Below are 138236 nucleotides of genomic sequence, written 5' to 3'. Positions count from 1 at the left end.
ATCGCTCATGCTCATGAATCAATTAAATGGGTTTTTTGCATTATTTCTTTTTTAATTAACAATATATTACTTAGTGTTCAATTTCTTTTGATTTTTTCATGCACCAAATCATGCATTCCAACATTTTCCAACACGATCTTTACCCCGTTAAAATATCTTGTATGTGGTTAAATTATCTTAACATAAATATAAGTTGCAATATTATACCTCTAAGTATATAAATTCTAAAATCACTCATATTTACAAGCCAAAAATAACACTTTAATATGTCTATTAAACCATTTTTTTCTTCTTTCACAAAAGCATGATTTCTAACTATTTTCAATGTCATTTTTACCCCGCTTAAAATGTCTTATACATGTTGATATTATAGTCAACTTAAAGATAAATTGCAACACTCGTTTATAATTAAAAAAATAAAACAGAAATAGTATCCGAACAAGGCTATGGAAACTAAAGGGAGCTATTGTCCTCGCGCTTTGCAGGTCGCGAGGTCCCCCATAAATCTCGCAATATTTTGGATCATAAAGGCTACATCGTGCTTTGCAATGCGCGATGTCATTTTATCTAATTGTTTTATTGGCTTACCTAGAAAATACGCCCACGTCGGATGTATCTCGCGTGTTGGAGGGTGCGATGATTTAACATGCTATTTGCAAGTTGAGAGGTCGTCCAATATGGACGATTTAAGTATTATTCTTCCAAATAAATTATGGAGAACCTTATTTCTTTAAATAATTATTTATTTGAGGTTTTTAATATAAAATTATCAAAGAGTCGAGTCGGGACAAATCAATTTCAAGCTTATGGCATGGGGAAATCACAAATTCCATTCCCTCTACTTTTAATTCGTTTCCCAATCTGACCAAAAAGTCAGTAAAAGACATCAAACCCTAATATAGTATTTTACTTTTTTACGTGTTGAGTTTAAAGAATTACTAAACCATTTCCTCTTTATATTCTTTTAATAATTTAGAGCGATTATAAACCCATTTTCTATTTATATTCTTTTAATAATTAGAGCGATTATAAAGTATTATCTGTTTAAAATATTTTTTAATAATTAACAACGTACATAATCACAGATAATTTAAGCGTATAACTTTTAAGAAGAACAACACTTTCTTTAACCACTAAGGTAACTTAATAAATTTATTTCCTCGTTATAAATCGAAATATCCAAATTTTGAACTATTATTTAAATTATTTTATAGCATCTGCAAAATAAAGGATTAGCTTAATAGGATACATCGAAACTCAAATCATTTAGATGCATAAGTCCAAATTGTTTGGTGAGGGATCATTTGGGAATGCTTGTAGAAGTATTTTGGTCCAAAGTTCTGTTTAAAATGTAAAATATTCTCAAATAATTAATTTTCAGTTAAAAAATTCACGTTTGAATCATCATTATTAACTTAAAAGTACCGTTTGAGAATTCTTCTCCAAACTAGCTTTTTCAAGGGAGCTTTTTCAGTTTATTGGTTTGAATCAATAATTAAATTCCAAACATTTTTGGGTGAAAATAGATTGTTTGGGGATGATTTTATGTTTTAAAAAGGAATTTTGGACCAAAAACACTTCTATAAGTATTCCCAACATGCCCCTAAAAAACATAATATTTTTACGTTGAAAAACCTCATTTGAAAAAACATTCACAATCTAAATTATAAATGTCCTAAAAAATTATTGATTTGACGTGAGAAAATTGAGTTATCGGTTTACTTACCTTTGAAGGAGAGTCTAAGAAAAGACATCTTAATTTAAGGTCGAGAAAAAATGTAGTCGAAAATGTTATAAAAATCATAGCATTCTCGGTTGTGTGTAACCTAAAATATTAACTTTTTTCTTAATATTTTTCTGTTAAAAACCTTCTTTATATCATTTTTTGTTGGTAATCGAAAATGTTCATTCTGCATAACGTTTTAGGTTACGCACAATCGAAAGTGTTATGAATTTTATAACATTTTCGATCGCGTTCATCTCCTCCCGTGCTTTAGCCTTAAATTAAGTTGTCGTGAGATATAATTACCCCACCTTTCAAATATTTTGTAACTCACGTTCATAATAATATTTTTGCTTCTCTATTATTTAATTCTTATGTTTCGTAATAAAATAATTTTGAACTTTAAATTATAATAAAATTTTGATATTTTATATATTTTTATTAATAATTAAATTTCGTTTTATTTAAAAGTATATCCCCAGATATACGTTCGTGACAGTATCATTTTCTTGAACTTTTGATGATGTTTCGTCTAGCTTTCTTTGGATTTTCCTTTTACTAATCTTACCTTTGAATTCGTTGACCATAGATGTAACCTTTGAAGAGAAGAAAAATAGTAATAAGGTAAATTTTTATTTCATATTTAAAAGAAATAATGTCTTATTTAATAAATAATTCTTTAACTGAAAAGCATTATTATTTTATGTAAGTTTAATACCTTATTATCTATTGTATTATAGTCTAATTATCGCTCTGAGTTTAAGACGAACTGTAAATATATTTAGTTGGTTGATTAAGTCTTTTATTTTTGTTATTTCATATTCCTTTATGGCATAGGTTATAGCCTTATTAATAGTACTATCCTTATTTTTCCTATATCTCTTCTCTCTCCTCTAAATAAAATTAAGATTTATCAAAAAATAATAATAAATTATAAACTGAGATTAAAATTCAAATTTATAAAACACTAGTGCTATTAAGCTTTGAATTCGATAAAATTATCGTAATGCCTACACAAGACAAGAACCGAAAGTAATGAATCTAAAACTACAGGGTATAGGGCCACTTGAATGGCTTAAAAGTGTTTTTAAAGTTAATCAAATTCCCTTGGGGAGAGGAAAGGGACAAAATCAAATCCCACACCACCACATGCAAAAGTTCACTAGTGCATATGATGTCTCTTTTGTAAAGTCCATGTTCACACCCAGGGATATTAATATACTGCCTATGGATATTATTTATTCTCTAGATTTTAAAGTAGTTCAAAGATTCTTAATTCATCTTCCTTGTTCATAATTTTCTGTTAATACAATATGAATACAATAATTACAATATAATATAATAAAAAAGTTATTGTGATAATGGATTTTATGTTTTTACAGATGAGATTCTTATTCCACCGTGTCATATCTCATAGCGCCAATCAATTGCCGCTACGTGTCCATATGTTTTTTTATTTTTAATATGGGTTTACTACACGGATGTCCACTTATATTTGTGTTTTATCTACTTTTGGCTACTAATTTCAAAAATATAAGATAGGATCACTTTCGTTTTTATGTAATTAAGATGTGGTTACCCAAGTTAACTGATGTTAACAACAGTTAATTATTTTGATATAATCACACATTTAGTCAATGTTATTTACATATTCTATCAATTTAGTCATATTTTTAATAAATTAAAATAAATTTAATCCTTCAATCGAATGATGCACATGTCACCATTCAATTGGAGGACTAACTTTATTTTAGTTTAATATATTTAGTACCACCAATTAAAGAGTGAAATATTTCACCCTCTGGTTGAAAGAAAACAAAGGAAAGCAAATTGGGGTAAAAAATATTCAAACCTTAGCCAATTGGTGCATAAAATATATATTGTATGTTAAAATTTATTTTAAAATATAACTGAATTGAGAGAATAAGTATATAAGTAAATAATAGGGACTAAATATGTGATTATATCAACTATTACATCACATATTATGTTAATTGTTAACAACAGTTAACCCGTGATGACCACATATCAATTAAATAAAGACGAAAGTGAATATATTTTAATTAAATAAAAAAAATTGATCATATTCTATGCTTTCTAAAATCAACGACTAAAAAATAAACAAAACATAAACATAAGTGATCATCCATGTAATTAACCCTTTCAATATTTTACCCTAAGATAAGATCCTCTCATCATTGGGTGAATGTATATGTGGCATCATTAGAATTTGAATTTGAGAACTCATTTACTGTATATATATATAATACAACTAGTTTTAAATAAGTGCAAAAAATAAAATATTTTCAAAATAAATAGACCCGTATATAATATATTTTGTAATATTCAAGAAATTAAATGTATCCATTTAACGTTAATATTATATTAATAACGTTATTATTTTACATTTAAGATCAATTATTTTTTTATTAATATGAGTTAAGTAGAATATAATATTTGTTCAATGATAATTTTTAATATTTCGACATTAAACGTTTATATTTTGATATTTATAGTACTCGAATCGAATATTTAAGAATAACAATAATTTTTTTATTATATTAATTACTTGATTTATGTATTAAAGATCAATAAATAAATTTAATAAATACATAATCCCTTTCAAAGTAAAAGAAATCTAATCTAATGGGAAAACAAATCGAAAAATCCGGAACACGCGCAAACATAAAAGACCCGAAAAAAGAAAACCAACCAGGACGTTATTTTCCACTGAAGGGGGCGAAACCGTCATTATACTTTTCTCCAATGAACGATGCATCGTGATTCTCTAATCCTGGAAAATATGATCTATATATTCAAATTCCCATATTACCCTCCATCTCTTTTCTTCCCCCATTTTATACTCCTCCCTCCATAATCTCACTTTATTTCCATGCAACCTTCCCTCTTCTCTACTCTCTCTCTCTAAACAAACTCTCTCTCAACCCCTTTTACAGGTTTTTATTGATCTGTATCCTTTTTTTCATTTATACAGATTAATAGATCAAGTTCGATTAGTTCTTAGCTATTTGGTTTGGCTCGCGTGCGTCATGACTCGGCGATGCTCGCATTGTAGCAACAACGGCCACAACTCCCGCGCGTGTCCCACGCGTGGTGGAAGTGGCGGAATTGGCTGCGGAGGAGTGAAACTGTTCGGCGTCCGTTTGACGGACGGGTCGATAATCAAGAAGAGTGCCAGTATGGGAAATTTGTCGTCAGCGCACTACCATAGCTCCTCGTCAGCTGCAGCTTCGCCTTGTCCGGGCTCTCCTTCATCGGATCACGTCCGTGACCCGAACCACGACCCAGAAGGGTACCTATCTGATGAGCCCACTGCACACACTTCTGCTAATCCTCGCGCTGAGAGAAAGAAAGGTGATTATTCATAAACGCCGTGGTTTTGAGCTTGTTTTTGTTTACTTTTTTTCTCTTTTTTTTGGGGTGGGAGGATTTTAAGTTTGTTTATTTGGATATTGGATAAAGTTTTTATAGTTGTTTAGTGAGAGAGAACTCAGAGTATGTTAATGATCAACGTTATTATTGTTTTTAAGCTTTAGTGTTGGTTACTTATTTTTATTTCCCTATGTTTAAGATATTTAGAATTTGTCAAAAAATAGTTTTTTTTATTTCCAAATTAAATGAAAAATGATTGTTTAATCCTACTCTCATTAGCCTTTTAACTTTCTGTATCTGTAAGTATTTTTTTTCTTTACTGACAATTTTTTTCATATTTTTAATGAAAATTGTCTAAGAATATTTTGCTGTCAAATTTCCCTTTTATTTGTGGTTTGAGAACCTTTTGGAGTTTAGTAGTACTACGAAATAGTCTTTTTTTTTCAAAGCTTGTTTATATGAACACTTGCTTTTTAATGGTATTAAAAAGTAGTGTGCACGATCCACGAATACTTTTGGTATGTTATGTTTAGTACTTTTTAGTAACCGTGATCGGAGAAGGAATAAATAGTCTCGTATATATATATATTTTGGATCAAGAATCCAGCATGTATATTAAGCTAATAAAGTTGCAGAAAAGATATTGGTTCCTAATTTAGTCAATTTCTTTGATTTGGTTGAAGTGGCTACTTCTGTTTTCCCTGTTTCCCAATAGGCTTGCCTAGTTTTTTTTTTTTTTTTACATGCTTTTTATGTTCGCGTTATGAGTAGTTTGGCCTTCCGGAGACCACATGGATAAGGGATACTTAGATAATTAGCTGCTTTGTAATTATTAAATTTTTCTTCACCATGTCTGAACCTGGGTGAAAAGCTAATTAGCCTATTGTGCTTTATGGTTTTAAGGCTTGCTTGTGTTTATGATCTCCACTCATGTCCTGAATGGCTTATTTACATTGCATGTATGACTATGAGCAGCTGCGTATGACAGCACTCTTGGTATATGATATGGAACTAAAGTAACATCTTGGTTTTCCATGTATGCTGAACTTTTAGTATGTATTTAATCAAACGGCTATCAGTAACTCCTGCCAAGAGTGTAGAAATTGCTGAGTGCCGGGTCACTGATTGCTGTACTTAGAGCCTTAACTTTAGATTAGACCGCTTATACTAACATTTATTTCTGAACTAACGTTGTGATGGTTTATACTTGCTAATTTCAGTTTCCCTTAATAGTTAGAGTTGTCACGGTTTATACTTTAGGCATGAGTTGTTTGAGTGACCTATAAATAGACTTCTTGATAAGTAATTTAGGAGAATATGGTTGTGGCTTGGTAGAGAGGCTTCAACTGCATCTTACCTCCTATTTTGGGAAATTGGCTTATGCCTATGAACATAGAGCAGTGAATTCTGCTGAAATTTGTGGAGCAGACTTTGGTCTAGTCTTTGCAAGAGGATATTGTGTAGAAGCATAACTGCACTCCAGTATTTGCAAAAATATGATCGGAATTGCGTTGAGTTTCAATTTCAGCAACAATTGATATGCTCTGTAGTTTAAAGTTATTCCATCACATTTCCTTATGTTGTGGCTGTTGAGGCATCCAAGTCACATGCCTCCTACAGTTCAGGTATTTAGGTAACTAGTTTGCATTTTAGTTTTCTTTTTGAAGTGCTTAGTTTAGTTATATGTATCATTGGTTTTCAGGGAAAGGAATGAATTCCCAAGCAGCTTAAAGTATTGTATAGCTGCTTCTTGAACATCAACGGGTAGTTGACCATTTGTGCCTTATAATTTTGAGTCAACCGTTTTTTCTCCAAATAAAAAATAAATAAAACCTTTCGAATTACCATTGAAAGAGAGCAGGACTTGGAATGATTTATCACTTATCTGTTTAACTAGCGGGATGTAAATATGACAACTAAATTATTGATTCTTAGCCGTGATTTTTGGTTGCTTCAGGTGTTCCATGGACAGAAGAGGAGCATCGACTCTTTCTAATTGGCCTGCAGAAACTAGGGAAAGGGGACTGGCGGGGGATAGCTCGAAACTTTGTTGTATCAAGGACACCAACTCAGGTAGCAAGTCATGCCCAGAAGTATTTCATCCGTCAGAGTAATGTTACTCGAAGAAAGAGACGTTCAAGCCTTTTCGACATGGTTCCAAGTGATATGGTTTGTTTTGCTTCTTTATATGTATTTTTGTGTGTGTTTCATTTCCTAGAAATAGCAACACAGCCTATCATACACATGACATTTGGTTTGTAACGTAGTATATCTGCACACAACCACATGATTAACGGAAGAGAATATAATTTTGTAGTAGTGCTAAGGAGAATATCTCGGTCCATATTCTATATGGGAAAATAAAATCATCTCACTCTACAAGAAGAGATGAACAGCATATGCAATCTAGGCGAAGAACTTTGTTGTGGTTGGGTTTGGGTTGGGAGTGGGCTTGGTCTTGGGCTTGGGCTTGAAGTTGTTGCCTTTTGTTCCAACTTGAGTTTGGGTGCTGTGTAGCTTCTGATTAACATTAGACGCGTTTGTTTTGCTAGCAGAGAGCAATCTAATTGGGCCATAGGTCAGATTTGGTATCATTTTGTTTTGTTTTTTTTGTTAATTGGGTTGATGCTGTTCAGTTCAGATTAAATTGGGGTTGGCTGCATGGTGTGTCATCTGTACTAAGCTAGCTTCTATATTTCCTCAAGTAAAAAGAATATTTTCTCTCATCACTTCTGGTTTGATTAACTTCCAAATTCTTTTGCAGGCACCTGCTTTGCTGCCTTCCCATGTAGAAGAAGCAGACAATTCAAATTCAACTCCTTCATTACATCTCTCCCTCGACTCTGAATTTGAACACACAGAAACTGCAGCACAAGCAACAGTTAAAGTGACCGAAGAAACAATGATGGTATCAAGTGGACTGGCACCCATGGTCAACGGTTTAGTCTCACCTTACGCATTTTGGCCACCAAATCCAGCCCCTCCCGATGAAGGGAAGGGCATAGAGATAGAGGCATCCAAACATCAAGTACTGAAGCCAATCCCATTATTTCCAAAGGAACCCTTCAATGTAGACCAACTAATCGGAATGTCTCATCTTAGAATAGGAGAGACTGTGAATGGGCACATGGAGCCTTCACCCTTATCCTTGCTACTGCTGGGAGAACCATCAAGACAATCTGCATTTCATGCAAATGCAGCAGACTTTAGAAAGGGCAAAACTGGTGCTATTCAAGCCCTCTGAAAATGCAAGCCAAGGAGAGTGGTAATTTGATCTTGTTCTGCTTAAAAATTATAATTTTGCATCACCATATGATAATTTATTTGAGGGGTAGTAAAGTAGTGAAGAATTGTGGGTGTTTACAATATGGGTTAAGATAATTTATGGGAAATATTTATTCATACTAGCTGTATACAGCCAATAGTGCAAATAATCAAAAGGGTAATGATAGTGAAGGCCTTGGGCCTTATATCATCTAGGTCCCTTGTATTTTAGGTATTAGGTTTTACTTTTACACAATCTTGTTCTGGGCTATTCTCCCCTTTTTTACTGTGAAATTTTCGCTTCTGTTTAAATGTTTTAAACATCTCAAACGATTGCTAACCTTCTCCTCATTAGATTTCATTTTTTTTAATAATTGAGAGAGGGTTTGAGGGTGTCACTTAGGTTTCATTCTAAAATAATTATTTCAAAAATAATAAAATTACAAGTACTGATGTTTTGAATTTTTTTGCTCTTAATTGCCTAAACGCCCCAAAATTAAAGTTAATGATGTCCTTAATCCCGTACTATATTTAAGTTGAATATTTAGTTTTATGTTCTAATTATGTCAATTTTAACTCAATTGATATAGGATCAATATGGTTAAATTAAATCTACAATTTACCTATGCAATAGGTGGATAAAGATAGAATTAGACTACAAATCTAATTGTTATAATAAGGAATGAAATTTTTAAAATTTAAAAGAATAAAAACTAACAAATGTTAAAGTAAGAGTTTAAGAGATAAATATATTAATAAAAAATTGATCAAAATAAAACGAAGCAAAAGTTGCTGTTGCAATATCAATGAAACCCGTCGCTGGAAAGAGACTAAAATCTCCACCTTCTAAAGCTCCTCGATAAACCAATCGATCATATATGCCCACCTACATTTCTGTTACCATCCAGTGGATGTTAAAAAGACACATTACAGAAAATCAAGACTCAGATCAAAAGAAACAATTTTCTACTCCGATTCCTGTGTATTTCTCTACTATATGAACCCTTCTTCCCGCAATTATCACCCAACACCTTCAACAACCTTTTCTTTCCTTGTGTTAACTTGAGTTTAGTCATTTTCTTGCCCAAGCTTTGCTTGTTTTTCAATGGAGAGAAACCCACGTGCTAAGGTTTGTTTTCCTCATCATTTTTAAATGAAAAGAAAATCTCACTTTAATCTTCATTAGCATGTTGTTCTCAACTGTTTTAATGATTACGTAGGGACTTGTGGATGAACAATTCATAGAGTTGGAAGATGATGCCAACCCGAATTTCGTCCATGAAGTCGTCACCTTGTACTACTGCCAGATTAATCCTTAACATCCGTCAAGGCCAGGCACCGCTACTTGTTACATATATATATAAAAAGTGATGATCATAATAAGATTGAAACTGATTATATTTGAGTGCTAATCTTCGGGGAGAAAAAACCTTTTGATTTTAGCAAGTTGAATGGTTACAACTTATATGCATCAGTTCAAAGGAAAGAAGTTCAAGGTTAATATTTTTTACGGAAAAAAATATGTGAGAAGAGTTGCATGATATGGTATAATAAGACTTATTAACATCAAGTATATTGTAGGGTGGGATTAGGACAAGCAATTATTTATTATATTTAATTTCATTGTGATGGGATGCCAACAAGTTGAAAGCTATAAGAACAAGATTGAAGAACCAAGGTGGCTAACAAAATTTAAATCTTCATTTGGAGATTATTATTATTATTATTATTTAATTTTTTTGAATTTAAATATATTTAAGAGTACATTACATTAATTTATCCTTTTCGTGTTTTGCTGCCATGTACATGAATAATTTTTTTGTCAAAAATATCAACCTAAAATTTGCAATAAATATGTACTTGTTTTAGTTCTGTTGAAATATAAAGATGCTTGTTTGACTGTACATTCGCGGCAACACTCGAACATTATTTATATTTTTCTGAATAGTATTTTTTTTTCAATTTGAAATATCATGATTTTATTTTTGATGTTATTCTAAACTATATTATTTATGATTAATCCACATATTTTCTTTTTAAAAATAATAAAAAATATATTGTGTTTAAGGTATGACTGAAGCATGACGTATTTTAGTGAGGATTACATTTGGATTGGTTTACCAATGTCCAAAGGCCAAACTAGGGGTGTAAACGAGCCTATTGCTGAGCTTGACTCGACTCGAAAACTTTGAAATTGAGCTCGACTCGGCTCGAAAACTTGCGAGTTTAAAATTTTCAAGCTCGACTCGAACTCGAAATCTTGAACTGAAGCTCGTGAGCAGCTCGAAAAGGCTTGAAATGAAGAAAAAAAATTCTTAAACTTAACTCGATTGAAGCCTCAAACTCAAACTCGAATCTGAACCTTAAATGCATGAAAATCTTAATGTATTATCTTTAAAAAATCAATACATAAACATTAATATTTTTAATATATTTTCTAGCTGCTCGCGAGCTTTTCGAATCGAGTATCACGTAGCTCGTTTCGGCTCGTTAAGAATTCGAGTCGAGCTCGAGCCGAGTCCATTCGATCCGAGTATTTATCGAGCCTTGATCGAGTCGATCTCGAGTAGCTCACGATCTGTCTCGTCTCATTTACAGTCCTAGGCCAAACCATCGAGCCAGGCTCACCCTACTCATGTTTTAAAATAAAGGAAGAGTCATCGGCGAATGTCATTAACGATGATCATCATTAATTTAATTTATAAAAATTTAAAATTTTAAAAGATTAAACGTATAATTATAAATTAGTTAAACATTTAAAGGTAAATTATTTAAATTAAAGATTAAACTATATCTGACCACTTAATTATTGTCCCTTTTCATTTTGACCACCATTTTTAAAATTTTGTCAATCTAGTCACTCAATTATTTAAATGCATTCAATTGAGACATTTGTCGTTAATATTTAACAGAGAAGCTGATATGACAGTTAAAAACTTGGTATAATTACACATTTGGTCACTGCTACTTATATATTTTATCAATTTTGTCATAATTTTAATAAATTAAAATAAATTTAACCCTCAAATCGAATGGTGACATATTTATTTGTCAAGTGTAATTACATGTGTCACCATCCGATTGAACGATTAAATGTATTTTAATTTATTTTTAATTTAATATATTTTTCTCACCAATAAGAAGGTAATTGGTTCAACCATATAAAACCCGAATTCTCAAATAATAATAATAATTTCTTTATCACTAAGGTTACTTATTTCGTGGTGTAAGTTAAATATTCATTTAGACGTTAAGTGGTTCATTTGTTTTGAAACTTTATTATTGGCATCCTCAGACTGAATATTATTATATCGAACGAATTTAATGATAAACTTAGACTAATATTCCAACTTTTCTTCTTGGTTGTGAGTATCTAAATTGGACAAACCGTTAAGTGGACTTTATTGCTTCATAACAAAACATTTAGAATTAAACTAAGTTGATCAGAATGTGTATTGTCTATATATCATTCATATAGAAGATTATCTTATTGAGAAGAATCATCAATCAAAGATAGAAAAAAATTATCTATTTTCTATAATAATTTAATGATATAAGAGTATTATTGCTTATCGTTGTGACATAAAATATGTTTAAAACTCTATTACTTTTCATTATTAATATTTTTAAAATAAGTGATTAAAAAATTAGTGGTTTATTTTAGTTAAAAATAATTTAAAATAAATTTAATCGTTTAATATGATGGTGACATATGTCATTACACTTGGCACTAGTGACACGTGACACTATTTGATTTGAAGACTAATTTTATTTTTAATTTATTAAAATTATGACTAAATTTATAGAATATATGAGTAACAGTGACCAAATGTGTAATTATACCAAATATTTTAACTATCACATCAACTTCTTTGTTAAATGTTAACGACAAGTGACTTAATTGAATGCATTTAAATAGTTGAGTGCTTTAATTGATAAAATTTCAAAAATAATGGTCAAAATGAAAAGAGAAAATAATTAGGTGGTCAGTGATATAGTTCACCCTTTATTTTAAATAATTTACCTTTAAAATTTTAATTAATTTATTTATACATTAAACCCTCTAATATTTTAAATTTTTATAAATTAAATTAATGGTAGTGACTTTCGAGCTTTGTAAAATTTTTCTAAAATAAAATATATCTTTTTAAATGTTTTCTAACGTGGTGTACTTTTATAAAAAAAATGTATTATTTTAATGAGTAAACTATGTCAATAGTCTCTTTTATTTAGTCTAATCGATTTTGATCATCGATTTTTTAATTAAGTGTTTTTGGTTTTTACATTATCGATCCGTCTGATTTAAACCACTTAATTGTTAATTTCTGTTAATCTATTATCAGAAATCTGAATTGACAATTAAAAACAAAACAAAAAACAAAAAAACAGGTATCTTTGTACAAACGTTGACTCACCTCATCTTCTTCCTCTTCTTCTGTAATTTCTTCAAACGTTGACTCATCTCACACGCATTTTTTTCGCCTCCAAATTCTTCAACTTCTCCAAACAACACCGTCATATAACATCTTCAACCTCTTTATAACTAACAAATGGTTTCCCCATGAACGAAGCTAGCTTCTCCACCTGTTTAATGGGGTTTCTTTTAATGTCTTGGTTTCTAAACTCTAGTTTTAGTACTACAAAGGACCAACCAGATGTTCAGAACCAGAGATCAGAAGTTATCCTTACAACTGGAAAAAAATGTACATTATCACTTTTCTTCCCGACGCCAAAGAACAAATTCGGCAAAACTTTGTTGTCTGTAAAGTGAAAACAAAAGGGACTAAGCGCACTTGATTAAAAATTAGTGATTAAAATTAGTCAAATTGAAAATAAAAGAGATTATTGGTATAATTTATCTTATTTTAATTAATTATTGATTAAGCCAATTGTTACTGTTATTGTTGTTGTCGGTCAAATCTTCATATGACTGCACCTCCACTTGATAATTAGTTATCCAACGAACAACCATCAAAACAAGAGTCAACGAATGTTAAAATTGACGAACAACAAAGATACATATCGCAACACCTGACGACCATCTCAACGATGATGACCGACAAGGGAGATCGCAAGGGTAGTGGCGGTTGTGGTCAGTAAGGGAGTTGATAAGTTTATTGTTTAGGATCTTAGAGTTGATTTTTCAGGGATTTTTTAGAGAAATTATTATTTTTAAATAAAAATATGTTTGAGTATTTTTAAAATAACATTTTTAAAATTATTTAAATGTGAAACGTGTTATTTAACGACAATTTTAACGTCTGTTAAGGCTGATGCACTTAAAATGGTAATGTTTATAACATTAAGCACCTATAATGGCCGAAAAAAAAGTTTATGCACCTAAATGGAAAAAAAGTTGTATAGTTTGAGTACTTTTTATGCATAAAGTCAAAATTAGCCCCTCAATGTTTACCAAAATGATCATTTTGTCCCATATTCTAGTTTTTTTGGAGCAAAAAGATCCTCTATAGATGAAAATCATTAGTTAATACACCATGAACGCACCGAAATAGGAGTATTTTTTACCTTAAAATGAAACTTTGAGTGCCAAAATACTTTAGCAAAAAAGACTATAAGTCAAAGTGACTATTATATCAAATGTTAGGGGGCTTTTTTTTCCCTAAAGTAAAACATTGAGGGTCAAAATGCTCCAAAAAATAATAGGAGCCAAAATGACTATTTTGATAAATATTGGGTACTAACTTTGACATTATGCCTGTTTTTATTAATCCTTAAATAAACACCAAATTGGCCAATCTAAATTTTAGAGAAAACTTCTTATGTAGTCATCCAATTATTATTTCATTTATACTTTGACCATCAAATTATTATTATTTGATAAACTTGTCACTAACAATACAATTTTCTTATTTCGGTCTGTAGCCTTTAAGTTTCCATTAATACTTAATGTAGAGGGTGACATGATATGGTATAATATTTTAACCTTTAAAATTTATACATTATAACAATTTGATCATAATTTAAAATAATTCAATAATTTTAATTTTTAACATTTAAAAATCTTATTAATTTATCCTTGAAACACATGATGATCACCATCCTTTGTCAACCACTACAAATTTATTTCAATAACATTGAGTTCGATCTTAAATCAACTTAACTAAATTCAGTTCTTTTTTTTTTTTACTAATTTATGTTGGGAAAAAATGTTCACTATCACGTGACACTCCACCTCAATCCATCCTTTTTATTCTAAAAATCTAACCTTCATTTACTCCAATCAATCATCTATTGGCATGCCATCATCTCTAGATTAAATCACATTCCCAATTCCTCTATTGCAGCAACTCACTGTTATTGTGTTGAAATCTTCATATCAGATCAAACAAGTTACCATATATAATTCAGTCCAAGAATTAAAATTATTCTCAAAAGAAAAGGAGTAGCCTGTTGAAAGAAAATCTAAGTCAATTAGATTGTGGAAGAAGAGAAGGGATGATTGTGGTGTTTCAAATTCCAATTAGATTATGTTATTATACCAATTAAAAAGAGATCATATTAATACTTACGTTAATTCTTTAACTCTTAGTAACTAAAAATATAATATTAATGATGAGTTTACTTAAAAAGATAATTTAGTGGTCAAAGTAAAATATGATAGTAGTTGAGTTACCAAATAGGCAATTTACCCTTAAGAAAAGAAGTTGGTTAAACATAGAGAGATAGGAGAGGAAGGGAAGAGTTAAAAAAGAGTATGTTTGAGTAGGTTAGCAACAGCACGCTTTGTTTATGTTAGGCTCTATGGTCACTGCTTTTGCTTCCTGAGCTGAACAACCTAACGTTTAAAGGGGTGGTTTTTTATTTAAGTAATGGGGACTGGTGTTGAAGTAGCAGCCTCGTGGAGGGATGTGGGTTTCGTTGCGTGACCTGTGCTTCTTATTCCTGTTTCCCTGTTTCATGTTTGGGGTTCCTCAGTAAAAGAAAAGGGAATCTCTTGCTGGTTTTTATCTTCTTTTTTTATGCCCCCCATCCCCTCGATTTACCTATACAAAATCACCTTTCTATCATCGACTCCTATAAACAACAGAGAAAAAGACAGCAACACGAACCCACTTAAGCGTGCCAATAGCCAAAAGAACCCACCCCTCTTTATCTATCCTTGCTGTCTGAGTTGCTTAAAACACTCTTTTCTTTCTGTTGGTGGGGTTTTCCATTATGAAAAGTTTTTTTAAAGGTGTTTGTTTTAAGGAGCGGGATAGTTCTTGCGTTGTTAGCTAAGATATTTAGAGTTGCTTCTTTCCGTTTCCTACCCCAAGTTTTCTAGTTTTCACGAAGCTTTTTTTTTATTGTTCTGAAATTTGGTTGAGTGACTCGGTTTAAGTTTTAAGGTTAGTTTCTGTCTTTGGATATTCATTAGTAGTTTTGTTCTGTACATTTGTTCTAGTGTTTTTTTCTTCTTCTTTAGCTTCTAAATCTTGAACACATCTGTTTTCTTTTTTCAGTTTGCTAGTTATTGCTATCCAGAAGAAAAAGGTGATATCTTTGTTGTGATGGAGAGCTCAAAGAATGGGGAAACATGTCCTCGGCTTCTGGACTTGATACCTCAAGAAAGAGAGTGGCATTTGAAGAGAAAAGATGAAGAAACTAGTCTTTCATCAGAAGAGAAGAAGCTGGAACTGAGGCTTGGTCCCCCAGGTGATGAAGATAACTGGTCCATCAACGGTACAGCTAAAAACAACGGGGAGAGAGACGAGCGTGTGATCTCACTCGGGTACTTGTCTTCAAAGAACAGCAGCAAACAATCACACAAGTTTCCATCTCCAGAGGACCACAACCACGACCACCAGGTCGGGTCAGTTTTGTCCCCATCATGGACCAAAAACCACTATCAACAGCTGACAAACCATCCTCCATTTCTTCCGTTCCAATCAACACCCCGACAGAGCTCGCCTGCTATGGCAAAGGAATCATCACAGCCCTGTTGCACTAAAGTGGTGAACATTCAGAATGCAGAAAAACAACCATTTTCACCTAGTTATAATACAGCTGGTTCTCCCTACACTTCTCAGAAAAGGTACTCCAGCATTTTATTACATCTCTCTCTAATCTCTATATGTCTATTTGCATCTCTTTAATTTATGTGTTTACTTTCTTTTATTTTTTTAAAAAAACCTTCTTGACAGAGGATATTCACTGACAAGTCACGAGATTAGCTTATTGCTTTGTTATTTGTTTTTTTTTCTTAATCTATTCATACATGTCCCTGCATATTTTGTTGTTTTAGTTCATAATTTTACATTTTTTCAGCTGTTTTTAGATAACATCATTTATTGTTATTGACCTGCTCATTCATGATGGCTCTTAACATATTCTTGTAGTAAATGCTTTAACTTTTATTTGGGGGTCTAATTGTATGGCTATTATGGTAATGGAAAAACAGAACTGCTTCTGGTCCGGTAGTAGGTTGGCCTCCAATTCGCTCCTTTAGGAAAAATCTTGCAAGCAGCAGCTCTTTAAAACCAGCTGCTGAACCACCACACAAGGATGCTGGTGAGAAAAAGGCTGCTGAACCACCACACAAGGATGCTGGTGAGAAAAAGGCTGCTGAACAGAGTGCCAAATTTGTGAAAATCAACATGGATGGAGTTCCCATAGGAAGGAAAGTCGATCTCAAAGCTTACGACAGCTACGAGAAACTGTCTGCAGCTGTTGATGAATTATTCAGAGGCCTCCTTGCGGGTAGATAAATCTTCAATGAATAATATTTACAACTCTTTAGCTAATTGTAATATTGTTAATGTCATGTGTTTGTGTGTAGCTCAAAGAGATTCCTGTGGTGGTGGAATACTGAAGAAGGTGGAGGAGGAGAAAGCGATCACGGGTTTATTGGATGGAAGTGGGGAATATACACTGGTATATGAAGATAACGAAGGAGACAGGATGCTTGTTGGGGATGTCCCGTGGCAGTAAGCATCTTATCAAAGCATTTCATTCTTAATGTCTTAACCGTTGATGTATGCATGTATGTATGTTAGATGGTGTGCTTAATCTGAACTGGTTTTTGCTTGTAGCATGTTTGTGTCAACAGCGCAGAGGCTGCGCGTGTTGAAGAGCTCGGAACTTTCTGCCCACAGCCGTGACTGTTGATTTATTATCAGTTGTTTTTCCTTCTTGTTAATTAGCTTTGCCGTTGCTTTCATTGACGAAACTGGTGGTGCTTGTTTTTCACAGTTGGATACAGTTTGAAGATGAGGCTTTGAATTCTGTTTTAATGTATTCACATTTTGTTCCCTGTTTGGCCTTTCACTCGCTGTATATATCACCAGTTTTCTATGTATTCCCCCCCCCCTACATCAATGCCACTGTCCTTGGCTCTTTTTCTGTTCAAAAGGACCGACCCCATAGCTCATGATCACTTTTGGTATGGTCCCATGATTCTTTGACCATTGTTTCATCAACGACCAAACCTGTCCAACAGTTCATGTATTGTTTGGTTTTCTTACTATCAAAGTCGAGCTTAATCAAAGTTCAAGGACAAAATATTTATTTTAGAAGAAAAAAAGGTTGAAGGGTCATCATCATTAGGAGCTGCCTAACTTTGGGCCCAAAATTAAGACTTGTAACCTAATCTAATTCCATTTGGAGCCTGTGGGAAGGCAAAATGCACGTGCGCGGTCGCGGCCACATGTCGCGTCGCTTTGCCCTTAATCCAAATCCAGAGTTTGGTAGGGTCATTAACGCGTGTGCTTCTTTGACCAAAACAATGGACGGACATGTCCTTTTAACTTGTAAACTTGGCCATCTGACTTGGTTTCCCAATTTTTTGACACTGATTAAATACTGCATGGGTTTGTCAAATGCTTGTACGGTTGGAACTTTCGAGGGCTTGTTTCAATATTTTCATCATTAAATACTAATTTTTTATTACAATTTTCCTTGTGTGTAGCAAAACATTCAACTAACCCCGGCTAATTCGCATTGTCTTAGCGGATATGACTGTAAAAGAAACTTATTTCCTATCTTGCAATTGCAAAATGTCAAAAGTACAGGTGATAGAAATTTGCGATTTTAACATCTTGATGTATTTTTATATTTATTTTAGTACGTCCAAAATTTTATATTTACAATATTTTCAACAACTATGACCTTTGGTTGATAACAAAGAAATGTGAACGTCATTATCGTATATTTTTAGTGAAATATTGTGTTGTTACGGCATATCACGCTAGGTTAATACCTATTGTCAAATTATCCATTAGTTTGGGGGCATGGAATGACACATGTTCGTATTTAGAACATATTAATCAATTTAGTTTAATAATAATTTAGACTAATTGATAAATTAAAGATTAAATGTCCAAAACACCCTTATGAAAAAAAATCAATTGAACATGCAACGAGTTATATCATATGATATGTTTAAATAAATAAAAAACCTAAATTCTTAAGTAACATTATTAAATAATATATCATATTAATCTGATTTATTGTAGTTTAAAATACTCAATCAACTACATTTAATCTGATCTAGTTTTATATTTTATTAATCAATTAAATGTATTAGCTTGAATTTTTTAACGTGCAACGAGTTACATAAAATATATCAAACCATATATTCAATTAAATACCATATCATTTATTAAAGTGCCTATAATTTATAAAATTAATAAATTTCCAACTATTACCAAAATGAATATTTTGCTGCTTTTCTAAGGTACAATAATCATTGTGCTAATTTTTAATTTACAAGGATTGAAATGTAATCCACGATATATATATATATATATATATATATATATATATATAGCACAAATCAAATGATCTTAGTGATTAAAGAAATAATTGTTATTCTTAGAGGTTTCGGATTTGAGCACCAACGATTGTCAGAGTAGTTGAGCGTTCATTGTCAAATGATTGAGTCTTTACAACAAATAGTACCACTTATAATCACCCTAGATTAATCAATATATATAAAAAGGTAAATTATACAAAAAGTTATTTAACTATGGTTAAATGGTCATTTTAGTCATTGTACTTTTAAAATTCATAAAATAGTCAATAATTTTATTAAATTGTTACCATATGGTCACTATGATGTTATAATTGTAGAATTTGGATAGATTTAATGATCATTTTATAAAAATTCATTAAATTTTTTAACCATTTTATAAAAATTTGACAATTTCAATGATTATTTTGTAATTTTTGAAAGTTCAACACCCAAAACGATCATTTGAGCATAGTTAACCTCCAGTGCAGTTTACCCAAAAAACAAATAGTTGACGGAGTTTCACTTTGATGATAAAAATAACAACGTGAGTCCCACCATACCATACATACAATATAAGCAGCATGGGGATGTCTTCTCAAACCTAATTACAAGCTTCCATATCCCATTCCTGCTGCGTTCCTTCAAAATTAAGCACTCTCTTTATAGCAATCATTGTGTATAACCGAAAATGAAATCATTAATTCCCTTCAAATCCAAGTTTTTAAACCCATGCAAGAAACTTGTCCCAATCTTCAAGTTCAAGCTTAAAAGGCCAGTATTTATACGACCTCTTAGGTTCAGGCTTAGAAAAGCCCTTCAATCAAGTTTACGATCCATCTTTCGGTTACTAAGACCGAGGAGGAAGATGGATGCAGAGCTTCGAAGCATTTCGGAGGCAGCTGGATGCAACAGGGATATGCTGCTCTTCTCCTCTCCGCTTACGCCTGCTAGCTATATGAAGGTCGGAGGAGGTTCCAGGAAGAGGGCATCATCTGACGTGGAAGATGCATGCAGGAGTTTCGAGAATTATTTAGTTGAGATGATTGTTGAAGAAGGGAAAGTGAGCGATTTGATGGATGTGGAGGAGCTGCTATATTGTTGGAAGAACTTGACCAGCCCTGTGTTCATAGACTTGGTTTCTCGATTCTATGGGGAGCTTTGCACCGATCTGTTCTCTGGGACTGACGACGACAATGCTGATACTCCCTAGTCATTAGTAACTCTTCCGTTTAATTTCTCCCATACATGTTTACGTAACTGACCATCTTCTTCCTCTCAACAAATTGCTATTCTTTATGTAATAAACTTAAAGCAGAGAACGTATAGTATGGAAAGTACATCTGTCGATTTTATTTTGAGCGGGTTATATAGTAGGCAATGTGAAATACAGTGAGAAGATGTTTGCAGGCACCGAACCATATTAATTATCACTAAACAAAAATGTAGCAGAAATGGTTGCATCCGAATATACTTATATGAATTCAGTTTCGAAAAACAATTATTTGCAGGCCTAACAGTAACAGAATAAAACAAAAATGGTAAATAGAAGCAAGGCACAGGCCGAAGCTGAAGATTTCGCGCTTCCAAGTCCTGCATTTATACATTTAATCCGCCTCATTGAGTACTCTGCACTGCAAGCAATTATTTAATGCCCTCAATTACCAGAGACATGAATTGAAATGTCTAATCCCCCAGAATGAAAAAAAAGTAAATTGTGGATAGAACCGCCACGATTTCTTGCAAGTTTCTTTAAAAGAATGGCAGAACCAGCTCCTTACTGCTCCCAGGACTCGTATACTTCAAGATACTGTGAATGGGAAGCAGCAAGAAGGGCAGCTCCGATGCCAGAACCATCGTTTGAACGCTCAATCGTAATGGTTTGAGATATCTCTTCTCCTAGAAATTCATTTAGGGTGTTCTCAAAGCAGTTGCGGTATTCCGAATAGTGCTCGTATAGTCCACCATCCATAGCTATCACTGTTTTCTGTTTTCTCTCCCCATTTTCTTCAGAATCCCTAGTACCCCAGCAGCCGAAAGACGTGCGCCACGTGTGGCAACAAGGTTGCAAAGCTCAACAATTATCTTTCTCATCTTCAGGGAAGTATTTGATATCTGGAACACAAAGAATAGTATAAACAAGTTTTGCAAAAGACCACGAGTCCATGAAGAGAATCAGATTTCCAGAGAAGTTCTGTCGAGATACAAGGTCATAGGCAAAGGAGAAAAAAGAAGAAGCAAAATGACCAAGTTTTGCTGATAAAAATAACATCGGCAGAATTTTCACAAGGTTAGAGTATACCTCAAGAACATCTTTCAAATTACTGGCTACTACTTTCAGGTCAGGGGAAGTGTCCCGATGCATTGCTGACATGACAGGTGTTCTGCATAGCTCAAATATCGCCATTCTTTAATACGATGCAAAAGGCACATCTTTAAGTATATAAAAAGGCACAAATATCTGATGAAGTTTCTAAAATATAATAGAAACAAGTGAACGTGCTTCATTCCATGAAATGTAATCCGAAGCTACGGAATAAAAAATATTCCTTACAAAGGAAATGTAATTTGGGTAATACATGAACTCAAAGAAATAAAGCACAATTGTCTCTAGTGTGATAAAATCCAAACAAAAGTTACAAAACAGATCAAGTAAATGCACAACCAAAAGAAAATGAAATACCCAGTAGGCAAATTGTCAACATAGCTGATGAGCATCTTGAGTTTGCTGCCACCTTCAGAGGCAAGGCCAGCATGCATCACCACAATCATGGCCTCGGCCACTTGTCTCAGCCTCGGAATCGAACCTCCCTGACTTCTTCATTTTCCGATGAATGACCGCCGCTGCCGCTGCCACCGCTATCCCACACACCACCGCCACCCTAACTGCCACCTTCCTCATTTTCCCATTGCAAAAATAAAGGTCTTTTTTACAAAATTTTAAAAGGGAAAAGAAGAAAAGATCAAGCAAAAATAAAAAGAAGCCTTTATTTGGAGATTTAACAACAAACGGGAATTTGGAGTTGTGTGATTCAAATCAGTGAATGGTGGTTGAATCTAAATTGTAATTCTGTGCATAAAATAAAACCAGATTAAGAGTAAACAAAAAGCAAAGGTTTTTGCTTTGGGTTGGAGAGAGAGACCCTTTCAATTTCAGGGGTCAAAAAAATTGGGAAACTGATGTAAATCCTTGGGGGTTTGTTTAGGTTAATAACATTTAATTTATATTAAGTGGGATTGTCTCAAAATATGCGGATTAATATACGGCTAAGAAACGGTGTGACCGAAAATTTAATAAGATATTTAATAAAGTCGATTTAGCGCTATCGGAAATATTAAGTGATAATAATGTTGTAGGTGAAAAACATAAAGAAATATTAAAAAATTTAACAATCAACAAACTTAGTTTATCGGTAGGTATCGATACCGTGCACAGAAGTATCGATATATAGAGTAATATATAAGAAAGTGACGAATACCGATAAAAAGTAGACATGTATCGATACCTTTATAAGTATATGTATAAAAGTGTTAGTACTTTAGTGATTCAAAAGAATTGCAATATAAACGCCTATAAAGTATCGATACATTACACACATGTATTGATACATGAGAATATAAATGGTTAAAATTTGAGAAATCCGGTTTTAATTTGACAAAAGAGGTAACGAATTTGACAAAACCGATTGGAAATTGACAAAACCAATTGAAATTTGACAAAACCAGTTTCAATTTGAGAAAACCGATAAAGAGCTACCGGAATTGTTGAAATTTTTATCGATATGTGTATAAGTATATGTATCAAAGTATTGGTACTGTAGGAATTTAAAAGAAATGAAAAAAGGAAAATGTCTCGAAAATATCGATACATTATTCACATGTATCGATACATGACAATTTAACAGTTTGAATTTTAACAAAATCGGTTTCAATTTGATAAAATCGGTAAAGAGATGCCGGAATGGTTGAAATTTATATAGATACTTTTATAAGTATATGTACCAAAGTATCGGTACTTTAGAAATTTAAAAGAGTTGCAATAATAGCGCCTATAAAGTATCGATACCTTAGACACATGTATCGATACATAACAATATAACAAGTTAAAATTTGACAAAACATGTTTTAATATAACAAATCCGGTAAAGCGCTACCGAATATGTTGACGAAATAGATACTTTTTAAGTATATGTATCATAGTATCAGTACTTTAGGAATTGAAAAGAAATGAAAAAAATGAAAAAGTATCGAAAATATCGATACCTTACACAAAAGTATCTAGACTCGGGTAATGAAATCGATTAAATATAAGTAACATAACCAGTTACAATACCAAAGGCATTGCTACATTTATCTGAAATAAATAGAAGATGACCATAGTTTTTGAAATCGAAGCGTATTAGTTGCTGCGAAATAGAAACAATGCATTTTTGAAAGCGTAGTTTTTTTTTGTTGCTGCAATCGAATCGAAATATATGTTGTCGAAACCCTACATGCCCCCTAATCACATACACCGTACTCCGCAAGCAACGTCGGTGGAACTCCTTTACTGATGTCGATAATTGCACTGGTTTGATTCTTTTAACCTGAAATGGTGAGTAAAATAATGAGTTTTGGGAAGCTCGGTAATACAGAACTACCAAGTGATGCTGAAGGACATGTAGATAATAGGCAAGCATAAAAATTTTCTTATCGATTCAGACGTCTACAGGTTTTCGGGATGAGTTGTGGTTCCACTGATATTTCTTTGAGTAAAAGACATGAAGATTTCAGTTCAGGGGACCAAGTTCAGGATATCGAATAAGATGTCTAGTGTGTTCCAACAAAATAGAGTAATGTATATAGATCCTTTAAAAATGTTAGTAGTTTAAAACATATTTTAAAACCACAATAATATCCTCCAACTAAACACCTCTATGCAGTTTCCCCATAACTGCATCCATAAAGACTTACCCTAAGCACACAACAAATGTGTCACCTTAAGGGAGTACCTTGGGGCCCTATGGGCCTACTCAAGGGTCTCCTTAGGTCTGTAAGGAATTACCAACTCGATTGGTCTAAACCTAAATAAGGAATTACCAGTTTCACCGAGCTGAACTTGCATACTCTAGTATTTCCATATAGTCCCCAGTAGAAATCGTATTTAGCAGTACCCTATAATATCAAAATCATGATCCAGTAGTTTATTGTAAAAATGATCATGTAGTTATTTAAATCACATGAATACACTCCACCTAGGATTTACCCAAGCGAGTGCCTTGGGGCCTGATAGCCTACTTAAGGGTCACCTTAGGTCTGTAAGGAATCGCCAACTCGATCGGTCTGAACCTATATAAGGAGTTACCAGTTTGACCTAGTTGAACCTCCATACTCAAGCATACCTAGATAATGTCCCAATAAAACAGTTCAAGTAGTAACCAGTAGATCCCATGATCTATAAATCAGAAACTATTATATTTTCCAATGAAAAAATGTAATCAGAGAACGCATATCATGTACACATAGTTCATTTAAAAGTAAATCAACATATCAGTAAATCCGTAATTTCGAAAAATCACGCTTTAAAACAGGTAAAACATTTACATGTCACATAAGGAACACACTAGAAGATCCCATTAATCTTCGGAGGTACTTGATAAAAAGGAAGGTATTCAGAATCTTTTGCATCAGAGTCACTTAAGATTTCAAGTATGACAGGAGTGATTCCATTACTCAAAATAACAGGGGTATTTCAGACATTTTGATTCTTAGAGAATTCTCAGTAATTTATTCTAATAAGGGTAGAGCGATGATTTGTGGTATTCAAGATTATATATTGAATTATCAAGATTTCGAGTCCATTTGAAGTACATATCCCAACACTGTGATACTTGTTAATCATTTGGACTGTGATACTTCATTATTATTCACTTCTTAATACTGATTGCAATAGCTGAACTGATCAATATCAGGATCATCATTAATCAGTTCTTGAGGAGACAAATAGGTATTCCGTTGGTATTTATTTCATTTCTATATTGTAATAGTATCCTAAATGTCTGGCGACTTGGGTCGTGCTCCATAACCTTTAGGGGCAGTACATCATTTAGGTTCATCAGTGTTCTCATAGTTTATCCAAAGACATTCACTTAATCCAAGTCATAAAGGTATTTAGGTCATCTCGTTATTCGAGGTTATTTTAGTCATTTTGGGGTCCAGGAACATTAGTTATTTCAAAACTTGAGGATAATCCATCATTTAAATACTTCAGTGATGTGTCACATTTCCAATAATCTAGTCTTCAAATGATTATTCAAAAACAAGGAGATCATCATATTAAGAATTCCAAATGTAGAAGTTTATTTTTTGGAGTTTTTCAAATAAATCGTGAATTTAATCGGTGATTCTAAAAAACTACCAAAGATATCCACTTATTTTAAGTCGTTAGAAAAACGAGCCGCTTCAACAGTCGAGGTTAAATCGATCATCTCAGCCTCCAAGGTATTCTGGTTTCTTTAGAGTTCAGGGTATTTTAGTCATTTGAACATTAGAGGTTATTTTAGTTATTTTACAGCTCGAGAACATTTCGTTAGTTCTTATCAATCCAAACCTATGTACCTTTTCTGGTAATTTAGTCAGATATATCCATTTAGAGTTATTTTTCGCTTTTAGGGATAATCTTAGTCTCTTTGTAGTGTAAGGACATTTTTTTAATTTTACTCTATAGGGTTACTTTTTTCATTTTGGTCTTGAAAGAATACTTAATAATTTAACAATAATTTGTCATATTCATGATTTATATCGAACTAATAAGGTTCTGGGTCAAATAAGGTTGGACAATTATCAACCCCCGCGGTACTCACTAATCATTCAGACTGATATCCTTCCAAATATTCACCTCTCAATACTGATTACACTTGTTGAACTGGTCACCATCATGTTACCATTAGAACGAATCTTGAGGAGACGAACATATGTCCCAATGATAATATTTATTTATGTATTGCAATTGTATCCATAGAAAACGACGAGCTTTCCAAGACCTTTAGAGGCAGATCGATATTTAGATTTAAAGTGTTTTCAGGGTTTATCCAAGGTCATTCATTTATTTTCAGTCATTTTCACAATCAGGGTAAATCATGTCATATTAGTATCCGAAGGGCATTTTCGACATTTTACTAGGATCAGAATAGGTTTAGCATAATTAATATTTATTCCAAGATGAAATCATATTTATTTTGCATTAACCAATACATAACTTATACCATACAACATGTAATGGGTAGTAAAATATTACCTCGATTTATGAGTCATATCGATCGACTATTTAAACTCCACTCGATTGCTCTCAAACTTTTATTCCACGTCCCATAATGTCTTGAATACATATGAAACGAATTTACGTCAGAAACTAAACTTAGTTGAAAAACCAAATTGAATCTAAAGATAAAACACTGAAAAACGGCTTACTGAGTGCGAATTTGGCTCGGAAAATATAAAATAAGATTTTTTTGAAAATTATGACTTTTTGGTCAAAGTCAACGGGTTCACTCAGTTTGGGTCAAACAGACCGAGTTGGGCTGGTTCGGTCCACCTGAATCGTTTCTAGATGAAACCAGAGTTAGGGGACGATTCCCACGCACGCACGACGGTGTCTGACGACGAGTGTGGTGGAGATGGGGTCTATTTCTGTTGGCCAAGTCTTCGACAACCAGCTATACACCATTATTAAGCCAAACCAACTAAAAATCAGCTAAAATCACAACAATCTACTGGATAAAGAAGATCATGAGCTTACTCATAACCGTCGATGAAAACGGCGCAAAGTCGGGCGATGGTTTTGATCGGAACCTCATGGGGAGTACAACGGAGGCTGGCGTGAGGTTCATCAATGGTTGGAGCAACCGAAAAAGATAAAAAACAAGGGGAGAAAATTGGTTTTTTTTTTCGATGAGGCTTTAACATTTTGTTCCCGACGAGCGGTGTGTCTACAAGATAAGTGACTGATTGGGTTGCGATCAGACAGATGTGGCGTTTTAGTTCGGGTCCACAGTGACACGGTGGTGTCAAAAAGAGGAGTGTGAACCGGCAAGATTTTCATAATTTTGCGTCTAATGGTGACCGAATCGGGCAATCGGAGGGCAGGGGTTGGATTGTTGGTCGTTGCTGAGCTCGGTGGTAACATCGATGTACTAACCGTCGATCAAAGGCGGTTGGACGAAGGGTAATAGGGAGAGGGTGGTTGAAATTGGAGAAAAAATGGATTTGTTGGGTTTTGGTTTACGAAACGGGGGCAGGGTGTTTTCACAAAATGGGTTAACACCCAAAATATAATATGAAATACAATTTTAATTATTTCATATCATAATAGTAACCTAGCCCAGTTGGTACGGGTATGGCCAGCCACTCTAGGGGTTTAGCCCCATCAACCATACCTTATTTTATTTTAGGTGTCAGGTGAGTTATGGGAGATTTATGAGACTAGTCCCTAAACTTCCAAAATTTCTGAAACTAGACCAAAAATTTTAGATATTGCATTTTAGTCCTAAAAATGAATTTTTGGGGTGTGACAATTTCGGGTCTATTTTAGGTCTCGGTTCAGTTAATCAGATTCATATCAAATTTGTCAGGTCTAGATACTCCTCCTGGTTGGATTTTTTCGTTGTTGCATGAGGATTTACCTCACAATTTATTCTTGTCAGTTGATATTATTTGTTTAAGATTAGTATGAGTACTTTTTTCCTCTAACTAGGATTATGAAAGTTTTTAACGAGTCATGTACACATATTTTCTTGTGTATGATTTCCAATATTAATAGAATTATACCTTTCACACAAAAAATACAAACTAGTATTTAATTAAAATAAAAATGGCATATAATATTATAATAAACAACAACAAAAATAGAAATTAAAGACTTAAATCTTTATGAAACACCCCGTTTCTTTTTTAAAGCTCTCTTACTCATGTAACACCCATATACCGTATACCTTTTCGTACACGAGATATAGAGGTCACATCACTTTTAAAACAATTTGTCTTTTGAAAACGCTTAAAATTTTATTTCGAAATTTAAGTTAAAACATTTTATCACAATCATAAAACAATCATCGCAATATATACTACACAAATTTCCCTTTGTATATACATTCCAGAGCATTTTTCTTTAAATTCGATTACATGCCAGCAATTGTTCAAAATAAACAATGATTTTCCTACCGTTACTGATGAGAGTAAACCTTAACTTTATGATATATGCTACTGCACCCCGTATCCATCTAGTCTTTGCTTTTACCTACGCTTGAAATCGACACACGTTAAGTATTTACTTAGTGAGGCATACTATTATAAAGAAACATAAATTTATATAAAAGTATCTCGTGACTATTAAATGACGAATTAAATCGCATAATTCCATAAGGATCAAAATATCTCTTTCCCAGTGCAACCAAGTTTCTTTTATACACTCATCGAATTTATTCTTAGTAAGTCCAACCTACCTATCCTTCTATATACTCTTTCCAATCATTCTTTATTTTGCATATATACGTTAAATGAGAAAGTATTACACATGTATTGCACAAAAGTGACAATTAGTTCTTTATCTTTTAAACTTATCATGAGTGGCATTATATACACCATTAATATATCATTATGTATTTTCATTTGTGGCATCCTTTCATGTCAATTAGCACAAGTAAGCAATTAGTCCTTCATCCAACTTACATTATTGGCATCTTTCTACCAAATACACCGTTAGACATTTCGTCTTTTACCCAAAGGTATTTAATCTTTCATCTAACTGGTATGATTGACACCTTTCTACCAAATACACAACTAGGCATTTAGTTCTTTTAACCCAAAAGCATTTAGCCCTTCATCTAACTGGCAGGATTGACACCTTTCTGTCAATGCACAACTAGGCCATTAATCTATTTCATTTTAAAATTCTATAGTTTACACCTGTGGTACCAAAGCAATCAGTCCCCAAACATTACTATAATTTACATGGATTGTACACCGACTGCCAATATGGAAATTCATAAACTTATTATGATTTTATTTTGTTTTTGAACTAGTTCGTATCATCCATAAGGATTAAGTAAGTCCCTATGATTGAAACCAACTTTTTTTATACTATTATCATTTACATCCTTAGTATGTCCAACATACCTTTCTTTCTTATACATTTTTCTTTTCGTTTTTCTTTAGTAATTATTCGTTAGTTTCATATATGGCATCCTTGGTTATAATGTGGTAATTTACCAACTTTCTACTCATTTTCATTTATTAAGATGCACCCATAGTTCCTATACGGTTATTCATCAACTTATGATGAATTACGTGGATTTGCACACATAATACCCTGTAAGGTTATTCATCAACTCATGATGAATTCCGTGGTTTTGCACACATAGTACCCTGTACGGTTATTCATCAACTCATGATGAATTCCGTGGTTTTGCACACTTAGTGCTCTGTACAGTTATTCATCAACTCATGATGAATTCTGTGGTTTTGTATACATAGTGCCCTATACGGTTATTCATCAACTCATGATGAATTCTGTGGTTTTGCACACATAGTGCTCTGTACGGTTATTCATCAACTCATTATGAATTCCATGGTTTTGTACACATAGTTCTATGTACGGTTATTCATCAACTCATGATGAATTCCATGGTTTTGCACACATAGTGCCCTGTACGGTTATTCAGCAACTCATGATGAATTCCGTGATTTTGCACACTTAGTGTCTGTTTTGTAATCACCATACATATATTAAGCAATCATACATCTATGACTAGTATAACATATAGAGGTACATAATAAATGCACTCACCTGACTTTCTTTGCTAAGTATCCAAAACATAATGTTGATTATTCATGTACTTCGCCTTTATCCTTAATTTTGCTTGTATCAGGAGCTTGGTTCCAATCTACTCAAGCATCCATTAAAACATGTACCATACCCAATGTTAGTATATTTCCTAACCATCACACTATAAAAATATTCAAAATATCATTATCTCAATTTCTATAACAATTTCAATCTAATTGGTTGTTACAAGTTAAATAGTATCGATACTACTACCATGGTACCGATACTTCTATACTATGGTATCGATACCCCTTTTGATATCGATACTCATTTTAAGTTCGATGTTACCTGGTATCGATACCCTTACCATGGTATCGATACTACCATACTCTGGTACCAATACCTTTCCAGTATCGATACCAATTTTAGATTCGACGTTTCCTGGTATTGATACTCTTACCATGGTATCGATACTACCTCGTTGGTATCGATATTGATTTAATCAGTATCGATACTACTTAGCTAATTCATCTCATTTTAGCCAATAGTATCAGTACTGCTCTATCAGAATCGATACCCTTGCCCAGATTTTCCAGTTTTTACCCCGATTATTACACAAATGAAGTTAATTTTTGTTAGGATTACCTCCCATAATGCTACTAAACTCTCCATTAATTATACATATTAACTTTCCCTCATTTAGTTACTTAAAACATCAAGCATCATTCAATATCATTTGATTATAAGAATCACACCACATTTTGTAACTTTTTGTTAAACTTATTCATTGCTTCTAATATCTCATTTGCCTCTTTGACAAGTAAAAACTACTAGCAAACATCAATAAACACTCATATCTTAACATATAATTTCAAAACCCATTTTCTATAATCTCCATTATTTCCCTTATCTCATAGTTTTGATCTCATATAATCATTCCTTAAGCTTCTATTATGCTCAAAGCTTCAATAACTAACCAAAAAATACAAGGATAAATCATCAAATTGAAATCTCGCCTTTGCTATAGGGGAGGGCTTTTCCCACGGGGAAGAAGAAGAAAAGAGAGAAAGAGATGGTTTTTGATAATTTCTCTTTCCCCTTTCCCTTTTTTTTTCTTTAATATCTTATTACAAATGAATTTTAAATTCATTTACCCCTAAAAGGACCAAAATACTCTCTTAATTCATCTTTTGATACAATTTAGTTCAACACCCTATTCCAAATCATTTTCTCATATTTTACCATTTATTCAATTAAATCTTCAAATTTCCAACATTTTCAACATAGACCCTAACCTGATATTTGGGATATTACAATTCTTCCCCTTAAGCAAATTCATCCTCGAATTTAAAGACTTTATGCGTTTACCACAATACTTTAACTAGAGAAAATTATTTTGCTACATCAATTTTGTATTTCCCTAGTCCAGATCTATATGGGTTCTTTTTCATAATTCAAATATGATCAATTCTTTATTTTTCCCAAGGTAAGAACATGCAATGGATCTGATCAGAAATTAATAAGTAATGACACATGAAAACATTTTAGGTTTTAACCATTTTGGTTGGCAAAATCTAACTAACACAATCTCATAAGGTTCAATAATACTTGAACTCAGTCCTAACCGCAATACTTCCTTTCAAAACAATACTTTCAGAAAAACTTTATCACTTTCTTACTACTCAACTACTTTTCTCTTTAGATTAACATAAGACTTTTATAATTAGTGCAACTATAGCACTGCTCACTACACAAATAATGACGTCCATTCATTAAAATAACTCGACTGCTACCAACTCTAAATTGTTTATAATAAAATTCCTCTTGTGAGTCTTTAACCTTATTGAGGCATATGCCACAACCTTACCTTTGTGCATAAGCACACTTCCTAACCCGTTGATAGATGCATCAGTAAAAGCTACATAATTTTTACCTACTCCAATTGTATAAATATTGGCATCTCTGTTATAATCCTCTTTAGTATTACAAAACTCTCCTGACTCTTTTTCGTTCTACAAAAAAGACATATCTTTCCTTAAAACTTGTTTAGCAGCATAGCTAATGTCAAAAAAGTTTTTCACTAACATTCAATAATAAACAACAAGCTCTAAAGAAATCCAAACTTCAGGATCATTCTTTGGGAGTTTTCAATTTACTACAACATGAGTTTTTTTTTCTCTTAAGATCTACTCTTATACCTTATGGCGAAACAACATGGTTAAAGAAAACCACCTCTGCTAACCAAAGCTTCACATTTGAACAGTTTGGCGAATAAGTTCTTCTCTCGAAGAGTTTATTTAACTGTAAAAATCCATGTATAACCACATAGATTTATTTTTCTTTTCGCTAATAACACACATTCTCCCCAAGATGAAATACTCTAGTTGATAAAACTTTGATCAATCAACTCTTATAATTGAGTCTCTATAACCTTGAATTTCACCTTTCGATATAAAGACAACTCAACAAATTTACCTGAAAAGACATCTATAAATTCCCAAATTTTTGTGAAATTATCAAACACTTATACTTTAATTATTTGAGCCTCTATCCCATTAACCATATATCCCATTAACCATAAACGTTATATATATATAAATATTTCTGACATCATTTTCTTCACAATCATTATCAATATCACCTTGAGCAATGGTTTTACTTTCTCACTAAAAACTATAATTTCCATATCCTCAGCATCTTTTTGAAATAATCGTCTCTACAGATAGACAACTTATATTCAATATGATCTTAATTCAACATATGTCAATTCCATCAAATTCACATAGAACATAGCCCCTGTAATCTCTATTAAATGTTTACTACCTGTCCAACTCAAACTTGTACCATGACCACCTAGGGTTTACTACTATCATCTCACTCGAGATTAAACTAAATAGAATATTTTTATTTTAAAATATTTCATCTCCTTCTTGTGAAAATCCTTGTAACTTTTCAGATACATTTTAAATATTCTCGAGCAATTGAAACATTTTCTCTCTCGACTATGAAAGTCTAATTATCCACATCATTAAATAAGAAGACCTGAAAACTTTGTAGCAATAACATTCTATCAGTTAATACTAAAATTACACTACTAATCAATTTACTCTTTTTCCTTTCATCATGAACTTGACATTTTTCCACATTCCCAATAATTAATCTCGATTTTAAATAATAATCCATTGAAGCATGAAACGGGTAATAAATCCATTTTCACAAATTACTATCTAAAATAACTCTATCGATTTCATACCAATTAACATTTATTCTTAAACAACTCATAATCAATTGATCCACTAGCAACTCCTCTTTCTATAAGCTTTTAGCGGTCAATATACTTATCGTTTATTCATTTATTCTTTCTCAAATTAACCATACTTTAAACACTTTAATGCTTCACTTTAGTATTTCTCAAAGGCTGAAACGTTGTTAAACGTTGGGGCATTCCTTCCACAGAATGAAGGAAAATCCCTAGCAGCTTTTACTCTTCTAAGACATAATACTGAAGTCATGTCAGATTCTCTTGGGTCGATTGTGATCTCGACCTTCTTTTCAATATTATCAACTTTCTTAGTTTTGTCCTTAGTTTCCGACATCTATTAGAACATACCTAATAATAACACTCAAGTTAAGGAGTGATATCAATCACACTCTAATTGACACCCTATCAATAACTTTGACAATCTTAATGGCATGTAATCCTTTTTCTCAATTCAATTAAACTTGGTTTTGGCCGAGAATTGGCTAAATCTGTAGCTCTGATACCAATAAATGTAACACTCATATACCATATACCTTTATATACACGAGATATAGATGTCACATCACTTTTAAAACAAATTATCTTTTGAAAACCCTTAAAACTTTATTTCAAAATTTAAGTTAAAACATTTTATCACAATCATAAAACAATCATCGCAATATACTACCAAAATTTCCCTTTGTATATACATTCCAGAGCATTTTTTCTTTAAATTCGATTACATGCCATCAATTATTCAAAATAAACAATGATTGTCCTACCGTTACTGATGAGAGTTAACCTTAGCTTTATGGTATATGCTACTGCACCCCGTATCCAACTAGTCTTTGCTTTTACCTACGCGTGAAATCAACACATGTTAAGTATTTACTTAGTGAGGTATACTATTATAAAGAAACATAAATTTATATAAATGTATCTCGTGACTATTAAATGACGAATTAAATCGCATAATTCTATAAGGATCAAATAACTCATTCCCAGTGCAATGTGCAATCAAGTTTCTTCTATACACTCATCGAATTTATTCTTAGTAAGTCCAACCTACCTATCCTTACATATACTCTTTTCAATCATTCTTTATTTGGCCTATGTACGTTAAATGAGAAAGTATTACACATGTATTGCGCCAAAGTGCCAATTAGTCCTTTATCTTTTATACTGATCATGAGTGACACCTTATACAACATTAATATATCGTTATGTATTTTCATTTGTGGCATCATTTCATGTCAATTAGCACAAGTAAGCAATTAGTCCTTCACCCAACTTACATTATTGGCATCTTTCTACCAAATACACCGTTAGAGATTTTGTCTTTTACCCAAATATATTTAATCTTTCATATAACTGGTATGATTGTCACCTTTCTGCCAAATACACAGCTAGGCATTTAGTTCTTTTAACTCAAAAGCATTTAGCCTTTCATCTAATTGGCAGGATTGACACCTTTCTGTCAATGCACAACTAGGCCATTAATCTATTTCATTTTAAAATTCTATAGTTTACACCTGTGGTACCAAAGAAGTCAGTCCCCAAACATTATTATAATTTACATAGATTGTACACCCACTACCAACATGGAAATTCATAAACTTATTATGATTTTTTTAGTTTTTGAACTAGTTCGTATCATCCATAAGGATTAAGTAAGTCCCTATGATTGAAACCAACTTCTTTTATACTATTATCATATACATCCTTAGTATGTCCAACATACATTTCTTTCTTATACGTTTTTCTTTTCGTTTTTCTTTAGTAATTATTAGTTAGTTTCATATATGACATCCTTAGTGCTAATGTGGTAATTTACCAAATTTCTATTCATTTCATTATTAAGATGCACCCATAGTTCTTATATGGTTATTCATCAACTCGTGATGAATTTCGTGGATTTGCACACATAGTGCCATGTACGGTTATTCATCAACTCATGACGAATTCTGTGGTTTTGTACACATAGTGCCATGTACGGTTATTCATCAACTCATGATGAATTCCTTGGTTTTACACACATAGTGCCCTGTACGGTTATTCATCAACTCATGATGAATTCTGTGGTTTTGCATACATAGTGCCCTGTACGGTTATTCATCAACTCATGATGAATTTCGTGGTTTTGCACATATAATGCCCTGTACAGTTATTCATCAACTCATGATGAATTCTGTGGTTTTGCACACATAGTACCCTGTACTAGTATAACATATAGAGGTACATAATAAATGCACTCACCTAACTTTCTTCGCTAAGTATCCAAAACATAAGGCTGATTATTTTTGTGCTTTGCCTTTATCATTAATTTTGCTTGTCTCAGGAGCTTGGTTCCAATCTACTCAAGCATCCATTAAAACATGTATCATACCCAATGTTAGTATATTTCCTAACCATTACACTTTAAAATATTCAAAATATCATTATCTCAATTTCTATAACAATTTCAGTCTAATTGGTTGTTACAAGTTCAATAGTATCGATACTAATACCATGGTACCAATACCCCTTTTGGTATCGATACCCATTTTAAGTTCGATGTTACCTGGTATCGATACCAATTTTACATTCGATGTTTCTTGGTATCGATACCCTTACCATGATATCGATACTACCTCGCTGGTATCGATACTGATTGAATCAGTATCGATACTACTTAGCTATTTCATCCCATTTTAGCCTATAATATCAGTACTGTTCTATCAGTATCGATACCCTTGCCCAGATTTTCCAGTTTTTACCCCGATTATTACACAAATGAAGTCAATTTTCGTTAGGACTAACTCTCATAATGCTACTAAACTCTCCATTACTTATACATATTAACTTTCCCTCATTTAGTTACTTAAAACATCTAGCATCATTCAATATCATTTGATTCTAAGAATCACACCACATTTTCTAACTTGTTCTTAAACATGTCCATTGCTTCTAATCTCTCATTTGCCTCTTTGACAAGTTAAAACCACTAGCAAACATCAATAAACACTCATATTTTAACATATAATTTCAAAACCCATTTTCTATAATCTCCATTATTTCCCTTATCTCATAGTTTTAATCTCATCTAATCCTTCCTTAAACTTCTATTATGCTCAAAGCTTCAATAACTAACTAAAAAAATATAAGGATAAACCATCAAATTGAAATCTCACCTTTGTTATAGGGGAGGGCTTTTCCCACGGGGAAAAAGAAGAAAAGCGAGAAAGAGATGGCTTTTGATAACTTCTCTTTCCCCTTTCCCCTTTTTTCTTTTATATCTTACTACAAATGAATTTTAAATTCATTTACCCCTAAAAGGACCAAAATACCCTCTTAATTCATCTTTTGATACAATTTAGTTAAACACCCTATTCCAAATCATTTTCTCATCTTTTACCATTTATTCAATTAAATCTTCAAATTTCCAATCTTTTCAACATAACCCCTAACCTGATATTTGGGATATTACAACTCATCTCGGGCTCACTATCATGTCTCAATTGCTCACCCCCAATTCTTTTCTAACCTATCGTCACTCACTCTGCAAACAATAAATTAAAATTCCAAAACCATACCCTTTCTTTAACCACTAAAGTTAAACAATAAATTCATAATATATATTTTTAATATAATGGAAATCATAAAAACTAGATACCAGGTAATTAATATTTAATACACAGAATAAACTGGCAACATAAGCATTTAGATTTAGATCTCCTTTCAAAATTCAAAAGTTGATTAAACCTTGCACGTTTTTTTTATCATCCTAAACCATAAGGAAACTGTTAATTCGATTTCATTTGTATCCCGAAGAATCATACAAAATTAAATAATTAAATTAAATTAGTTTTAACTTTTTAATTATAAATATGATTTCCTCTATCTTATTTAATGGCCTAACCGTCATTTATCTCAAAATAATAATAAAAATTCGTATTTAAAAGAATAAATCTTCAATCAATACTCATTTTCATTTTATTTTTGCAATAGTTTACAATAATCATAACATATTTTTTAAAAAGAATAAACTTTTGATCATCGATAATACACACAAGTTCTACCAATGTTATTATTCAAATTAAATTTTTTTAGGAAGAATACTGTCGAAAATACTCAATTGGATTTACTCTCCCATTTTATCTATAGGAACGATGAATCTATCCATTATCTAAAATCACATAGAATATAAATCTAATATACTTAAATTCATAATATTTTTAATATTTATATATAAATAAAAATATATAGTCTGAGTATCCTATAAAAATATACAAATTGATTTAACTTGTATAATAAATTCTATAAGGATAGCTGGATCGATTGGTTAATTTTTTTTCTCTAAAATTATATTTGACATAACATTTTTTTTGAAGTAACATAACATTTATTAAATTTAAAAAAGTAATACATTAATTGTATTATAAACGCAATCTCAGTCTGTATCTATGGAGATTCAATCTTAAAAATATTCATCATACCCTGTTTGAAACCGAGAGAAGATAAAGATATTGTGCAGAATCAATGACAGCAGAGGGATACTGAGCCACAAATCATTATAGAAAAGAAGATACGGAAACTGAAGGATCTTTCTTCTTCACCTACCAGAAGAGAAGTTTCAGCATATTGTTTTTGGACTATTTACAGACAAAACAGTTGTTGGTATAAAAACCAACCCTTTTGCTTTAATGCCTCTGAATCCTTACTCAGTGCCCAAAAACAACTACAAAAAAAGTAGCACCCTTTGTGTTTAGTTTTGTTTAAAAAGAAATGCCATCAGGTTTTCTTCATATTGTCTAATAAAAATAAAGGGTGTTTAGTACAATATTATAAATAATGGTCTAAAATATTGCAGTATTTGATTTGGATACACGTTGCTCAATAAAGTTTGAGAGAATCTTTAGATTAAAAAAAGTTTGCAGCTTTGAGACATAGGAAAGGAGACCAGGGCGCTACTTTTGAATTTTTGACCAGGTGAGAGAGATGCTCAGTTTCTTCTTCTTTCATGTGATTATTAGATTTTGTTTGTCTGTAATTTTTTGTTTTTGCATTCTGAGTTTTATTTGAAAAGATGTAGTTTTTGTGGTAATAATATAAATCATGACATCATTTTTCTTGTCTTGTAATGCAGTCTTCACGAGGTTGTGTCAGATTTCATTTTTAAAAAAAATCCCAACTTTATCCATATATTTTAAGTTTTTTTTTAATGTTTTTCCTCCACACTGTTCTCGCATCACTTCTATACTTACAACATTCTGAAGATCTTACAGAGAGACCCTAAGTGTTTTAATTCTACCAGTAAACTAGATTCCAGCTTTGGAGACGAAGTCACTTTTTTCTCTTTCTCTCAATTTTATGATCATTACTTTCTCTTTTTGAAAGTTTTCTTACTTGTTTTTTTATTGCTAAAAAAACCCATCAGTGCTTTGACGTTTCTCTCTATAAAGATTTGCTAGCTAGCTAGCTGCTTGCTAATTCTCTCATGTTTTCTCGCTTCAGATTCTAGGGAAAGAGACAGAAAAAGAATGCAGCTTCTATTGTTGTTTTTCCTCTTAACTAACTCACCTTGATTTGTTTCTCTCATTTGGAATATTTTTGGTGGTTATATTTTTCTTGCCTTAGTTTCGATCTTTAAGAGATGGGCAAAGCTGCAAGGTGGCTGAAGGGTTTATTAGGCATGAAAAAGGAGAAAGAAAAGGATAGTAAAGACCAAAATTCATCAAATTCGTCCGTTTTATACGATAAAAAAGAGAAGAAAAGGTTGAGTTTTGCCAAGTCAATTAAGGGTGTTGATGAAATTCCTCCTAGTCCAAGGAATGTTTTTACAAGTATAGACGGTGGTGCTTGGCTGAGATCCTACGTTGCTGAATCTGAGAATGATCAAAACAAGCATGCAATTGCGGTGGCAACAGCCACCGCAGCTGCAGCGGATGCCGCCGTAGCGGCAGCAAAGGCGGCAATGGCGGTGGTGAAGCTAACTAGCAACGGAAGAACCTCTACATTCGGCAGAGGGAGGGAAAGGTGGGCGGCTATGAAAATTCAAACCATGTTTAGAGGCTATTTGGTAAGTACAGTTTTTTTGGTAGTTGGATTATACATTCTTTTTCAAGTATGTTTACCTTTTGGTCTGTGTTATGTAGCTGTTTGCTCCAAAATGTATTTCGGAATCATAAAGAAAAATATAGATTCAAAACGGCAATGAAACAGAAACGTTTTAGATTAAAAAATAGGTGTCTTATCTTTGCTCAATGTAACGGTACTTGTGCTGCTTCTGATTGACTAAAGGCCAAAATTCTCATTCCTCCTAGCAACTGGTAGACCCCAGATGAAGTGTGGTCTATAAATCAATTGGATTCAAGTGTTTTTGCTTTTAGCCTGCAGATTTTGAAATTTGAATTTAAACATCCTGGACTGGTTATCATCATTTATTTGTTCAACCAAGCATTGAAGTTGATAACTTTGGTTGAAATCTAATTTGGGTTCTGTCCTTTCAGTCTCGGAAAGCGCTTAGAGCTTTGAGAGGGCTGGTTCGATTACAAGCTCTGGTTAGAGGCTATCTTGTAAGAAAGAGGGCTATTGCAACTTTGCACAGTATGCATGCTCTTCTAAGAGCACAAACATCAGTTCGTTCTCAGCGGCTTCGTCGCTCCTTCAACAAGGAGAATTCGTATTGTCTCGAAAACAGGAATCGGAAATCCTTTGTAAGCAGAAGCACCATTTGTCGATCCGTTTTCCGTCACTCGATATTTGGTTATAGTGTTCTTTTTATTTTCAGGAACGATTTGATGAACCAAGAAGTGAAATTCACAGCAAAAGACTGTTTGCATCAATGGAAACCAGTGCATATGATGACAGCCCCAAAATTGTCGAAATTGATACATTGAAGACAAGATCAAGGTCACGTAGGTTCAACCTCAATGCATTATCAGAATGTGGGGATGAATTGCCATACCAGACAATATCATCGCCTCTTCTATGTCCGGTTCGAGCATCAACACCCAATCATAGAAATGTTAATGATTTCGAATGGTGTTTTGCTGGCAAGGAATGTAAGTTTTCTACTGCTCAGACCACTCCTCGTTTCGGTAATACCAACTGGACGTTGAACGCTCCTACTACACCATTGAGTGTGTGCGGGGAAAGATATTTTAGACAACCTTACTCGAACCTCCCGAACTATATGGCAAACACACAATCTTTCAAGGCCAAGTTAAGATCTCTCAGTGCCCCAAAGCAAAGACCAGAGCCAGGAGCGAAGAATAGACCTTCCCTCAGTGAAATAATGGCAGCGAGGAACAGCATGAGTGAAGTTCGAATGAACAAGCCATGTTATCAAGTTGATGAAACTTTGGAATTTTGATAGAGAAATCCCCGGTTTCACAAGTCTTGTCGTAGTAATTTGTTTGCCGTGGCAATTATTAGGAGAATTCGAAGTTGAACATAGTGTTGTTCACTTTGTTACAAACAAAGCCATAGATAGAAAAGAGTGCTTGTGTAAATTCTTCCGATGAATGATTTTCTTTTCCATTTAAGACATTGCTTATTTATGTCGGCATTCGTTTTATGTGATCGTGTCATATATAACATTAAACCAGGCTCCCTTCAAGCATTTCGCTGGAGCTAATGTAGACTTCCACATAGGCTTTTGCTTTTCACAAGATTTCACAGTATCAGAATATGGGGAACCATGTTTAACCGGAGTTCATAATATATTCATCACTAACAAAATTCATTATTAACTAAATAAAATTTAGATGCAAATAACAATGGCAAGAACCGGAAGGCATCTATAATATGCTGAAAAAATATTTTGGAAAGAGAGAACTTGGGATATGGGGAAGATGATCGTCGAAAAGAATCGAAGATAGATATGAAGCACAACTGCCCATCTTCCCCAAATCAGTTTTGCAGTTTCGAACAGCGTGCACTGGAAAATTTGCACAACGTCGATACTATTCCTGCTCCGCTCAAACCCCATGCATGAATGTAAATACTTTGTTAAAAACATAAATTTTAAGAGGAAATTTTTATGACACAGAGAGGGTAGGAAATGTTATTTCACATCGCGGCTTGCTTTGGGTTTCCTGCTTCTGTATGTGTATTTATAGGAGATGAGTTAGGGTTTTAGCTTGTACAACCTTTATTTTAAGTTGCCGTTATGCCCCTTCGCCTAGCGCCCCTAATTCCCCTCCCTTTTATCATTGTGTTACATCTTCAGCTATAGGCCTAGCGCCCTAACTCTAATATTTATCATTGTGTTACCTTTTTTTCGTTAACAAAATTAAATCTAAACTTACTTTATACGTGGAGTAAGTACATTTGATTTTTTTTTTGTTCCGCTCCCTATTCCAAGATTTCGTCTTAATTAATTTGAATCGATTCACGTTGCACACATAGTTTTGGTGGGTGAGTCTCCTATCAAGAATTTTCTATATATACAAGGACTCGAACTTGAGACATTGCTTAAGCGATATCAAGCTGCTTACCATTTGAACCAACTCCTGTGGGTAGTAAGTACATTTAATTGAACTAGGTTGTCAAATTATTTATCTTTATTCTCTTATGTTTTCTTAGATCATGAATCTTAGACTCACTAGGATCACTTTCCTTCTTTTTTCTTCTTCTAGAATTTACCGAAATATTACACAAGTGTATAAATTATATTATTAGAATTCTTCATAAGGGGCACCTGCAAATTCTTCATGTCAAACTAATTATTTAAGCTTGAAATTATTTCAATTCCATTAAAGTTCAGAGTACTTTGCTCATTTGTTCATTAGAGGTTAATTTCACCACTAAAGAAAGTCTTGGGCTTTTTTCAGTATAAGGGTATTTTCGTAATTTATTCTTTAGGGCTATTTTAGGTAACATATTATCCAAATATTCTCGGTATTTAACCTTAAAAGAAACCAATCAAAATTTACGGATCTTGAAGTCAATTTAGTCATTATTGAATCACCCAGCTTATTATTATTATTATTATTATTATTATTATTATTATTATTATTATTATTATTTCCGATTGATTTTCCACTTTCTTAAGCTAGCCATATAAATCATATCCGGTTACTGACATTTTATAGTATTTCAATCAAGTTAGGAAATAATCACTACATACACGTGACCAATTAAACTTACCTATGTAGGAAACCATACTAACATGTTCCATAAAGCATGAAACAGATAGTACTGTATTTCATCAATTTTCATGTCATACTGACGACGACAACGGCGACAATAGGTGGCGAATCCGGTCGGGTTTTGATCGCTCGGAGTTGGGGATCCTAGGGTGGCGGTGAGAATAGACAACGACGGAGGCGACCGGAATTGATGGAAAACAATGGCGCTCCCGACGAAGCTTCAGACAATTATTCTCGACGTTTCACGACGTTGTTCGGTGCGGGGAGACTCGGGTTTTGGTCGCCGGCCGAGGGGGAGTCGAACGGAGGTAATGGAACGGTCTACGGTGGTCGGACGACGAGGGATTGGCCATGGAAGGAGACCGTTGGGGAGATGATAAATTTGGGGGTAAAATTAGGGATTTGGGATTTGGGGGGAGGGTTTACCCAATCCGATTATTATATTTTTACTAGATAATAAAAATGGGAAAATTCATGCTATAGTCCCTAATTTCTCCTGCACTTTCCAAAACTGACTTCCAGTTTTAGAAACTTATAAATTGACCCCTAAATCGAGGTGTGACATAGATAGCAGCAGAGGTGTTTTGAATTGGAAAGTAAGACCTGGCTAGCCCTGGAAGCAGCACAAGGACTACTGTATTTGCACCAGGATTGCGCACCGTCTATAACCCACAGAGATGTGAAGTGCAGCAACATATTGTTAACTGAAAGCCTGCATGCCAAGCTCTCTGATTTCGGGTTGTCCAAAGCTTTTCCATCGTTACTGGAGTTGCTGGTACCCCAGGATACCTTGATCCCGAGTAAGTGAATCCGGTATCGACACTCACTTGAGTAATTCCATTAAAAATATCTTCGAATAAATTTAAATCATAAATCTATTATTAAATAGGATTTGTTTTTGTTAACTGGTCTTATGAAATAATGTTTGGCATGCAGGTATTCTACTTCGAATAGGTTGACGGAGAAAAGCGATGTCTACAGCTTCAGGGTAGTCCTTTTGGAGATCGTTACGAACCAACAAGTGATTATGAAATCGTATGAGCAGACTACACATATAAGCCAATGGGCTAGTTTGATGTTATATAATGGTGATATCAAAAGCATAGTTGATCCAAGATTGCAAGGAGATTTTGACATTATCTCAATGAAGAAAGCAGTTGAACAGGCATTGGCTTGCGTTTCTCAAACTTCGATGAAAAGGCCATCGACCAACTACGTTGTGGCGGAGTTAAGTGAGTGTTTGTCGACTGAGGTCGAAAGGATCCGACAGCACAACATTCAGTTGGCTCCAACTGGAAGTAATTCCCTCCCCTAGGCAGACGGGATTATGCAAAATCTATTAGCTTAAACAGGGCTATTTAACTATGAGTTTGACTTTTCTTCATCTTCACACACACACACACACACACATATATATATATATATATATATATATATATATATATATATATATATATATATATATATATATATATATATAACAATAGGAAAGTGTGAAATATATTAATCTGTACAAAACATGGAAGACAGACTCTGGTAGATGAATTGAAGAGTATGTTGAGTATAATGTGGAAGAAAAAAATGGAAGGAAATGTTAATCATGGAAAATTTGGAGTATATTAGAGACTGGGAGAGTTAACCTTTTTGGTCATGAAATAGTTAATACACGATAATATTTTTTCCCTGTTTTGTCGTTCATTTTCTTTTTGATACCTTAACGGACATCGTCCGAGTCATTCCTTCTATTCTCACCTTTTATTACTTTCAAATTCGACTTGTTACATTCATTTTGTTATATACAAGTAGATGATCAATAGGTTGATATTCGAACCAACAACAGAAGTATTCAAGCTATCAATATCAAACCACTTGAAGGATAAGACAGATGGTCAAAGGAACAAATCCAAATGATATTCGTTATAGAAAATGTTGAAATGTGCAGAAAATTGGTTCAAGTTAGGCCCCTAATATTGCAATGTCAAAATTAAGTGCAACAATATCAAAATTAGGTGCAATAATGTTTGAAAATTAAATGGGTAAATTATAAACTTTAGTCACTAAACTTTAAGGTATTTATAAGATTAGTCCTTAAGTTTCAACTATAAATACCCTAGCTCATTTAGCTTCAAAACAATCCCAAAGCATTCTAGCTTTCTTCCAATACTAAAGAGAATTTATAGAGTTTCTTGAGAGTTGTTTTCTCATTTTTATCAAGAGAGAATTATCATTGTTTTCTCCTTGGTAGATCGAGAGAGGTTGTAATTCCTATTTTCTCATAGTGAAATTCTTCTACCGTTGCCCGTGGTTTTTACCCTAAATTTTTAAGGGTTTTCCACGTAAATTGTGTGTATCTTTTATCTTCATTTTTATTTTCTCAAATTATCAGTTGCGATTTTGCTCTATCCGATAGCCGTCTTCCGCAACAATTGGTATCAGAGCTAGATTAGAGTGTGTAATATCTGCTTATTGTCTTTGTGGTTGCCACCAAAAGGTGGATCCTCCAAACATAAGAAAATAAGAAGTTATTACCCATTCTTTGAAGGTTTTAGAGAACTATTCACGATAGTGAAATAGTGGGAGCTATCAATAATAGAAGCTATGACAACAAAATTTGATATTGAAAAATTCAATGGGAGAAATTTCTCACTGTGGAAATTGAAGATGAAGGCCATCCTGAGGAAAGACGGGTGTCTAGCTGCTATCAATGAAAGGCCGATGGATTTCACAGATGACAACAAATGGAACGAGATGGACGGAAATGCTATGGTAAACTTTCATCTAGCATTAGCAGATGAAGTATTGTCAAGCATCGAGGAGAAGAAAACAGCTAAGGAGATATGGGATTATCTCACCAAATTGTACGAGGCCACATCGTTGCACAATAAAATTTTCCTTAAGAGGAAATTGTACATTCTTCGGATGTCAGAATCTACTTCAGTGACGGAGCACTTAAACACACTGAACACTTTATTTTCTCAGCTTACATCCTTAAGCTGTAAAATAATAGAACAAGAACGTGCTGAACTTCTACTTCAAAGTCTACCGGATTCGTATGATCAACTCATCATCAACTTGACAAACAATAATGTCACCAGTCTAGTCTTCGATGACGTTGCAGCTGCTGTTCTACAAGAAGAAAATCGATGCAAGAACAAGGAAGACAGACAAGTAAATCTGCAACAAGCAGAAGTGTTGACAACGACGAGAGGGAGATCAACAGAACGTGGCCAAAGCAGCAGTCACAAACATGGTAGATCAAAGTCGAGGAGCAAGAAGAATTTAAAATGCTACAACTGTGGAAACAAGAGTCACTTGAAGAAGGATTGTTGGAGTCTAAATAAAATCTCCAATCCACAAGGCAATACCGCAAACACTTCAGATGATGGAGATGTTCTATGCTGTGAAGCGTCAACCACCGTGGAAGGCAGAAAAAGATTTGCAGATATATGGCTCATTGATTCGGGAGCGACATATCACATGACCTCAAGAAGAGAATGGTTCCATCATTATGAACCTGTCTCAGGAGGATCTGTGTATAGTTGCAATGATCATGCCTTAGAGATCATTGGTGTGGGAACCATCAAATTGAAGATGTATGATGGAACAATTAAAGTTGTTCGAGATGTGCGGCACGTGAAAGGTCTGAAGAAAAATTTATTATCCTACGGATTGTTGGATAATAATGCTAGCAAGATTGAAACACAGAAAGGAATCATGAAGGTGTTCCGTGGAGCGCTTGTGGTGCTGAAAGGTGAAAAGATAGCTGCAAACTTGTACATGCTGAAGGGAGAGACATTGCTAGAAGCAGAAGCCTCTGTTGCCTCATGTAGTTCAGATTCTGCAATGCTATGTCATAAGAAACTTGGACACATGTCAGAACAAGGAATGAAAGTCCTTGTGGAGCAAAAGCTACTTCCAGGCTTAACAAAGGTATCACTTACTTTATGTGAGCATTGCAAAACAAGTAAGCAGTACCGGTTGAAATTCAACACATCAAATTCTAGAGGCAAAAGTGTTCTAGAACTGGTTCACTCTGACGTATGGAAAGCACCAGTTACATCCCTAGGTGGAGCAAAATACTTTGTCTCATTTATTGATGACTACTCTAGGAGATGTTGGGTGTATCCTATTAAGAAGAAGTCAGATGTTTTTCAACTTTTAAAATCTTCAAAGCGCGGGTTGAACTTGATTCTAGAAATAAGATCAAGTGTTTCAGAACATATAATGGAGGAGAATACACAAGCGAAGAATTTGATGACTTTTGCAAGAAAGAAGGCATCAAAAGATAGTTCACAGTGGCGAACACTCCTCAACAAAATGGAGTGGCAGAACGGATGAACAGAACCTTGTTAGAAAGAACAAGAGCAATGTTGAGGGACGCAGGCCTAGAAAAATCATTCTGGGCAGAAGCAGTCAATACCGCCTGTTATTTGGTGAATCGAGCTCCATCAACTGCAATAGAGCTGAAGACACCAATGGAGATGTGGACTAGTAAACCAGTTGATTATTCAAACCTCCATGTATTTGGAAGTATTGTGTACGTGATGTACAACGCCCAAGAAATTTCAAAGCTGGATCCAAAATCCAGGAAATGCAAATTCTTGGGGTATGCTGATGGAGTAAAGGGGTATCGCTTGTGGGATCCCACTGCCCGCAAAGTGATCATTAGTAGGGATGTTATCTTTGTAGAAGATAAACTACAAAGAAAAGAAGACGATGATAGCGCTGAAAAGTCATAGACTACTCAGATACATGTGGAAAAAGAGTTTGAAGAAGGAGATTCTTCTGAAGCAGAACCAACACATGATGAACAAGAACCAGAGAGTTCTGAAGCTCCAACAACTCGTCAATCAGATCGTATGAGAAGACGTCCCAATTGGCACTCAGATTATGTTATAGAAGGTAATATTGCATACTGCCTTTTAACAGAGGACGGTGAGCCATCAACATACCAGGAGGTAATAAACAGCTCAGATGCTTCACTGTGGATGATGGCGATGTAAGAAGAAATCGAAGCCCTTCATAAAAATAATACATTGGACCTTGTGCCACTACCACAAGGAAGGAAGCCAATTGGTAACAAATGGGTTTTCAAAATCAAGCGAAATGGTGACGATCAAGTGGAGTGGTATCGTGCAAGACTGGTGGTCAAAGGATATGCTCAGAAAGAAGCTAGATGTTAAAACAGCTTTTCTTCATGGAAATCTTGAAGAAGAGATTTATATGCTCCAGCCTGAAGGTTTTGAAGAAGACGAAAAGAAGAACTTGGTTTGCAGGTTGAACAAATCTCTGTACGGTCTAAAGTAGGCGCCGAGGTGTTGGTATAAGAGATTTGATTCCTTCATTATGTGCCTTGGATACAACAGACTTAATGCAGACCCTTGTGCTTATTTCAAGAGGTCTGGTGATAACGATTTTGTTATGTATGTGGATGACATGTTGGTTGCAGGACCCAACAAAGATCATATTGAAGAATTGAAGGCACAACTGGCTAGGGAATTTGAAATGAAGGACTTGGGATCAGCAAACAAGATTCTAGGGATGCAAATTCACCGAGACAGAAGTAATAGGAAGATTTGGCTTTCACAAAAGAATTACTTGAAGAAAATCTTGTCACGATTTATCATGCAAGATTGTAAGCCAATTTCTACCCTTCTTCCTATTAACTTCAAATTATCCTCCTGTATGAGTCCTAGCAGTGAAGAAGAGAGGATGGAGATGTCTCGAGTACCGTATGCATCAGCAGTGAGAAGTTTGATGTTCGCTATGATATGCACAAGACCAGACATTGCACAAGCAGTGGGAGTGGTTAGTCGGTACATGGCGAATCCAGGCAAAGAGCATTGGAATACAGTAAAGAGGATCCTGAGATACATCAAAGGGACCTCAAATGTTGCATTATGTTACGGAGGATCAAACTTACTAATCAATGGGTATGTAGATTCTGACTATGCAGGGGATTTGGATAAAAGCAAATCTACTACAGGATATGTGTTCAAAGTTGCTGGTGGAGCTGTAAGCTGGGTTTCAAAATTGCAGTCAGTTGTGGCTACGTCAACAACAGAAGCAGAATATGTAGCAGCTACACAAGCCAGTAAAGAAGCAATTTGGTTGAAGATGCTATTGGAGGAGCTTGGGCACAATCAAGAGTATGTCTCTCTATTTTGTGACAGTCAAAGCGCCTTGCATCTAGCAAGGAATCCAGCATTTCATTCAAGGACAAAACACATACGAGTTCAGTATCATTTCATTCGTGAAAAGGTGGAAGAAGGGACAATAGATATGCAGAAGATCCATACCAAAGACAACATAGCAGATTTCATGACGAAGGCGATAAACGCTGATAAATTTACCTGGTGTCGATCCTCTTGTGGCCTGTCAGAGACGTAAGCAACATGATGGTCCAAGGTAGAAAGAATGGTGTGAAGATATGATTGTTCCAATCAAATCTTCAAGTGGGAGATTGTTGAAATGTGCAGAAAATTGGTTCAAGTTAGGCACCTAATATTGCAATGTCAAAATTAGGTGCAACAATGTTTGAAAATTAAATGGGTAAATTATAAACTTTAGTCACTAAACTTTAGGGTATTTATAAGATTAGTCCTTAAGTTTCAACTATAAATACCCTAGCTCATTTAGCTTCAAAACCATCCCAAAGCATTCTAGCTTTCTTCCAATACTAGAGAGAATTTAGAGAGTTTCTTTAGAGTTGTTTTCTCATTTTTATCAAGAGAGAATTATCAATGTTTTCTCCTTGGTAGATCGAGAGAGGTTGTAATTCCTATTTTCTCATAGTGAAATTCTTCTACCGTTGCCCGTGGTTTTTACCCTAAATTTTTAGGGGTTTTCCACGTAAATTGTGTCTATTTTATCTTCATTTTTATTTTCTCAAATTATCAGTTGTAATTTTGCTCTATCCGATAGCCGTCTTCCGTAACAGAAAATGTTTATGCTGTCATTAATTTAAAATGATAAACTATAAACAAAGTCTTCGTAAAAATAATTGAAGATACTAAATTTTTTTTACCCATTTTATATTATTATTATAATTATTATTATAATTATTATTATAATTATTATATATATTATTATTATTAAAATAAATAAATAAATAATTACAAACAGGCCTATATTATCTGGCCCAATTACAAATGGCCCAACTAAACCCTAACAGATTAGGGTTTGATCTAACCCTAGCCGCCTCATCATCTCAGCCGTTGGATATGAGAGATCCAACGGCCCACACTCCTCCAGATGCAAACCCTAGGGTATGATACCCTAGGGCCACGCGGCCGCTGCAGCTGCTCCCACCATCTCCACCGCTGCCACGCCTTGCTGAAGACTCCAGAAGCTTTGCTGCTTCAACACCCGCCGCCCACGTTGCAGGCTCTAGGGGTGAGTCACCACATAGTTCGGTGACTCACCGAAATCCATCCTTAGGATCGGTCCGAGACAAGCGCCGGTGATGGCTATAAAGCCATCACCCAACCTGCAAAGACAAAAGACGGAGAACAACAACAAACAGAAAAAAAAGAGACAGAGAAAGAGATACGAACAACTAGAGCAAGAACTACAGACACGAGAGCAAATCAACACCCAACAACAACCAAATAATGAAGGAAAAGAGGAAATGAGACTTACCAAGGGAACTGCCGTCATCAGAGCCTCCCTACGTCTTTGAAACCGAAAGGTCGAAGGTAAAGAACCTTAGATCTACATATTTTGGTAATGATCTAGGTTAAAATACCCACGGATTTGGCTTTAGGGAAAGCAGGGCTTCGATTTAAGGTATATATGTAATTTTTCGGCCACCATTAACGGTGGCCGACGGTGGAGACCGACACCGGAGTACGGTGTCCGGCGACTGTCGGAATTCCTCCGGTTGGAGGAAAATAGAGAGAGGCGAGAGAGAGTTATAAAACTCTCTCTGTTTGACAGAGAAAAGAAAGGAAAAATGGGGAAGCTGGCCCGAAGGGCCAGCCGTTTGGGACTTAAATAGCCCTCCCCAAACGACGCCGTTTTCGGGAGGGGTTTGTCTGTAATTAACTAAAGGTTAAAACCTTTCCGCAGCCATCCTAACTTGTAATCTTTACATTTTAGTCACTAAATCAATTTATAATCCTTTTAATTCGGTTCTTTAATTTTAATTTTATTTATTTTAATCCTTTCTATTAAATAATATATTTAGGATAAATACGTATTTAGTCCTTTAGTTTTAATAAATAATATTTTAATCCGGAGTATATATTTTTAATTTATTTTAATCTGATATTCTAATTTTTTATAATTTTATTTTAGTCACTAAATTAATAAATAAGGAAAATAGCATGTTTAATCCCTATAATTTTAAATAATTAATTACAAATTAAGTATTTAATTTTATTAGATTAGAATTTAGTCACTAATTTTAAATATTTTCATTTATTTTACTGCTTTTAAATATATAGTTCTAATTGTATTTTTATTGTTTTAATTTTACTTGTTTATATATTTAAATATTATTTTTATTATTATTATATAGTCATATAAATATAAATATAAATATGTATATAATAAATAATAATTTATATTTTTTATATAAATTATTTTAATATTTATTTATTTATTTTTCAATATTAAAGAAAAGGGCAGTCTTAATACAACTGGATGTCCTATTCTGATATTTTAAAAATTAAAAATTATAAAAAATTATAATTTAATTTTATTTAAATTATTATATTAATATTTATTAATATCGAAGAAAAGAGCTGTCTTAAGGCACCTAGAAGTCCTTTTCTGATATTTCTAAATAAATAAATATTTTATTTATAAATATATATAAATTATTTTTTCTCATAATTATAATTTTGAAATAATAGGATTATGAATTAAATATATCTTTGAATTTTTAAATTTCTAATAATAGAGACAATTTATAATTAAAAAGTACCAATTTTGGGCGTTATAGGGGTGCTAATCCTTCCCTAAACGTAACCGACCATGAATCCCTTTTTATTATTAAAAAGAACGAATTTTTGGTTATAAACGCAAATCAGTTCATCTTTTAACTGATGTTTTCTTAAAACTTTTTTTAAAAGATAATTTTTAGGTATTCGACCTACCTAACCCAAAAGGCCGATATCGACTCCCAAATTATTTTAAAAACTATTTATTCACATCAATTTTCCCGCCAAGTAAAAAATCCGTGCCCGGACGAAAACCGGTTACGACAGCTTGGCGACTCCACTGGGGACTGGTCAAACTTTTAAAATTAATTATAAATTGTCTCTATTAATTATAAATTAAAAATTCATATATTTAATTTATAATTCTTTCTTTTCAAATTTTTTATATACTTATTATTTTCATAGTATTTATATATTTTCTTATTAATATTTCATTTTATTTGCAAGTATTTTATTTCATTATTTATTTTTTTTCTGTCTAAGGTTTGAACATTTCTCCTCACATACAACACTTGCATGGCATAACATAAAGCTCTATAATTGAGTTTGTCCCTTTTAAGTGGGAGTGAAAGCGACGTCTTCGTGAGAATTTATTCTCCGTGTCAGACCTAACAAGTAACTTTCAGGGTTCATATGCTCTATGTCTTCATGAGAATTTATTCTCCGTGTCAGGCATAGAGAAATGTATCCCCTCGAATTGAACTCGATCCACTTTAGTCTGTGATAGACTAAGATTGAGGGTTAACAGTCCAAGGGGGCACTAACAAGGACAATTCGGGTACCTTTATTCTTAGATCTGAAACCTTGCATATAATAAACCCTAGAAACTCTTCCGATCTGAAGCCATGCCGAAATTTTGTCCAAAATAGGTGTACACATAGGAGAAATGAATTCTAACTTTCCTTTTTATTTATTTATTTTCTTACTGGTTAAATTACATGCAAATTTAAATTTTTTAATAATTATGAAAAAACATGTTTAAATAAAGATATTTAGGTAGATATTATTATTAAATTTCTTTATTATGTAAACTAATTCATTTTTTTTGTGTGTTCTTTATTTCTTCTGTTTGCATAGCATCATACAGGATAAAAGGCATTGATCCTCGTGTTAATTGTCTCATTGGAAAGCCTTCATCCATGGATAAAAAGTGTTCAAATCAAATAATTCTAAACTCAGAAGTAAGACAGTGGGCTGAGGACTTACAAAGACAAGGAGGAGACAGTCTGCAAGATGATTATGTATCGGACTTGGCCAGTTATGCTCCAGTTTCACTAAAAAGAAATGATATGCAAGATTTGCGAAGCATTTGGGAAAGTTGGGACTCAAACAAAAAGTTGCAGTTTTATCAGACTTATGGAGATATCCCATATTTGCTCTATGTCGAAGTTGATGATGACTTACTTCGAGCCCTAATTCAATTCTGGAATCCAGGGTACAATTGCTTTACTCTCAATAAGGAGGACTTGGTCCCTACTATTGAAGAGTACACAACTTTGCTACATATAGAAGGGGCTTTGGAGAATCGAATTTATTCAAAGTCAATTAAAACTCAACCCTTTCGAGTTAAATTAGCAAAGATTGCCGGAGTACGAGAAGAATGGGTGGCATCCCATACAAAACAAAAAGGCGAAAGCGAAGGCATTGCTTGGACCAACATTAAAGAACTTATTCAGAGTCATCCAGACACTAAAGTACGATTCGATCTATTTGCTCTGGGTATGTATGGTATGGTCATCTTCCCAAAAGTATTGGGATATATTGAAGCTACAGTAGTAGATTTGTTTGAGCAGCTACCAAAAAAGATTAATCTTGCTTCTGCAATTCTAGCAGAGACTTTCAGATCGTTAAATGCTTGTAGAAAGCTTGGAGGTGGACGATTCTCAGGGTGTACCCAATTGTTATATGTTTGGATCCGTAGCCATTTCTGGAGGACAGAAAAGGTTTCATACCGGCGCTTTAATACGGATTACTCACCATTAAAAGAATTTCTGGAGCAAGAATGGCCGAAAGAAATTAAGAAAGATATGTGGATTAATGCCTTTCGAAATCTGCAAAGCAATGACATTGTTTGGCGAGCCCCATGGAAAATCCAAAGAGAATTCTTTTACAAATGTAGTGATTACAACTGGATAATGCTGCTCGGATTGTGGGGAGGAATTGGATATGCACCACTTCTGGTCATAAGACAGTATGAAGGTCGTCAATTTGTACCTGTCACCGCTGGATTACATTCATCTGAGTTCGCATTCCACAGCAAAAATTATAAAAGAAATATCATGGAAGCCGTTACAGCTTGGAAAACAACTTTTTGTATCCGAGCTAAAGCAGCAAAAGAAATGCTAACTCCTGATTATGAGGAATGGAGATCTGTCAGGAAAAATGAAAATATTCCTCTACCAGATCAAAATGAGGATATCTCTATGGAAGATCGCATTAAGGTGGTTCCATCAGAGATTGAAATCCTGAGAGCTGAGTTTGAAGCAGAAAGAGAAGGCTGGTCGAGAGAATTAGAGCAAATGAGACGAGATAAAGCTATGTTGGGTGTTGACATTGACTTTCATTCATCACAATGTGCAATGTTGAGAGAAAACAAAGAAAAAGTTGATGGTGAATTTAGAGCATTAAAGAAAAATTACCAGGAGTTATATAAATCCCGGAAAGCATCAGGACCAAGCCAATCAACAGTACAGATGACTAGAGAATTGAACATCGAGAAAAATCGAGTTGAAGATCTGAAAGGAAAGAATAGCCGTCTACTCAAAAGCCTTGAGAAAGGAAAGCAAAAAATGGAAGATTTTGAGATTGACAGAAGAGAGCGAATTATAAAACACAAAGCTGAACACCGCGAGATCATGAATGAAATGCAAAGAGAAAGGGATCGAGCCAAAGATTTAGAAGAGATGAAGAATGACATCTTTGATAAATTTGAAGGTGAGAAAAATATCATGTTCAAGGGATTTGAATCTGAAATGAACCAGCTGATTGCCGAACTTGAAGTCAGAGGCCAAAAGATTGAAGAGTTCAATATTGAAAAAGAAAAATGGGAGCTGGAAAGAAAGAATTTCAACACCAAACTTGAGGTAGAGCAAGAAGTGGCTAGCAATTGGATGCAAAGATGCTGAAACAAGAATGTTCAAATCCAGAAGCTTAATCAAAGAACTCAAGAAGCACGAACAAAACTTGAAGAAGATCTGGACCAGTCTAGAAATAAAAACTCAGAGTTTAACGCTTACATTTTGCAACTTGAAGAGTCGTTATTTCAAGAAAAGGTTTGTCTAGGACCTAATGATCTCAAAGAAAGTAATGAGGAAAGTGCTTCACTGCGAAGACGCATTAGAGATCTTGAAAAAACTATGTACAATTGTCAAGTCAGAATCACTGAGTTAGAGCAAACTATTGAAGGAACTAATGATCAATGGCAAAAGTCAACTGATTTCTATGTAGAAAGAAGTGAAGAAAGAAGTAATATGATATTTGAGGCCATGGTACAAATGAGCGAAATTGCTAGATATGTTGGGGAACTAGCTGTTGAAGCTAAAATAATTGAGCATCACGTTGATCCAGTTTCTAAGTTTGGAAAGAAGGTGTCATGGTTAATGAAAGAAATTATAGAGCTTAATAGGAAAGTTACGCCTTATCTGTAGTTATGAACTATTATAAAGAAACTTTTGTATGCCGATGAAAGTTGTTCTATGACAGTTAACTTTTTGGGATCAATACCTTTTTGCATATATACATTTTGCATACATTCATTATTCATTTCATGATTTTCTTTATGTATAATTTTTATTATTAAGATAAAAAATTAATTAAAATTTGGAAAAAAATAATATCAAAAAATTTGTCAATCGCAGTTATTCTGGCCAAAAGAGAAATACAACATCACTACGGTACTAGACAAGCTACTAAGAGAATTATGGAGGATAAAATACAACGTATTGAGGAACAACATAATAAAGAACAAGCAGAAATGAGAATGAAGCTGGAGAAAATTGAAGACAGTATTGCAAATTCACAAGACAACATGATGCAGAAAATAGAAGACATGTTTAAAAGACAGGCTATCATTGGAAAAATGCATAAAAATCCTATATCTTTCAACCAAGAACCTATGTATCCTCTAGGTTTTCCACCAGAACCAATTTATCACTCTGGTACTACACCTATACAAATCAATGCTCGCACATCAGCATTTCAAGAAGCCAAACCACATGAAAATCGACAAGTGGATCCTGCATCTTCAAGCAAAAATCCACTTATATCAGATGTGAAAATAGGGGATTTTAATGCTGAGCATCTAATCCCATATTTGAATGAGCTGAATGAGAAAGAAAAAGTAAATGAAGAATTGACCAGACAGATCAAGAGCTTAGAAGAATGAATGAAATCCGTGGAAATAACTGAATCATTCTATGGATTTGACGTTAGTGAGTTGAGTTTGGTTCCAGACCTAATCCTCCCCATCAAGTTCAAAACTCCCGAATTTGATAGATATGACGGTACCACATGCCCTTTATCCCACATTACTATGTTTTGTCGCAGAATGGTAGGATATGTGAAAGATGAGAAATTGTTAATTCACTGCTTTCAAGATAGTTTGACAGGACCAGCCTTAAAATGGTATACTCAATTGACCAAAGCCAACATTAGATCTTGGAAAGATCTGGCTAAAGCATTCCTAGAGCAGTACCGCCACGTAACAGACATGGTCTCTGATAGATGGACTCTCCAAAATTTGGAGAAAAAGAATAACGAAACGTTCAGACAGCATGCTCAGAGATGGCGTGACACAGCAGCCCAAGTTCAACCACCTTTGTCAGAAAAAGAGGCCACAATAATATTTGTCCATACATTGAAAGCTCCTTATTTAAATCATCTAATGGGGAATGCTACCAGAAATTTTGCAGATTTGGTCATTTCTGGAGAACTTATTGAAAATGTCTTGAAAAGTGGCAAAATTTAATCAAATGAAGGGTCTAGTTCCAAAAGACCTATGTACCGGAAAAAAGAGAATGAAATCAACAATGCAAACTCTTACAACAAGGATTCATCGAAAAGTGTTATAATAACCCAGCCAAGGGTTAAGAAAGAGGAAACAAACACTAACCGAGCAGAGTCCAGAGGATCTCGAAAGGAAAATGAAAGGTTGTCTTTTACACCTTTATCGGTACCATATGCTGAGATCTATGATTCGCTGTTAAAAGAAGATTTCATACGGCCCTATCCTTTGGTTCCCATGCAACCACCATTCCCTCCATGGTATGATGTAAAGGCACACTGTGTTTACCATGAAGGAATTACGGGTCATTCTATTGAAAACTGTTTGGCATTCAAAAGGGTGGTTCAAAATTTGATCAACACTGGAAAGTTGGAATTCAATTCAGCATCTACATCAAATCATCCATTGCCAAATCATGGAGATAAAAATGTGAATGCAATTCAGGAAGAGAACAAAAATAAAGCAAAAACTGACATTTCTGAAATTAAATCTCCTTTTGTTTGGATATTTCAACAACTCTCTTTAGCCAGTATAATTCCACAATAATTCAGGCCACAGCATAATTAAGGCAAGAATTATTGTGAATATCATCAAGAGAAGGGGCATGAAATTCAACTATGTCCTGAGTTTAGGGATTTGGTGCAAAAATTGATGAATAGCAGAGATATAGAATTCTTTGAAGAAGAACCAGGGAAAAAAGAAGATGATGTTTGCTCATCAGAGGATTCTAAACCTAGTCAAAGAACAAATGATCCTATGATCATTAATGTGAAATCATCTACAGTAATTCCTGCACCAACAAAGCCGAAAGTAGTTATCACAACTCCTTTACCATTTCCATACAAGGATACCCGCAGGGTACCTTGGAATTATACTACCAATGTTTCAATGGTAGGAGGATCTGTTTCTCTAGAAAAAACAGAAGAGAAAATACAGAGTCTGGGTTCGACATCTGAAGCAGTGAGTGAAGTCGGATTCTTTACAAGAAGTGGGAGATGTTACTCTCCCGAAACATCCAATGCTTCAGAACAAGTGAAAACAAAAGGAAAAACCATGGTAATACCCCAAAAGGTATTTGATGATGAATCCCCTCCAGCATTCAATGAGCCTGTAACAGAAAAACAAGCGCAAGAATTTTTGAAATTCCTGAAACATAGTGAGTATAGTGTGGTTGAACAACTACACAAACAACAAGCGAGAATTTCTATTCTTGATCTATTGATGAATTCAGAAGCATATAGAAATGCTTTGATGAGAATGCTTAATCAAATATTTATCCCTGAATACATATCCCTCAATAAACTTGACAGAATTATGGGACATATAGCAGCTGACAATTACATAACGTTCACGGATGATGAAATACCTGAAGGCGGAATGGGGTCAGTAAAAGCTTTGAATATCACTACACATTGTCATGGTCATGTTTTGCCAGGAGTATTGATTGACAATGGATCTGCTCTCAACTTGATGCCTCTAGTCACACTTCAAAGAATGCCTGTGGATAAATCACACATGAAGAGTTATCAGAATATAGTACAAGCTTTTGATGGTACTCAAAAAGAGGTGCTTGGGAAAATGGAAATACCGTTATTAATTGGACCAGTTGTGTACAATATTGACTTTGTAGTGATGGACATTCACCCTACACATAATTGTTTATTAGGGAGGCCATGGATTCATTCAGCAGGAGCCGTTCCTTCTTCATTACATCAGAAATTGAAATTTGTTGTTGATGGACAACTAATATGCGTAGGAGCTGAAGAAGAAATCATTGCGTCTATAACAAGTGATGTTCCATATATTGAAACCAATGATGATGCTCTTGAATGCTCTTTCCGAGCTCTTGAATTTGTAAATGCAACCTTTATTGCAGAAGGAAGCAAAATTCCATATCCCAGATTATCTGATTGCACCAAGATGACGGTACGACAAACTTTAGGCATCGGAGCTAAAGCTGGGAAAGGTTTAGGAAAGAATCTTCAAGGGATTTCAGTTCCTGTAAGTATAAAGATGAAGAAAGATCGTTTTGGGCTTGGATTTAAGCCCAATTTTCAGCAAAAGAACAAAGAGATGAAAAGAAGGTGTGAAGACAGAAAGACGAGGTTGAAAGGAAAAGAAATCCTTTGGGAACACATGTTTTTCCCACAGTTAAAGACAACATTCAGATCAAGAGGAACAATTAATGTAGAACAACAGCTTGTTGAAGCCTTTAAAGAAGAAAAGTTGACGAAAGATCAAAGCATAGTTGAAGAAGCTATGAATGGATTATTTATCAAAATGATCATGAATGATAACAAGAATGGCAAATACTTGGATAGGATTCGGCCATGTTTTCCTGGAGAAACACTCAACAATTGGACCACTGAAGATCTTCCTATAGTTTTTAATATTAACACAGAGTAATATTCAGAACTAATCTTTATGTTTAGCTCAAAAGTATGAAAACTTTTTGTTATCTTGTAAAGGAAATTATGTTAACCTAATATTAAATATAAGAAATTTTCTTTAAAATTTTCAGATGGCAATCATTCTTTACATTTTCTTACATTTTTACATTTATTTATTTCATAAATTTACTATATTCTTTCGGAAATATGTCCGACTTAAATTTGCAGGTGTCACCATGTTAATAGCATGTTTATTCCTAAATTTAATCAAGAGATAAATTTAGAGCAGCCTATATGTCTGGAAGAAATCAATGAGTGTGAGGATGAACTGGAATGTGATGTTCCTACTGAATTATTAAGACTGGTAGAAAAAGAAGATAAACAAATTCTACCTCACAAAGAAGAGATTGAGACTGTGAATCTGGGAACAGATGAAGAAATGAAAGAGGTGAAAATTGGTACTACTCTGACAATCCAAATAAAACAAGAATTGATAAATCTTCTTCAAGAGTTCAAAGATATCTTCGCCTGGTCTTATCAAGATATGCCTGGTTTGAGTACAGATATAGTAATGCACAAGCTTCCAATCAATCCAGAATATAAACCGGTCCAACAAAAGCTCAGACGATTGAGGCCAGAAATGTTGTTGCAGATCAAAGAAGAAGTGATGAAACATATCAATGCAGGTTTCCTACAGGCAGCCAAATACCCATAATGGGTAGCCAACATTGTTCCCGTACCAAAGAAAAATGGGAAAGTTCGAATGTGTGTGGATTACAGAGATCTCAACAAAGCTAGTCCGAAAGATAGCTTTCCATTACCCCACATAGACACATTGGTAGACAATACTGCAGGACACGCATAGTTTTCATTCATGGATGGCTTTTCAGGATATAATCATATAAAAATGAATCCTGAAGACATGGAAAAAACAACATTTGTAACCATGTGGGGCACATTCTGCTATAAAGTGATGCCATTTGGATTGAAAAATGCAGGAGCAATATATCAAAGAGCCATGGTAACTTTGTTTCATGACATGATGCACAAAGAGATTGAAGTATATGTAGATGACATGATTGCCAAATCCCGAACTGAAGAAGAACATATTCAAAATCTGAGAAAGCTTTTCCAGAGATTGAGGAAGTATCAATTAAAGCTCAATCCCGCTAAATGCACTTTTGGGGTAACTTTCGGGAAACTTTTGAGATTTGTGGTCAGCAAAAAAAGAATCGAGATTGATCCAGATAAAGTAAAAGCAATTCAAGATCTTCCACCACCCAATACAAAAAAAGAAGTTTGAGGTTTTTTGGGAAGATTAAATTATATATCTCGGTTCATTTCTCAATTAACTGACAAATGTGATCCAATGTTCAAATTACTTCGAAAGAACAATCCTGAAGTCTGGAATGATGAATGTCAAGAAACTTTGGATATTATTAAGAAATATTTATCCAATGCCCCCATTTTAGTATCACCAATGCCTGATAGACCGTTAATTCTCTACTTGACGGTCTTTGAAAATTCGATGGGATGTGTACTAGGACAGCATGATGAATATGGAAGAAAAGAAAAAGCTATTTATTATATGAGCAAGAAATTTACTGATTGTGAAATTCGATATCCACCAATACAAAAATTATGTTGTGCCTTGGTGTGGGCTACTCGAAGACTCAGACAATATATGTTATACCATACTACTTGGTTGATATCAAAATTTGATCCTTTGAAATTCTTAATGGAATCACCAGCTTTGACAGGCAGAATGGCTAGATGGCAGATGTTATTATTCGAGTTTGATATTGTATATGTCAACCAAAAAGCGATAAAAGGAAGTGTCATAGCTGATTTTCTGGCCAGTCGTGCATCGAATGATTATCAGCCTTTGAGTTTTAATTTTCCAGATGAAGATTTATTGTACATATCCATGAATGAAGAAGTCAGAACAAATGATGCATCTGCATCTTGGAAGCTTTACTTTGACGGAGCATCCAACCCCTTGGGACGAGGAATCGGGGCAGTGTTAATTTCTCCAGAAAATATTTATTATCCCTTTACAAGTAGACTGGAGTTCTTTTGCACCAATAACATGGCGGAATACGAAGCTTGTGTTATGGGATTGAAAGCAGCTATAGAAAGAAAAATCAAATGTCTAAAGATATATGGAGATTCATCGTTAGTGGTGTAACAATTGTGAGATGAATGGGAAACAAAAGATCCCAAATTATTGGAATACCGAAATTTTACCCTCAAATTAGTGAAAGAATTTGAGAAAGTCACCTTCAATTATCTCCCTCGAGAAGAAAATCAAATGGCAGATGCTTTGGCTACATTAGCTGCTATGTTTCAGGCAACTAAGAAAGTTGATATGATGCCAATCAAAATGCAAGTATATGAAATTCCTGCACATTGTTATAGTGTGGAAAGAGAGGTAGATGGTAAACCATGGCATCATGATATCCTGTAATATATCAAAAATCAAAGTTATCCACAAAATGCATCTGAAATTGATAAAAGAACCTTGAGAAGAATGGCTGCTGGATATTTTCTTGATGGCGAGATTATGTATAGAAGAAGCAATGATCAAATGCTATTAAGATGTTTAAATACCAGCGAAGCCAGAAGCATCATTGAAGAAGTACACAGTGGAATATGTGGAACACATGCAAATGGTCTTTCCATGGCCAGAAAAATAATGAGATATGGATACTATTGGGCTACCATGCACACAGATTGCATTGATTATGCAAGGAAATGTCATAAATTCCAGATATATGCAGACAAGATTCATGTACCCCCATCTCCTTTACACGTAATGACATCACCCTGGCTATTTTCTATGTGGGGAATAGATGTCATTGGTGCAATCACACCAAAAGCATCGAATGGACATTGCTTCATCCTTGTGGCAATTGATTATTTTACCAAATGGGTTGAAGCTACTTCATATGCCAATATTAAGAGGTCCACAGTCTGCAAATTCATAAAGAAAGAGATAGTTTGCCGGTATAGTCTACCAGAAAGGATCATTACAGATAATGCTCTAAACCTGAACAACAAAATGATGACCGAACTTTGTGCACAGTTTAATATCAAACATGCAAACTCAGTGGCATATCGTCCAAAGATGAATGGGGCAGTTGAAGCGGCAAATAAGAACATCAAAAGAATTATTACAAAGACACTGAAACTTACAAAGATTGGCACGAGAAGTTACCTTTTGCTTTATATGCATACCGAACTACTGTTCGAACATCTACTAGGGCAACACCTTTTTATTTAGTCTACGGGATGGAAGCAGTCTTACCAATTGAAGTTGAGATTCCATCGCTTCGAATGTTGAGAGAAACAAAATTGGATGAATCCGAATGGATCCAAGCTAGATTTGATCAATTGAACCTTATTGAGGAGAAAAGATTGAAAGCTATTTGCCATGGACAGATGTATCAGAAACGGATGATGAAGTCTCATGACAAGAAAGTACATCCAAGAGAATTCCAAGAGGGTGATCTAGTACTAAAAAAAGATCTTGCCAATACATAAAGATTTCCGTGGGAAATGGATGCCTAATGGGGAAGGGCCATACGTTGTAAAAAAGGCCTTTTCCGGAGGAGCGTTGATCTTGGCAGAAATGGATGGAAAAATTCTGAGAAATCCAATAAACTCGGATTCTGTCAAGAAATATTATGCTTGAAGAAAAAAAATAGAAAGAAAAAAAAGAAAAGAAAAAGAGAAAAAAGAAAAAAGGGTGTCAAGATGAAAACCCGCAAAGGGCATCTTGTAACCAAAGGAAGGATTTGAGTTGAAAACCTGAAAGGGCGGCTCAAATGCATATTGATATTAGGCATCTGGCAATTGAACCCTCTTAAGATTTTGATAGTTTGGGAGAAATTTCACATCTACAAGCATTTTGACAACGTTTGAGATCTTCCAGACAAAAGCTTACATCATTACTCTAAATTGTGTCAATTTGATTAATTTAGAAATACTTATGCTAATAATTTGTTGAGTCATTTGAATTTTTATCATTCTTGTGCTTACCATAACTTTGAATACAATTTTATCTATTTGAGATTCAATTTATTTTCGAAAATTCAGTTTATTCTTTTATTTTGTAAATGGATTAACATAATTTTGAAATAAGTTAAAGATTTCTGAATATCACTTTATGTTAATACTTTTAAAAGCATAGAATACAAAGTAAGCAAATTATCACCATCATAAAGCCATGAACAAGTCATTATCTGCACTCTGGTTATATAGGGTAACACTGGTTACAATATTCCAAAAGTTGAAGATAACAAGTGTTACTGTCAACTAAACCGTTCCATGATTTGAAAAGAGTGGGATGTATTGGAGCAACATAAGAGACATTTTGTTGTAGCAATCATTGCATGTAAATGCACCAACAAAAATCTTCAAGCCCATGAATGATGTTTATTTTTTCTAGTAAGGTTGTTAGGCTGGATGCCACCGATAACAAGGTCGAGTCCTTTAAAACTACTCATCAATTGCTCCAACCGATCATCATTCAGTTCTTGCACATCTATTTTCAAAAGTATGCCAAGACAGTAAAAGGCAACCTCTGCATCATTAATCCCAGACAAAAGAGACAGGACTTTGATACCACCATGGAACATGTCTCTATACAGATCCTTGTATATGGTTTTTTTTAGGGAAACCTAGAAGCATTTCCACCTCATCAGATTCAAGTGAAAGATGAATGTGCTCATAGCATCTTCTGGAAGTATTCTTTGAGTTATCTGATCTGGTTTGGTATGAACTCCAAAACCCCATCATTGGACTTGAAAAATGAATGTGCTCATAGCATCTTCTGGAAGTGTTCTTTGAGTTATCTGATCTGGTTTGGTATGAACCCCAAAACCCCATCATTGGACTTGAAAGATGAATGTGCTCATAACATCTTCTGGAAGTGTTCTTTGAGTTATCTGATCCGGTTTGGTATGAACCCGAAAAACCAATCATTGAATTTAAAAGATGAAGGTGCTCATAGCATCTTCTGGAAGTGTTCTTTGAGTTATCTGATCTGGTTTGGTATGAACCCGAAAAACCAATCATTGAATTTGAAAGATGAAGGTGCTCATAGCATCTTCTGGAAGTGTTCTTTGAGTTATCTGATCTGGTTTGGTATGAAACTACAGAACTAATCATTGGATTTGAAAGATGAATGTGCTCATAGTACAAATAAAAAGACCCAATAGCATCTTCTGGAAGTATTCTTTGAGTTATATTATCTGGTTTGGTAGAAACCACAGAACCAATCATTGGAATTAAAAGATGAACTGCATGATCGTTTTCATTAAGAAGCTTCTTTTCAAGCTTCTTCTGCTTATTCCTTTTCCAAAAATCATAGCCCAGGTTTTGCCTTTCTTGTAATTGGGGTCATTGTATAATGAATTCCTACATTCTACTGGAAGAAGTACGTCAGCAGCCTTAGCCATTTGATCAGCACATATAAAATCTGTCAATTCTGCAATTGATGAATCTGAACCACATCTCTCCATGGTTATTGAAGCCTCAGCCTCTGAGAATCCCATTTTTGTCAAGTGTAATAGTTTACTCTCCTCATCAGAATCAGAATTCAAGATTTTCTCGGTATTAAAAGAACTATCGATATCTGCGAAATCATCTTGAAAGATCACTTCATAATCAGATGAGTTGTTATCAGAATCAACATGTTGCATGAATGCAAGCTTTTCAAGAGCCTATACTATTGAGTTTTATTCTCAAGAGATTTTGTGACATTATATCTACATCTACATTTGTCAAAGATAATAGATTCTCTGATTTGAAGAAGAAAGATTTATTGGGTTTCTACAACTAAAGAAATACTCAGTTCACCAATCTGAAATCAAATAACTTAACATTCATGCATCATATTTAAGCATTTGCAAAAATAGGTGCATTTTCATTCATTCTCATCCATGTTGAATTTTGACAGGAATTTCAAAGATTTTAGCAAAGATTCAAATCCATCATTTGATGGACCAGCATTACCAGTTCGAGTTCATAATAAGAAGAACTCATCTGAAGAAGGAAGAAGAAGTTCATAATGAGAAGAACTTGTTCAACTTTTTGCTTGAATTCATGATTTAATGGATCAGCATTTCCAGTTCGAGTTCATAATGAGAAGAACTCATCTGAAGAAGGAAGAAGAAGTTCATAATGAGAAGAACTTGTTCAACTTTTTGCTTAAATCTATCATTCAATGGATCAACATTTCCAGTTTGAGTTCGTAATGAGAAGAACTCATCTGAAGAAGGAAGAAGAAGTTCATAATGAGAAGAACTTGTTCAACTTTTTGCTTAAATCCATCATTCAATGGGTCAACATTTCCAGTTCGAGTTTGTAATGAGAAGAACTCATCTGAAGAAGGAAGAAGAAGTTCATAATGAGAAGAACTTGTTCAACTTTTTGCTTAAACCTATCATTCAATGGATCAACATTTCCAGTTTGAGTTCGTAATGAGAAGAACTCATCTGAAGAAGGAAGAAGAAGTTCATAATGAGAAGAACTTGTTCAACTTTTTGCTTAAATCCATCATTCAATGGGTCAACATTTCCAGTTCGAGTTCGTAATGAGAAGAACTCATCTGAAGAAGGAAGAAGAAGTTCATAATGAGAAGAACTTGTTCAACTTTTTGCTTGAATTCATGATTCAATGGATCAACATTTCCAGTTCTAGTTCATAATGAGAAGAACTCATCTGAAGAAGGAAGAAGAAGTTCATAATGAGAAGAACTTGTTCAACTTTTTGCTTAAATTCATCATTCAATGGATCAACATTACCAGTTCGAGTTCATAATAAGAAGAACTCATCTGAAGAAGGAAGAAGAAGTTCATAATGAGAAGAACTTGTTCAAGTTTTTGCTTGAATTCATGATTCAATTGATCAGCATTTCCAGTTCGAGTTCATAATGAGAAGAACTCATCTGAAGAAGGAAGAAGAAGTTCATAATGATAATGAGAAGAACTTGTTCAACTTTTTGCTTAAATCCATCATTCAATGGATCAACATTTCCAGTTCGAGTTCGTAATGAGAAGAACTCATCTGAAGAAGGAAGAAGAAGTTCATAATGAGAAGAACTTGTTCAACTTTTTGCTTGAATTCATGATTCAATGGATCATCATTTCCAGTTCGAGCTCATAATGAGAAGAACTCATCTGAAGAAGGAAGAAAAAGTTCATAATGAGAAGAACTTGTTCAACTTTTTGCTTGAATTCATGATTCAATGGATCAACATTTCCAGTTCGAGTTCATAATGAGAAAAACTCATCTGAAGAAGGAAGAAGAAGTTCATAATGAGAAGAACTTGTTCAACTTTTTGCTTAAATCCATCATTCAATGGATCAACATTTCCAGTTCGAGTTCGTAATGAGAAGAACTCATCTGAAGAAGGAATAAGAAGTTCATAATGAGAAGAACTTGTTCAACTTTTTGCTTGAATTCATGATTCAATGGATCAGCATTTCCAGTTCGAGCTCATAATGAGAAGAACTCATCTGAAGAAGGAAGAAAAAGTTCATAATGAGAAGAACTTGTTCAACTTTTTGCTTAAATTCATCATTTGATGGATCAACATTGCCAGGTAGAGTTCATAATAAGAAGAACTCGTCATCTGAAGAAGAAGAAATTCATAATGAGAAGAATTTGTTCAACCTTTTGCTCAAATCCATCACTTGATGGATCAGCTTTTTTAGAGAAGTTCATAATGAGAAGAACTCATCTGAAGAATAAAAAGTTCACAATGAGAAGAGCTTATTCAACCTTTTGCATAATTCTATCACAGAAGCAGATAGATTAGCATCAACCTTTCCAGAGAATGTTCATAATGAGAAGAACTCATCTGAAGAAGAAAGAAGAAGTTCATAATAAGAAGAGCTTATTCAACCTTTTAAATGACTCTATCACAGAAGAAAATAGGTCAACATCATCTCCAGCGGAAAGTTCATAATGAGAAGAACTCATCTGAAGAAAGAGAAGAATTTATTCAACATCTCCATACTAATCAAATGAAGCCAAATGGATAAAAAAAAATTATCTTTTCGTCTTTGCCCTATTCTTGTTAATACAAGAATGAGCAAAGAGGGGCAGCTGAAGATACTAAATTTTTTTTACCCATTTTATTATTATTATTATTATTATTATAATTATTATTATAATTATTATATATATTATTATTATTAAAAAAATAAACAAATAATTACAAACAAGCCCATATTATCTGGCCCAATTACAAATGGCCCAACTAAACCCTAACAGATTAGGGTTTGATCTAACCCTAGCCGCCTCATCATCTCAGCCGTTGGATCTGAGAGATCCAACGGCCCACACTCCTCCAGATGCAAACCCTAGGGGATGATACCCTAGGGCCACGCGGCCGCCGCAGCTGCTCCCACCATCTCCACCGCTGCCACGCCTTGCTGAAGACTCTAGAAGCTTTGCTGCTTCAACACCCGCCACCCACGTTGCAGGCTCTAGGGGTGAGTCACCACATAGCTCGGTGACTCATCGAACTCCATCCTTAGGACCGGTCCGAGACAAGCGCCGGTGATGGCTATAAAGCTATCACCCAACCTGCAAAGACAAAAGACAGAGAACAACAACAAACATAAAAAAAAAAAAGACAGAGAAAGAGATACGAACAACCAGAGCAAGAACTACAGACACGAGAGAAAATCAACACCCAACAGCAACCAAATAAAGAATGAGAAGAGGAAAGGAGACTTACCAAGGGAACTGCCGTCATCAGAGCCTCCCTACGTCTTTGAAACCGAAAGGTCGAAGGTAAAGAACCTTAGATCTACATATTTTGGTAATGATCTAGGTTAAAATACCCTCGGATTTGGCTTTAGGGAAAGCAGGGCTTCGATTTAAGGTATATATGTAATTTTCCGGCCACCATTAACGGTGGCCGGCGGTGGAGACCGACATCGAAGTACGGTATCCGGCGACTGCCGGAATTCCTCCGGTTGGAGGAAAATAGAGAGAGGCGAGAGAGAGTTATAAAACTCTCTCTGTTTGAGAGAGAAAAGAAAGGAAAAATGGGGAAGCTGGCCCGAAGGGCCAGCCGTTTGGGACTTAAATAGCCCTCCCCAAACGACGCCGTTTTGGGGAGGGGTTTGTCTGTAATTAACTAAAGGTTAAAACCTTTCCGCAGCCATCCTAACTTGTAATCTTTATATTTTAGTCACTAAATCAATTTATAATCCTTTTAATTCGGTTCTTTAATTTTAATTTTATTTATTTTAATCATTTCTATTAAATAATATATTTAGGATAAATACGTATTTAGTCCTTTAGTTTTAATAAATAATATTTTAATCCCGAGTATATATTTTTAATTTATTTTAATCTGATATTCTAATTTTTTATAATTTTATTTTAGTCACTAAATTAAAAAATAAGGAAAATAGCATGTTTAATCCCTATAATTTTAAATAATTAATTACAAATTAAGTATTTAATTTTATTAGATTATAATTTAGTCACTAATTTTAAATATTTTCATTTATTTTACTTCTTTTAAATATATAGTTCTAATTGTATTTTTATTGTTTTAATTTTACTTGTTTATATATTTAAAAATTATTTTTATTATTATTATATAGTCATATAAATATAAATATATATATAATAAATAATAATTTATATTTTTATATATAAATTATTTTAATATTTATTTATTTATTTTTCAATATTAAAGAAAAGGGCAGTCTTAATACAACTGGATGTTCTATTCTGATATTTTAAAAATTAAATATTATAAAAAATTATAATTTAATTTTATTTAAATTATTATATTAATATTTATTAATATCGAAGAAAAGAGCTGTCTTAAGGCACCTAGAAGTCCTTTTCTGATATTTCTAAATAAATAAATATTTTATTTATAAATATATATAAATTATTTTTTCTCATAATTATAATTTTGAAATAATAGGATTATGAATTAAATATATCTTTGAATTTTTAAATTTCTAATAATAGAGACAAATTATAATTAAAAAGTACCAATTTTGGGCGTTGTAGGGGTGCTAATCCTTCCCTAAACGTAACCGACCACGAATCCCTTTTTATTATTAAAAAAAACGAATTTTTGGTTATAAACGCAGATCATTTCATCTTTTAACTGATGTTTTCTTAAAACTTTTTTTAAAATATAATTTTTAGGTATTCGACCTACCTAACCCAAAAAGCCGATGGCGACTCTCAAATTATTTTAAAAACTATTTATTCACATCAATTTTCTCGCCAAGTAAAAAATCCGTGCCCGGACGAAAACCGGTTATGACAATAATAATTCATATATTCAATTAACGTAGTTTTTTGAAACTAAATTTAAAAAAAAATATTCTTATCACTAGAGTTATTAAATAGGTTTAATATTTGATGATGTTAAATATATAGAGAAAAAAAGTCAATGGCCTGTTTTAGTTACAAGTAAAATTTTTAATTCCTTGTGTCTACTAGAACCTTATGACTGAATCATTGATTACAATGGCACGAATATTTCAACAGTGAACCGCTCAAACTTTTACCTCAGCACTACATATTATAGGTTTGATTAAGTCCGTAATTCATTAACTTAAATAAAAAAAATTCTCTCATAATTATTATATTCATATGTAACAGGCGTTACCCATATGCCATTGAATAATGTATTTGATTGAACTTGTTATCACTAGCCAAGTAGTATTTGTTAATTCATAAAAAGAATCTAACACATTTAGAGTATTAATGTCTTTTGAATTTGGTTTAAGGATGTAAGTATTTAAATTTTTGATAAAAAAATTAACAATTTTTGATAAAAAAATTAACAATTTTTTTATATTTTATTAAATTTTCATTTTAGAAAACTTATATCACAAATAAATATTCAAAGTATGTCTTTTTTTTTTATTGAAATACTTAAAGTATTTTTTTAGTCAAACTAGACACCTGATCTTTCAATATGTAACTATTTTAAATTTAAAAAATTAAAATAAATTAAAAAGGATCAACAAAAATTAATTCAGAAGCAACAAGAAAAACCATGACTTACATTGAAACAAAAGAAAGTTAAAGTCCAAGTATTTCTCTTTATCCGGTTTAACAAAAGTACCGCCACGAAGGGTCTGACGTTGGAGACGCGATTTAAGTTAGTGAATAGAAATATAAGTCCAAATTCTTTTATATAATGACCTAACTTTTATTTATATAAGACTTAAATGTGTTATTGCCCCCTAAACTATATCATTTGTATCAAGTTGTGTTTTAAAATATTTTTTGGGACGTTTTGCCTCTTTAACTTTATATCTTTATCTTGTTTGTCCCAAACCGTTAACTCCATTAAAAAAATATGTGAGTAAATTACCTATTTAGTCACTAAACTATTTCTATAGTTATGTTTTAGTCACTTATTTTTTTTTAAAATCATCACTGAAATTAAGTTTTTTTCTCGTTTTTGTCACCCAATTCAATTCGATTAATTTTTTAAATTTATAATATATGTAAATTAATTTTTATTTTTTTTACTTGACACAAATTTAATTTTCAACAATATGTAATATCATAAAATAAATAATAAACAACATATTAAATTGTATGTAATTAAAATTCTATTAAAAGAAATATTAGTTATTTAATTAAAATATCATAAACGATAATTGCACAACGTACAACTAAACATTGATCACCCTAATCTCATGCACTCCAATATATTTTCTTGTCGATCTCATAAACATAATCAACAATACTAAAAAAATTACGAATATAAAATATACAAATTGATTTTTTAAAATCTCATAATTTAATTTTGAAATTAAAAAATATTAATTATATTTCAAAATTTTTAAATTGATATATTTTTAAGTGTTTTTATGAAACCAAACAAAATTGAATTCATTGTTTTGAAGGTTCTATTAGGAAAACCTATGAAATCCCTAATCCCCAATTTTTTCTCTTATTTCTTTCCCACCATTTCTATCCCAGATAACACCGACCTTCACTGCCACTTGCACTGTCTATATCGCTATTGGTTGATATCTTTAAGCTTTTTAAAAAAATAAAAAAAAAACTTTCTTCTCTGGAGGTGTTTTTATTTTTACCGGTTTAATTAATTTTTTCAAATATTTCCATTTTATTTTAATTGTTTGAAAACCTAGATATTGTTGTAGGAAATCACTTGCAAAAGCCCCAATTCCGTCTTTTTTTGGGCGGATTTCTTTGAAATTTGAATGCAATTTTAATAGCTATTTTCTGCTTAAATTATGGTTTGGTATCAACTTTTTTTGTTGTTGTCAATTTTATTATTTACTATTATTTACATTATATATTATTTATGTTACATATAACTTAATATATTACTTATTATTCATGGTATAATACTATTTGTTATTACAAATTAAATTTATATGTGGAGTAAAAAATGATATAAATGAATTCTTATATTTATAAATTTTTAAAAATAAATCGAATTGAATTGGGTGATCAAAACGTAACAAAAACTTAAGTTTAATGATGATTTTGAAAAAAATAATAATTAGGTGACCAAAACAGAACCACATAAATAGTTTAGTGAGTAAATAGGTAATTTACTCGCGTGTTTTTTAATGGAGTTAATGATTTGGGACAAACGATGTAATGATTTAAAGTTAAGGGGGCAAAACGTCCAAAAAAATACTTTACGGAGTACTCAGTACAAATGATATATTTTAGAGGGCAATGATGCATTTAAGCCTTTATATAAATATAAAGTCATTCATCTTGTACAAATTATATTTTATATATTTATCTCTAACTATCTTATACCTCAATTGTCTTTCTAAATTTATTTTACTAAATTTTTATAAAATAAAATAAATATTATAAAGTCTTTCTTAAAAGTTATGAAATTAAATTTTATCTATAAATTATCATGAAAGTACACAACTAAAATATATAAAAAATAATTATAAAATTAAGATGAGCATTTTAATGAATATAACATGACAGAAGGAAGTAAACTTTGCATAAACATGATCTAAAAAATTAATAGAAAAATCGACTGATCCTACAAATTTATGTTAGATACAACTCTATCTTTCTTAACCTTGTATAATGAATTGTATATTGAACTTTAGTATTGTTATCGGGTGACAAACATCGTAATTGTCAAACAAATATTTATTTATTTTTCAAATGAAATAAATTAAAAAACGTAGTATATAGAAGAAATGATCGATCCGCAAGAACTTAGAAATTTCTAACTTTGAATTGTGTTGATCATAATCCAAGGAAACTGTAAGTAAAAAGATAAAAAAAAAGGATTTAGTAATATAAAAACTAAATAAAATGAATTAAGTAAACAAACTTGAAAATAATAATGATGAAAAATAGACTCAAGCTTCGCTTTGCCTCAATTTATTTCGATCATCGATAGAAATTTTACTTTGGGATTCATACCGATTACAGTTTACAAGGCTTAACTCTTGTAACTTATTTTTCTTTCCGGTAAACCAATATTCCCAAGTCAACCTTCGGAATTCAGTCATTGCTTGGACTAACCACGACTATCGCCGTTAGCACCAATACAACTTTAAGCTTTGGAAAAGTCCGACTCAGGTTATGTTGTTCAATAAGAATCAAACTCGATCTCAATTTTCCTTAGCGGATCGCCGTTAAGTGTGTTCATAAGAAGTTGAATTTACTACCGGCTGACTCTTCCTCCCAACTGTAAATCTAAACAACATTCAAACCAATAAACTCTTTTTGAAATGGAAGTGTTGAGATTTTTTTAAAGAAAATGTCGATTGTCAATCCAAGTTTGCAGAAAATTAATAATGATATATGAAGATATTAAATGCTTTTTAATTCTCACCAAATGAATTGAGTCATTGCTAAGCCATCGGCTAAATGAAAGAAAAGAAATTTGAATAAAAATCCGAGAGAATTTTATAAATCGAAAGTAAAAAAGTATATTCTCAAGCGTCATCCTATGAGGAATTTATAGTCTAAAATATCTTAAAGATAGAAGAAATATTCAAAATAAAATATCTTAAAAATAATCCAAAAGATTTATCTAAAGTATTTTTCTTATAATTCAAACTTAAATTCCTTAGATAATTTCATCCGTCCATCTTCTAGAAGATGCTGACTAGACTGCATTCTAGAAGTTGCTGTAGACTAGACGATTATGCTAGGTTAAAAAATGTCGTACCCCAAGTCATGCCCATTACTCCAGCCACGATTCAAAAAATAAAAAAAATGCATAATTTACTCTTTTACTGTTGGTTCTGGATAATAAGTTTATGAACAAAAATATGTCAAAACAGAACAAAATCAATAATATCAAATTAACAAAGAATAATGATTAACAAATTATATGCAAATTTGAACAGTTATCATCATGCCTAGAGTGATAATGACTAATTATATGTTGAAAGACTAAACAAATCTATCTATCGGATAATAAATTATAGATCACATACATTTATCGATTTTCACGTCGAGGTACTGTAATTATATGGAAGGTATAAAATTTCAAAAATTCTATAAAATAAGAATAGAAACATAATTTTTAAAGATATCCAGAGAAATACAACAAAAATCAATAATTTTTTTATAAATATTAAATCTAATCTTAATCATACTTAGAGAGAAGAGAAATGGAGATTTTAGGAAAATAGATAATAGTCTTATGAGTGCTTTTAAAACCGATGACCTAAAAAAATATGAAAATAAAGATAAGTAATTTGATCAACTAACCAAACATGCTTGCTCAAATCAATAACCTTTTTAATTACAATAAAATTTTTTATTCCTAAGGTCTATTAAAATTTAGGACAAATAACGAGTTTAGTATCTAAACTATCAGTTTTAGTTTGTTTTAGTGTCTAAACTTTTAATTTTTTTCAAAATCATAACTAACATTTAATTTTTATTTCATTTTAGTACCTTATTGTTAAAAACTTAACACTTTTAGTACCTAAACTATCAATTTTGGTTCATTTTAATACCCAAACTTTTATTTTTTTTTTAACTTATTTTTTATTTTTTAACAATGTACTAAAATGAAACAAAAATAAACATTTGAAATGATTTAAAAAATAAATATTAAAATATTAAAATTGATCAAAATTAAAAATTTAAATACTAAATGCTAAACCATAACTTACCTTAAGATTTAAAACCTTACGGCTAAACCATTAAAGGGGCGTTTGGTTGGCGTCATATTAGATTATCGGGGGAATGAAATGTCATTTCCCTGTTTGATTGGCAAACATTCTCAACCCCCGATAATCCTTTATTCCCAACAGTGATATTTTGGGAGTATATTACCGGGAATGTGATTACCCCCATTCCCTTTGGTATTGTTGGATTATCGACATTTTGGACTAAAATGCCCTTAATTTTTTTTTCAAAAATATCCTTATTCTGTCGTTGAATAACAAAAATTATATGAAGGTTAAATTATAAATTTATCTTTAAACTGTTTTAGATTTACAAAAAAAATATATAATTATAATTTTATATGAAGTTCAGAGGTAAAATAAAATTTTACCCTTTTATTAAATATATTTATCTTTTCAATTTTGTAAAAAAAATTATATAAATTTTATGAATTTAATTTTTAAATAAAATATATAAATTAATTATAGTAATATTATAGTAGAATTCAACTGGTTAAAAAAACAAATATATAATAAGGACAATTTGATAAAATATACATTCCAATAATATTTTATTCCTTTAACCAAACATTGTAATCTTACATTCTTGTTAAACGAACCAAACACAAAATACAACATTCCAATAATCTTAATCCCGTTGGTAATCATATTCACACTAATAATCTTATATTACATGAACCAAACGCATGCTAATTACAATGGCACGAGTATTTCAACTGTGAACCGCTCAAACTTTTGCCTCAGCTCTACATATCATAGGTTTGAATAAGTCGGTAATTCATTAACTTAATAAAAGAATCTCTCAAAATCTTTTAAAACTTAGTTATGACATTATTATACTCGTATATAACAGTCGTTACCTATATGTCACTAAATAATGTATTTTATTGAACTTTATATCACTAATCAAGTAGTAATTTTTAATTCTTAAACTAATAAATAAAAAATTTATTTAGTGATATTAATGGTAAAAAATATTGTTATTCTTAGAAGATATAGATTCGAACAATTACATTTATAAGATGTATGCTTATATTATCAGTAGATTAAAAATTCTAAACATACATTATCTTATGTTTATACTATACTATTAAAAAAATCAAACTAGTTTAGAGTATTAGTGTATTTTGAATTTGGTTTAAGAATGCACGAAGTTTTTAAACTTTTGAAAAAGTAATTAATTCTTTACTTTTTTATATTTAATTAAAATATTAAATTGAGAAATTAAATTAATTAAGTCTTTGAATTAAGAAATTCAACTAATTAAATTATTGGGTAAAATATATAAATAGTCTCCTAATTATATGGTGTTGTTTCATTGAGTTCTTCAATGATTAAAAGTTACAAAATGATCCCCTCACTATAGGATGTTATTTTGTTGAGTCATCTGACTATTAATAGTTACAAAATAGTCACACGACTCTTCGTTATATTCCAATTTAGTCTTTTTTCGTTAATAAGTTGACGACAATATGAGCTGAATGTTAATATATTATCTAAGATATGATAAAATTTGATCACAGAATCATACACAACTATCATATCTCAGAAACTAGATTAACACCTAACTCAAACTGTCGTTAATTTTTTAACGAAAAATGACGAGTTTAAAACATAATGAATAGTCAGATACCATTTTATAACTTTTAATAGTTGAGAGACTCAACAAAGCAAATCAACATTTTATAGTTGATGAATTATTTTGTAACTTCTAATAATCGATACACTCAATGAAATAATACTATATAGTCGAGAGATCATTTGTATACTTTACCCTGAGTTATTTATCTAATTTTGATGGTTAAGTTTTAACTTTTTTTTCTTGAGCAATTACCGTGACATATTGCAGTTTGGTAACGTGAAACTTGTAAAATCATAAAAACAAAATTATTAAAATTTTAAAATATTTTTATATAATTATAAAAAAATAAATAATACTTGACAATATATTTTATGATACATAACACTATCTAATCTAGAAACTTCTAAATTTGTTAGTCAACATTAATTAAACAAGTGAATTAATAAAATTTTAAAATACGAAAATTAAATTGAATTTTAAGGTAAAATATCAAAATTAACCTTAACGTTTACCTAGATATTATTTTGGTCCCTATTATTTTTTTAATCACTTTAACACTCAACATTTTAATTTTTGGTTAAAATAGCCTATAGTGGATGGAAACTATTAATTGACTAACGATCAACACATATTGTCAATGTGATATTTTGATATATGCTAATTGATGGTATGCCATATGTCATTTAATTTAAAGTGATGATGTGGCATGTGTTACATCACTCAAAGTGTTAATGTGGCATGTGACATATCATAGAAAATAATAACATGACATGTATCATGTCACTTAAGGTGATGTATCATATCTCATGTCATTTAAAATGATAATGTGGTATGTGTCATGTTATCCAATGTATTGATGTGATGTGTATCACGTCATTTAGGGTGCGTTTGGTTCATGAAATGTAACATTACCTCCGGGAATAAGATTATCAGAATGTTACATTACCTTATACATTACCGGGAATGTTACATTATTGTGTTTGATTTTGTTTGACAGGAATGTATGATTACAGTGTTTGGTTAAATGAATAAAATATTACTGTAATGCATACTTTACTAAATTGTCCTTATGATATATTTTTAACAAGTTGAATTTCAAATATTCAAATGAAAATATTATATAAAAATTCATAGAAATATATTATTGTATTATTTTCAAGTTATATATTTTTTATTAAAATTAAATTTATAAAATTTATATAATTTTTTTTACAAAATTTAAAAGATAAATGGGTAGATTAAAAGAGTAAATATACCATATATTCTTTTAATCTTAATTAATATTTAAAAAATTATGATAATAAATAAATAAAATTCCCGATTGGGAATATTTTTGAAATAAAGTAATGATAATATACTATAGCTTTTGAAATAAATCTTTTGTTTCAAGAGCATTTTAGTTCAAGTTGAAGGGAAACAAAAAATACCTAAGCCCACCATGAGTTAGCATTCACGATAAAATTTGAAAAATTTACTGTTGGGAATATTTTATTACTCCCTATTGGGAATCTTGCCCATCCAAACGTGGGTATCACAAGGAGGAAAAAAATATTCCTACCAGTAATGTTGAAATCCATGATCCAAAAGCCCTCTTAAGGTGATTATATGACACATTCCATGTCACTCAATGTGATGACATGACTTGTGACATGTCAGTAACTACACTCATATGAGAATATCATGTTAGCAACATGAGTTGATAATTAGTCGATCATTCATCTAGCTGAAATCATTTCGATAAAAAAACTGAAACATTAGGACTAAAATATTCTAAAAAAGAATAAAAGCTAAGGTGATCATTCGAATAAACATTAGAGGTTAATTTTAGTATTATATTTTTTTAAGGTTCCTTAAGCCAATTTGATTATATTAATTTATTTATGAATAATTTTTTGATACACAAATGATGGGAATTAATATGTATATATTCTTCTCTATTCCAGCCTTATAATCTAAAATAATAAACGTTAAACCTAAATCCTAAATAGTACATATCTCATTAAAATAATCTAAAACTTCCATAAACTTGTATCAGATATTTATTCAATATGTTACTATAAATGAGGTAGTCTACTTAATTGCTTCGTCCTTGAGCATCTCAACTAAAAAAATGTGTTCCGTTAAGAGGATGTCAAGCTCAAGATACAGTTTCCTCTGTAACTCGCTACTAATTCTCAGCTTTGCTGCTCTTGCATTTCTAATCCATGCCCAAGATCTATCCGGTTTGTTTTACATGAAACTAATAAGACCAATTTTATATCACAATGATGTTAATGCTATATTATTTTCAGGTTTCATAAGCTTAGACTGTGGGCTGTCAGAGGGTTCAAGCAACACTGATCCCGATACAGGCATAACATATATTTCAGATGCACCTTATATCCAAACTGGCTTAACTAGAAGGGTGTTGCCCGAGTTTAGAGACGGTTTACCTCAGAGGTATTGGACCGTTAGGAGTTTCCCGGAAGGAGACCGAAACTGTTACAACTTCACTCTCCGAAACGGAGACGTTTATTTGATCAGAGCAGGTTTCATTTATGGAAACTATGACGGAGAAAACATAGTACCAAAGTTTGATCTTTACGTAGGACCTCATTTCTGGGACACGATTGATTTAGGATCTGTGGATAATAAATTTTTCTACGACATCTTTCATGTTCTTCAATCCGATTATTTGTATGTCTGTCTAGTGAAAACTGGGAATGAGGTGCCTTGCATATCATTTCTCCAGTTGATTCCTATCGATAACACAACTTATCCGACTCTGTCTATAACAGAATCGCTCGATCATTATGCAAGATACGACGTTGGTTTGCCTTCCGGTGAGGATGCTATCGGGTGAGCCATTACTAATTAATTTCCGGTTTTATCATTAGGTTCATAACCCCCTCATATTATTTATTAATTAGCGGCACCTTGACAGGTTTCCCCAAGACGTTTTCGATCGATATTGGTATCATTATGTAAGGAATGATTGGGCGCAAATAAATACCTCTTCAACTGTCCTAGGCTCTGGAAATGATACTCCATCGGTTGTGATGAGCACTGCAGGTACGCCCGTAAATGCTAGTCTGCCGATGGATATATCCATGAGCAGTTCAAGCACCGATGCCCGCTACTACGTGTACATGCACTTTGCAGAAGTTGAAATTCTCCGAGCCAACGAATCCAGGGAGTTCATCATCTATCTTAATGGGAATCTTTGGTATGGACCTTTTAGTCCTACGTATTTGAGCACAAATACAGTATACAACCCATCGCCTCTCAAAGATATCAATTTTACAATCGAAAGAACCAATGGTTCAACCCTTCCGCCCATCCTTAATGCCTTTGAGATTTTTGAGGTAAAAGATTTCTCCCAGCCTCAAACCAATGACAGAGATGGTAAGTTGTCAAACTACCAACCTGTGTTGTTTGTATATATGTGCTTTCCCTCGACCTGTCGATCTAATTCCGGTTCTCTCGTATACATGGTAGTTGACGCTATTGTGAACATACAATCCATGTATGGATTAAAGAGAAACTGGCAGGGAGATCCTTGTCTTCCTAAAAACTTCTTGTGGAAAGGACTTAATTGCACCTACGATGATACTAATCCTCAAAGAATCATATCTTTGTAAGTCTTGCATGTGCCTGCCCCTTAGGTTTTAGGCAAGCAAGGATCTTTTTCGATTGTTGTTAATTTACAAAACTTTCTGGCCATGTAATCAGGAATTTGTCATCTAGCAATTTGAATGGAGAGATACCTAATGTTATAGCCAATCTCACTCAATTACAGCACCTGTAAGTGTCTCCAATCTCCATCTTCACGTGTTAATTTCGGGTACTCTTATTAATGGTGATGAAGGAATTTATTAGGCTCACTTATTGTTATATTATCAGGGACTTATCAAACAACCGTTTGACCGGACCAGTGCCTGAATTTCTGGCTAACCTGCAATTCTTGACTCTACTGTAAGTTATTTGGAAATCTGAGACTACTTCAAATAGAGAAGTGATAACTGAGGAAATACAACCACCGTTCTTTGCAGAAATTTGAGTAGAAACATGCTTAATGGTTCAATTCCAGCAAGACTCATGGAAAGGGTAAACCAGGGTCAACTAGATTTAATGTATGATTTCCTTCTTATTTATAATATTGAATGTTCACATGCTTATAGCCGTAATTGGAAAATTCAATCCAAGTTCCTTTTTTGGACTAACTGAAATTGATTGGGGGTATGGATGAAAACGCAAGTGCCATCTGTATATCCGGTTGCGGCAACAACGACCCCAACAACGACAACAACATAGTTGTCCCTGTAGTAGCATCAGTTGCATCAGTAGCTTTGGTCCTCGTAATTGTTTGGGCCACCTTATGGAATATTAGAAGAAGAGCAAGAAAACAGCTTGGTATGATCGTTATTGCAGAAAATTTTGGAAGATCCAAATTTATATTTCTTCCCTTATAGTCTTATTGAATTTATTTCAGTTTTGTCCTTGGACCACCAGAACACTGATGTCGTCGATTCCAAAAAAACAAACCCATTACTGGGCTCATCAAAGAACCGACGGTTCACGCATGCTCAGGTCATAAAGACGACAAACAATTTTGGAACAGTTGTTGGTAAAGGAGGATTCGGAACAGTTTATCACGGCTACTTAGAAGAAACTCAAGTAGCCGTCAAAATGCTGTCTCCATTTTCAGCTCAAGGTTATCAGCAGTTTCAAGCCGAGGTATAACATCTATTAACAAATCCCTCATCAATTTGAAAGCTAAATATATACGACTGTTTAAAATATCTAAGTTACCCTTTCCAGGTGGAACTTCTTTTGAGAGTTCATCATAGAAATTTGACCACGCTTATTGGGTATTGCGATGATGGCAACAACATGGGGCTCATCTATGAGTACATGGCAAAAGGAAACTTAGCAGAGCATCTCAAAGGTTAGATTATGCCCTGATGGCGTATATCATAAATGGCTGTCCCTTGTTGGGGTAAGGGAGAGGTAAGATAGTAGGCTGCTCCCAATACTAGGTTGAGAGCAGTTTCCGTAGGAGACCTTCAAATTATGAAATGCCCTCCATAGGACTCGATCATATGGCGTACATCATCAATGCATTAAATATTAATTTTAAATTGAAATTGAAATTAAAAATTATTGTTTGTAGATAGCAGCAGAGGTATCCTGAATTGGGAAGCAAGGATTGGCATAGCCCTGGAAGCTGCACAAGGTCAGCAGGATTGCATGCCTGCATCCATACTTATGTGTCAACCTAATACAGTTTAAAAATAACTAATGGTAGAGCTAATTAAAACGAAATGCAGGACTAGAATATTTGCACCGCGGTTGCACACCACCTATAGTCCACAGAGATGTGAAGTCCACCAACATATTGTTAACTGAAAGCCTGCATGCCAAGCTCTCTGATTTTGGGCTGTCCAAAGCATTTCCACTCGAAGGCGACAGTCATGTCATTACTGTTGTTGCCGGTACCCCAGGATATCTCGACCCTGAGTAAGTAAATCTGGCCTTGGCTCTCAGCTGCTTCCAAAACATTATATTACGAATCTCCAGAACCATCCATGTTTGCAATGCAGGTATTCTACATCGAACAGGTTGACGGAGAAAAGTGATGTATATAGCTTCGGGATAGTCTTGTTGGAGATCATCACAAACAGACCAGTGACGATGAAAACGTATAATCAGACTACACATATAAGCCAATGGGTTAGTTTGATGTTATCCAATTGCGATATCAAAACCATTGCTGATTCAAGGTTGCAGGGAGACTTTGACATTGCCTCTATGAAGAAAGCAGTTGAATTGGCTATGGCTTGCGTATCTCCAACTTCGACAAAAAGGCCAACCATGACTTACATTGTCGCCGAATTGAATGAGTGCCTGTCGGCCGAGATCAACAGGAACCACAACTTTCAGTTAAGTCCCAACTCAAGTGAATATATTATTTCATCACCTAATACCAGGTGATTTTGCAAATTCTATTGGTATAATTTAACCGGGTCAACTCGAAAGGTTTTATTGTCGATACGTGAATATGTAAAGGTTTGTATTTGATGCTTTGATCGGTGTGTTAGTTTTACAGTGTCCATAATATCTCTGTACCATATATATTAACAGGGGTTTGACCCCGTAATTAGGATTGAGTTGTAGGTTGTCGATAGTTTGGAAGCTGCTCGTTTTTAAGATTGGAAATTTTATAATTTCTATTGTATAAACACGTCTGTCATCATTATGGTATTTTATTTATATAAAATAATCTTACACGATAATCATATTTCCCAAAATAAATTTGAACTCCTTGAATCAAACTAACATGCTCTTGCATTCCTAGCTCTGTCGATAAAGCCAAAGTCCAAATTTTTTAACTGGTTTTCTTTTCTACTTGATATCAATTAAGGGTCTTTTAGATTATATTTTTCTAATACATGTATGTTTCGCTTAGGAGTGTTTTTTCTCTATATATATTCTAATTTATGAGTTAGTAATAAATTAGTTTTACATTGTAATTAAGATTTTCAATTTGAATCTTATAATTTATTATGATTAAATTAAATTTTGGTACGTTAAAACATGAATTCTATTTTTTTTAAAGAAATAGGAATTCTAATTATTCTTAAACATGTTCATAAATGAAAATCTTTGTGTATCACTTAGATGGGATAAAAAGAACAAGATGACTATTGTTCCAATAGTGGCATCAGTTGCTTCATTTTCTGTTCTAATGATTGCATTGGCTACTTCATGGTGGCTTAAAATAAGAAAACTTGAAGCACTTTAAAGGTTTTTGGCTTCATAAGATCTATAGGATTTTGGTTTTATGGGTCGGGGTTGGATCATTTAGGAGATGGTGTCGCTTGTGAGGTTATTTCTGTTAAAGGTAATCTATTGTTTGGGTTGGAGAGATAGTTTCGTAATGATTGTCTCCATTGTGAAGGCTGATTTCTATTGTTGTTCCCTTGTTATTATTGATCTGTTGTGAGGATGTTCTTTTTTGTTAGGATATTTATTGCTCTTTAAGTTCGATGGTTTGAGAAATATCCGGATTATATCCAAGTCAAATCGTGAGCACTTCAGACGCTAGTTGAACGTTGTACTAATGATGTGTGACCCAGACACGTACCGAGTACTATAGAGGAGTAGATTGGCAGGACATAGGCTCTGATGTTATGTGACCGTGGAGGTGTCCTAGGTAATGGGAAATAAGGGCATTTCTAGATGAAGATTTTGATGCTAAGTGACTTGGGTCTTATCTAGGGTACCTTTGGCAAGATAGAATGGTATGAGTCCCGAGATGCTAAGTGACCCTCCGACTACACCATGATGCATACCCTTGTTTGTGTGATTGTACCTGGCGTATTTGTGATATCGGTACTATCATTGTGTGTTGCATGATGATGCATTATAGGATGATACCGAGGATAAAGACCTAGTATACGTTTACTCATGGCAAGACCCTTAGTGGAGACTAAGGGAAGCATGAGACTTACGCTAAAAAAAGATTATACTACTGGGCTTGATTAGGATCATGCATGCACCTACTACTTATTACCATGTCTTCTAGCATGCTTATGTTTATGAGATTCATATGTTCCATGTATTAGCGATTATACTACTGGGCTTTGTAAGCTTCACGTTCGGATGTTTCCGTTCACATGCTAGTATATCGAGCCGTTCGAGGAGCACCGTCGCAACAAGATTTCCAGTATTTCATCTAAGAGTACTAGTTGATTACTTGTAGTAGGCATGTGTATTCATACGACCCTTACTTATATATTATGATTTGTAACTTTGAATTATATTAATTGTTTTAAACTGTCATGGAGCTCGGATTTATAAAAAAATTATTATTATTTAAACTATTGGTTTTTAAATGATGATTATAAGTATTTATTCAAAAAAAATGTTAGCCACTTCGGTGATTTATGTGACATTCAAACCCTCCAGACTTCAGGTTGAATCGGATTAGGGTGTTACATTTAATTTAATTATCATATAGTTTAATTTACAATTAAAGAGATGGGTATAAGATTTTATGCCCGATGTTAACTAATAAAATTATATGGAAAAATAGATTATCAATAAAATATATAAAAAATATCTAAAATATAAGAGAATTTAAAAATTTTAGAGAATGACGATTTGCTCATCATCTTAAATCTATCCGTGATTAATAGGTCAATGAGAAAAATCAAACAAAATGTAATTTTTAGTTCAAGTTTTACTATTGATATATTCAGATTTTAGTGATTAAAGATAATGTTTACCTCCTTAAATATCAAAGATTTGAGAAACTAATTCTGAATAAATACTATGTCTTGTAACCTCCCTAAAATCTGAATTTCACCCCACATTAATAGCAAATATTCTCTTTTAAGCCAAACTCCAAAAGAGAGCGTGAATTTAGCCCCCACGTATTCATTTGTGATTTGTCATTTGCCCACTCACCCACCCAACCCCCTACGATTAATCCGTTTAGTGCACGTTCTAACTCCCACATGAAAACCAACCCCTCCAGAACCTCCCAGTTTCTTACAAAAACAAAAGCATGATAGAAAAATAAGGAAGAAACAAAACATTAGCTCGAAAAGAGACGATCTTTAACGGATTTTTAGTAAAAGGATTGACCAAAATTCGGAAGAACTAATCAAATGTGACCGTCAAAACCCAAACCACTTAATTACTCACGTGTCACTTTTCCATTTTGACCACATTGGGATTTGCTTCTTTTAAATGTAAAAATCTGTTTTTGATTTTCCCTGAAATTTCTGTTGCTTTTTCGTTGTACCGAATACTCAATGAAGACACGACATATCAACCACATTATCTAAATAAAAGGGGCCAAGTTGACGTGGCAGGATCTTCGTTGTTGTCTGGTCATGGAGAAAATGCGATATGTCCTAGAAAGTGGATAGAGATAAGTGTGGGGTCCCAAAGGGTGAATTATTTAGTTTTCGTTTTCCATGGCATTGATGAAGCTTTATGCTTTTGGGTGATGAAGAGAGAAAAGATTCTTCTCTTGTGGAATTCTAAGGCAACTATTGTTCTCTAGCAGTATCTATCTTCACTCTTCCCCACTCTCTTCTTCTTTCCTGCTTTTATTTGTTTTTTACATTACTTTTTTATTGGGAAGATTCTCGTTTTACTTTTTTGGGGAACTTTTACGAATCGGCTTTGTTGAAAAAAGAAAAGGAGCGTTAGTTGTTATTTGAGCTAAAAAGTTTGTGTTTTTACTCGATCAAGAGGGTAGATATTGGTGAAATTTGTGTTTTTACTATCCGTAGCTAGATTTGTTATAAGTCGTCTGGGTTATTGATTTTTGGAGCAAAAGCTTTGGTTTTTATGGATATTAGCATAACTTCCTGTTACTTTAAGCAATTTTCACGAGTTCTTGTTTTGTTGTTTATGGTTTTCAGTCAGAAGACCTGTTTTTCTGAGGTGGGTTGAACATCTTTGGATGGATAGAGTTCTGAATTCTTCTAGTTCCAAAACCAAAAGACTTGTGTTTTCTGGGTGCTTCAGAAAAATTTCAATTCAATTGCTATCTGGGGAATAAACTTGTGTTCATCGTTGAATTTGAGTGTTTTGATGGTGGAAGAACCTGTTACTTTGAGTTAAAAGTTTGTGGTGAATTAAAGACTTGGAAACGATGATGAAAAGAAGAAAAGAGGACGCAAAGGTGACGAGTCCTATGTTTCCTAGGCTTCATGTGAATGATACAGAAAAAGGGGGGCCAAAGGCACCTCCAAGGAACAAAATGGCCCTCTATGAGCAACTCAGTATCCCTTCCCAAAGGTTCAACGCTGGATCACTCCCACCAAATAATACCAACAACTTGGTTCCTTCAATATCATCAAGCCATGTAAGTTCTCTATTTTTTTAATGATTTTTCCTTAAATCCTTAGATTCAATTGTTTTCTTCAAAATTCACCTTTAGTGTTCTCGGAGCAATATGATGCCGTTGTTTCTTCCCATTTTATGTTTGTATGACAAGAAATGGTTCGTATATGTAGGGTGAAGGTAATGAAACTAGTATGCTTATGCCGCTTGAATACCCCCATGAATCTTCGATTCTGGCTGAGAAGTTTATTCTTATTCCATCCACGGGACTAAAATGAGTACCACCATAGAAAATCAAGATAATAAATTCTCGAAAGCCATAGATTACCATAGTTTGGATACTGATCCACCAACTCCAGTTGTTTCTGCAAAAAATGCATTTCAGCCTCGCTATTTCTCCAGCTTTAAGAAAGTTTCTGCGAGAAAGCTAGTCAACGATGATGACCTTAGGGTTCCTACCTCTGCTCGGTCCGGAATGGGTCGAAACAGCAACTGCAGTAAGCAGGATGAAAACCTGAAACATTTTCCTAAACTGAACTTGAGTTCTTCAAAGCAACCTCGTAGTGCTAATGGAAGTTCTGTAGGTCCAAAGTCCAGAAGATATATGGGGAACCAGGGTGAGGAGAATGGAAAATTATTTCAAAGCAATCAAGATATCATGGAAAGATCTAATTCAACCAGAGATAATATCTTACCTGATACATCATCCGACCTGTCTGCCAAAATCAAGGTTTCAAAATCATTGAAACGAACACATGATTCATGTAACAGAGAAACCAAAAGCAGCTCAGTGGATATATTGAACAGTGAAGTTCCAGTACTTTCTTCCAAGGTGAGAAATGAGTCATGCTTGAGACAATCACTTGGAGTTGATAATGGAAGTCCGAATGCGCTTGAAAATATACGTAAGGCTGTTGAAGAAAAGAATGCTGGGGCTATGCAAATTGGGGGTGTGAACATACATAATAATGTCCCAAGTACCTCCATGGTGGAGTCCCTGTCTCATTCGGACATATGCCCTGATGATATTGTGGGAGTAATAGGTCATAAGCATTTCTGGAAAGTACGAAGAGCTATTGTCAAGTAAGTGTCCCACTTCTGTTTTATGTGCATTCGCAATAGCTAATGAACATCTTCCGGCTCATAATAAATAGGACTAGGTGTGTATCCTGCAGGTACTCTTCAGTAATATCGTTTACACCTTACTTTCTATGTCATTTCTTGTAAAATCGGTTTACCGTCTATGTCTTCTATATATAACTGCTCTTTTCAGTTGTGAAATGTTCAATATATTTTCTGTTTGAATCTGTTCTAACCCTTTGCAAAAGCAGTCAATACTTGTTGCTAGTTCTGCTTCTTGATGAGGTATTAATTGTTTATTCCTGTTTTCAGCCAACAAAGAATCTTTTCAGTGCAAATCTTCGAGTTGCATAGACTCATAAAGGTAAATGGATCGGTGTACTATGGACTTGCTAGGCATTTCAGCAAATTATGCATGTAATCTAAGCAAATTTGGACTTTGATTTCATTTGGAACAGGTTCAGAGGTTGATTGCTGAGTCACCAAATATATTGATTGAAGATACCTATTATATGGGCAAACCATCTTTAAATGGTTCTTCAATCAAGAAAGTCACATCTAACGATGTTCCTGAATCGGCATTGATTGTTAAAATCAGAAATAATTCTCAAAAACCAAATATTAGCATTGAATGTGCATATGAGAATGCGGTTGCAAAGCTTCCCCTTCCTTCTGCCGACGATGATACCAGCAAAGGACTTGTTACACAGCGACCAAATGCTTTGTCAACACCTATGGCTGCCAATACCAGATCATCTCCTTGGGGGTTTTCTCCGCTTGGAAGTCAGTGGTTAGTTCCTGTAATGTCTCCTTCCGAAGGACTTGTCTACAAGCCGTATGGAGGGCCTTGTCCTCCAACTGCAGGGTTTCTGGCACCGGTTTATGGTGGCTGTGGTCCTCTGAATGTAACTGCAGGTGGAGCAGACTTTCTGAAAACTTATGGTGTTCCTGCTTCTCACCAACATGGAGTTGGAATTGGTCCTGGCAACACTCCTAGATGTCAGACCTACTTTCCACATTATGGCATGCCATTTAGGAATCCAACAGTTTCTGGCTCAAAATTTGAGCAGATTAGCTCATTTACTGGAGCCCAATCGAAGGACAATCAGTTATCAACAGGTGATGTGAACTTCACCACAGCTCAACAGAGTTCATGCAACATGTCAAGTCAGATGAATCAAGTAGTCCCTCTGAGAAAATTGCCTGCATCAAAAGATAGCGAAATACAGGGAAGTACAGCAAGTAGTCCTTCTGAGAGGTCAAAAGGGGATGCACTACTTCCTCTTTTTCCTACTAAACCCACAACTCAGGTATTTACTCACAATGCTCAGACTAGCGGGGAGCAAACAAGGGTGATTAAGGTCGTACCACATAACCGAAGATTAGCAACTGAATCAGCAGCTCGGATCTTCAGATCCATACAAGAAGAAAGGAAACAGTACGATTAGTTTTTGTGTCTAGTGTGGCCTACTTCACTAAAAAATTCACTGCACTCGTCAACTATTCGTTGGTTTTGTATCTGTATTAATATGTACATAGAGAACATAAGTTCAAAAAGTAATAAACTTTTGCTCAACTGCAATAATGTTTGCTTCTGTATTTTATGGCTGCAGAAAATCTTATCCGTAGTAGAAATCATGTACTGCACCGGAAGTCTTTAATTATCCAGGATTCCAGGTCTATGCTTCAACAAATTCTGGCTCAAAGACCAGAGTTATTTGAACACTGCTTTCCTGGAAGTAGCTTCCATGGTGTTACATTGATGTATTGTTTCAATTTCAAATTGTTAAGCTGGAACAATGAATAGAGAAAATCCAATTTGAATGATGCAGTTGTTACTCGGACCAGGTGTTCCTTCAATCCCCAAGGACAGTAAAACTTATAAGTACTGAAATCCAACCACCTGAATTCATTAAGTCGAGGACTTGGAATTCTTGAAGAGGATGCTTAGGACAAACTTGGAAGCATGCAAATCTAGATTATGCATGAATCTTATCAACTTTCGATCACTTTACATGCATTTGTCAGGTTTTGTCATTCGTAAATTTGTGTCGCATATGGACCCTAAACCCTATTTTACCACCAAAGTCGTCAGGTGTCGGCTGCTTGCACATATAATTCTACGAGTGCTGGCAACACTTTCTGACTAAGATATTGACCTTGTCAATGGCAAAAATATATCCGAGTGGATTGCTTGGTTGAGGTCATTAAAAAAAAATGCTAAGTTCAATGTCATTTGTTTTTTTATTAAGTTGGAAGCCCAGGGGACGTGTTATTGACGGGTAGACTAATGTCTGATTAAGATATTATCAGACTAGAATTTGAATTTTCTTTTCTCCTTTTACGTTGGTATATATACAGTTAGATGTCTGAATTGAAAACTCTGCCCATATAGTTTTTATATTTTCCCTGCATTTTGTTGAGTTGAAACTTGAAAGATATTAACATGTAGTTGACTTGTATATGGAACTTTTATGTATTGATAGCCAAATATTAACTAAAACAATCCTTTTTATATATTATTTCCCTTCACCATTGATCTCAAAACTGTAAAAATGGCCTATTTCGATCTGGAAGAGCCTTAGTCAGGTTAAAGTTACTATAAAATTAAAAGCATGTAAACCTCGACGGAGAATTCAGTTGATCCATCCACAACTATCAAACTACTGGATAAACTTCACTGTTAGTATCTTTGCGTGTTCACATGCCAATGAAAAGGCAAAATCACACAAACATCAGCATTAACCCTAAAGGCCACATCTCTACAATAAGCAGAAAACAGTGGTAATCCAAAAAACGCATGCTTACAATTATCAGCATTAACCCAATCCATTGACTTGATGTGCAAGGAAAGACTGAACTGCTTATCAATTATTCAACTCTCACAAGCATAAATGCCTTCAACTACAAGATTAAGCTCAAACTATCAAACACCATGACCAAAAGGACCAACACCAAACAGGTAAACCTCTAGCAATGAATTCAAGCATTCCAAATTATTTCAGGGATTCAGAGGATATTTTTTACAGCTAAAATTCAGACGAAAGGCTAATTTCAATGAAATAAATGCAGCATTTAAAATTATAAAGGGAAACCCAGCTCGGTCAAATTTACATATGGTATAAGATGTTTTAAGCAGAGCACTTATGGTTTCAAACACCATAGTGATTATACATCACAAGATCATTCAAATCAAGCCCATCATTTCACTAACCTCTAGCCTTAAGCTCAGCAAGTTGCCTCGACAAATCATCCTCATCAACTTTCTCCTCTGTCTTGGTTGACACAGCATGAGCACCTGGTTGTGGCAACCCAACAGATACCTCCAACCCATAATCATCAGCAACCTGTTGCATTAAGCTGTTGACCTCACCTTCCGGTGTGGACAATGAAGTAGAACCAGCCATAGCACTCTCCATAAATTCTGCCTGGACTTCCATATTCACAAATTGCTTCTCGAATTGATCCATTGTCTCAGACATCTTCTGCAAATTGCCTACAACGAATAAAAAATCGAATTTCATCACACTGACATCCAAATTACGGAATTATGCAGTAAATTTAATTTAGTAAAAAAAACATAACTTGAATGAATTTATTTTAGGTTAATATAAACACAATATTTTTTTTTACTTAGGGCCAATATAAACCCAAAAGAAACGCCGGATTATGATATTTTTCGTTCTCCAATTGTATCATAAAATATCTGCTAATTTCTCATAAAAGAGATCAGCATAAGGCGATCAAAATTTTAAAAGTAAAACATTTGACGGAGAAATTACCTGTGCTCAAGGAAGATTCAAGAGACTTAACGATATTAGCCATGGACTTATTAACGGTGCTCATCTTAGCCTGGGTATCGAGCCTGGCAACAACGGCATCGAGCCGCGACGCGAGCCGCAGGTAGTTCATCTGCTCAGTGCGTTTGCGAATGGCGTTCTCGGCGTATATACGAGCTCCATCCATGTTACCTTTTTCCATGGCCTTCTTTACCTTCAATTTCTCAGATTTCTCTTCCTTCTCGCACTTCCTCGCCTGGCGTTGCAGCGATTTGGACGTGAATTTGAGTTCCATGATCTGGTTCAAGAGCTTCTCGGTGTTACCCATGGCTAGATTCTTTGTTTGTCTGCTGAGAAAGATTTTACTTTAGGGATCAATATTTTCTTTTGCTTTATCTCTTTTGGTTATTAGGGAAAGTAAACTGGACGAAAGTGGAAAAGTCGCGTAAAGGGTGCGGACTATTCAACAAACCTTCTTCTTTTTTTCTTAAATAAGACGCTCTCCCCCCAAAAGGAAAAAAAAAATCTTTTTCGTGTGTTCTTTATCTGATATCCAGCAAATTCATTATTCTAAAAAAATTCCCATATTTACCGCTTTCTTTATTTTTGATATATATATATATATATATATATATATATATATTTGGTTTTATATCTTAAATATTTTTTGTTTCACTTTGACTCTTAAGCATTATTTTTTATATTTTGGACCCTAGACTTGTTAGATATTAAAAGAAGGGACCAATGAAAACACACATGACATTTATAATGAAAAATTCTAATAAAAACAAAATTCCAATACCAACCCAAATTGTAATTATATTATTAGAAAAACTTCTAAAAAAAACGAATCAAGATTTAATTTTGACATACTCATATTCTGATCTCTACCTCTGATTATGGAATCGGACGGAAACCTTGATTATGCTATCCACGTCCTTCAACACCTCTAGATCGTTTAAATTTATCCGTACAGAAAACTTTCAATTACCTGAAAATTTTCAATCATGGTGAGACCGAGAAAGCAAGTATTCTTAAAGGGCTGAATTGAGAATTAAGACATTTTCGCATCATCGGTAAATACTTTTTGTCAACAATTTTTTGGTATGCTTCTTTTTTGCCTAAAATTGTGTGTTCTAGAACTGCAAACGGAGAACCAATAACGGATGTTCTGATTATGGATAAGCGATCAGCTTTCTGGTATAGTGGTCAGTCATTGGCAATGCCAGCTGTTGAGTAATCTGAATAATTCCAAGAAAGAAAAGCCTTGGAACATTTGAAATTCCATATTATCTACACACATTATGATTCACCCCTTCGTTATATACAAACAAAAGATTCAGGATTTTCTTTTGGAAAGGATGATAATTGTTGGCTATACAATTGCAACGGCAGAGCCAAATTATATATTTTTCTCAATGTCGGTGAAAATTAGAGGTAAAATAGCCAAATTACGAAACAAAGAACCATGCCTATCCATTCTGTTTGAAAATAATGTAAATTTAAAATTCTAAAAACCATCAATGAAGATAAGACAATTCTATCTAACAAAAATAAAAGACAATTTCAAAAAAAGGGTAAAAAATTGTATGGTGTAAAGAAAATAGCAGAGCACATACAACATGAAAGGTCTAGCTCACTTTCTGCCACGAACCTTCAATGCTTGCCTGTTCCTCTTCTTGACACCAGACTTGGCCACCTTCAGACTCCTGTGCAGAGCACTCAACCTTCCAAGAGCTGCTTTCGTTAAATCCGGCCTGTAGTAGTTGTCTGTCACCTGTAATGTTTGAAACATCCATCATGAGAAAAAAATATTCATAAAATAGAAAATTATGGTGAGAAGTGACTGGACTTATAAAACCGACCAGAAAAGCATCTTAAACTAAATTGCTCCGATACCTGGATATCACTCTGAGAGATACATAAAAGTATCAGACTATTAATGAAAACCTATGCCAATAACCACAGCAATAAGCATTGAAACACATTATAACAACTTTCAAAGCTCAGAAGCCAAGCGTAACAAGTACATTTCACAGAAGAACCCAACAAATAGATCCTTCATACATGTTATTGCTTCATCACTGCAAGATATCCAGGAAAATTTATATTTGAATGCAAGCAAACAGCGCCGCCTTTTGACAGATCACTAGCAATCCAACAAATTAACAGCGTAGTTTTAGGACCAAATATTAGATAGAAATAAAAATGTGGCTTACTGGCTTTAAATGTGATCATAGACAAACAGTTTCTTTTTCATGCAAGACAAGCCCAACAATTAGTCAATCATCAACAGCAAACCTAGTAAAAGAGCGAAGAGATGTTTCTTTACCTGGTTTTTTACTGCTTTGACCATCCTGGAGATCTTTTTCATGACAGATTTGTGAAGCAAGCTGGAAGGTTGTTCTGCTTCTTAGTCTTGGTGGTTGCTAGCAGCACAGACTGGTCTTTGCCCCCGCTTTGAATGGTGAATGTTTTCTTGTTTGCCAACCCTAAAGTGAACATGTTAAGTGTTCAGTGTCTGACGAATGGGAGGGATTAAAGAAAATATATTAGACAAATGGACATCATAGCTCGTAAAAGTCATAAAGTCATCTTTTCAGATTCAGACCATTCTACATTTGATTGAGTTCCACATCAATTACCATTTCCAATTATATCTTAAGCATTTATCTATAAAACTAGCAACATATGCAGATAACATCGTTTCTATCTCGCGTTAAATGAAATGGAAAAGAAAAGCAAGGGAAGTTAACTACGATATCACGTTTCCAATAAACCTAAGATCAAAATCCTCAAATCAAAAACAATAATGGGAAAAGGGAAAAAAAGATAGAAACTTTTGAATCAAAAGAATACCAGAATGTTTGTAGGAGTTGAGGTTGTACAGATTGTTCGGCTCTTTGCTGAACTGAAGGCCAGCAGTTCCTCTTCCAAATTGCTTCACCAGAAAACAATTGCCCTTCTTGACTACCTCCCAAATCAACTGCCCGGGAACTGCCGCCATTTTCTCTTTCCCTGAACGTCACTGCACCAGATCCACTCACCAAGATTAAAATCCTCCGAACATTGAAGCGAAATCAGAAACGAACTATTAAATTGAGCTAAAATAAGAAGACAACCTGTTGTTTCTTAGGGTTTAATAATATTGGAAAGAACGCGGCAAACAGACACTAGCAAGTTCACAAATAATAATATATATTGATTACAGAGTAGGGTTTCTACGGCTCCTTTCAGGAGCAGCCTGTCAAATTCAACATTCAAAGCATTTCTCTTTTTCTTTTTTATTTTGATTACTAAATTTTTTGTTTCCATCTCAATTACAAAAATATTTTGTCCGCAGTATTATAATTTAAAATAGTTCTTAAAAATAATCAAATTATTTTATAGAAATATTTTAAAATATTACTCCTTCATTTAGATCATAAATAAAATGACAAATGGTTTATATATAAACTTATTAGTCTCACATTTAATTTCTTAAATAATAATTTTAAAGTTTTTTATTTACAAATATATAAAAATATAAAATGGGGAAAATTTTATCATAATATTATTTGTTATCACTTAAGAAACTATTTCATCCTCCTAATAATTTGTAATGGCAACTCAATCGCATATTAAATAAAAAAATTAAGAAACTATTATTCAAATAATCTTGTGACAAGCGTGAGTAATCAACTAATATACTATGAGTGATAATATATTTTAAAAATAAGCGAACTTTGAAAAGAAAAATGAAAAGTAACCTCAAAAAGGGTGATGATAAAGAAGCCTGCAAGTGAAGTCAAATGCAAAATAAAATTTAGCAGATATATTAAAATTTTAAATACAAAATGTCAAGTTCTATTATTTATTCGCATTAAAAATAAAGAAAAGGGCCTTCGGAAATTACCATATCAAAGTCTCAAATCCAATAAAAAAAAGAAAGAAAAATGTACTATTGATTCAAACAAAATTTATGTTAGTCGCCTCCTTAAACTCAATCAACCTGAAAATTATGAAGGGGAAAGAAAAAACAATATCAGGTCATGGAAATTACTTCCTTTACAACTCCAGCCTCATGTTACATGTTTCCTATATACAGGGCCTTCGTCTTTATAATCCTCTTCATTCATACTCGTACCAGCTTTCTTTGTCTGCAACAATCCAATACGGTTTTCAATTGTACAACGGGATTCATTTTAACTGTGGAGAATGAAAGCAATTTCAACTGAAAATAAAATCCCATTCACTTTAGAAGGGATCACCTACTCATGGATTGCCGGATGTTAAAGGTCGGTATTTGGGCCGCACAGAGCCGTTTACTGCTTCATTTATCCTACTGAATACTAACTTTAGAGGAACACAAGCTATTACCAGACCATTAGGCTTCTCTGCTACCATTTTCCGGTCACCTGCACCTACCTTCTGACCAGTCAATGAAGACAATTTCCGAGTCTTCTTAGACAGTAGTCCAGATTTCCTAGATTTCTTTGATTTTGCTGATTTACGGGATAGGAAATGTGATTGCAATTTCATATGCTTCCTAGGGACTGGTCCACCTTCGGAATTTCGCTTCGTTAAATGACCAACTTCAGACTTTTTTGTGCCCTTCATAGATGCTTCACAAGTCAGATTGCCATGGTAATCATCACTCGAAACCTCAACAACTGTAAGAGGGTGACCAATTATGGCTTTTCCATCCAGCTTACTCACGAGGGAAACTAATGGAACATGCTGTGGCCGATAGTTAGCTTTCACCTCAATCTTAACATTGTATAATGACAAATCAGCAGAATAAGTTTTTCCAGGAAAATCTGTCATCTGATATCTGGAGTAAACCGTATAATGGGACCGACGGTATGGAAGTGACCTTTGAGGGTTCAGAGAATCATCGGCTAGTGTTTTCATTTCTGCTGTTGGTCCCCCCACAAGAGGCTCCTGAGACACAGGCTTCTCCTGCAAACCATCAAGCTGCTCTTCAACACCTGACTTGAACTTGGGTTGCAAGGTGCAATAGTAAGGAGCAACCGACCCACCAACACCATCACAGCAAACTTTCTGATCAGAACTCTTAAAAAATCCATCCAAGTACTCTATACCTGCTAAATAAGCATTTGGTTCATCATCTGCATCAAGATATTTTCTTGAGTCACGTTTCTTGTTTTTACTTATTTGTCTTGATTTCCTCTTTCCTTTTAACTGCCACTTAGCAGTTCCTTTCTCTATTCTCTGGCTAATACTAGTTACATGAACATCTACTGATTTGGTACAACCAGGCTCAGTATGTCCATCAATTTCAGCTTGCCTTCCCAAATCACCACTTCAGGAGTCTCAGATGAACAAGATACAATTATTGGAGAAAAATCTGCCAGAATGAAGTGATTTATCAGTAACAATAGTAAAAAAATTAAAATTCTACGGCTGCAAGAAGACAAGAGAGTAAAGGTAAAGGAACCAAGTTATGGAAGAACATTCATCCATCTAGTTATCACAAACTCAACTTAATCTCCCGGTATATTGAGATTCAAGTTATAGGTCCAAATTATGGCCTTATTGCCAATGCAGTTTTGAGTTCAACCCTTTGATAGAGTGGGAGCATAAACATCAATGTGTTTAACTTTCAATCCTATCATATACAAACTCACAATATTGCCTGCAGGTCATTAGCTATAGCTAGTTAGATGCTCTAAAGAGTCGGACAAAATGTAGTTAAGCTAATTTAGTTGATGAACAACTCTGACTAGACCTGTTGGCAAACAGTTGGCCCCAATCACCACATAACCAGAAATAAGTACATGTATGTGTCCATGTATTTATAAATATTATTAGACACAATCATGTAAACGCAAGACATGAGTTATGTAGTTCCCAACACATAAATATATATAATATATATCTTATCATTTATTAAGACAAAGATAACTCGTAACTAGCCACAGTAAATACAGGAAGAATATCTTAAGGGAGACATAAAAACCAACATTATTTAGACACATGATGAAAATGGTGAACAATAACAAGACAACAAACAACAATCTACCCATCAGCTGCAACAAAACAAAAACAGAAGAGTATGTTTGTGTGCACAAGAATGATGCAGTTGTAACAAGAAATGCTACAGTTCATAAATGTTTAATCCAGAATACCTGCAGATGGCTTATCTTCTCCAACAAACGGCACATCAAATAGCCTGTTAGAAGATTCATTTTCAGTTAACTCTGGTAAGCTGGAAATTTCATTTTCTTTTGTCTTATTATTAGTTAGAGATGCATCAGCGTCAGCAACATGTTCAGAAGCATTTAAGGAGACACCATTCTCGCATAAAACTCCAGTACTATCCGAGTTGTTAGTATCGTTGTTGTGGCCGTTGTCAATTACTGCAGTTCCACTTTTGCGTGATTCATTAGAATCAATTCCTGAAATCTTGCTGTCAGAAAGTCCCCAACGGGGTGAACCACTTGAGCTTGTAAGTTCATCACAAACAACTGGAACTGACACAATAGCTGTACTCTCCAAAACCTTGGTTAATGGTCTACGACGGTTTTTTCTTTTGAGGAATTCATGAACATTTGCCACCTGAGATCTCTTTCTTTTCACTGATGATGAATGATTTCTGCTACCATTTATGGAATCTCCATTAAAAAGGAAACTTCCAGCATTTGATTCATAAAATAAAGAACTATATTGCTGAACTATCTCAAGTGCATCTGCAGCCTGGGCTTTTCTTTTTGATCCTACACCCATACCTAGATCCTCAAGTCCTCTCATGCGCTTGATTCTTTCCGATCCATCATCCTCGGAATCATTTGGGGTTTTTCTTCTCTTTGTCATCTTAGAGTGCCCCTTAGTACCATTAATATTATTTGGCTCTTCAAAGGATATCCCAGACTGAGATAATTCTGGAGCTGAATCTGAAGCATCCTCAGATCCACTCATTTCATCAGACATGTCATTTTCTTTCCCAGAATGTGACACGGTGGGTGATTCTCTGGCCAAACTCCCCTTGTCACCACCAGAATTATCTTTTCTAGAGAAATAATCTGGATGATCCTTGCCTAAACGTGCACTCTCAATTTCAAGAGCATGAAGAATAGCATCTTCTCTTCGAGCATATTTAACTGCTCTCTTGTTAGAATTTGCTGCAGAAGCCTTTGCTTTCTCAATACATTCATTATATTCTCCACAACGGAAGGCCTTCACCCTCTTAGACTTTTCAAGATTATACCAGTCCCTAAAGCCAAAAACGATGAAGATTTAATCAAGAAAGTTAAGTAATGAGAACATATTCCAAGAACAGTAAACTCTTTCCACTTGATGACGATCATTGGAGCAACATATTTCAGTCTTCAGAGATAAACATTCTAGAGAAAAAATTTATTTGATGGAAGTTCAGTCAAGATAATGATGGTATATAAAGGTAAAACCTTGAACCTAATTTGTCATTATCTAAAAAAGAAAAAAGCAGTCATTTATTCAAACATCGGTTAGTTATGTTATTTTTCTAATGAATCGATATATAATTCGAAAGCTAAAAGGTGACAAATGACGGTTACAACCTCTACAACTGTGTGACAGAACAAACACTCAACGACTTAACTGATTTAGAAATTTGTTAATGACTATTCACTACAACATTTATAAAGGGCTCTTAGAGAGTAAAATGCAGATCAGTCTAGCATAAAATCAACAATGCTAAATGAAAAAATATTCTCAATTTACCAGAAGTCAAAGTTTCGGTTAGTTCCAAAAGAGCCACACAAGATTTTATTCCCAAGATAGTATACCTCATGAATTAAATGGTCGTCTACAAGCACAAACAACAAGCCTAATGCACCAAAGCAAACAAGCAGGCATTTCAATTTGATCCAAATACTCCATTTTCCACCATATGTTACCATAGATACCAAGACAAGTGCGAGTTCTAGCCCAAAACCACAAGCTAGCAATCTTCTCCCCAAACGGAACCATAGATAATTTATATATGTAATACAAGCAAATTCTTCCCCTCTCATTTATATTATTGATCAAGGAATAAAAAGAATCCAAAATTGAAATAACTATCAAACTACTAAACAAATACATGTAAATACAAGAAAACAATTACAATGAATCGTCAATAGGAATGTAAGCCATTAAACCCTATCCAAATGAAATCTAAAAAGTGATTAAGAGATTAAAAATGGGCTCACACGCTTGCATCTTTGCGACCAAGAAGCTTAACAGGGGTGCCGGATCTTGGAGAAACCAAACAACCCTCGGAGAGCTCATCAAGGCCCATAATCCGACCCGGCCACCAAGAACCGTTTCTGCGTCGGACCCAAACCAAGCCACCCACCGACGCATCAATGTCCCTTATGTTGGGCTCATCGGTGCTCCCCATCAGAAACCCCCTCCAACAAAATCCTCCAAAGAAAATAAATGGTTAAATAAATCTAATATTTCAAAGTCAGTCCTTAACCTCCGTTTTGAAGCAGACCCAATACTCTAAAATCACCAAAATAATTGATTGCTTGGACAAATGCATACGCCCTCTAAACCCTGAATTTAAAACAAACAAAAAGAAATAAGAAGAGAAACCTTAATCCTGCATGCGACTAAAATCCAGAAAAGAACAAAGATACCCATAAAAGAAAATATTGAAACAGCTTGAAGGGGTTTATGAAAGAAAAAGGATCTGGGGTAGTGAAAGAGAAAGCCAGTGTAAACAACCAAAAATAAGGATCTGGGAAAATAAGTTTCCTCTTTTTCCTGATACGAAGATTACCTTTTGGCTCTTTTGCCACTTTTCTTAATTCAAATTCAGTTTTTCTTGAAAGATTTCTAAGTGCATGTTCACTTTTAATCCATTTTTTCTGGTCAAAGATTTTATGGGGTTTTTTTTTTTGGCTAAATGTACGAGCGGAGAGTAAAGAGAGGTAGGGATAGTGAGATTAGAGGAGAGAAGAGTGAAAAAAGGAAGAATGAAAGGCTTCCGTTTGGATCATCAAATAAACATAAAAACATACCCTATTTCTTTTCTTGGCTTTTGTGATAGAAGCTTGAAGAAAGAAAGGAAATTTATATACTTACTATTTACTTACAAGTAAAAAATAATGGCATACCATAGCAGGAAGTAATTTATGTTTGCCTTTATTTTTATTTTAGTCATTAAACTTTAAAAAATAATATTTACACTATTTATTATTAATTTGTTATATTTTAATTATTCATCTATTAATGATGTAATATGTTAATAAAATAATTGATTTTAAATTTAATCTCTAGATTTTTAATAAATATTAATTTAATTTTGAAATTTTGTTCATTCATTTTTAATATTCTTAAAAAAACTTAAAATTCTTCTAATTTATTTGTCTTAATACCTCGGCCGTGGTCCAATTAAGAATAGATCGAGGGATGAATGGTGACGATCGTCCCTAAAAATTTAAAATTGTATATTTTAAATTTTTTTCTTTATATTTTCTATTGAAAATATTTTCGTCACTCTAAAATTTTATAAATTCAAGTCCATCCCCTAATATAAAATCTCACATCCGTTCCTTAATTCAATATCATATTATTCAACATGATTTTTAATCAATGAGAGTGTTAGAGAGCTTCCATTCTTCTGATTTATCTCTCAATTATTAGCGCATATTTCGTATAATTAGGATTGTACTTCTAACTTTGAAGTATAGAAATTTGAAAATTAAAATTGATAAAATCCATTTTTTGGATAATAAAATTTATTTTATTTATAATTGTTAAATAAATAAATAAATAAAATTAGAAAATACAGAATTTTTAAATAATATAAAACTCTACTTTTAACACGATATAAGAATTAAGCTTTAAATTTTGAATTATTAGAAAATACAAATTGACATATTTCAACTTTAATAATATGTCTTATTTACCGTTTATTTATTAAAACAAGTATAGGAGTATAAATGAATATAATGTTTGTTGAACTGTTTATTTATATTCATTTGTTAAGTTAAATAAATGAATATGAATATTTTTTTATCAATTTAATAAATGAACGAACACGAATAAAGATATATTCAATTCATTTATGTTCACGAACAAGATTATTTATCGACTTGTTCGTTTATCGACTAGTTCATTTATGTTCATAAACAATCTCGTTTAATGTTTTGTTTATAAGTTCATTTACTTTTATTCTTTTTATATTTTTAATATTTGTGAATGTAAGAATTAAATTGAACACTTGATGAAATTTAGAAGTTAACCTATGAAGCTTAAAGAATTTAAGCACTAGTGGCATAGTTTCACCATTTTTAGCTTGTGATAATGTTCGCAAATATATAAATAAACACTAAACTAATATATAAACGAACGTTAAATGAAAATGTTCATTAATGTCAAATGAACATGTTCATGAGCATATAAATGAATATGTTTGTGAACGTGATTTTGTTAAATGAATAAGTTTGTGCATGCTAAACAAATAAACACGAACTAATGAGGATCCAAAAAATTTAAATCTTTTTTTTCACAAAATGGGTATGCATATTTTATTATTTTTTAACAAGAACCAATCAACCTCAGTTATAAAGGAATTGTTATCCCGTGTTTGACCACAAAAAATAACAAGGTTATAAACATTTAATGTCAAAAGTGAGAGTGAGTGTGTGATGTATTTTATTTATTTTTCTTTTTTCACTTTAATATATTAAACTATATTTAATAGAGAAAATCGCCTCAGTGACCAAAAAAAAGTTATAATATACGATTTTAACCAACTTTTTTTGGATTTGCCAAATGACCAACAAAATCGCAACGCGAAATAAAAATCGCAACGCGATCCCCAGAATCGCAAATCAGTTTCCAGAATCGCAAATCAGTTTCCAAAATCGCAACGCGATTCTTGAAAATCGCGATGCGATAGTACAAATTCGCATTGCGATTTTCCATAATCGCAACGCGAATATGAAAATCGCAACGCGAACACATAAATCGCAACGCGTATCCGTAAATCGCAACGTGTATCCGTAAATCGCAACGCGTATGGGTAAATCGCAATGCGTATCCGTATATCGCAACGCGTATCCGTAAATCGCAATGATAATACATAAAATCGCAACGCGTATCCGTAAATCGCAACGCGATATTTAAAGCGCCATTATAATCGCTACGCGTATTTTATTTTCAATTACAAAAGAATATTAAGACAAAATCCCGTAATCGCAACTCATAACCTAAAACCTAAAATCACAACTCAGTCCCATCTCCATCTCTCACTCTCTACGGCGAAGAAATCCGTCCCCATCTCCGAAGATTTCCGTCCCCATCTCCGGCGAAATCCCTCACAACCATTCACGGTCAGAAATCCCTCACAATATTCAGAAATGGAAAATCAACCTCCGAGGGTTAGTTTTTTTAATTATTTTTATTTTGAAATGTTTGCATTATTGTAGGTTTTTCATATTGAAACTGATGATAAGTTTACTGGTCATTTCAATAATAGATTAACCATTTCACTTAGATTTCATTTCGCGTTACGATTCTGTCGTTGCGATTTTCATTTCGCGTTGCTATTCTCTCGTTGCGATTTTCAAGTTAGTATTTGTCTTTGTCTTTGTTCTGTCTTTTGGTTGAAGTAATGCAATCCATTCAAGTTTCAATTTGCAGAAGAGTCGCAACGAGATAAATGAAAATCGCAACGAGAGAATGACTGTCGCAACGAGAGAATCGCAACGCGAAATGAAAATCGCAACGAGAGAATCGCAACGCGAAATGAAAATCGCAATGCGATTTTGGTTTCGCGTTGCGATTCTCTCGTTGCGATTTTCATTTCGCGTTGCGATTCTCTCGTTGCGATTGTCATCTCGCGTTGCGATTCTCTCGTTGCGATTTTCATTTCAACCAAAAGACAAAACAGTGTTGCAAATTTTAGTTTCAAGAATAAACTACTACTTTTTATGTTTTTGTTTTGGTATATCTTCACAGTGTAGTTTTGGTATATCTAACTTGGTATGTTTATTGTTTTTGTAGAAATTTTTTTCGGCTCAATTGACCTTGAGAATAAAGTCAGCCTGGCCACTACAATTGCAAAGAAGCTTTCACCTGCTCAAAGACAATTGTTTGAGGAAACCTGCTTCGGGCCATGGCTGAGAGTACAGCATCCGGGTGGAGATGCTAATTTGACCCATTTGTGGCTTCAGACCATGACATCAAATCTACCCGACAGTATACAACGTGGTGAGGAAGAGATATGGTTTCATTTTCCACCAGCGTATACTTGCTTTGGGCGGAAGGAGTTCTGCTTAATCACTGGTCTACGATTCGGACACGATGATGTAGGCCGGTACACTCGTCATATCGCCCGCCCATCATGGTTATCCCGGGTTTTTCCGGATGAGTCAATGGAGAAGCCGAACCTACATGTCGACGACCTGAAGAAATTATTTAATAAGAAAGCTGGTTTCACTCGGATGGAAGACGTCGATGTCCGAGTATGCCTTCTACTACTTGTGTATGCCGGCTTTTTAGGCAGAGAGGCCAGACAACCTATTCATCGGGAGCTAATAATATTGGTAGAGGACCTGAATGCATGGAATCTGTTTCCGTGGGGTTCGTATATATGGAAAGCTACCTGGACTAAGTTGTCGTCTGCCTTTGATGACCGCAAAAGTTTGCGGGCGATGGGTCCAAATACACTTTGTCAGGCTTTGTTTGGGCCTTTAAGGTAAGAATTTCTATATAATGTTTCTAAAATTATAATTAATTATTTAACAATTACTAATTTTGTTATTATATTGTTTGTAGATTTGGATATTCGAGGCTTTCCCCAGCATGCGTACATATGCAATAAAAAACGTCAAATGATATTCCCAGGGCTATTTCCTGGAAGAGGAAAACTCTGTTGGATTGGGAAGACTTAATACCATATGCCACAATAAATAATGTAAGTTAACACAAATACTTTCATATAATATATAAACAAGTTATTAATAGTAGACGTTTAACTTTGTTTGAGTTTTTATATTTTAGGAGGCCAACATTCCATTACAAAGACTGACACCCACGGAGGAAGAGCTTGCCACTGATTGGTGGCAAGCTAGTCAGAATTTTTTTGATGGCACGGATGATGAGCAGCATCCACTTCCTCCAATTCGAGAGCCATCACCTCACCTAGAGCCATCACCCGATCGACCCGACTATACACCTCTAGAACGAGAGCCATCACCTATCCCGTCACATCATCGAGCCTCTTCTCCACCATCACCTCATGATAGGCGACCGGCAAAGATGCCACGACTCCTATCTCCCTGTTCTCCACCTCCACCTCAACGGGATGAGTCAAGGGAGTTACGTGATGAGGTCAATGCCTTGCGTGAGGAGATCGGTACTCTACGCGATAACGATGGTGCATGGCGTGTGGAGGTGTCAACTTTACGTGGTGAGGTTGCCGCTCTACGTGAGATGATAGTATCGTTGCAGAATGAGGTTCATACTCTACGCAACGAGGTAAGTTTAAGATTTTCCATATTTAACTTAATGATAAATTTACTCGTAATTTCACTTAGATTAGCCATTCACTTAGATTGCTTAGTAAATTTATTCGGTTGCTGCCAATTCTGCTAAACTGTGTATTCTTTAACACTGTGAAATAGTATTTGTCTTTGTTTTGTCTTTTGGTTGAAAGTAAATTTGTTCGGTTGCTGCCAATTCTGCTAAACTGTGTATTCTTTAACACTGTGAAATATATTTGTCTTTGTTTTGTCTTTTGGTTGAAAGTAAATTTGTTCGGTTGCTGCCAATTCTGCTAAACTGTGTATTCTTTAACACTGTGAAATAGTATTTGTCTTTGTTTTGTCTTTTGGTTGAAAGTAATTTGTTCGGTTGCTGCCAATTCTGCTAAACTGTGTATTCTTTAACACTGTGAAATATATTTGTCTTTGTTTTGTCTTTTGGTTGAAAGTAAATTTGTTCGGTTGCTGCCAATTCTGCTAAACTGTGTATTCTTTAACACTGTGAATAGTATTTGTCTTTGTTTGTCTTTTGGTTGAAAGTAAATTTGTTCGGTTGCTGCCAATTATGCTAAACTGTGTATTCTTTAACACTGTGAAATAGTATTTGTCTTTGTTTTGTCTTTTGGTTGAAAGTAAATTTATCCATTCAAGTTTCAATTTGCAGAAGAAGAAATAGTTTACTTTCGCAACACGAAACTTAAAATCGCAACGCGAAACCAAAATCGCAACGCGAAATGAAAATCGCAACGACAGAATCGCAACGCGAAACCAAAATCGCAACGACAAGATCGCAACGCGAAACCAAAATCGCATTGCGATTTTCATTTCGCGTTGCGATTCTTTCGTTGCGATTTTCATTTCGCATTGCGATTCTGTCGTTGCGATTTTAATTTCGCGTTGCGATTTTGGTTTCGCGTTGCGATTTTAAGTTTCGTGTTGCGAAAGTAAACTATTTCTTCTTCTGCAAATTGAAACTTGAATGGATTGCATTACTTCAACCAATAGACAAAACAAAGACAAATACTAACTTCAGGGTATTAGTTTGAAACATATTTTCTTTGTTATCTGATGCATTTGTGAACTATGATAGAATAATGACTTGGGTGAATACAATGCAAGTTTGAAACATATTTGTCTTTGTTTTCACTGTTTAAATATCATGTCTGTTTATTTATTGATTTTGTATTTAATTATTTAGCGGCCCGATAGAGTGGATGCTTTACGTCGGGTTATGCTTGCACGACGGAGTTCACGCATCAGACAGCGTGCACGTGCTATTAAGTCTCCGTACACCCCAATAGTGCGAAGACACCGCAAGAAGAAGCCCGACTCGCCTGTCATCCCTCAAGAGTCCACTCCTATCGTTGAAGAGGCCCCCCATATCATTCCTCGAGAGTCCCCTCCCACCGTTCAAGAGGCCACTGTCATCATTGAAGAGGTCCCTCCCACCATTCAAGAGCCCGATTCACATGGCGTCATATGTAGGCTTCTTGAGAAACCCTCTGACGTGCCGGACATGATGGATTCAAGTTGGCTCTCGTATGAGTTACCGGCCAGTACCATACCGGTATCTGAAGAGGAGAGGGAACAACTACCGGACACAATTTTGGATAACACCCTTTGGGCTAAGACCGCAGTTGATTTTTATCTACATGAGCGGAGCAAGGGTGTTTCACTGACATATGCAAGCTCACCGATGATATCTTTTTGTTGCTTGAACGGCCTTGGTGGGGCGTATTATTAGGGGTCGAAGACAATGGCTATTTCGATGGGGGGGTAAGTCTTATATTTTTCTTATATTTCTTATATTTTTCATTTCGCATTGCGATTCTTTCGTTGCGATTTTCATTTCGCATTGCGATTTTCATTTCGCATTGCGATTCTCTCGTTGCGATTTTCATTTCCGCATTGCGATTTTCATGTTGGGATTTTCATTTCGCGTTGCGATTGTATTTTCCGTGTTGCGATAGTCAAATGCATGCCTAATAGTGATAACAACTGAATAACAAGAGTTGGTTAAGTCAAAATGGTTGGCCTGAGTCATTAATTCAACTGAAAATGTTAAAAGTTCACACATAAAATCCACATAATACAACGTTTGCATTTAAAAATCACCTAAGTTAACAGTCTCAAAAGGTGAAGCCAATCGTGATTGGGATTTTAAAGATGATTGCCTTTTGCTTGACACCATATGAGCTTTGGATTTTGATGAGGATCCATATTTTGGTAGAGGAAAAGATGATTTGATGGCACTGGTGATCCACATGTCAACCTTGTATGACCACTTTCCTTGCACCGACTACATGTCGATCTCTTCTTCTCTTCACCCTTAGACGGTATACGATCGTGACTTTTTGGTCGGCCAGGTAGCCTTCTGTCCATGGCTGGTGGCAAAACTGTTTGTAAGTCATCTGGTATGTCCCACTCAGAAGGATGTGGAATAGGGTAGACAATCTCGGCATAAGTCTGTCGATAAACTTCTGTAGTGTAGCAATCCATAGCGTATGCGCTTGAATCATCTTGGTTTAAATGAAGAGCAACTTTTATAACATGGCCACACGGATAACCAGATGTTTGCCATTTCATACAACTACACGTCTTTGCATTTAGATCGACTAGCCCATTTAAGTTATTATCCAGTACTTGAAACAAAGTGTTTGAACATGGTTCAACTCTCCATGACGTTGACTTCACAACACGTTTCGTTATCTTTTTTCAGTCCATGGTGTAACACGATGTTCCAATGTTCCTGTAAATTTAAATAAACAATACTTAGTAAAATATATAAATATGATAAGTTACGAATTCAAGAAATAATACCTGCATGGTTTCTTTTCTTGTAGTACCACTGTTGAATAGAGGCTCGAAAAACTCCATTAACATAGTAATGGGTAATTTCCGGGAATGACGACTTAGAGCGTTGATTGATTCTGCACTATTAGACGTCATGAAACCATATCTTGCTCCAAGTTGATGTACTCTTGACCATCTTTCAAACCCGACATCTTCTAGTGTTTGAGCACACTGAGGCAAAACACGTCTTAAACAATTTATATGCTTATTGAAATCCACTTCCCGATAAGCTTTTACAGCCTTCCAGTATGTCCATTTGTGCTTTTTTATACCAGCAGACCTTGATTTTAGATTTCTATACAAATGAAACCACAAAGTCCATGAAAAGCATCTGGGAAACACCTTCTAACAGCGTTGTCAATTGAGTTTGCCCTATCGGATATGATTGTCAGATTGCTAATAGGACCTATGCAATCCCTAAGATGCCCCATAAACCATGTCCATGAATCAGAGGTTTCAGATTTGCCAACCCCGTAAGCTATTGGCAATATCCCATTGTTAGCATCCATGGCTACTGCTAATAAGTTTACTCCAAGGTATCGACCTTTCAAATGTGCTCCGTCAACTATAATAACTGGGCGCATGCAAGTAATAAACGAACGAATCTACAAAATAATATACACAAGAAATATAATCATTTAAATGTGAAATGCATGTAACTAACAAAAATGAGTCAACAAAATTATATTGATTACTAACCGTAGCACCAATGGCGATAAACAGCAACTCAAAGCGTCCATCTCTATCTGTTTTGATATGAGTTACCGACCCAGGATTTTTCAGCTTTAAATTGTGACAATAAGCCGGCAGTTGGGCAAACGATGCTTCTGGCGACCCCCTCAACAATTCCAAGGCATAACATTTGGCTCTCCAAGCTTGAGAATATGATATACTAATCTTGAACCGAGCATTCATGTCAGTCATAATTTCATGTCCCCGATATACCCTGCCATTCAAAAACATTAACTCAGCCAGAAAACCACCCAACACCTTTTTGTTTGCCTGTCTATGGTGAGGAAAAACTTGGGTTCTTGAACATGTATGTTTATCAATAAAAGTCCTAACTTGAAACATTTTGCAATCTTTTATTCTCTTTGCAATCATACGCCACGTACAGTTTTTGTCAATCATACACCTTGTTTCGAAACGATCTTTGCTTGATTTGTTAACTTTAGTTGATAGCCATCTTCCACACATTTCGTATATAAAGCTATCTTCAAGTCTTCCTTTGTATCAAAACAATCATCTTTCTTGATACGAATAACTTTTGTGTAACAATCAACTGCTTTCTTTATCAACTCTTCTTCCGGTATCTGAAGTAATTCTGGCATATTCCAGTTATACGCCCGTGGCATTTTCTTTCTTCGGGGACTTTTTCTTCTTCTTTTTCTTCTTCAGGATTATATGAATTACAGAATGGATGTTCAACATGTTCATTCACAGTCGTAACTTCCTCCTCATTATCATCAACATTACATTCTTCGGCAACGGCTGTTTCATCATCAAAATTCGGGTATTGACCAATATCAATATCATTACACGCATGGTCTGTTTCTTCTTCTGAAACATCATCAAAATCCGTGTATTGACCAATATCAAAGTCCGGATATTGACCAAGACCAAATTTCGAATACTGACTAGTACTCACAATTTTTTCTGTTGGCTCATCATCGTCTAACTGGTCAATACGAAAACCGGAATTTGGTGCTGAAAGTTGATTGGGATTTGGATTAGAGAAAGGTTGTGGGTTTTGAGAAAAACTTAGTTGATTACTACCCGCTACTGACCCAACAATACTACTTCTAGGTTCAACAACATACAATGTAACATCATCTTGTGAAACACTAATGTAAGCAATGAATCGTTCAACATCTTCATTGTCGGTTAACAAATAAACTTTACCATTTCTCTGATAAGATAGCCTAAATCCACTTAGGGGCTCTAAATTCAATTTATTTGAAACACGTAGCATTAGAGTTTCATAAGTTAACTTTTGTAAAGACAATTTTAGTTGAAGATTCATGGGTAAAGGCATATATTGTAAACACCATGAACATTATCCCATGACCCTCCAAAACACAAATCTATCCAAACATGATCAACATTAGATGATTTCATGGTTGTAAATTAATTTACTAAACAGACGAGCTGCGAAACTAAAACCTGTTGCCGGATTGGGAAGGATGTCGTTGGATATAGGAACGGATGTCGCCGGAGAGAGTGATAGATGGAGATGGAATGAGTTGCGATTTAGGGATTTAGTTTATGATTTCAGTGTTATATACCCAAAATTTCAGTGTTGTGATTTACAGATTCTCGTTGCGATTTACGGATTATCGTTGCGATTTACAGATTCTCGTTGCGATTTACGGATTATCGTTGCGATTTATGGATACGCGTTGCGATTTACGAATTATCGTTGCGATTTACGGATACGCGTTGCGATTTACGGATACGCATTGCGATTTACGGATACGCATTGCGATTTACGGATACACGTTGCGGTTTACGGATACGCGTTGCGATTTACGGATACGCGTTGCGATATACGGATACGCATTGCGATTTACCCATACGCGTTGCGATTTACGGATACACGTTGCGATTTACGGATACGCGTTGCGATTTATGTGTTCGCGTTGCGATTTTCATATTCGCGTTGCGATTATGGAAAATCGCAATGCGAATTTGTACTATCGCATCGCGATTTTCAAGAATCGCGTTGCGATTTTGGAAACTGATTTGCGATTCTGGGGATCGCGTTGCGATTTTTATTTCGCGTTGCGAATTTGTTGGTCATTTTGGCAAATCCAAAAAAAGTTGGTTAAAATCGTATATTATAACTTTTTTTTGGTCACTGAGACGATTTTCTCTATTTAATAACCTATCTAAAATAATGGGCATGACTTGACCCTTTAAATGCATGTGCATCCGCCTCTGACACGTACACCTTAACAAACAAATTAAAAAATTTCAATATTAAAATTTTAAACTAAAAAATATAAATATTAACATCTTTAAAAATAAATAATAAACACAAATAAACTATTATTCTTTTTGAGCTTGGACCATTTAGGACTCCTAAATTACAAATAATAATATTTGTTATTTTGGGTAAAAAAATAGACGAAAACAAGTAATAATGAAACGCTGCGTTTAGAAGTGAGTTATTGATGTTTTAACGTGCTGAAGTGCTCATGGAGACACCGAGATTGGATCAACTTTGAGAGGAAGTGCAGTATCAAATCCAAAATAAAGAACTTCCTTGAAAAGGAAAACCAGAAAACAAAAACAAAAGGCATAAAAGGAATATTATCCCAAATTCACAACTATGATAGGTAATTCCTTTACTTTCTTTTTGCTAATAAAATTCTACTATTCTGTTGCTAACCAAGTTTGTTGAGAGTTAAAATCAAAGCTCGTATTAATGGTGCAACAAAGCTTTAAAATACAGAATCTAGAGAATCGCAATCATATATTAGCTGTTCAACCTGATAAATCACGGATCAACCGTAAAACTGAAAGGGCAGTAATAAATACTGTTACCCTGATTATATAAAAATACATGAAACATGATCTGCTTAATCTTTTAATACTAAACCTTTTTCAATCAATTGTTAGAAGAATCGTTTATGATATGCTTCCTTTGACATTGATTGTTGATCTATGTTTACAGACCATGCTCAGGAGCAAGAGATGGAAATTGAAGCCCTGGAAGCAATACTTATGGATGAATTCAAAGGTTCCTTCTTTTGTTGAACTCATGCTTTCAGCCTGCTAAAAGTTCCCATTCCCTCCAGACCTGCAATGATTGCTTCTTTTATATCAGAAATTCACTCCGCGGAGAGTGGACTAAGCATTTCAAATAGATGCTTCCAAATTACAATATCTCCTCAGGTGCATTTTATCGGAGACATAAAGTTATCTACCATTCTAGTTGTGTCATTGCTTCTTCTTGTGTGTGTGTGTAAGCTCATTTCATTCTAGCTTTTTTGGTGACCTTAAAATGCCACAACCTAACAGACGTAGAGCCATTTACTGAGTAGTAATAATGCACCTTTAAATGATTAAGAATGTTTACAAGCTTAGCTTCTGGTTCAATATCATTATTCCTTCTCCACAATTCTAATTTCCACATTGTGTTTGACAGGGTGATGACACAGATCAATCAACACCAGGTTATTCTTTTGTTACAACCCAACAAATTGTAGTGTGTGATATTATCTTCTGACGCATTTATACTCATACATGGACAAAATTTACAACATCAACATGAATAATTTTTACATTTTTTATGAACTTCTATTGCTGCCCTTAGTTCAGGGTTGTCTGTTTCCCTGTGAACATAAGTTGTTGCCCAAACTTCTGGTGCAGTTCAGCTTGCTTTGGTTTTCTCACATACAGAAAAATATCCAGATGAACCTCCACTTCTTAATGTAAAAAGGTCAGTATGTCCTTTCAGTGGAATGTACCTATAGGCTATATGAATGCTGATATTTATAAGCATATTTCTGTATGTCCCCGTTTTCCCAAGTGATCTGGGAGAAATGTTTGTTCCTTTTGTTTGAAGCTCATGTGGGCTTTGCTCCTTGGGGAGGATGGAAAGTCTTTAATCCAAAGATTGTGCCATAAAAAAGGAAGGTGATTATGAATATTATCCATTAGGTAGAATAATCCACCATCCCTTTTCCCTTTACATTTCCCATATCTGGCAAAATCTGAATGTTTCCTTGATCACAATGGCTGTTCCCTTGTTACCATATAAGATTGTTCCCGCAAACAACTGACTTTTTCTTTACTAACTGTATTTGTGTTTTTAATATTCGGTTAGAGTTACATGTTTCATTGATTGCACCAGATCTTGAACTGTGAGATCATATCTTTTTGTTATCCACGAAATTAACTCTTCAAAACTGTATTTCCCCTTCAATTTTCGAACTCAATTTCACTATTGAAAGAGAATAAGTTATTAAAAATGAATAACCAAATATACCCTAATAGTTCTCATTTTATTTTTGATTTTCATTTTCTGATTTAGTCTTTAAGTGACCTTATGTGAAAGACTGCAGTAACATGTCAATGACAGCTATGCGGCTATATCCTAGTGTTTTATTCTTGCTGACTAGCTTGCATGGTTTCTTTATTGTGGACTCTAACTGATACAATTATTCAGACTAATATACGTACTCATTTTGAATGTTATTAGGTATGCATAATGATGTTATTTAACATATTTCATGGATATCAAGGACTGTGTCAAATTTCTGCTAGTTGCTTGCTGATTAATCCATTTACCGGAATTGAATGGACTTTGTCTTGAGCATTTGGGATCTTGTCTAAAAGATGCATTCTTTACTCCTCAGGATCTTGTCCTTTTTTATGAACTTTATAAAATAACCTGCATTTTTCATTTTCTTTTCTAGTATACGTGGAATACAATCCAGTGACCTGAAAGCTTTGAAGGAAAAGCTTGAGCAGGAGGTAACCTTGAAACTTTTAATTTACTTTTTAAGCATATATAAATGTAAAACCTACTGACTGGGAACTGTTAAAGAATCACAAGTGTGCCAATTCTTAACTAATTGAACTTTCACCTTGAGATTCAAAAGTGGACATAGAATCCTTTTAATGAATTAATCCTTCTTTCTAATGGTTTGTTGCAAAGCAAAGTGTTTTATAGATGATATGCCTATTAGCATCTTTATAGTAATACACACAAGAGACACAAGATTTTATGTTAAGGGGGACGAGCTTCTAAAATTTTAGGAAGAGATGAACTTACAAAATTCTAGGGGACGAAAACAGATTTTCAATAGAAAATACATAAAAAAATCTAAAATATATGGTAATTTTAAATTTTCAGGGGCCGACTGCCCTCCCCCAGTCCATCCCTAGTAATACAACTTAATTTGTCCAAGTTGGGCTGACTCTCACTCCATTTCGTGCTTTCAGGCATCTGAAAATCTTGGAATGGCTATGATTTACACTTTGGTTACATCAGCCAAGGAATGCCTATCTGGAAGATATTGCCAAGATGCTGATGCTGACAATGCTGAAGAAGAAGAGGCAAGAAAAGATGAGGTGTGACTATTTATTTTTGTTTTCAAGAAAAATATAACTTCTACTTTTGAGCATCTTTTAGCTAATTCTAGTTGCATTTCTATATTGCTGCCCATCTGCTAGTTGCATGCAATGCTATGTCTATTGTATAGGTCATCGCGTTATGTATGCGCATATGTCTGTAGATAGTACTCTTAATTCCAATTGGTCAATTCCTGTAAGAATACCCCAGATTATCTAACAAAGCAGCAGTGTGGCCCATATTTCTATTTAGATTTGTTTGACATAGACTTAATGTATCTACTGGTAAACCCAACTAGAACAACATAAAATTGTGCTAAATATGATCACAAATCAGGATACCATTCACGTTTGAGAGCACTGGGTTTTCTCTTAATTGCAGGTATTAGTCTTTGCAAATGGATCTATATCCTCACCATACCTTTTACTTTCAGGTAATTGTTCCACATGGAGAACCTGTTACTGTTGATACATTTTCAGCATGGAGAGAAAGGTTTGAAGCAGAGTTGGCACTAGAGCGAGCCAAGTGAGTATGATAGCTGAATGTTTTCTACATATTTCTGGATTTTCGCAGACACGTTACTTTTTTTTAGGTTTTTGTCCCCAAGCCTGCAAGTTTAGTACTGTTAAACGTATTTTCAGAAAAAAAAAATAGTACTGCTAAACGTGCTAAAATTTTGTACTTGTTATTGTTACTGTCTAAAAGTTTGGCAGCATGGACTTAAATGGTACCTGTCTTCCTTGCTAGTACATGTACTTGATGTTCCCATTAAAGTTTTGTTGTCATCGAGGATAAAATGGAAATAACAGAAATGCAGTTTCTGTTCTTGTTCTACACTTTGAAACACAGTTCACATCATGAAGATCTTCCTTGAGAAAGAAGAAAAAGATCCTGGATATGTTTTTCACATGGGTAAAATATGCTTTATGTGTAATTAAGCACGAAAGCACTTGGATGGGAGGGGTTACTTATAGTCTGCTATGATATTGTCTAAAGCCGCATTACTTGACTTGGGTGTTTGGTGCATGTCTAACATGCATATTTTGCCTTTTTGCTGAGTTTCGCCCTGTATGTGGAGGATCATGCCTCATTACCTCATTCACTTTGAACCTTTAGGTGTCTGATTCTTGTAGTTAAATTACTAATAGAGTCCGCAACATAGCCTGAACTAGAAATAATCCTCAGCTAGTTTCATCTCTTCTGGCAAAGTGCATGGACAATTTTATTGGTTTGTCATGCCTTATGTGTTTTTAAAAGAAAGAAAGAAAAGCTATAAATTCAAAGGATTATATTTTACTGTCATAAATAAACTCTATATGCATCAATTTTCAGGCTAATGCCCGAGTCTGCTCTCACGGCATCCAAAGAGAAGAAGCTCACAGGCAGGCAGTGGTTTGAAAGTGGAAGAGCTAGTGCGGTAATTATATTTTCTATTTTATCCTCTTTATAACATTGTGAAAACATGATATGTATATCATTGTCGCCGTGCATTTCTCCCACAAAAAAGGCACATTATTGTTTCTTTAAATTGGCTAAAAATCTCAAATGATTAGATTGGATTTGGATGGTCCACTTCCAGTTCTTGTACCCATTGGTTGATATTTCTTTCTCTAACATATATTTCCACCGTTTTGAGAATAGAATATAATAACACTATTGTGAAACCACTATTGTTTCTGGGAATGAGCATGGGTTTCAGAACCGGACCGGTTAGCGAACCGGTTAGCGAACCGGTCATGCTATCGGTTCACTGGTTCAACCGGTTGAACCAGTCCAACCGATCGAAAGAACCGGACGACGTCATAATTATTTTAAAAATTAAATAAAAATACCAAAAATATTTAATAAAAAATAATTTTGTATATCACAAGTCATATTCAAAGTAAGTCATAACATATATGAGTTAAAAACCATAAAATCAAGTGAAACAAAATGATTCAAATTAACTACAACATAATATTTAAGGTAAACCATATTAAATAATAAATATAATTATATAACTATAATTAAAAAATAAATTTGGGGCTAAAAAATCATAGCAAAATGATATTGTTTGGTTTAATTTTTTTTAAAAAACAATCTCACATGGGTAAGAAACATAGAAGAACATCCTAAAAGTCTAAAGAGTAAAAATATGAGAACAAAACAATCTCACATGGCTAAGAAACATAGAAGAGCATCCCAACTAACTTCTATAAATAATAGAGGTAATTTGACATTCAAAATCATGGAGCCTTTTGGTGAGCATAGAGTGAACTATTCTTTCACTTCAATCAAGCTCGAATTTTAGGCTTCAATCGAGCTTCTAATTTTTTTTTGAGTTCAAGCCTTTTCGAGTTCAAGTTTCAATATTATATTTCGAGTTCGAGTTGAACTTGATAATTTTTAGTTCGTGAGTTTGAGTTGAGTTGAGCTTACTTTTAAAGTTTGAGTTGAGCTCAGCAATACTCGAGTTTGACTTGGCTCGTTTAACAAACGACGTCGTTTGGTTTAATTTTTTTTTTTAAAAAAAAAAACAAAATTGGCGGTTTTTTTCGGTTTTCAGCCGGTCCGGTTCGAACGGTTCAACGGTTCTGACCGGTTCACTAGTAGCGGTTCAACCGGTTTAGTTTGAACCGGACTAGACAACGGTTCTCGGTTGAACTGGCCGGTCCGGTCCGGTTTTCAAAACAATGGGAATGAGTCATATCTTTCCCCTAAGTGGAATCTGAGATTAAATTATGCAAAAAAGGGAAAGACTATGAGACTCAAAAAATTCATGTTAGTAAGAAAATATATAATATATATGCAAGATTAGAAGTCTATTTATTTCATACTAAGATTTAACCGGATGAATGGTGAAAAGCAATCATGACTCTTTGACTTTCTTTACCGCAGAAAGGTGCAGCTGCCATCAAAGAAGAATATGATGAGGAAGAGGAGGAAGACATTGATTTGGATGATGATGATTTCGAAGGTGAGTCCCTCCCTTGGCAGAACAGACTATTTATTACTTGATTGTGCCATGAACATTCTGTTTATTGATGCTTTCATAATCATGATATTTTTTAGTAAAACAGAAGCTAGAAGTGTAAGCACATTAGATGAAAGAAACTATCTGATCACTTTGGTTTACTGCAGACGATGAAGAAGACATGCTTGAGCACTATCTGGCTGAGAAGTCAGATTCAACCTCTCTCTCTTCAAAGAGAACTGCCTAAGAGAAAAAAAGCTTCTCCTGATTGAAAATTCAATACTTTGATGGAGCTTTTCCTGGCACTGGAGTTTTGCGCATCTCCCAGTTTATATTTACCTTGTATTTTGACCTGCTTTTTTTGTCTTTGAGGCTTGATTGTAAGTGGGAGCCTTGGTTTCATGATTAGAAACTTGCGCTCTCATTTACAGTTTACTTATAGTAGCAAGGATATGTTGCATATGTCTAAAGCTTCACCTCTAATGTAAATTTTACCCAATTTTGCTTTATATCTAAAGATCGAAATGTCTCGTTAGTTTTCATGAACTTATTAATGTTTACCAAGAGAAGTGTTAGGGAAAAGCATCCATGTACATATGTCAAAGGACACTGCTAATGTTATGTATCAGAGACTAGTATGGTTCTTAAACCCGGAGACGTCTACGGACGAACCACGACACTAGAGTAATCACATTAAACATATGTTTTCACTCGGTGCATTACGAGAGTAACAACTATGAAAGAAAAGAGTGCATGATCAATCACAACATTTTCATGAAAACCAGTTTTCATTGCAGGGACAATTTCGGCTGCAACTCTAACTTCTCAAATCCCACACTATAAAACCCAACCACATTTTCTGGTTTACATGATTTGGTTCCCACTTGCGAAATATAGCTATCTGAATGTATAATTCTTACCCTTTTTAATGCTAAAAAAATGAAAATGTTATCAGATTCATTGTCGATTTTCTTAACCTGCTCGATCTTTTGGGCAACACAATGGCCAACCATGGAAGCAGCTGGTGGAAGTTCATTATATTATGAACCAGATCCCTTCACATGCAAACGTTATTCATACTTCCCTGATGCAATGGTGTCGCCGGCTTCTCTGCCTCGGTTTCCATTCTTTCCTCTTACCAACGGATCTCCACCTGTTGCAATGCCCTCCACTCATGCTGCCGAGTCTAATGAACTTGTGTCATGCGAGTCACAGTTGTACTACATTGAAGCTTGTTTTCAAGACATTGTCAATGTGTTCTTAACTAACAAGCTGGAAATTGGACCGGCGTGTTGCAAATCAGTAACTGCGATCACCCAAGGTTGCTTGAATTGCTTAATTCCACCATTCATTATTGACTTGTTCAGTCCTTACATCGGCCAACTTTGTTGTGCTACTCCGCCGCTATCATTATTTTCTTGAAGAGTTTTTATCAGGAGGGTCAAACGTGCATTTATTTGTGTACCTTTTAAAGATTTGAATAAAGTTTGTTTCGTCCAACGCACTCATGGTGCCATACAAAGAGAGAATTAGGGTTACCAAGCAACCTCCTTTTTTCTGAAAGAGGAAAGCATTAAGATTAAAAATGGCGTTATGAGATTTCTTAAAATGGAAACAGATTGAGTTGGATAGTGTCTCAGTAATTTGATTCCTGCATATCATTAAGACGCCATTTACACCACTTGATTTAAACAATTCAATTGTCATAAAAAAAACAAGGGGAAAAGGATGAAAAGAATTGATCAAAATAATAGGAACAAATAATATATTTTACTTCCTATTGATGTTTGTTGTTGAAGCGTGTACTCGCCCTCACATACTCAATGTTAGAGTGTTAAAGACGGATACTTTAAGAAACAAAAATAAATTGGATTGATAAGATTATTTTTATAATGAATTTATGTCATATTCAATTTAGATTAATCAATTACTGTTTGATGATTAATCTAAAAAGAATAAAAGAAATCTGAAAGTACAATGGAAGTGGAACTCCCAACTCGAATTCACCAGTATCACACTCCACATGACTTTTGCAATTTAAATTCTCCCATTACTATAATTGAGATTGAGTTGATCTATTATACTATCTAAATTCACTGAAAAAACGATAGTGCTAGCAAACTGAATTGATTGGATTACAGATAAGATGATGGTAAGGCTTTAGGTATATAGGTTAGATAGCCTATATTACAAGTATTATATTCTATTACTGTGTCTAAGAAAGTTTTGAAACTATAAATAACATTGCTAATTTCTCAAGTTTCCAACTGTATAGAGTGTAGAATCTAATGAAACTATAATTCAGGTTTGAGTTTCAAATAAATCAAAACGAGAAATATACAGCAAAATTTAGTTCCCATGATTCATAAATAACAAAGTTTAGTTTATGAAATGTTCAACCAGAATTGAATGAATACGAAATTATAGTTCTCAAACACAAGTTTAAATACCATTCCTCTCCAACACTAGATATCTCAGAAATTAATCCGAATTAAGTTATAACATTTACAATTGTAAGAGAATAATGGCTTCAGAGAAGACTAGAGAGAAAAGGAACCCTAAGAATTGGACTAACATGCCTTTCATTATTGGTACATCATATTCATATTCATATTCAAATGCATATGCATATTATTGATTTTTTCTTTTTATATTACATCTTCTTTAACATTTGCATCAAATTTAAATTCATGGACTTGGGTGCTAATGGCTTTAAAATATTGATATTTGAATGTTCCTACTAGAGCAAATGAGAAAGTGCCTAGCTATGCCTTGGCGCCAACAATGACGCTTTACTTGAAGAGTAACTATCACATGAGTACTGCCGGGGGCCAAAAATCTTTTCAACCTTTGGCAAGCTTTCAACAAATTTGCACCTATTTTGGGTGCTTTATTCGCTGATTCTTGTATGGGTCGTATCGCTACCATTGGCTTGGGTTCGACTGCCAGTTTCCTGGTAATTAATTACCTCTTTCTTATGTTTTCTATAATAGTTGTTAATTATAATGTTATGCTTAACTGACCTTATGTTTCAGGGAGTTTCAAATTTATGGTTAACAACCGTTATACTTTTACCACAGGCAAGCCCTCCTCCTTGTAACCCTTGCTGCAAATCCGCCACAGCAGGCCACGTGGCTATCCTGATCTCTGCCTTGTTTTTCAAGTCTATCAGAGCCGGAGACATTAGGCCTTGTTCTATGCCATTCGGTGCCGATCAATTGACCAACAAGAATGAAAAGATCCTGGAGAGCTATTTCAGCTGCAGCATCCCTCTGTGGCTCCTTTGGTCTGACTGTTGTTGTTTATATTATACAAGTCTATGTATGGAATATCGGATATGGTACTTGTGCATTCCTGATGTTGTTGTCCACTCTGGCGTTTTACATTGCTTCACCCTTCTATATTAAGCAGAAAGCCAGCACCAGCATCTTTACGGGTTTCGCACAAGTTCTTTTGGTTTCATATAAGAAAAGAAGCCTCCCGTTTCCGACTCTAAATTCTGGTTACCATCACGAAAAGGAGTCGAGTTTACCGTTCCAAGTGACAGTTTAAAGTTTATGAACAAAGCTTGCATTATTGTAAACGCTGAAGAGGAGATAGGCTCCGATGGATTGGACTTAAACCCGTGGAATATTTGCACAGTTCAGAAACTCGAAGAGTTTAAAGCGCTTTTAAAAGTGATCCCATTATGGTCTACGGGGATCGTAATCGCAATCGCTGGAAACCAATACTCGTTCCCCATGCTCCAAGCTAGTACCATGAACCGACACCTTTTCGGCGGCTTCCATATGCTGGCAGCCTCATTAACCGTCATCGTTTACATCACTTCCGTGCTTTACTAGCGTGTGATAATCTCAATAGCATCAAAGATCAAGGGAAAACAGGAAATTATCAGTGTCAACACTAGGATGGGAGTCGGTTTATTCCTCCCTGTAATAGCCATGGGACTCTCGGCAATTGTTGAGAACATCAGATTAAGTAAAGTAATAATCGTGGGGCATGCCAAAATGACTAATGCACCGGTAAATATGTCAATGTTGCGGCTTCTCCCACAGTTTATCGTTCGGCGTTGAATACACTCGGACAGTTTGAGTTTTAAATCGGGAGTACCCGAAAACCATGTCAAGCATCGGTAACTCATCATTCTTACTGTCAATGGCGGTGGCAAATTTATTGAGCCCTGCTCTGTTTAACATTGTAAACGACGCTACTTCTAGAAACGCCAATTTTACCCCAAAAACAAAAGTAACCCTAACAGTTAAATATTATGTGTCCGACATCTTTTTTTTCCAAATATTATCGATTTAGTACATTTTTTGACAAAGAGTGTATCATTAGACGGCTTTAGCAGGATTTTATCCGAGTTGACGCCACGGTGAAAAAGCGCAGATCATAATCCACACAATTAATCCGCACCATCGTGGAGTTCTATCCAAGTTAACGTCACGGTGGTAAAGCACGAATCATGAAGCGCACCTTCGCTTTCCCAATCATCCCGCCTTAAATATCGTCCACCACCGTCCCCTCCTATAAATACTCCCTCATCCAACACTCGTACCACACAAAAAACACTCTATTTCTTCCTTCTATATATCGTTCTATCAAGTTTTAAGTAATTATAGTTATCGTTTTTAGAAGCTAATTTTTTTATTGTATTATAATCATTTAATAGTTTATTATTTTTATTATATTTTATTTTATTAAATTTTTTATTACTTTTTACAGTTATAAAATAGCAGGCTGGTTGTTGCTTTTAGATGAGAATCATATATCGAGTCATTTTACCGATATGGTAATAATTTTAAATTTTGTTATTTTATTTATTGTGAATGTTTCATTCATTTATTTTTTAGTATTAGTTTATTATTTAATTAGGTAAATGACTATATATTAGATCTATTTATTCGTAACGCTAAATTAGAGATACCGAGTCGTGTCTAGCCGTATTTAGCTGAGACTAGATTCAGTTACATGGCGAAATATGAATGGCATTGTAACCTTGAATCCAATCTTATTTTTTCACTGATTGAGAGGTGGAGACCAGAGACACACATTCCATCTTTCGTGTGATGAGAGCACTATTATGCTGGAGGATGTTTCCTTATATTTGGGGCTTCTGGTAGATGAGGATGTTATTTCTAGTGTGGCGGATGATGATTGACATTCCTTGTGCGAGGAGTATCTTAGAGGTATCTTGCCTAATTTCAACGGTGGTCGAATATCGTTATTATGGTTGGCTAGAAATTTTCGACGGTTGAGCGACGATTGTTCCCAGGAACAAGCTCAAATATTTGCTCGGACTTGCATATTGCAACTCATATGAGTGATCTTGATGCCCGATAAATATCGCAACCAAGTTCATTGTATGTGGTTGCGTCATTTCACAGATTTTTGAGTTATCGACTCATTCAGTTGGGGCTCCACGGTTTTGGCATCTTTGTATAGAGAAATGTGTCGAGCAACTGATTATCCAAAAAATGCTATCGGCTGATTTCTTATTCTTCTACAATCATGGGTGTGGTATCGCATGTCTTTTTTATGTCCGGTCGTGAAAAACCCGTTAGTTTTTCCGTTATTGTTGAGGTAATTTCAATACTAAGTTTGTATATAAATAATTTTTTTGAGTATATAATGATTTTTTTGCACTGAATTTGTGTTCATCTATAAGGAAATATCATTGTGATATACTAGACGAATTTGAAGAAATTCGTCTAGCCGTATTTAGCTAAGATTAGATTCGGTTACATAGTGAAATATGAAAGACACTGTAACTTTGAATCCAACCTTATTTTTGCACTGATTGAGAGGTGGAGACCAGAGACACACACATTTCATCTTCCGCGTGGAGAGTGCAATATTATGTTGGAGGATGTTTTCTTACATTTGGGGCTTCGGTAGATGAGGATGCTATTTCTAGTGTGACAGATATGATTGTCATTCTTTGTGCGAGTACATTAGAAATATCTCACCTAATTTCAAAGGTGGTCGAATATCGTTATCATGGTTGGCTAGAAATTTTCGACGGTTGAGCGACGACTGTTCCCAGGAATATGCTCAAATATTTGCTCGGGCTTGCATATTGCAACTCATAGGAGGGATTTTGATGCCAAATAAATCTCGCAACCAAGTTCATTATATGTGGTTGTGTCATCTCACAGATTTTTTGAGTTGTCGGCTTATTCAGTTGGGGTTCTACGGTTTTGGCATCTTTTTATAGAGAAATGTGTCGAGCAACTGATTATTGAAAACATGCTATCGGCTGATGTCTCATTCTTCTGCAATCATGGGTGTGGTATCGCATGTCCTTTTTATGTCCGGTCGTGAAAAACCCATTAGTCTTCCCGTTATTGTTGAGGTAATTTCAGTACTAAGGTTGTATATAAATAATTTTTTGAGTATATAATGATTTTTTTTACACTGAATATGTGGTCATCTATAAGGAACTATCACCGAGATATACCGGACGAATTGGAAGAAATTCGATTGCTCATTGATCAAAAAGCTAGTACATAGGTATATATTTAAAGTTTATTATTTACCTTTAATTATCGTTATATAATTAGAATATTATTTTGATAAGAATTATATATGTTTGTTTTTAGTTTCAATTGACTCCTTATTCTACTGAAAAAATGAGGCGTTGCATCCCACCTCACTTGAGTGGACTATTAGATGTATGGATGGCGGTGATCCCTCTAATATGTTATGCTAATGTCGAGTGGCATTATATTTATCGTGTGTTCCGCCAATTTGGTTTCGTACAATCTATTCCTGAAGCACCTAGGAATGTTGACAATATACATAACATCGATAGACGAGGCAAAAAAGAAGTCAACTGGTTGATGAAGCACAACAAGTGGGTAATAATATGGGAGGATTGATGTGGACGCATTCCCCGTCGGGAGCCGATTTATGTAGATCATTTTTCGGTTGCAAATGACTATTATCAGTGGTTCAACACGAACGAGAATTTGTTCCTACTTTTCGAGGAAACACAAGGCGGGAGCATTCGTCGACATCGGAAAAAACGTCCATCGTTACAACACCATCATTTCCCGACTCGTGTACAGAGAGAATGCGCTTCTGGCTTGTCCTCAGTTGCAGCACCAGAACCATCACAGCAGCCACCAGTTTATATTTCGCAGTTGTTTCAGATGCCACCACATTCATTTCAGATGCCACCACCGTAGGGTTTAATGTCACCTCTTGGTGGATATACTCTCATGCTTATAGATCCAGTGTGGTATTCATATGCTTCTTACTTGACGAGTGATGCTTCACTAGAGACATAAACACCTCCGGCTTAGTTTTCGCATTCATCGGTGATGATGTTTTCACAGTTTTCAAAGTTTTCTATGAGCGGTAGGATGGTTAGTCATACACTTCCAATGTCCTTATTCTATAGATGTGCTACATCGTCATTCGTCCCTTGTCAACAAAATCTATCTGTTATTGCTACTGTTGTTGATGATGATGATGAGAGTGAGGAGTAATAGCAACTTACGAAGAAATCCCCATCAAAATAGACAATCACTGCCCTGTGAAACATATTCAAGACGCATACATCGATAGACTTGTTTTTATTTATTTTGTTTCTTAATGTTTTTATTATTTAATTATGAACTTTTTATTTATTTTGTTTCTTAATATTTTTTATTATTTAACTGTTTGAATGGTAACATTTGTGTTTAATGTTTTTATTTAATTGTTTTTTTTATTATTTTTATTATTTAGTTTGTAATGTTTTTATTTAATTTTCACTTGAGTAGCACATTAATTAAAAGTAAATGAAAATGAAATAACATAAACTGAGGTTTCATAAACAACAATTATATCGTGGGAGCATAATGACATACCTAGTGCAGTTGAGTCAACCCATGGTATGAGCATAATGACATACCACGAACCGCAGACACTTCAACAAATGTGGCATACATTTGTGTATCAATGTTTGAATTTTGATTCTGAGCATCAACCATCATAACAACATCGTCATCATTTGATAGTTCGAACGCTATATAAGTTAACAGAAATAATACAATTGGAAATCTGTACTGAAGCGATGACAGTCTTCTAGTACTTCCAAAATGAATATTCCTTGAAAATTTAGTGATCAGCTCCTCAAGGGTGATGTTTCTCTTGAAAGATATTCCGACTGAATGATTTGATGCGAATACAACGCTGTTTCATCTTCCAAAAATTCTCCATTATAGTAAAAAATAGCTTAAATACGCCTCATTTTGAGAGTTTGAAAGATTAAGAGTTGTATATCTGCAAAAATAATAGTTGAAATACACATAATTAAATAATAGTATACGAATTAAAATATAAACTAATGCTTAAAAAATAAAAAAAAAATCACAATAATTTAAATAACATAATTTAATATTGTTACTGTATCAGAAAAATGTTTTGAGATATGATCCCGCCTTCCATTTTACAATCGTAAAAAATAATACAAAATAATTAGTACAATAAAATTTGGTCAAATAATTAAATAAAAATAAAAAAATAAATTTATCTTCTAAAAACTATAACAAAATCTGCTTGGCTTGATAGAAGAAAAAATGTGAAAGTAATTTTGGTGTGGTTTGATGTTTGCATTCGGAGGTATTTATAGGGGAGAGAGATAGGTGAATAACCAAGAGAGTTAAAGCTCAGGTAATAATGAAGTGCACAATAATTTAAAGTGAATAATGGAATGCGCGTCTCATGATCCACACCTTCCCTGGACGTGTTAAATCTCCCAACGAATGCGCGCTTGATGATCTAAGTCTTTGTTACATGGCGTCAGCTCGAACAGAATCCCGTGAAGGCGCGTTTCATGATCCGTGTTTTTCTACCGTGGCGCCGTCTCGGAAAAAACTCTGCGAAGACGCGTTTCGTGATCCGCATTTTGTCAGAAAAGATACTAGATCGGTAATATTTAGAGAAAGATTGTCTGACATGTAATATTTCGTTGTGAGGGTGTTATTTGGGTTAAATTGCCTCGAGAAACGGGAAACCCAGCTGGGTTCGACTATTATTTTTTGATTCTTGCAGGGTTGAGTCTTGTCAATGTGTTATATTACATCGTTTGTATAAGGTCCTATGGATCTACCACAGAGGTTGCCGATGAAGGCTATATTTCAGAGGAGGGATGAACGTGAAAGAAACTAACTAGAATCGGAGATGAAGGATCTAGGAAATTAAAGAGTTTTCTTGCATCTCAATCCATCTTCAATAATGTTATTGTAATTGTTTTCTTTTCCGGAATGATTACAAAATTTTGTGGTGAAAATGTTGCGGGTTGAGTCAGTGAACTGAATTCACTTGGTTCAACGCTTCATTTTCTTGTATATGAGTAGCGAGAAACGATGGAAGAACAAAATTAAAGGACTTGTTGAGTAAAAATCATTTAAAACGTTATACACACCCAATTTAAACATTGTAAATTTACTTTTGAATTTTAAAAACAAAAGTTAACCACTGCACTTTCAAAAGTCGAGCAATGGTTAAGAATCCTTCTCTTTTCTTTTTCAATAATTTGTATACATAACGAAAGAAATTGTTGGTAGCAAGCAAAAGATTAAACAAAGCTGTCAAAAAAATCTAGAACAAAATTGGTGGCCGAAAGCCAAAATTATACACACCCAACCTATTTGTACATCACACCTTCAATCCTTCAAGGACCATGGGCCCCATTCCAATCACCTTGAACGACCAACTATAACCATTTACAAGAAGAGCTCCATTCTTCAAGAGGCAAAGCAACACATCACTGTTTGTTTGAATGTCTACCTGAAAGGCGATGGAGAAAGGTCTAAGCCGATTGCAGCTCAGGTATGAAAATAGAGGATACAATCTGTTACATGACAGGTTTCGAATAATCCAATATCAATCCGTTGACTGTGACTCGGCATACTCTGTGAGCCTCTGCTTAAGGTTCTGGAATTAGGAAGAAACACTCGAGTTAACAATCACAACGGAAAGAGAAGAAAAGAGATAAAATGACAGCACTTGCAATGACCTTCAGTTCTTGATGAAGCACAACAAATATTTTCTTCAGTCTCTTATATCTCTGCCAATCAAAACAGCACTTGATCAGAACATAAACCCTACTGAAAATATTTCATTTTTTAAAGTAAAATATGGGACACCAGGGACATTTCGGAACAGATACAGATCTTCAACATCCTTTCATTTTCTAAATAAACGAAAGCACTGTGATTCTTACAAGCCACAAAGCACCAGACACTGTAATGAGACCCACCACAATAGTTTATTATTACCCAATTATCATCATGTGCAATCTTCTAAACAGATCACATAATGAAGTAATTTTGCAGCTAGCAAATGATCTTATCCCTCAGTCTGTTCTTTTCAACTCTAAACACCTCCTTAAATAAGAAAACTGTTTCCTGCTATTTATCATCTTCTTACTAATTAAATGGCAAAAGGAGATTACACTCATATTGCAAGATCTTGATTTTACATCCGCATCGATAAGTAACTTGATAATAATATGAAGTTCAATATATCAGGCAGTAGTGAAACAAAATCTTTCAAGAGGATTCCACGTCTTAAAACATACCATCATCAAAACAAAAAAGATAAGAAAATAGAGAGAAAATATCTACCATTCCACATTGGTGGTAAGACTCCATCAATTGGTCCAAGGTCTTGTAATATTTCTCCTTGTCCCTACCTTTTGAATATTCAAGGTCCTTACCCAGCTTTTCAAATTCATTCCTATATCAAGAGGTTAGTTTGTCGAACAAGTCAACACAGTACAAAGTCCACAAAACATCATAAATGAACGAAAAAACTGTGAAGTTTGAACAATACCTGTAGGTTTGTAGGACCCTGTCCAAGTCCTTGTAAGATTCATATTTTTCACGAAATTCATTCACATACTCTTCATACCTAGCATCAGAATAAATAAAAATAGTTTGAATTAGATGGCTCAGTCCTGTAACATTCAACACAATTACACAACCACCACATTCTAAATTTAACAGATACATCTACACAACCAAAACTACTTACTCAGATGAATCCTTAATCGGTCCTCTGTGCTGTTGCTCATCTTTTTCATACTTAAAATAAAGCAAATAATCTTCATCTGAAGAACCTCTTTTCTTTCGACCATTTACATTACCCTCTTTCAGAACCACATCCTTGCGCATATCAGTCGTATCCAGCATTTTCTTTGTTGCTGGTATTTTACTTTCATTCATGAACTGGGACGCTGGTCCTCGTTTAGATTCCTTCTGTTGCAGGGCACTAGCTGGTGCTTTCTTATGGCTTTCACTGTAATCCTCCAGGCCAACTCCCAGTTTTGCACCAGTGTCTATTTTCTTGGTTTTACCATCATCAGCCAATCTGTTAAACTGGGACCCAACTTCTGGACAGTCAAATCTTGAGAGCTGCTGCTGCTGCTGAGACTGAACAACCCTATGATGCGATCTAGATAAATCTTCAACAAGGTGTTCTGGTGTTCTTTTAAGCCCACTTCGAGTAGGTGAAGATGATTTTCCTGAATCCCAATTTGCCTTCCCAAAAGGTTTTCCCTTGCTTAGATCAGGATTAGAGTTATCTGAGGTGCTTGGTCTACCGCCTGACTGTTTAACAGAAGCTTTACTTTCAAATTGCTTCTTTGTAGGAGTTTCCTCAATCAACGGCTCACGAATCTCACCTAACTCCAAGTGCGAAAGCTCTCGTTGGAGAACGTTGCTTTTGCCATTAGCTAGATAACTATCTTCACTCACCCTGCTGTTATCCTTCGGAGAAGAATTAATATAGGAGCCAGAAATTTGTACAGAGTCCTTGGACTTTCCAACAGTTTCACCATGTTTTCTGTGCTGGAAATCAGAAGGCACAGCATCTTTACCTCGAGCACCACCTTTAGGATTTGTCAGTGAACTTTTTTCATTCATTAAACCATCCTCATTTTGGGTGTCCCTATAAGGGTTATCTTTTTTAATCACATAACCTCCATGCACATTTTTCCTAGTGAACTTATTATCAGGTCCTGAACTCTCAGCATGTTTCAAAGGCCTTTCAGCTGTACTAACAGCTTTAGTCCGAACACCTGGATCAGACAACTTACGACCTGATTGATGAAAATCTGTACTAGATTTCCTGGGAAACGCCTGATTGTATCCCTTTTGAGAGTCGGCATATTCCTTGTCACCTTTATTTTCTCTTTGGTAAGGCTCCTCTATGGGTCAACTACTACCAAAGAACTCTGCATCTCTACTCCCAGAAACAGGTGGCTGAGACATGCTTTCAGACTTCAATCTTTTAGAACACTCTGACTTCTCATAAATGTGCTTCGAATCAGATCCCCTTTTAGATTTACCTTTTCTCTTCACCGAGTAATCAGATTGTTCATTCCCAATGCTATCTAACCATGTTTTCTGTATCATCAAACAAATTCCCTATGACGTTTTGATGCTCCTGGAATTCATCATGATCAGATGACGAGGGTTTTATTCCTTCCTCATGTTTCTCACATTCTTTGTTTGTGCTGGCAGCCATTCCAATTTCCTGTTCATCTTCAGGCAAGTCTTGTTCAATGTCAACAGCATCCGATCCATTGCCTTCAATATCAATTGCATCAGATCCATCATCATCTTGATTTTCATCCATTCCGTTCAGCAGAGAACTGTCATGTCCAGCCTGCCATGGTACAGGTGAAGTCAGAAGTCCTGGTTCAGATGTCGGTATACCCTGTTTTGTCTCTTTCTCATCATCACTCGTCATTATATCTACATCCTCATCAGACCCTTCCTTGCTGTTGGAAGAAGCATCACTTTCACTATCACTGCTACTACTGCTCCCACTTGCTGCCGGGCTTGCACTCCTGCTTTTACTCCTGCTGTGGCTCCCACCGTCACTGCTGTCACTGTCACTATCACTGCCACTGTCAGTAGCACTATTCACTGGCCCCTCACTATTGTCAGAAACTTTTCTCTCACCAACCAAATCAGGTGAATGTTGTTGCATGTCAATTTGTTCCAATGCATTCGATTCTTCTGTAAGTTTTGGGTATAAATCGGTATGTTCCTCTGTTTCATCGTGACTAACTTTCTCCACTGATAATGATGCTGGAACCGATGTCTGATCTTGGTTTTCTTCAGGAGCTGTAGCCTCATTAGGATTATCTTCAAGCGAACTGCAAAATATAGACAAACAAGATGAAGGCTGCGTATAGTGCAATACATAATATGTAGATAAGCTTTTATATAAGAGACTAAAAACAAAGAATGACCAGGGTTTTTGATACTTAGAAGTAACACTAAGCAATTTTTAGTGTACTCATCTTTACTTATAACTATGCAAGATGATCATTAAACAGAAACTAAAAAGAACATTTAGTTCCAAAATTATCAAGCAAAAGATTTATGGAATGATATTCCAAAAAATGTTTATGGCATGATGAGATCCTACTAGATTACATCTATCTATATATAGAGTAATTTTCGTATTGAAATCTTGTGCCGAGTCATATGATGAGAACATCAAATCATGAAATATAGAGATGAAAAAAATGACAAGAATTCAATTCAATTACAACTGTTCAAATCAACCCTGCTGGATAAAAAATCCAGCTATATGTACACCTATGTTTCAGTCTTTGGTGAAAGATATTGCTTCCCTAGTGGATAGTAGAGATATTATTATTAGGCATATTTTGAGAGCTGCTAATTGTGAATCAGATAAATTAGCTAAAGAAGGAATAGGTTGATTTATAGGTTGTGTGTTTAGGTTGTTCTATTTCTGAGTTGGTTGTATTAGTGTAGTTAGTTTTGTTTTTAAGTGTTATGTTGTACAGAAGTTTGTAAGGATCTGGCTTTGTTTTATTCTTATATTAATAAAGTCTTAGGCACTCTTTTCCTCCTTACAATGTCTTTCAAGTTACTGTTGTAACATGGAGGTTATGAAGGGGGATTTTAATGAGGCATTCTCTATTTCTATAAAAAAAATCAACCCCGTTGGAAATGAAAAAGACAGGTACCTTCCACTTTTAGATAATGCTTTCTTCAAGCTTTCCAACCCCACTCCTGGTTTCAAGAAATATCTTCCTGGAACGTGGAAAGTTGCAAACTAATGAACAAAATTAAAGGAAGACTTAAGCTTACATGTCATGCTTAAAAAATACTTTGCATCAAGAATCCATCGCTTACTTTTTTTAAAATGGGTTCAATCTTTAGTGCAGAGTTTGGAATTGTATCACCAACAGCTTTCTCCAAGGCCTGTCACCATTTCAGAAGTGAGAGAGGCTAAGATATTAAATGACCCAAAAAATAAAGTAACAGCCAACCACATGCCATAATAGCAAAAGAAGGGCAGTTAATTTAAAACATTCAGTCAACCCTAGCCCTTGCCTTTAAGCTCATCCCCTTGGGGTTTTCCTTCAGTAGACTGATCAGAAGACTCTGCAATTCTGTTGGCTTAGGTCCTCCACTGAGCTCTTGCATTTCACATACTACATTAGTAGCCCTGGTTAGTATTTCTTTCTCAGAGCTGGAAGAAATATTTTCTTTGCTTTTAACGTGGGGAAGAATAACATTCTCACTGCTTGCACGAATCTTGGTGGCACTTGCAATTCCAATTGGAGATGATGCAGCACCAGAGCGCTCAGGTGGAGATGGTAAAGGTGAAGATGAGTGTCTTCCCTTTGCAGTAGCAGCCGAAATTAAACCAGGTTTGTAGCCAGACTTTGGAGGGCCTCCAACTGCAGCTGGTGCATACATACATTGTCATAACGCTTGTCAACAAACGTAAGCAGAAGAGAAAGAATGCCAAACTGCAACTAATCAAAGTATAATCTCAATACCTCACACAGATTATTAATTTTGGAGAGACCATGCAAAAGAAACAAAATATAGAAAAAGGTAATTTTCATATTTAATTATTTAAATGAAATCCAAATTATTTACCTTGAGGTGAGTCAACTCTACCCTTCTTAGAAGCAATCTCCTTTTTAAAATTAGACTTCCATGGACTAGCTGCAAACACGAGACAAAAGACAGAACATTCATGCTTTAAAAATTGACATCTTTTAATCTTAAATGTTCTCTGCCAACAATTACTTTCAGTGAAAACATTTTCGATGGGAATTTTGATCTATTATCTATTAGTAGGTATTGTGCAAGCAAGTCCTGTTCCCCTAAAGTGAGTGAGGCCCAAGGGATAAAAATACACGTAAGAATAATCCTCTTTACTAAGGGATTTCATGATTGAAGAAGCAACTTTAAGATATCATCTCGATAAAATGGGCATCATATGAGTAGGAACACAAAAAGAAAAAGCTAAATCTATATTTTGGTACCTGAATTTGGTAATTGAACTTTTTTTTTTTGCTCCAATTAGGTACTTGAATTTGGATTCTGTTATACAGATTACCTAAAATATAGCACCATTAAAATTTTTAAGGGTTAAGGTTCAAATTGGTACCTAAACTTGGCTTCTTGGATCAAATTAGATAAAATACCATAAGTACCTATTTAAACCACAAAACCAAGGTCATGTACCAAATTGAACCTTAATCCTTAAAATTTTTAATGGAGTCACAATTTGGGATAACTTGTATAACACAATCCAAGTTCAAATACCTAATTGGACCAAATCAGGTGCCAAATTGAACTTTGAAGCCAAGTTCAAGTACCAAAATGTATATTTACCCAAAAGAAAATCATGTGAATATACATTCTAAGATATGAAAGGGAAGAGATTTGAAATAGCAAGTCCAGGCATACCTTTGTTGTGATGCTTATTACATTGAATCTAATTGCTGTCAGAAAAGACAAAAATAGACAGTGTATGGAGGAAGAGAGGGGGATGGGGTGCAAACACAATATCACAAAGAAAAACTTACCCTCAACAGCAACTAATTGCTTGATTTGATTCTTCATAGATGGATTTCCATGGTCTAATATAATGGCTCTATATCAACACCAAAAAGGAAAAGATGAAAACAATAAAATTAGCCCTATTAGAAAAGTGATTAACAACATAAAAGTGTAGCATCAAATCTTTACAACAAAATCAATAAAAAGAACCACATAAAGATAAATTGAAAGGCCATCATTTCTTCTTCACTTCATGAAACATAATCGAGAAGAATCCAAATTTCTAGTACAAACTAGGAAGTCGCAAAATTCAATATAACAAAGAATTTCTTATTAGAAGGGTTTCTAATGTTGTTTGACTTTTCTCTGTAATAAGGAGCGTTATGCACATCTTTCTGACTGTTCTTTTTCAGCTAGTGTCCATTCTGAATCTTAAAGAAGTACCTAAAACATCAGAAATATAGTAAAAGAAATAAAGGTGAAACTTTAGCAATTCTGATTTCAAAGTAAGCAACGTGAGAAGATTATATATGCAACTATCATGAAAATAACCGGGTATGACAGAACAATAGTTTACAAGGTGATTTCAAAGATCCGATGGCTGTTTGTACCAAACTTAATGATATTGATTTGAAACTGATATTTGGATAAAGGCTTATTATTTGTATAACTGAAACATGGAAGGCAAGCTTCAACATGAGAAACATCGAATGCAATTGAAGGTCTCAAAGATTAAGAAGATAGAGGAGTTCTGAAGAATTCTCAAGATAATGTGGTGCTTGCTTCTCCAGGAATTGGCTTGACTACATCACTCCACTGCATTCATTATAAAACATAAAAGAAGGGCCTCGTAGTTTAAATTTATGCAAACCAATACTGTTGCTTCAGTAGATTATTAAATTTCAGCCAAACTTCATTAATAAAAATGGGATGCAGAGAAATTAATGTGCAGAATCATCTACTAATATCATGCCAAGAGGTGTCATTTTACATATTGGGTAATATCAACATCATGCTATACGCTAAGAGAACATCTACTTTCATAATCAATCATGCTGAAATATGTATCTGGATTTGAATCATCTTAAGTGTACATAAACAACTAGGTAAATTAGAGAAAGGGGAAACAAATATGCTTGCTTAGGCAGACAATGAATATGAGAAAACCACCCGAATAACATACTTGCGTGATTTATGCATGCGTTCAGCTTCCTCTGACCGCATCTTAACTTGATTCGTGGTTGATTCATCCAAGACACGTTGAACATTCAATTTGCGCCATGCACCCCCAAATTCAACAAGCAAATCATTTTCATCTTCTCCCATTTGACGTTTTTCATATATATCACACAGAGCACCAAGTTCTCGTGACCACGTAAACTTAAACTCCTTACCGCCAACATCAATAACCTACCATCAATTAAACACATGTATTTATTAATTAACAGGCCATACAAAAATATAGTTTAACCAAAAAAGAACTGAACACCGAAAAGGAACTTGCAACTTCCGTCTCCAAAAATCTCAACAAATAATGGGAACAATCATTAGTTCAGAATAAGAATAGAACATCAAATCAAGATTTTAGTGTAGCAACATTTCAGGAAAAAAAGTACAAAACTTTCAGGCCCTAAACCGATTTTCTGTAGTTCAAGTCATTAACTATCATACCAAGGATAGAAAATCAAATCAAGATTCTTAGCATAACATCTAAAAGAAAATTAACAAAACTCTGAGGCTTTAACCAATTTTCTCTAGTCCAACTAATTAACCATCTATCATCCCATAAAGGTCATTAATCAATCATGAGAATTTTCTGCATAATTTTAAAACTACCCAAAACAAGTAGAAACCACTGATGCAGTCCATAAAAATAGAGTGGCAAAGGTACCGCAGAAAACATAATGCTTTAAAATCAAATTTAATCCATGCTACACTAAATCCTTATGCTAATGATATGCAGGATTTATTTACAATAAAACTGACCATGTAAATAATACAACCTTCTGTTTATACACAAGAAACACCAACATTGGCAGATAGAGATAGTCCCATCATTTTAAACAAGTTGGCCGGGTTAGATTGCTCTTTTTTGCAAATGCATATTTTTAGAGGTTTCTGCATTGAACTTCCATGTTCTATAAATGCTCCTACCTAAAGTGAACCCTATTACATCTTGTGCAAAAATACTTGAAAATCAATATCGTATTCCAAGTAAGAACCAACAATTTAATAAATGCAAGCTAAAAAGCCATATACTAAAAATTAACCAACAATAAAAGTATATTAAGATTGAATATATACACATTTGAGGAAAAAATATCATGGCACACTTGACTCAAGACATTGTAGGGATTACGCAAACCAAATAGATCCAACTCCCCATTAGCCTACTAGAAGTCCAGAATCAAGAAAAAATTACTACATACTCAGCGATAAAAGAACAAGCAAACTCAGCATAATCATACAATCTACCTAAAAATCTTCCAACAAACCAAAAAAATGTATCTATATAAAATAACAGAATGTGACTTACAATCACCATAACAGAACTCGCAACTTAACCCACAAAGTCACCCAATTTGAAGCCAAAATAGTTTGAAAACCCTATCAAGCAACAAACATTTCCATAATCAGTAGGAAACCAATTAAAAGTACGACCACACAAAGTTGACATAGTTACACCCAAAGCAAAATTCAGAGGACCAAAAGATAGCTAGTAAAAGATAACCCTAAAATGAAAAAAAATCATAAACTGAAATTCCAAAATATTAAAACAAACATTGTAAACATTTCAAAAATAGGAAAATTTAGGATAAACTAAGTCAAATTTTGATTTTTATCCCCTAAATCATAGGAAATTAAAAGTACAGACTAAGAAAATAAAAATTAGGCTTAACCCAAATGAACTCAAATCAAGCAGCATAAGTATCCCACTAGTTTCATCTCTAAAAAAATTCAAACTCCGAGGAAAAAACACAATTCAAAATAAAGAGCAATAATTTTTTTAAAAGAAAATTAGCAAGCACAACTTAATTCTTGTTTAAAAACTCACATTCCCAGTAAGGTGAGTCGGAATTGAATCAAACTTAATCCTGGCTGTCTCTCCTTGAGCCTCGAGCCGCCTGATCTCCTCCACCAAATCTGGCGCCAACCTTATAATCATCGCAAAAGCCAGCGGATTGTTCCCAGAAACAAGCGAAAAACTCTCTTCGACAGACGGTGCAGGTCCTGAAGCGCCCCCAGTACCGGGGCGGTTACGAGGGGTGGAGCCAAGGGGAAGCCTGCCTGATTGGGTGGCAGAAGAAGGTCGGTGTGGCGGCGGAGGAAATGAAGAGAGGTTCCGAGGGACTCCGCTCCCACGTCCGCCTCCCCCACCGCGGCTGAGCTTGGAGGAACCTCCGTACATTATTTTTGCGAGAGGGTTTTACTAGATTTGTTCCCATCAAGTTCTTGTGACATGAAAATTTTGTGTGCATACGTAAATTTTCACGTATGATTATACGAATATAAATAGAAAGAATGGCGGCGCGTGGCCGTTTCTAGCGGCGGAAGGGAAAGAACGATGAAGAGGAATACGGTAGCCGAAAAGTGTGCTGCGACTGCGAGAGACGACCTTAGGTATTCTATTTTTGTTCCAATTTTGTGCGCGTCCTTTTGTTTTTAATTGCTAGTCTGTCGAATGGAAAATTAAACGGCAAGCTCTATGTTGTTTCAATTATTATTATTATAATAATTATTGTTGTTATTATTATTAGGGTAAATTAATGACCGGTTCGCGTTTCGAAATGATTATTATTTTTAAATTTATGTTAATATGATCATTGAAATATTTAAATAGTTTTAATATATCTACGTATCTATTGTTAATATTTAAAAGAAGTAATTACGTGGCAATTAATAAAATTGGTATAATTAGGGCGCGTGTCCTTCTAAAAGTTATATATTCGTGTTGGCACCTTGCTTTGTTTTCTTCCATTTTGATCATTATCTGCATATGATTTGTTTCATTATGCAATTTGATCTGATTCTATTTTTAATTTGTCTAATGCTTTAATTTTAGCATTAACTTTAAAATCTTTTATTTTAGTCATGTATTAAATTTATATATTAAATCCTCTAGATTTTAGAATTAATTAGCGAGTCAATTCTCACACTTGTTATCAAGATAATACATATGTTATATAACTTGTTCAGGTTTGGACAGAAAAATAAAACTAAAATAACTTAAATTGCATTTGAACTCAAGATTAGTTAGTAAATGTCGCAACCGTCTTTCGAGTGGACCCAAAATTTGGCTTCAACTTAAATAAGTGAGTTAGACTCGCCACCGATCATTTATTTTAAGAACAAAAATTAGGTTGATCGGACACCTCGATTTGTTTTTTTACCTGATCTGCGTCTTGCCAAAAGTATGACGGGCTCGAGAGTCGGTTACAGTCAATGAAGGATTAACACCCTTGTATTGTCCTTTCGGTACTTGTAGACACACTATTTTGTCTCATATATCATGCCTTTATAGTATATTATATTAAACGTATATTATATATTATTATATTATTTATTTATTTTTGTTACACGTTTCAGGTCCAAAACATGTGGCCAGCAGCCCGTTTAGCAGACCCAAATACCACGTGAGCCCAACACCCCAATCAGACCAGCTAGCTAGGGTTCCCCAAAACCCTAGCGTTCTAGCGACGCCCATCCCTCTCACCCAAGGTCTCCTCGCGCACCAAACAACCACTCAGTCAACCACCGCCGAGTTCCACGCCGGATTCCTCGGACACCTCAATAAAGCAGAGTTTAAATCTATATAGGACACAAAAATGTAATCTAAATATAGCAAATCATATACTATAAATAAGTGTAAATCAACATAGTAGAGGGGGGGGAGGATTACACACGATTTTCACGAGAATACTAGGCACAAAATACAAGAAAGAGTCGACCAAATCACTCGAAGCATTTGTAACGATTCGAAAGCAATAAAAGGTAGTCTTTTTTTACCTTGTTCATTCATTTTTTTCGCCCTTGCATGTTGTGTTTCTTGCAATTTGGTTCGAAAATCCCGGAAAAGCGCTAAATCAACCGATGAACGGGGGTACGTTTCGAAATCTTATTTCTCAGATCTACCCCCGAGGCCTAGTTTTTCAAAAGAAATGTTTTGGTTTTCAAACAAAAATGGTCGAGAGCTCTCGTAAAAATGATTTTTTTAAACTTTTGTCGCCGATGACCGGCGCCGATCAACGACGACGGCGAGGCGGCGCACGGTGGTCGATTTCTGGGTTTATGGAGACCCATGGCTATTCTTCTTCATCTCTCAAGAACAATGAGAGAAATGAGAGAGATAGGGGGAGGCTTTCAACGAGAGAAAAGAGAAATGAATCTTAAAAAAAAATTAGCATATATAATTGATCCATGAACCCGCACGCAACCTGACCCATCAGTAGAGGATCCGTGTGTTTTTACTTAAAAAAGGGATAATTACTTTTTGGGCCTTCTTTTTTTCTGCAGTCTTTAATTTTGCCCCAAAATCCGTTTTTAGCTTCGAATCCTTTTTTAATTTGGCCACCTAATTTATTTTCCTTTCAATTTGACCCTTCTATTATTATTAGTTATGTATATATTTGTTTCCTTTATTTTTATTACTTATTTTTTATTTCATTTATACGTTATTACATATATATATATATATATATATATATATATATATATTATTTTCTTTCTATTATTATTATTATTATTATCATTATCATTATTATTATTTATATTTTATTTATTTATTTATTTTGTTTTATTTTTATTCCTTATTTTGATCTTTTTATCTCCTATATATTTGTTTCACCTATTTGGTAGTATTTAGTTGTTTGTTATGTATGCATTATTTTTTTACTCATTTTTGTCTTTACTTTCTTTTTATTTTTTTATTTTCTTTATTTCATTCATTTTTATCATTCATTTTCATTTTCATTTTCATTTTTATTCGATCTAAATTAATTACCTCCGATCAGTTATAAAGTACCCTAAAAGACCAAAAAGGAGTTAGATTTGAAAAACAAATATTGAATTGACTAACAGGAAAAAAACGAGAGTTAAATTATAATACTTGGAACGGAATAAAGAGAAAAGAAATATACATGTACATGATGATAAATACAAATTAACATAATGAAAATGCTAAAATGAATAGAACTAATTCATGCCACGTGTAAAACAATAATAAATTACGCATATTAAAAAAACATGAAATGATAAAGAATAAGAAGAAGAAGAAGAAGAAGAAGAAAAATGTTAATTAAAGGTACCAAATGCAAGATCAAGTACAAACAGAAATAGAAATCGGTTAAATTAAAATAAAATAAAATAAAAATAAAAAATATATAAAAAATGTTGGATCATGAACTAAAAAACACAATGACCTTAAAAATATAATTAAATAAAACATGTATGAAAAAAAGACCAAGTCAAAAAAGAAATAAAATGAATGGTGAATTTGAAAGAAAAATGTAATTAAAATTAAATTTAAAGCGTGATATGGGTTTTAAAACATAATTGGGGGACTAACGCCGCAAATAAACCCAACCCACATAAAAACACGCGAATCCTAGGGTGACACGGTCAGGTTTTCGTGTCGGCTATAGATAGGGTGACACGATCACAATTCACATGACCTTAAAAATATAATTAAATAAGATTTTAGTATTTTTAAAATAAATTTATCTTATATTTACTAATTATTGATTATATATATGAAATTATATTTAAAATTAAATTAAAATTTTATTTAACATACCCAAACTCACGAGCACAAATTAAAATCAAAAGATAAATGTATTATTTGAATCTTAAATATTTTTTCTTATGATTATAATATGGATATTAAATTATTTTAATGATTTCATATATATATATATATATATAATCATTAAAAAATAAATATGAAAATAATAATTTTAGTTTAAAATTA

The 138236-nt window shown here is 34.1% G+C and overlaps 11 protein-coding genes, 2 non-coding genes and 3 pseudogenes across 14 annotated transcripts; 9 read left to right on the top strand and 7 right to left on the bottom strand.

Moving 5' to 3' along the window:
• Positions 1–4738: 4738 nt before the first annotated feature.
• On the top strand, positions 4739–8401 carry LOC120148619 (transcription factor MYBS3-like). Its single transcript, XM_039161694.1, has 3 exons — positions 4739–5098; positions 7074–7285; positions 7881–8401. The coding sequence occupies exons 1-3, from the start codon at positions 4774–4776 to the stop codon at positions 8358–8360; spliced, it is 1017 nt and encodes a 338-aa protein (XP_039017625.1). The 5' UTR covers positions 4739–4773; the 3' UTR covers positions 8361–8401.
• A 7442-nt stretch (positions 8402–15843) lies between these two features.
• Positions 15844–17603, top strand: LOC120148616 (auxin-responsive protein IAA18-like). Its single transcript, XM_039161692.1, has 4 exons — positions 15844–16415; positions 16782–17080; positions 17160–17307; positions 17413–17603. Exons 1-4 carry the CDS (start codon positions 15892–15894, stop codon positions 17486–17488), a joined length of 1047 nt encoding a protein of 348 aa, XP_039017623.1. The 5' UTR covers positions 15844–15891; the 3' UTR covers positions 17489–17603.
• A 2170-nt stretch (positions 17604–19773) lies between these two features.
• LOC120148618 (transcription repressor OFP17-like) lies at positions 19774–20464 on the top strand. The gene has a single exon (XM_039161693.1). It carries the CDS (start codon positions 19801–19803, stop codon positions 20320–20322), a length of 522 nt encoding a protein of 173 aa, XP_039017624.1. The 5' UTR covers positions 19774–19800; the 3' UTR covers positions 20323–20464.
• A 17537-nt stretch (positions 20465–38001) lies between these two features.
• LOC120148602 (protein IQ-DOMAIN 14-like) lies at positions 38002–48047 on the top strand. The gene is made up of 5 exons (XM_039161679.1): positions 38002–38119; positions 38768–39209; positions 39640–39846; positions 39921–40519; positions 48036–48047. The coding sequence occupies exons 2-4, from the start codon at positions 38784–38786 to the stop codon at positions 40503–40505; spliced, it is 1218 nt and encodes a 405-aa protein (XP_039017610.1). The 5' UTR covers positions 38002–38119; positions 38768–38783; the 3' UTR covers positions 40506–40519; positions 48036–48047.
• LOC120148629 lies at positions 40974–41110 on the bottom strand. The gene has a single exon (XR_005518387.1). It is a non-coding gene; the product is annotated as a small nucleolar RNA snoR135 (small nucleolar RNA).
• LOC120148550 (probable LRR receptor-like protein kinase At1g51890) lies at positions 42476–43600 on the top strand. Its single transcript, XM_039161641.1, has 3 exons — positions 42476–42673; positions 42935–43089; positions 43222–43600. Exons 1-3 carry the CDS (start codon positions 42476–42478, stop codon positions 43598–43600), a joined length of 732 nt encoding a protein of 243 aa, XP_039017572.1.
• Positions 48048–77482: 29435 nt separating the features above from the next.
• Positions 77483–81458, top strand: LOC120148549 (probable LRR receptor-like protein kinase At1g51890). Its single transcript, XM_039161640.1, has 13 exons — positions 77483–77599; positions 77669–78215; positions 78301–78761; positions 78855–78993; positions 79089–79160; positions 79260–79331; positions 79409–79489; positions 79615–79769; positions 79849–80093; positions 80178–80304; positions 80530–80592; positions 80687–80876; positions 80960–81458. The coding sequence occupies exons 1-13, from the start codon at positions 77488–77490 to the stop codon at positions 81348–81350; spliced, it is 2655 nt and encodes an 884-aa protein (XP_039017571.1). The 5' UTR covers positions 77483–77487; the 3' UTR covers positions 81351–81458.
• A 2905-nt stretch (positions 81459–84363) lies between these two features.
• On the top strand, positions 84364–87876 carry LOC120148609 (annotated as a pseudogene).
• A 1449-nt stretch (positions 87877–89325) lies between these two features.
• Positions 89326–90529, bottom strand: LOC120148539 (ESCRT-related protein CHMP1B-like). The gene is made up of 2 exons (XM_039161630.1): positions 90083–90529; positions 89326–89796 (listed from the first exon to the last, which is right to left on the bottom strand). The coding sequence occupies exons 1-2, from the start codon at positions 90405–90407 to the stop codon at positions 89510–89512; spliced, it is 612 nt and encodes a 203-aa protein (XP_039017561.1). The 5' UTR covers positions 90408–90529; the 3' UTR covers positions 89326–89509.
• A 1096-nt stretch (positions 90530–91625) lies between these two features.
• LOC120148581 lies at positions 91626–93271 on the bottom strand (annotated as a pseudogene).
• LOC120148628 lies at positions 92081–92170 on the bottom strand. The gene has a single exon (XR_005518386.1). It is a non-coding gene; the product is annotated as a small nucleolar RNA R24 (small nucleolar RNA).
• A 756-nt stretch (positions 93272–94027) lies between the features above and the next one.
• Positions 94028–95304, bottom strand: LOC120148580 (uncharacterized protein At1g51745-like). The gene has a single exon (XM_039161657.1). It carries the CDS (start codon positions 94970–94972, stop codon positions 94334–94336), a length of 639 nt encoding a protein of 212 aa, XP_039017588.1. The 5' UTR covers positions 94973–95304; the 3' UTR covers positions 94028–94333.
• On the bottom strand, positions 94028–99074 carry LOC120148577 (uncharacterized protein At1g51745-like). 2 transcript variants are annotated; one of them, XR_005518379.1, is made up of 5 exons: positions 98829–99074; positions 98254–98602; positions 96211–97295; positions 94334–95429; positions 94028–94218 (listed from the first exon to the last, which is right to left on the bottom strand). XR_005518379.1 is itself a non-coding variant. In XM_039161655.1 (4 exons), the coding sequence occupies exons 2-4, from the start codon at positions 98442–98444 to the stop codon at positions 95320–95322; spliced, it is 1386 nt and encodes a 461-aa protein (XP_039017586.1). In that variant the 5' UTR covers positions 98445–98602; positions 98829–99074; the 3' UTR covers positions 94028–95319. The 2 variants fall into 2 exon arrangements, 1 of the variants encoding a protein (XP_039017586.1); XM_039161655.1 differs by having other exon boundaries at positions 94028–95429.
• A 10556-nt stretch (positions 99075–109630) lies between these two features.
• LOC120148578 (RWD domain-containing protein 1-like) lies at positions 109631–115744 on the top strand. The gene is made up of 11 exons (XM_039161656.1): positions 109631–109733; positions 110072–110137; positions 110225–110292; positions 110546–110573; positions 110770–110839; positions 111819–111876; positions 112348–112476; positions 112911–113002; positions 113810–113894; positions 115355–115433; positions 115598–115744. The coding sequence occupies exons 1-11, from the start codon at positions 109727–109729 to the stop codon at positions 115675–115677; spliced, it is 762 nt and encodes a 253-aa protein (XP_039017587.1). The 5' UTR covers positions 109631–109726; the 3' UTR covers positions 115678–115744.
• A 697-nt stretch (positions 115745–116441) lies between these two features.
• LOC120148548 lies at positions 116442–124573 on the top strand (annotated as a pseudogene).
• A 365-nt stretch (positions 124574–124938) lies between these two features.
• Positions 124939–134930, bottom strand: LOC120148547 (serine-rich adhesin for platelets-like). The gene is made up of 13 exons (XM_039161639.1): positions 134325–134930; positions 132453–132679; positions 131296–131363; positions 130358–130426; positions 129803–130158; positions 129602–129670; positions 129433–129521; positions 127824–128589; positions 126459–127627; positions 126258–126335; positions 126050–126161; positions 125440–125490; positions 124939–125357 (listed from the first exon to the last, which is right to left on the bottom strand). Exons 1-13 carry the CDS (start codon positions 134676–134678, stop codon positions 125307–125309), a joined length of 3459 nt encoding a protein of 1152 aa, XP_039017570.1. The 5' UTR covers positions 134679–134930; the 3' UTR covers positions 124939–125306.
• Positions 134931–138236: the final 3306 nt, after the last annotated feature.

This window comes from Hibiscus syriacus, unplaced genomic scaffold (assembly GCF_006381635.1).
Source record: "Hibiscus syriacus cultivar Baekdansim isolate YM2019G1 unplaced genomic scaffold, ASM638163v2 tig00110963_pilon, whole genome shotgun sequence".
In the NCBI taxonomy this organism is placed as follows: Eukaryota; Viridiplantae; Streptophyta; class Magnoliopsida; order Malvales; family Malvaceae; genus Hibiscus; species Hibiscus syriacus.
This window is presented reverse-complemented; position numbering and strand designations above follow the sequence as displayed.

Bases quoted from the DNA above. Each gene is read 5' to 3' on its own strand.
- LOC120148619 (XM_039161694.1), top strand. From the start codon at position 4,774: ATGACTCGGCGATGCTCGCATTGTAGCAACAACGGCCACAACTCCCGC. The intron at 5,099-7,073 runs GTGATTATTCAT...TGGTTGCTTCAG, and splicing joins TCGCGCTGAGAGAAAGAAAG to GTGTTCCATGGACAGAAGAG. The intron at 7,286-7,880 runs GTTTGTTTTGCT...ATTCTTTTGCAG, and splicing joins ACATGGTTCCAAGTGATATG to GCACCTGCTTTGCTGCCTTC.
- LOC120148616 (XM_039161692.1), top strand. From the start codon at position 15,892: ATGGAGAGCTCAAAGAATGGGGAAACATGTCCTCGGCTTCTGGACTTG. The intron at 16,416-16,781 runs GTACTCCAGCAT...ATGGAAAAACAG, and splicing joins CCCTACACTTCTCAGAAAAG to AACTGCTTCTGGTCCGGTAG. The intron at 17,081-17,159 runs GTAGATAAATCT...GTTTGTGTGTAG, and splicing joins ATTCAGAGGCCTCCTTGCGG to CTCAAAGAGATTCCTGTGGT.
- LOC120148618 (XM_039161693.1), top strand. From the start codon at position 19,801: ATGAAATCATTAATTCCCTTCAAATCCAAGTTTTTAAACCCATGCAAG.
- LOC120148602 (XM_039161679.1), top strand. From the start codon at position 38,784: ATGGGCAAAGCTGCAAGGTGGCTGAAGGGTTTATTAGGCATGAAAAAG. The intron at 39,210-39,639 runs GTAAGTACAGTT...CTGTCCTTTCAG, and splicing joins CCATGTTTAGAGGCTATTTG to TCTCGGAAAGCGCTTAGAGC. The intron at 39,847-39,920 runs GTAAGCAGAAGC...TTTTATTTTCAG, and splicing joins ACAGGAATCGGAAATCCTTT to GAACGATTTGATGAACCAAG.
- LOC120148550 (XM_039161641.1), top strand. From the start codon at position 42,476: ATGGAAAACAATGGCGCTCCCGACGAAGCTTCAGACAATTATTCTCGA. The intron at 42,674-42,934 runs GTAAAATTAGGG...TATTTGCACCAG, and splicing joins GGGAGATGATAAATTTGGGG to GATTGCGCACCGTCTATAAC. The intron at 43,090-43,221 runs GTGAATCCGGTA...TTTGGCATGCAG, and splicing joins GATACCTTGATCCCGAGTAA to GTATTCTACTTCGAATAGGT.
- LOC120148549 (XM_039161640.1), top strand. From the start codon at position 77,488: ATGTGTTCCGTTAAGAGGATGTCAAGCTCAAGATACAGTTTCCTCTGT. The intron at 79,770-79,848 runs GTATGATCGTTA...AATTTATTTCAG, and splicing joins AAGAGCAAGAAAACAGCTTG to TTTTGTCCTTGGACCACCAG. The intron at 80,877-80,959 runs GTAAGTAAATCT...TTTGCAATGCAG, and splicing joins CCAGGATATCTCGACCCTGA to GTATTCTACATCGAACAGGT.
- LOC120148539 (XM_039161630.1), bottom strand. From the start codon at position 90,407: ATGGGTAACACCGAGAAGCTCTTGAACCAGATCATGGAACTCAAATTC. The intron at 89,797-90,082 runs GTAATTTCTCCG...TATTCGTTGTAG, and splicing joins TGAATCTTCCTTGAGCACAG to GCAATTTGCAGAAGATGTCT.
- LOC120148580 (XM_039161657.1), bottom strand. From the start codon at position 94,972: ATGAAAACACTAGCCGATGATTCTCTGAACCCTCAAAGGTCACTTCCA.
- LOC120148577 (XM_039161655.1), bottom strand. From the start codon at position 98,444: ATGGGGAGCACCGATGAGCCCAACATAAGGGACATTGATGCGTCGGTG. The intron at 97,296-98,253 runs GTGAGCCCATTT...TTTTGGCTTTAG, and splicing joins GGTCGCAAAGATGCAAGCGT to GGACTGGTATAATCTTGAAA. The intron at 95,430-96,210 runs GTATTCTGGATT...TCATTCTGGCAG, and splicing joins AGAAGATAAGCCATCTGCAG to ATTTTTCTCCAATAATTGTA.
- LOC120148578 (XM_039161656.1), top strand. The intron at 110,574-110,769 runs GTTATTCTTTTG...CTTCTGGTGCAG, and splicing joins CACAGATCAATCAACACCAG to TTCAGCTTGCTTTGGTTTTC. The intron at 115,434-115,597 runs GTGAGTCCCTCC...GGTTTACTGCAG, and splicing joins GGATGATGATGATTTCGAAG to ACGATGAAGAAGACATGCTT.
- LOC120148547 (XM_039161639.1), bottom strand. From the start codon at position 134,678: ATGTACGGAGGTTCCTCCAAGCTCAGCCGCGGTGGGGGAGGCGGACGT. The intron at 132,680-134,324 runs GTGAGTTTTTAA...AATTGATGGTAG, and splicing joins CGACTCACCTTACTGGGAAT to GTTATTGATGTTGGCGGTAA. The intron at 125,358-125,439 runs GTCATTGCAAGT...TCCTAATTCCAG, and splicing joins TGCTTCATCAAGAACTGAAG to AACCTTAAGCAGAGGCTCAC.